The 144,179-nt window shown below is 40.0% G+C and overlaps 1 protein-coding gene across 8 annotated transcripts; it reads right to left on the bottom strand.

Annotated features, from left to right (window-relative positions):
- Positions 1 to 75,431: 75,431 nt before the first annotated feature.
- Positions 75,432 to 140,642, bottom strand: LOC119531699 (5-formyltetrahydrofolate cyclo-ligase). 8 transcript variants are annotated; one of them, XM_037833254.1, is made up of 3 exons: positions 140,505 to 140,621; positions 108,888 to 109,149; positions 75,432 to 77,644 (listed from the first exon to the last, which is right to left on the bottom strand). In XM_037833254.1, the coding sequence occupies exons 1-3, from the start codon at positions 140,619 to 140,621 to the stop codon at positions 77,412 to 77,414; spliced, it is 612 nt and encodes a 203-aa protein (XP_037689182.1). In that variant the 3' UTR covers positions 75,432 to 77,411. The 8 variants fall into 8 exon arrangements, 3 of the variants coding, with proteins under 3 accessions (XP_037689182.1, XP_037689183.1, XP_037689184.1); XM_037833255.1 differs by lacking the exon at positions 140,505 to 140,621 and adding an exon at positions 114,098 to 114,237 and having other exon boundaries at positions 77,412 to 77,644; XM_037833256.1 differs by lacking the exon at positions 140,505 to 140,621 and adding an exon at positions 110,033 to 111,128 and having other exon boundaries at positions 77,412 to 77,644.
- Between the last annotated feature and the right edge of the window lie 3,537 nt (positions 140,643 to 144,179).

Genomic DNA, 144,179 nt, shown 5'->3' with positions numbered 1-144,179 from the left:
TCCCATTTTACATTCCCACCAGCAATGTACAAAGCTTCCAATTTCTCCACATGCATGCCAAATCTGGTTGTTTTCCAGTTTTTTGACTACAGCCATCCTAGTTGGCATGAAATAGTATCTCATTTTGCTTTTGAATACATTTCCCTGATGACTAATGATGTTGTACTGATTGACCATTTGTATATCTCCTTTGGAGAAAAATCTATTCAAGTCCTTTGCCCATCTTATTTTTAAATGGTTTTATTCACACCTCATAGTATCCATCCTAAGTGTACAATAGATGGCTCTTGGTATAATCACACAGTTATGCATTCACCACTATTTTCAATATGAAAACATTCTCATTTCTTCCAAAGAAAAATCTCCCATACCCCTTTTATTCCCCTGTTATTGACATTTAGCTTTGGTATAGCACCTCTGTTACAATTAATGAGAGAATATCACAGTGTCACTGTTAACTATAGACCTTAGTTTACATTAACTGTACTTTTCCCACATAACACCCTATTATTAACACCTTGCAATAGGGACATACATTTGTTCTAGTTCATGTAAGAACTCCCCTATATTTATATAATTAACCACCATCACTGTCCACTCTAGGTTTCACTAAGTTATATAGTCCCAGTTTTTATCCTCTAGCTTTCCTTCTGGTGACATATGACTCTAGCCTTCCTCTTTGAACCATACTCACACTCAGCTTTCTTACTTACAGTATTGTGCTAACACCACACAATATTGTGCTATTCATTTCAATATCTTTAAAATGAACCTTATTGAATATTCTGTACTCCTTAAGCACTGATTGTCCAATTTCTGCCTGCTTTCTATCTCCTGGTAACCTCGAATTTAATTCTCAGAGTTTGCTCATTTTAATTAGTTCATATTAATGAGACCATACAATATTTGTCCTTGTTTCTGGCTTATTTCGCTCAACAAAATGACCTCAAGGTTCATTTTCCCCTTGTTGCATGCCTCACAACTTCATTTCTTTCTGCAGCTGCACAATATTCCATTGTACGTATACACCATGGTTTGCCCTCCTGTTCATCAGTCATTGGACCCTTGGGCCACCTCCATCCATTGGCAATCATGAATAATACCACCATAAACATTGGTGTGAAAATGTCTATTCATGTCCCTGCTCTCAGTTCTTCCAAGTATATACTGGTAACAGGATTGCAGGATCATATGCCTTTGCCCATTTTTTAAATTGCATCTATCATTTCTCCTGACATTCATAGAATGACAGAATTGAAGTCATTCAAGTTCTATTTCTTCTTTACAATCATTATTGTAGTATCATTACTATGTGTTTTGAATCTACTGTATAAAATGCAGGTATGTATAGAATAGGGGATGGAGACAGAAAATCATCTGAAACAAGCTCAGATGATTTTGAATACTTACAAACTTATGATTGTATGTAGCTGAGATTGTGTGAGGGCCAAACTGTAACTAGGAGTTCTTCTAATTAGTTTCCATGTAAAATGCGATATTTATAAAGGATAAGAAATAATATGTGCCAGTGTGAAGCTTACATACATATTATTAAAACTCAGCAACTGTAGCAATCATTAAAACTTAGATAAAATTTTCTTTGGGGGGTAGAACTATTTTATCATTTACATTGTTAAAAATTGAGGGTGTATAGTGAAAATAAAAAGCAGACTGCGTTTGAGTTGGTGGTGCACCACTGCTATCACGTATACAGGCTGGGTTCAGCAGTGGGCTCGTAAGAGTCAAGGCATCAGTCCTGCTGCTTTACACTAAGACACAGGAAATGTCTCTGGCACCTCTGTTGATGTGGAATCTTTAGTACCTATTTTCCTCAACTTTGGGGCTTTAGCAAAAACTCAAACATGAAAAGTCTTGCCTATTATTCTGTTTCACACAATGTTCCCCTCTCTGATATATCTTCTGCATTTCAAACAGAGGAACCACTCCCAACAATGCCACTCTTCTGGTTATCTTTCAGTGGCTCCCATCACTGAGAGGATAATATTTAAACTCCTTAACAACAGGAATGTGTGTTAAGAGGGGAAAGGAGCTAACATTTGCTGAAAGTCTACTACGTGCCAACCTCTCTACATGCGTTATTTTATTTAAACCTTACAACCCCCTTGAAAGGTGAGTATTATTGTTCCAATTTTTCAACTGAGGAAGCTCAGTCACAGATTAAGTAGTTCGTCTAGTAGCACATAGCATAAGCACAGATGTGAACCTAATTCTATCAAGTTCCCAGGGTCAGCTGATCCCACTACCTTATGCTACTTTCCTTTATGATGTGGCCTTCCTCCATCCTTGGGCAGTGTTGGTTGATTGTACATCTGAATCACCTAGGAAGCTGTTTACAAATATTAATGTCCAAGCCCCAGGCAAGACCAATTAAATCAGAATCTCTGGGATTGGGATTGGGAGGGGTAGTTTTTAAAGTCCTGGGGATTTTAATGTGCAGCCAAGGCTGAGAACCACTGCTTTAGAGCTCATCTCCCACCTCTTCTCCCAAACCCTCTGCCCTAACCATACTGAAATGCTTGGGGCTCTCCCTGACATGCCATACTGGTACACACTTCTCTGCCTTAGCACTTGCTGATCTCTCTTCCACATGATTTCTCTGTCTGTTCCTCCTACAAGATTCAGCCTTGGTGTCACCTTCTCTGTGACTCTTTACCCAGATCTCCTTGGCACAGTTTGTTGCTTTTTCATCCTTTAAGTCCTTTTTACATAGTCAGCCTTCCCTACTAAAATCTGAGTTCTTTGAGGTGAGTACTCTTCTCTGTATCTCTATCTCATATGATCATCCATGGCAGATAATAGGCCCTCAGAAATATTTGTTAAATTAATAAAATTTTATTTTCATAGAAATAAAAATCATCATTGGATAAGGAAGGCTCTACTTGCTCTCTGATTCTGCTATTTCCAGCCATGGTAAGCTTGACCTTGAAACCACATGGGTGAAGGCCAGGCTCCTTCACTTACCAGGTGACCTCCATCCAATTTTTAGTCCTGACACACATAGAACAATAAAGTAGCCCCAGGAGGATTGCCCTTGCAAACTCAGCCCCTCAAAGTGACAGTTATGTGACGGCTGGTGTTCTGCTGCCACAGCTAGGCCCATGTCCCTGCTGGGCCCTTCTTGGCTTACTGTCATCCTGTTCCCTGGGCTCCGTCTACAGGAAGGACAACTTCCCATTCACTCTTAGGGAACATCTGATCATGGATTTAGCTTGGAGTTCAAAATTCCCAGAAACACTCTGACAGAATTGGGTCTGGTGGCCCTCAAGTACAGTTTGGGGCTGACACTTGGCACATCTCTTCAGTGTCTATGAACCACACTCACACATACCTTCTCTTTTAACCTCAAAAGGACTCTTGGAAGTAGGCATTATTATCTTCATTTGACAGGTAAGGAAACCAAGAATCAGAGAAATTTGTCCAACATCACATAGATAATAAGAGGCAGAGCTGGGATCCAAAGCCAGGTCTCCCAACTCTGGAGCCTGAGCTGCCATCACTTGGTGCTGTGTGATTTCACCGGGCGGCTTTCCCTAGGAAGAGCTGAAACAGAGTTTCTCAACCTCAGCACTATTAAAATTTTGGACCAGGTAATTCTTTGTTGCAAGGGACTATTCTGTGCATTGTACGATGTTTAGTAGCATCCTTGACCTCTCTGTCCACTAGATGCCAGTAGCACCTCCCAGTTGGGACAAACAAAAATGCTTCCAGACATGGCCAAATATCCCCTAGAGGGCAAAATCATCCCCAGTTGAGAACTGCTGAGTAAAAGGATTTTGACCTTATTCCAGTTGCAGATTTTGCTTGCAAACAACTGAAACTGATTCTGGTTAACTTGAGGAGAAAAAAAAAAAAAAGGAACATACTGGAATGACATGGGATGAGTCATAAAATCAATGGGGATGCCAGAGAACAAGGTTCAGAAAAAAAGGGAGGGACCAGGGGAGGACAGGCCACCAAAATCACAGCCAAAAATCACACCGTAGGAAGACTTCATCCATTCTTTCAACAAATACTTAATTAACAATTATCAAATGAATGCCTACTATGTGTCAGGTACTTGGGATACATCAGTGAACAAAATAGACAAAAGTCCCCATCCCCATGGAGTTTGCATTCTAGCAGGGAAAACAATAAACATAAAAAAATAAGTAAACAACAGAATATGCTAGAAGATGGTAAATGCAGCGTTTTAAAAAAGTGGAGTAAAGTAAAGGAGATTGTGAGTGCTGGGAGAGGGTAGTGACGAGTGCAGGGAGAGGGTAGCAGCGGATAGGTCTCATTTAGCCAAGAGTCCAGCCAATACGTTTCGGCTGCACACAGGTCACTGCTGCTGCCACCACCTCTTTTGACTCCTGGACACCACTAGTGCCACTGCTACCCCAAGACAGTGTGTGTCATTGCTAGGGGGATGAATTCTATGTTCCCTGCTTATTTGCATCATTAGCTCCGCACTCAAAGCCTCAGGTGTGAGTATCTGCTTGGGCAAGCCTGGCTCACAAGCCTATGCCCAGTTCCCAGGGTAGATGACAGCAAGTGCCTGGATAGTTTGGCTTCTATAGTAGGAAGTAGTCTCCATACCCCACTACAATGCCCACATAAGAAGAGGGTTCAGATGCCCAGCAGAAAAAATTAAATGAATGCTCATTGTTTGGACATAAACCCAGAAATCAGGCCATCAGGCAGGGCTGGTGAAAAGAGGAAGGTAAAGATATCAGAGCACATTAGCAAAGATGAAACTGATATAAAGGATTCTGATATCAGAGGCCAGCTCAGTGGGGCCCATTATGTTTCTTCTTATAAACAAGTCGTTTCTTTAAAAAACCAACAAACTGTAAATAATTCTGTACAAACTAGATTTCTGCTTCAATGAGTCTTGTTAAGCAAAGTCTGATGAAGAAAAATTGACTCATTTAAATTGCTGTTTCCATAACCAGTGCTGAGTATTACATTTAAATATGTAGGAACAGTGATTAGGGCACAGTAGGGCACAGGGGGTCATCATTTCAAACACAGCTTCCTTCTCTGGTGTTATATTAAACACCTCTTCTGGCTGTTAGGCTGAATATGAAGCCTTGATTCATCCTCTAATTGTTGTCAAGATACAGTTCAGTTGTGAAGGTTAAAAAAACAAAATATCTAAATCAGCTGAGAAATGAACATTTGCACTCCTTCCCTTTCTGCTAATCTTTGTAAGCCCACTTTGTCATTTATTGTTTATGAGGCTTTCACATGGGTTGGTAGAATCGTGGCTGATATTCAGCCAGTACACATTGTCATAGCCATCCCATTCTTTATGGCCAATATCTACCAAGATTAGTAGGTGGCTGCGCCAGGCTGCACATTACATATTTTAATACACACCTCTGGTGGAGTCTTTGGGGCAATTGGCCTTTCTTCTAGTGTTAATCATGAAACTGGGATTTGGAAGGAGCCTTATAGAACATGGAATACACTCTCATTTCATAGACGTAAAAAGAGAGGCCAGAGAATGGTAAGCACTTCTTCCAAGACACACGGTAAGCTGATGCTTTCCAGTTCTTTTCCCAATCCAAGGAGAGGAGATCCCCAGAATTAAGATGAGCAACGCCTAGAGCAGCTCTGTCCCATAGGAACATAATACAAGCTACAAGTGCAAGCCACATATGTAATTTTAAATTTTCCAGGAGCCACATTTAAAAAAGTAAAAAGAAACAAGTGAAATGAGTTCTAGTAATATAGCAAGACATGCAAAATATTATCACTTCAACATGTAATCAATAGAAAAGTTATTAAGATATTTTACATTCTTTTCTTCATACTAAGTCAGTGAATCTAGTGTATATTCTACAGTTACAATACATCTCAAATAGCAATAGCCACATTTCAAGTGTTCAGTAGCCACATGTGACTAGTGGCTATGGAAAGCATAGGAGCCCATTTTATGTTTGCATCTGGAAAGTTCCTTCTCTAAATAGCCAATGAGTTCTCAAAACTTCTTTAAAAATTGAAAGAATAGGGAAACATAAATCAAATAATTAGAAATTTAGGGTTAAGCCTTTGGAAGAATTTCACTCCCTTTTAACGTGTTGTCCCTCTTTAGCATTTTCAAAAAACACATTTCAATTTGACTCAACAAACATCCTTTGAGTGCCAACTGTGAGCCAGGCTCTGTGTTAGGCCACCCCTGACCTCAAAGCCTTTGCCCCTCAGCACAGAAACACTCCTGTGCAAGGATGGCTGCCAGGGGCTGGGAACGGATGGACACCACATCCACGGCCACGTGGTTCTAGCATTGCACTGACCATGCAGGAAGCCTGTGACCCCATCAAAGAGAGCATGATGAAGTACTGGAGCTGAGGGTGATGATAAAACATCCCTCTCCCCTCCAGGGTTTTAACCAATTGAGAGACAGCCACAGAATTCAGATGGGGATCAATGTATCTGTCTGATGGCTGGCAGAGCTGGAACAGAGAAAAAGTTAGATCCGAGGATACAGCAGGCTTTCTTCTCCCTCCCTGTGAATGAAATGGCCACCTAGTCATAGGAAGACCAGCCGGACACCTGCTTTCCTCTCACCAGGGAGGGATGCTTGTCCCAATGGGCTTGTCACAAGGAGTTGGGAAAAATGCCTGCAGCCTCCCAGAAGAAAGAGAGCCAAAGAGAGTGGGAAACGGGCTATGTGGAGGCAGTGCCCTTTTCCAATCTCACCCTCAAAGAGTCATTCCATCTCCACCGGGGACAAGAAGGGTGGTGATTCCTCCTCAATACCTCTAAAACTCTGGAGGGCACAGGCTGACATTTTGTTCTATGGCCTCAACACTAAAGCCTGTGGTCAATCAAGAGTTTCAGTGTCACCTGAAAGGGGAGACAGAAGGTGAAGGTCACACTTTTCCCAGGACAGACTTTCTCCTCCTTTCTAGGAGGCCACTCTGTATATAAACCTCTCCTTGAACCAGTGTCGGGCACTCCAGCTTCTGCCCCCAAAAGACCCTGGAATAGATCCAAATAATATATTGACTAAAGGCCAGGCTGAATCCTAGGCCAAAGAGTTACTGTCTCTATTTCCAAATTTGAATTACGCACAGGTAAACTGTCCAGAAGAGCCCACTCATGGACTAAGCAACATTACATATGAAAGCATAAAATTTCTCCAAGAATTACACCAGTCACATAAATAATGCACTAAATGTGAATAGTATTCGGAATTTCCTCCCATTTCTAATTTCTCAAGAAAAACTGAGGTCCAAAAATTAAGCTCTCTTCCCTTTTAACTTAAAGCTTGTACAAATTCTCACAACTTTTTCTCTCCCTTATCCTTCAATATGGCAATACCAGCCATTGAGGCTTTACTCAAGGTCTGGGTAGAGTAAGGCTTCTTTGAGCAGCTCATAATCAGGGCTTCTTTCTCAGGAGTGGCTGAAGCTTTTTGAGGCTCAACATTTCAGACTCCAAGTGTTCACAGGATACAAAAAGTTATCAGGGCTCCAGACCTCAACCACAGTCATCCCTAGGCCCTGGAACAGATATTCAAGCGAACATTAGGGAGGAGAACCTAAGATGGCAGCTAGGTGAGACAGAGCAAAAAAACACCTCTGTGAAAAATAGTAGATAAAAACCAGGAAGTGACCCAGAACACCAGTTCCAGCATAGCACCAGCCAGACAGGGTCTGCTAAATCCACAGGGACCATGCATTTGGTGAAACCAGGAGTCTGCCTTCTGAAATGAGTGAGTGAGCTGGCTGAAGTCCGGTGGCCACGCTGCGGTGTGGGGAAATGGTGGGCTGGCGTTTGGAGATGGACTAGTTCTTTTAAAAAAAAAAAAAAGCCCGGGAGCAGCTGCAGTTACGACAGTGAGAACCACGCAGTGAAGCACAGCAGGAGCGGGCTGGGCTAACGCCTTGGTGTCTGGCGTGGAGAATACCCCTTCCCACACCCGCTGCTGACTGTCTCGATACCAGGGGAGCAGAGGGGAGCCAAAAGGAGAAAAAAAACCTCACCCCTTGCAGCCATCTCCCCGGCAGGCTGGGAACACTCCTGCCCGGGGCCGGACCCACAGCCCAGAGCCACGCCAAGAAACCCAGTGTGACGGGGAGTCTTTCCCACAGCACCGCACACATGCCACAATATCGGCCGTAGACAGTAGCCTTTAATGCACCCACAGCTGATTATCCTGGAGCTGGGAGGGCAGAGCTGTGCGAAAAGGGGGAAGTTAACGTGTCCCATTCAACCATTTTGAAGTGGGCTGGGAGCGCCCCTGCACAGCCCGGTGACCCAGGGCTTCCTTGGCGGGCCGGCGCACACTTGTGACATGGCACGGCCCTCCCTCAGCAGAGGTCCTAGAAGAGCACAGCTGGGAAGGGGGAACTGCTCGAAAATCCCAGGGAACTTACGCGAATACCAAGGACTTGTGGGTCAGCAGCAGAGACAATCTGTGGCAAGACTGAAATGAAGGCTTAGACTCTTGCAACAGCCTTAAATCTCCAGAAGCACCTGGGAGGTTTGATTATTAAAGCTGCCCTGCCTCCCTAACCACCCAGACACATGCCCCACATTCAGGGTGGACGGCACCAACAACACACCCAAATTTAGTGCACCAATTGAACCCCACAAGAATCAGATCCCCACACACCACAAAGACAAAGTTGGGGAGAACTGACTTGAGGGGAATAGGTGACTCATGGACACCATCTGCTGGTTAGCTAGAGAAAGTGCATGCCACCAAGCTGCAGTTCTGACAAATCAGAGATCAAGTAAAGCAAATGCCAAGAGGCCAAAAACAACAGAAAATCTTAAAGTATATGATAGAACTAGACGATACGGAGAACTCAAACCCAAACACCCAAATCAAAAGATCAGAAGACACACAGTACTTGGCACAATTAATCAAAGAACTAAAGTCAAACAACAAGAGCATGGCACAGGATATAAAGGACATGAAGAAGAGCATGGCACAGGATATAAAGGACATAAAGAAGACCCTAGAAGAGCATAAAGAAGAAATTGCAAGAGTAAATAAAAAAATAGAACTTATGGGAATAAAAGAAACTGTAGGCCAAATTAAAAAGACTCTGGATACTTATAATACAAGATTAGAGGAAGTTGAACAACAACTCAGCCTCCTCAAGGACCACAGAACAGAAAATGAAAGAAAAAAGAAAGAATGGGGAAAAAAAATAAAAAAAATCAAAATGGATCTCAGGGATAAGATAGATAAAATAAAACGTCCAAATTTAAGACTCACTGTGTCCCAGAAGGGGAAGAGAAGGGTAAAGGTCTAGAAAGAGTATTCAAAGAAATTGTTGGGGAAAAATTCCCAAGCCTTCTACAGAATATAAATACACAAAGCAAAAATTCCCAGCGAACTCCAAATAGAATAAATCCAAATACACTCACTGTAAGACATATTCTGATCAGACTCTCAAATACTGAAGAAAAGGAGCAAGTTCTGAAAGCAGCAAAAGAAAAGCAATTCACCACATACAAAGGAAACAACATAAGACTAAGTAGTGACTACTCAGCGGCCACCATGAAGGTGAGAAGGCAGTAGCATGACATATTTAAAATTCTGAGAGAGAAAAATTTCCAACCAAGAATACTTTATCCAGCAAAACTCTCCTTCAAATTTGAGGGAGAGCTTAAATTTTTCACAGACAAACAAATGCTCAGACATTTTGCTAATAAAAGACCTGCCCTACTTCAGATACTAAAGGGAGCCCTATCAACAGAGAAGCAAAAAAGGAGAGAGAGATAGAGAGAATTTTAACAGACATATATAGAATATTACATCCCAGGTCACTGGGACACACATTCTTCTCTAGTGATCATGGGTCTTTCTCCAGAATGGACTGTATGCTGAGACATAAAACAAGCCTCAATAAATTAAAAAAAAAAAAAAAAAGAATTTGTTCAAAGCACATTCTCTGACCACAATGGAATACAAATAGAAGTCAATAACCATCAGAGACTTGGAGAATTCACAAACACCTGGAGGGTAAAAATGAGAGGGAGATGAAAACATTCCCAGATAATCAAAAGCTGAGGGACTTCATCACCAGCAGGTCAGTCCTATAGGAAATGCTAAAAGGAATTGTGCAGGCTGAAAGGAAGGGACACTAAACAATTGACTGAAACCACATGAAAAAATAAAGATTTCCAGTAAAGATCACATGGTAAATCTAAATACCAATACCACTGTATTTTTTATTTGTAACTCCACTATTTACTTCCTACAGGATCTAAAATACATAAACTGTAATGTCAAATCAGTGATTTTGGACTCAATGTAAAATATGTAATTTTTGATAAGAACTACATAAAGGTGGGGGAATGATGGACTATAGGAACATAGTTTATGTGTCATATTGAAGTTAAGTTGGTATCAAAGAAAAACAAGATTGTTATAGATTTAAGATGTTAAATTTAAGCCCCACGGTAAACACAAAGAAAGTATCAGAGAATATGACCATAGAGATGAAAAGTAGAGTATGGGTTCCAAGAAGTGGGGGAAGGGGCAATGGGGAGTTAAGAAATGAGTGTAGGGTTTCTGTTTGGAGTGAAGGAAAACTTCTAGAAATGGATGGTGGGAAGGTGATAGCATTGCAACATTCTAAATGTGATTAATCCCACTAATGGAATGCTAGGGAGGGGGTGGAATGGGAAGATTTAGGCTGTATATATGTTTCCACAATTGAAAAAAAAAAGACAGTCTCAATAGATGACAATTAAATGCAAAGGATGATCCTGGATGGGATCTGGGGATGGAGGACAGGAGGCTCAAAGGGACACAGATGGACATAAGAAAAAAAAATAAGGAAATATAGAATGTAAGCTTTGTATCAATGTTGAATTTCTTGAACTTCTTAGCTGCACTTAATGAGATTGCATAAAAGAATGTTCTTGTCCATGGGAAAGGTATATGTGAATTATATTGTTTGTTCAAAGATGTGTGCAGCTTGCTCTCACATGTTTAAAGGACAGAGCAATAGAAGATGGATGATAGGGAGGGAGGGAGGGAGAAAGGGAAGGAAAGAAAGAAATGGTGGTGTGACAGGATGTTAAAGGTGGTGAATCGGGGTTTTGGGGGAGGGGGATCAGGGTATGCTGGAGTTCTATGTATGGGGTTTGTACTGTTTTTGCAACAGTTCCTGTAAGTTTGAATTTATTTCAAAATAAAATTTATTTAAAAAAATGTATTGACTGAATAATTGAATTAATTGCCTATTTCAACCATTTCATTTTGAAGATAATTGAATTTAAAATATAAATATTTGTAAAGAGGTTTGACATACATGAGGAAAATGAGGACAGGGAATTAAAAGATTTGCTCACAGCAAATAGATGGCATCCAGATCATAGCATAGTAACAAAACCTCTTCCCTCTGGATTCATTCTCTTTATGTTTTACTGTACGACCTCTACGAGACCTTTACACAAGAGCCAACCAAAGAAGCTGGCTTGGTAAATAGGGTCTTGAAATGTTGTACGTGTACAAGGAACCAAGGAACCAATGAAGCTCCTGGAAATAGTTAATAATGCAATTATAATAAAATTGCTTCATCAGTTTAACCAAGGCACCACACTAATGCAAAGAGTTAATAAGGAAAACTGTGTGTGAAGGGGTTGTGGGGGAACTCTGTACTTTCTGCATGATTTCTCTGTAAACCTACAACTTATCTAAAAAAAAAAAAAAATCAAAAACATAAAAAAAAAAAAAGAGAACATTAGGTTTGCAGGATGCAAAAGATCATAGCAAAGATTTAGTGGCCTCTTGGGTAAACAGAAAAATCATGAGAGAAAAGAGAAATCTTCTCTGTTTCAGTCCTTCCAGGATGCTGGCCAGTGTATGCCAGTCTTTTAGAGTTCACAGCCAATGAGCATTCATTCAAATAGAAGAAATCCCTCATCCAGGCCTGAGTTGTCTCTGCCCTAGGGCTTCCCCTGGAAGCCTGAAGAGAGCCAGTGTTCTCTGCCATGCGCTCTTCCCCAGAATCTTGCCTTTTGCAGTTCTTAAATTTCTCATGCCTTAGTTAACCTTCTCTGCTCCAATGGGAATATGAACAGTCTTTTCTACCAATTGTTTTCCTCTTTCAACAGGGTTTGATTCCTCCTGAATACCAGTCCCTTAACCAGAGATAAGTAATAGGACGAAGGGAGAAAATAAAAATATATTTGCCTTCTGCCCACCAATGCCCAGCAGTGCCTAAGTTGTAAATGGTAGAATTCAGCACATGTGCACTGTAGCCTGTGCCCCAGGGACTGGGGTTAAACCCCAGGAAGGGTCTTAATCCCCTACTCCTTTGCAGTCTAGGAGGAAGCAGTGACCTTGACCTCTCCCTATGGGACTCTGAAGTCCCCAAGAAGTGAAACTTCCTCCCCAGTCTTTGTTCCCTGTGAAAATCTCCCTTAGACTCAGAGAGGGAATCTCCACTCTACCTGAGACTAGATCTCTGTGTGCTGATTTGAGGTCCCAGGCAAGTCCATCTTGCCCTAAAGGGAAAACAAGGGTTGGTTACTAACTGACCACAAGGTCCACTTGTACTAAAGAAGCCTGCTCAGCCAGCACCTATTTAAACCAACTACATACCTACAAACATTAGACAGATAAAGCCACTGCAGATCACAAAAACCAAAGGCCCTGCGGCCTGACTAAACTTCCCAACCCAGATGCACCAGAAATCTTGCCATGCAGTATTTTGGTCACCACACTTTGACTGCTTCCCAGCCAGCCCCTCATATGTTGAAGATTCCTAGTGATAATTAATCACATCCCTCTCCATTATGTTGTGAGAAACAGGCACAGGAATCTCAAAGTACTCAAGATACTTGCTTTGTTGCTGGTAAAGTTGGATTCGATTGGAAAATGTGACTTGGATCCAAGGAACAAGGGTTCTTTTCCCCACCTCATTGCAAGCAGGCATCTGAATAACTGCAGGCTGCCTTCTCCCCCTCTCCGCCATGCCCACCTCCCCCAGACCCTTATGGGGGCAGACTCTGCTCCAGATTGTCTATCATATGCAGGAGGCAGAGCAGAGGAGAGAAGGCAGGTGGTAGCAAGATTCTAAAACAGAGAAAGTGATGGAGGAGAAGCAGGGGCACACATGTGCCATGGCCCTTTTCCAAACCTCACCTTTAGACAGGTCACCCTTTCCCCTGTGAGAGATGCAGATAAGGGGAGGAGAGAAAGGCAGAAGCCATCTACCAGTGCTCTCGGGTGGAAATTCCCATTTTACTGGTTAGTAGGAAACGTGGGGAGAGGAAAAGGATGGTTACACCTACAAAAATATATGGAGAATTACCTCTGATACAATTGTTTAGTACTCAGTAGAAAGTTAGTCTAGAGGGGACCTTAAAATCCAGAGAAGCAAAATAATTTGTTCAAAGTAATACAGCAAAGTTAACCTGAAATCCCAGACCTCCCATATGCTCTGTCCCGGGACCATATATGTTCATTTATTTATTTTTAAGGCATCAATTACTGAGCACTCACCATAGGTGACTATTAAATAGCACACTTAATAACACACAGCTATTAAGTGATGGAGTTGGGATTCAAATAAAGGTTGCCTGACTCCTGAGTGTGTGCACTTAAGAGTCATACTCTTGTACAACTACATGATGATTCTATGAACAATTGATAATACACTTTGGATGATGGTATGGTATGTGACTATATCTCAATAAAATTGCAAAGAAAAAAAAAAAAAAACCATGCTGAGTGAGAATAAAGACTGGAAGGAAATATACCTAAACATCACCTCTGTCAAAAAAAAAAAAGAAAAAAAAGAGTCGTACTGTACTACTTGCCATCATGGCAGTGCCAGCTCCCAGAATCTTGGAGCCTTAGCTGTATGTTCACTGAGATTCATAAAATCATGCATTTTGTAGCTTGGTAAAAGAAGAATGAGGCAGAAGATATAGAGGACAGAGCTTACTGAAAATGTGGTTTAAAGCCAGACTGAGAATATTCTTGCAGAGCACGGGATTCCTTCTAGGGAAATGCATGTAGAGAGTCCTGGGTGTTACCCCAGAAGTGAGAGCTGGACCAGGAGGAGAGAGAAGAGACAAGTCCCAGACTATGGAGAAAAGCAGGAAGGTTGATCAACCAGCCCTCACTGGAGGTCAAAGAGAGGGCTGAACAGAGAGAGCTGTACTGACCTGAAGGAGTGTGCAGTTGAAGTGCTTTGTTGACCCAGGATCAACTCTGAAAAAGCCAAGGCCCGCAGTTGGCAAAAGACTCCCCTAGACTCTCTCAGTTAATACCACCTTGCAGTCCTGAGCAAGCTGGAAGTTGAGGTCCAATAATGAAATAAGCTTGCTGAAGTCAAGACATCTGAGTATTTAGGTTTAAAGAGGCATCATCTCCTGGCTTTGGGGATTTCTGCCATGGAGTGAGAGAGAAGGGAGATATAAACAAAGGCCGAAGTAATGGAAAGAACAGAGACTAAACACATCAGTAACAGCAGTGGTCCTGATCTTTCTTTGCAGGCAGAGGAAACAGGATACAAAGTAGCCAACCAATTGGGTCATCAAATGTCCAAGAAGAAGATGACAAAGCCAACAGTAGTGAGAAAGCACAGGGACACCTAATGGAGAATGCAGGTGTTGTCCACCCCACACCCTCCACACTTACATATTCAGATGCCTGTGCAAAGGGCACAAGTGAATTTAGAGATCCATCTATGGGCTGGAGGGTCACTCAGGGTCAAATGCCAACATAATAACTACCATTGCCACAGGTAACCTCTAAATCTAGGGACCTGGTTAGACTTGAGAAAGCAAAGTTAAATATGGATGTTTGCAGCTGAATGGATATATTTTTAATTAAACTAAGAACCTGAGTAAATCAAAGCATTGGAAATGTGGCTCCATTGCACTAATGGTTCTGTTATTTAGCCAGAGTTTAATGAGCCCCTATCTGAATTAACATCACTGAGAATGCTCATAAATCATGTTTGCTAGTTGTAAACAGTCAAATTTTCAATACACCTCACTTAGAGATTATCATAGTTCCTGAAGAGTAATTAAACACCAGTATTTAATGCACCATATAGTGAGAAAATTCTGCACATTTAATTGTCTAGACATCACTTTAAATGCCCCATATAGTGAGAAAATTCTGCACATTTAATTGTCTAGACATCACTTTAAACAAAGGAATTCCTAGTTAAAAAGGGTGATGGGTAATGGATTTGAGCAGACTATTTTACCGGTTTTGTTTTACTGCGTGGGCCTCTAAGCCCCAGTGGTGGTTTTCATAGTTTTAGTGTTCTGTTTTCAACTAAGGATAGAAAGACCTTTCATGTTGACATGAGAGGATCATATTCCGTCTTTAATAATATTCATCTGTTTTATTGCAAAGTCGGTGTTTACCAGTCCTACCTGCTTACTCATGTTGAAGCCTAAAAACTCATCTAGCCAGGACTCTTGGCCATGTCTCTCTCTCTCTCTCACACACACACACTCACATATACACTCAGACACTCATACTTACACACACTCACACCAAGGCCTAGCTCAGGGTTTCTCAAAAGTGGCACTATTGACATTTTGGCCCTGACAATTCTTTGTTGTTGTGTGTGGGTGGGTCGGGGGGGCGGGGGTCTGTCCTGTGCATTGCAGGACATTTAGTAGCATCCCTGGTCTCTACCCACTAGATGCCAGTACCACCCTCCCCCCAGGTGTGACAACAAAAATGTCTCCAAACCTTGCCAAATGTCCCCTGGGGGGCAACATCACCCCCTGTTGGGCACCACTGGCCTGGAGAATCAAGGACTGCGTGGGAGCACTCCCTATTGTTCAAAGTAAATGTGGAGTCAAGGGACTCACTCAAGAACTTTCAAACATTTGCCCTGAACTCTAAAAAGGGCCCATCAAACTGGGCATCATTGGTGACACCTAATAATCTGCACAAATGACACAAGGAAATTGCTGAAGTGGGTTAAAGCTGCCCTTTTTACTCAATTGTGATTGAACTGCTCAGAGAAAAGTCCAACTCTGTTAAGAAGTCTCCCACAGAAAGCCAGACGTAAAACAACTGAAGAAAGCAAGAACAGTATTCAACATAAAGCGGTCACTGATTTTTTTTTAAGAAGATGTTTTAAAATAATTACTAGCTTAACCAGACTTGTTTGATTGGTGATGATACATACCCCTGTCTGATTCCAAAAAAAATTTGTATCTGCTAGCATGGTACTTTTGAGACTTTTTGTGGTTTGGACAGAAACCATGGCAAGGTTTTTGTCAACAATAGTCAGGTACCATGTTCTCTTTTTCTTTTTCTGTTTCTGGTGGAGTATAGAATGCACAGTACAGTTAGGCCATCCCCCAGAGGAGAGAGAAGTGGGGGAGGAGAACTTAACATTTCTTTAGAGCCTGCTCTGCACCAAGAACTTCATCTGCCTGTGTAACAGCATACTAGGGTCACCTTGTCCTTTGAAGTTTAGATAAAATTTCTTCATGCTCCCTCTTTCTGACCCTGAGGGGAATTCAATCCCTCTCCAAGATTTCAGTGAATTCCTGCAGACTTAGATTCTCATGGATCACCTCTCCTCAAATATTCTGCACTTATTGGGCTTCTATTTCACTCACATCTCATTTTTTCCCCTCAAACATGAAACATAGCCTCTTACCTTGACTTCCCCAGAATATCATTCCTTTCCTTCTTTTTTTCTTCTTTCTTTCTTTCTTTCCTTCCTTCCCTCTCTCCCTTACTTCCCCCCTCCGTTCCTTCCTTCCCACTTGTTTGTCTTTCGGTCTTTCAAACAAATGTTTGTTGACCATTTATTATGTACTAGGTAACTATGCTAGATACTGAGGATAGACTGATGAGTAAAATCAAACATGCTCTCATTGAGCTTATAGTAGGGAAGATAGACATAAATCAAATAATTATACAACTTAATATAGAATCATAAGAACAACAAAGTAACAGTCCATGAGGCTTGAGAGCACCTTACAGCCTGGAGGATCAGGGAAGACTTCCCTGGGTCAAAGACAATTGGTCTGAATTCTGAGGAATGAGTAGAAATTGACTCAGCAAAGAAGAGTGAGGAGAGAATACCAGGCAGAGGGAACAGCGTGTCCTAAGGCCCTGTGGCATAAGGAGCCAAGGAATAAAAAAAAATGTTATGTGAATGTTATGCAGAAAGATAGGATAAGAGTAGTGAGAGATGAGCAGGAGATGTAAGTAGGGCCAGGACAAGCAGGCCAAAGTAAAAATGTGGTCTTTAACCTTAGAGCAAAAAGATGACAAAGTACTATAAGTGTTGGTGGAAGGGAGAACCTGGGGGTGGAGTTAGGGAGTGCTGAAAGGCATGGTCAGATCTGGACTTCTTTTCTTGAGATATAACTTACTTATAGAAAAATGTACATATAGCTTAAGGAGTTTTGATAAATGTAATCACCAGTATGACCAATACTCAAATAAGATACACAACAGTTCATCCCCCCAGAAAGTTCCCTCTCAAGAAATAAAGTTATCAATGTGCATCTCTCCCAACTCCAATAAACAATCACTGGGGCAGATGATTACACAGGAAAATTCTTACCAAAAATTTAAAGATCAGATTATCTATGATGCTAGTATTCTAAAGCATAGATGAAGGAGACAAACATAAAATTCTGATACCAAAACTGATAAAGATTTCACAAAAGAATAAAAAGCGGCCCAATATCACTCTACCATGCAAAAAATCTTAAAAATATATTAGTAAATAGAATTAAACACCAATAACAAAAATACTCATGACTAAAGAATTCATTCCAGGAATGCAAGGATGGTTCAACAATAAGAAACTACTTATGTAAGTCATCACATTAATAGAGTTGAGGAGAAAAGTCATATAATCATCTCCATAAGTGCTAGGTAATCATAGTGGTAGAAAACTCTGGAATTTCTTTTCTGATTGCTCTAGTTTCTCAGTGAAATAGGAAGCAAGATCATCAACTGAGAGTGAGGATTAGAGAGCAGAGAAGAATAAGAAATACAAAATCATCATCTAAGAAACATTATCTTAATCAAAATGAGTAAAACTGTGTCACCGTATGTTCTGGTTTGCTAATGCTGCTGGAATGCAAAACACCAGAAATGGATTGGCTTTTATAAAGGGGGTTTATTTGGTTACAAAGTTACAGTCTTAAGGCCATAAAAGTGTCCAAGCTAAGGCGTCAACAACAGGGTACCCTCACAGAAGAATGGCCAATGGCATTTGAAACACCTCTTTTGTCTGTGAAGGCACGTGGCTGGTGTCTTCTTCCTTTGCTCTCAGGTTGCATTTCAAAATGGCTTTCTCCCAGGACATTTCTCCCTAGGCATCTGGGGGTATTCTCTTAGTTTCTCTCAGGCAAACTCCAGAGTAGCAGAAGTCTACTTTCAATGGCTGCCTTCAAAATGCCTTCTTGGCTGCAGCCAACGTCAGGGGTCCCCAACTCCAAGCATTTCTGAGCTAAGACAGCTAGTGTCTAGGTCTGTGCCAGTGTTCTTAAAGGACACCAGAGATTAAATCAAGACCCACACTGGATGAGCAGGGCCATGACTACATGGAAATAATTCAATCAGAGTTATCACCTACAGTTGGGTAGGTCACATCTCCATGGAAACAACTTAATCCGAATATTTCCAACCTAATCAACACTAATACACCTACCCACGCAAGACTGCATTAAAGAACATGTTGTTTTGAGGGGACATAATACATCCAAACTGGGACATATATTCAGAGTATTTCTTCAATGCTTCTCTGAAAAAGTTATTGTTCTAATGCTATAATGTTACCCAAATCCTTCCTCTTTTCTCCAACTCAAATGTGATTACTTCTGTGGTCATTAACAGGATATGAACCCTTAAGCCCCAGAAAATGATGGCCTGAGATGGAACTTTACAGGTACGTCCCATCAACAACTTTCTCCTAGGCAACCTCCTAATTTCCCTCCCTGCTCCCAGTCTCAGCTTCTTCCAGCTCATCTTCCACATTCAGGCATTCAGTGCAAGTTACTAATAGTTAATAAGATAAACTCATCTTTCAAGACATAATATAGATGTCCTCTCCTCAATACCAATTTAACCTACAAATATACTGGTTCATATATTCAGTGATATATGTACATGGGTATTCATTGCAGAATTATTCATACATAAAACTTTAATGACTGGATAAAAAAAAATGATTACTACTGTAGGATGGAACACAATGCAGCCCTAAAAAAAGAAATTAGGCTTATTTGTACAGATTGAAGTGAAAGAAATTTAGAACCACATTAATGGTACAATTCCATTTTTTTTAAATTGCATATACATATAGGAATTTATCATTCTCCAAGCAGGTACATGAGTTCCTTCAGTTCCAAGGTTATGAATTGGGGAAAGTATGTATAATAAGAAAATATTGTTAATGAATTAACCGCCCCCCCCCCCATCCCAACTAAACGCCTAAATCAATTTCCATCAACCCAATTAGTGTCTTCCTCGGTCAGGAACTGTTCCACAGGAAACCATAGGGGATATACTCACTGTCTATTTCTGCATCATTTTTAGAGACACTGCATTTTTCTGATATTTCTGTGCCACTAAATATAGGAGCCAGATCACTGGAGTACTTTAAAAATCATCAGGAAATCAGGGCTCTCCTTGACCAAGTGATTTATTCAAGGTGACACAATTAGTTAATGGCAAAGTTAAATCTTGAACATGTTCTTGCTCCCATAGTTTTGCCACTATTTAAATCATTCAGCTGCCCCCCTCTATCCTTCCTTCAGGTATGCCGATCTGATTTCGCCTACTCCATGAAATCTTCCAGGATTTCCTTAGTAAGAAATGATGACCTCTTCCTCTGAAGAAATGATGGAAATGAAGTGCTACAATATCCTGTATTGTATTCTATTCTGCCATATACTGCAATACTCAGAATAGTTTAGGTGAGGTGGACTGCCCAAGGGCAGCAAGCTCGTAGCTGATGGCACAGGGACTCCAGTGCTCTTGGCTTTCTTCCTCCTTACCTTATATAAGTCACAGTGCTGGGTGCCGGGAGAGGACTAGGAGCAGAAGAGACTACAAAGATAGGTGAGACTTGGGTGCCACCTCAAAATGCTCATGATCTAAGGAGATGAGCCCTGGATATCTGCTACTATATTCCAAGGTAGATTGTACATGGGGACATGACCTCTTTGCCAAATGCTATTTTCTATACTTCCAATATATTAATAAAATGTATGTCCTTCATGAAATCATTTGAAATTAGATGAAAAAGTAATACGAAATTTGATGAATGGAATGAGCCTGTTTATCATTTTCTTTGACCGAGGGTCTGAAGCACTTTCTCGCATTTGTATTCACAGTGGTATGCTTTAATTTCTAGGTTGAGCTGGCCGATAGATGAATGAGGCCAGCCAGCCAGCTCCAACCATGCAGGCGTCATTCCAACCATCTGTCAAATCACTCCTTGGGGAAGGGGAGTGGGGAATTGGGTTAGACTTCTATTTGCAGTAATGGGAACAAGAACTGAGGGTTCCATCAAATCGGGGCTCAACTGTTCTCTAATTCCAGAGAAGCTTCTGAATTCAAGACACTCTCTGGGCTACCAGATGGATGCCTGATCCCAAAGTCAGTCTCTCTTGATTTTGGTATTGCTCAAAACAGCAACCAAACCTGTTGGGTCAATACAGAACAGTATCCAGGTATGGCACCTGTATCTATTCTACTAAAACAGACCATGTCATGAGCCTCCCTCAGGTCAGCTTGATTGGTCCAAAATCCCCGAATCCTCCTTCTCTGTGTCTGTGGCATCTTCCTACCAATCAGAAGGAACATCCATAATCCATCCACCCTCTATAGCTTCTCCAATCTTTTGCCTCTCATCCCTTCCCCGATTTGATGCTCTCTGGACCATTGGAGCAAGCATAGCAAAAGCCCTTTGATTACCAAGAAAGAAAAAAAATCAAGCCTCAGCTGATGAGCCCACCTAAAGAAAACAAGAGATGCTTAATCCACTTTAATTGATAGGCACTCATCGAATCACATCACCACAGGCCTAACAATGTTCCTTACTGTGTCTTGTGATGAAACCATCTGAAGTCTTCTTGAGAAAGCAAAAGACATCCATTTACCATGTCACAGCTCATGACAAACCAACAAATACATTAATGATCTACTAAGCACTTATTCTGAGTAAAGCATGTTCAGACAATGATGTAGAAAAAAACAAAGAGGAGAAGGTATCAGCTTTTCTGAGGACTCCAGATAAAGGACTAACGTGATGGAATCAGTAGAGAATGGAGCGCTAACTGGGACAGAGCAGACTAAATAACAGACTGTTACATTCAGAGTTATGAGGAATGTTCCAAGGAGGATGGGAACAATGCGATTAGATCTTTCACTGTGTGTGGACATGTGGTTCATTCTGCCTGAAATGGCTTTTCCCCCCTTTTTTCCAACTGGTGTACTTCCTCTCATCCTTTAAGATGGTTTTGCTCCATTAAGGGATATTATTTGGGGCATGTGTATGGAGCCCACCTGTGTGATAACCTGGTCAGCATCTACCTATTTCCCTTTTCCCTGGGTACCTGCCCCAAAATGAGCACTGGACTGTCAGCCTCGCTGATGCCATAGAGGCTTCCCCTGACAGAAAGCTATGTCTGGGGAAGCTCAAATGGCCTGGATATAAGAATCAGGACCATCTCAGAACCTCCCAGAAGTCCCAGATTCCTGAAATCTCAACTCTAAGCCTGACTAGTTTGAAGACCCATCTTCAAATTTATAGTTGCTCCTTTTCTCGATCTTTGCTCTTGCCAGAGCAACTAGTAGTGATGCTTCTCCTAAGGGTGGCCCTGCCTGTGATTCCATGAATAAAAATGTCTCTGTAGCCCAAAGGAGTCATGGGGGGGTTTTCCAAAGCAGCTTAAGAATTGTATAAACTGGACTCGATACTGCTCTTAGTGTTACCTCTGAGAAGAAAGATAACCTGGGAAAGGAAATTCAAGGAAACTTTACCTTTGTACTTTTTTAAAACAGTTTTTCAGATATGATTCACAACCCATAGTATTTACCAATTTAAATTGTACAATTCAGTGGTTTTTAGTATATGCACAGAGCTGTGCCATTATCACCACAATCAACTTTAGAACATTTTTATCACTTCAAAAAGAAACCCCATACCTATTAGCAGTTATTCCCCATTTCACCCCAAGGGCTGCCCCCCAGCCCTAGACAATATATTTTCTGTCTCTATAGTTATACCTCATTTCATGTAAAAGGAAGCATGCAATATATGGTCTTTTGTGACTGGCTTCTTGCACTTAGCATAATGTTTTCAAGGTTCATCCACATAATAGCATATATCAAGACTTCATTCCTTTTCATGGCTCAACAATATTCTGTTGTATGGAGATACAACATTTTGTTTATCCACTTATCGGCTGATAGATATTTGGATTGTTTCTACATTTTAGATATTATGAATAATGCTGCTATGTACATTCATTCACAAGATTTTATATGGATTTTTTTAACCTTACTTGTTGGGTCATATGGTAATTCTATGTCTAACATTTTGAGGGACTGCCAAACTGTTTTCCAAAGCAGCTGCACAATTTTACATCCCCAAGAGCAATGTACGAGGGTTCCAATTTCTGCACATCCTCACCAACACTTGTTTATTTCTGGATTGCAATTCTACTCCATTGATCTATATGTTTATCATTATGCTAGTTCCACACTGTGTTGATTACTGTAGTTTTGTAGTCAGTTTCGAAATTGGGAAGTATGAGTTCTCCAACTTTGTGCCTCTTTCTCAAGATTGTTTTGGCTATTCTTGGTTATTTGCATTTCCATATGAATTGTCCTTGTTTTCTTTCATTTCATTTCAATGACAGGACTTTGATAGAGGACACCTTGTTCAAAATGCATGCCATTGAACTGGAGACATTGTTTGTTAGCTCCCATGATGCCAGTAGATACCCTAAAGTGCCCTAGTAGCCCATGAGTCAAACACATCTGTCTTTCCCTGTGTCACCCAAAGAGACCACATGCCACAGCTACTAAGGGGCAGGAGACCGGGAGTGGTGACAAAAATCCTCTCCTGACCCCAGCCCATGAACTTACGGACTAGAGAACCTATCTGATTATTGTAATCAATGTTCTGGTGCCAAGGGTAGATATAAATTAGGCTTTTCACTTAATTATTTCAATTTGGGCCTCTACCCAACATACACACACACACACACAGCTTCCAAATGGCCCTGCAAAGACTAAACTTCTAGATAAGCTGAATCATGTAGAGAAAAGTGTTTTTACCTTCGTCTGATAATAGTTACCATGAGAGGCCCAGCAAAAGCTGAATGCTCAGCTGTGGGGTTTCTTTTAAAAGAAAACTTAGCTTCTGATGGTACATAAGTGATAATGAACAAGGAATACATATTATGTAGGCCATATTTTCATATGCAAATAGACTAGCATCCCATAACTTTGCTCTCACCAGCAAAAAACCAGCAAAAGTATGATAGGGTATGCCTTAGACTGATTAAATTTAAATATTCACGTATGCCTCAGCTGGTGGGTTACTAGTCAGTACATCCAGTAGCATAGGATAGAAAATCATTCTCACATCTATGGGCTGAAAGAAAACCAACTTTGCTTTCAAGAGATTTTTTTTTCCTCTTAATACATTTAAAATAGAGGCTGATTCTATGAATAAGTTTGCATAGTTGAAATGCAGGTTCTACTGAGTACTAACTGCATTCTTTGTGGATTCATCCTTGGGGACCATATCTATGCTGTGTATATTCTGTACATAGTAATCAGACAAAATTAATAACATATTGATAACCTTGCAGATTATTATCTCTAAAGATTCATTTGTGGAGCTGGAGAACAGAGAACTTGAAAGTGGTAAAGAAAGTAAAAGAAACAACGTAATTTACACAAAGGATGTTTTGTAAGCTGTTGCATTATAAAAATACTATTACCATGATTGTGATAGCTATTATTATTATTATTTCCAGAGTAGAAACCAGGAGGCCTTGGTTCTACTCTCTGGCTATCTTATGGCCTTGTTGGTTCTCTGATACTTCCAGGGTCCTTGACAAATGGAATAGAAGCTGACCTTCTCCTTTGTGATGCCCAACAGACAGAGCAGAATTTCTATCCCAAGAGAAAGAAATGAAGGAAACTCCTTCTGAGTTGAAGAGAACAGGTCTCCGACCCTGGGATTACTCTTTAGAGCCTGATTCCAAGCTCTCAGGCTTTCCATCTCTTCAACTCCTTTCCCCTTGCACCCCTGCAGCACTCCACCTATTATCTGTCTTCATCATCATCATCAGAAATGCTGAGCCAACACATGAAGAAACTGAGCTTTGAAAATACGGTTAGTCATTGGCAGATGTGTGGAAACCTGCAAGAAGAAAGCAGACAAGACACAACTGCTATTATCCTACTTAACAAGCTAGAAATTCTAACTCAAGACATGGTAAGATGATGAGCAAATAGTGCTTAATGACCTTGGTTTGGAGTGAGGGAAGAATACCATATGGATCCAACTGTACAAATGGACCACCATGTCAGAGTGAAAACTTGTCTCTATAGGAGAAGAGCAAAACTCATCCTGGTGACTTGTTCTTGGCCACATGCCATTCTAGGAAATCATCTACACTTTCTCTAATTCCTTCCTCCAATGCCCAGACTCCATCACTTCATGACTTATTGTCCTTGATATATAACAGTGACCTCTGTTGTGGGTTCACAGGGTGCTTTCCCAATCCTCATCACGTTTGCCTTAGAAGGCAATGTTGGTCAATCCAAGTTATTTCCTTCTTTGGCTTCTTGCAAGTCTTCTATTTATTTTTAATCCCCTCACATCATTCATAGAACAAATTTTTATTGAGTGCCTACTATGTGTCAGGCACTAGGAAAACAGCGGTGGTGTTGGGGACTGAATCATGCCCCCCACAAAAGGCATGCTCAGATCCCAACCCATGGTCCTGTGGATGTGAACACATTTGTAAATAGGACCTTTGAAGATTTTATTAGTTAAGGTAAGCCCAAATTGAATGAGAATAGGGGCCTTACTCCAATATGGCTGAAGTCCTTTTAAGAAAAGGAAATTGTACAAGGAAAAAAGAGGCCATGGTTAGCAAGAAACCAGAAGTCAAAGGAACCCAGAGAAGAAGGAGAAGATGCCACCATGTGCATTGCCATGTGACAGAAAAGTCAAGGACCCAAGGATCACCAACAGCCAGCCCTGGAACACCAGTCTTCAGGGAGAAAGTATCACCTTGCTTATGTCTGGACTTTAGACTTCTCCTAGCCTCAAAACTGTGAGCCAATAAATTCCCATTGTTTAAGCCAAACCATTGTATGGTATTTGTTTCAAAAGTCAGGAAACTAAAACAGGTTGGCAAAATCAGAAATGATTCCTACCCTTTGGAAACCTACTCTCTAGTAAGAAACACAGTCATCAAATACTCACCCAAATAAATGCCAAATTGCAACTGTAACAACTGATTCATTAGAAAAGGATACTATGTAGTAGTCCATACTCAGGGAATTTGAACTAGTCAGAGAAGTCAAGAAAGGCTTCCCTGAGGAAGTAGCACCAGCTGAGGTCTGAAGAATGGGTGAACAGGGTGAGTTAGATCATTCTGGGCAGAGGTGAACAGACCATGGAAAGGCCCTTTAGCAGGAGTCAACATGGTGAGTGTGAAAGTCTGAAAGAAGGTATCTTAGGTCACATTCCCTAGAAGCAAGACTGAGACCAGGATTTGGTTACATGTGATTTATCGAGGAAGTGATCTCAGAAGGGGTGAGGGAAGCAGGATAGAGTAGGGGAAGGGGCTGAGAAAGGATGGGACCTCGGCTGGAGCCTCACTTCAGCCTGAAGTGAGAATTACCACCACAGAGTTATCCCTCTTGAGGTCGGGGGGGGGGGGATTTTTGTATTCCTGTATACAGGACCTGGGTGCAGGTCTTGGGTACAGGTGACCTGGGAGAAGGGGAGATGCATAACCTCCCAGAGAAGTAGCTCCCACTGACCAAGGGCAGTGCTCCAGAGAAGGGACAGAGGTGAGCCATTAGCAGTCAACATTCGCAGCAGCTGGGGCATGGGTTCCCCAGCACGTACAAGAGATCTGGGAAAGACACCAGTGGCTTCTACTACCAGAACCCCGAGGAAGAGGAGGATTCTCTTCTGAATCCTAGCCTCTCAGCTAAGTCTTTTCCCCTCTCTCGTCCGAAGTTTTCTTTCCTTTCTGACGCATTCATACTCCATGGTTATTTTTCCCATGTTTTGGCTCCCAAGCTAGAAGTAACTTCAGGACACAATCCTGAATGCCCTTAGGGGTCTGGCGTCAGTGTCATCTTCCAGGTCTCAAACAAAAAAACTACAGAAGGAGTCAAGTGCAGAGAATACCAAGAATGCCTGACAATTCAAGCTAGAGACTTCTGAGGCCAAGAGGTCAAAATAGGGCTGGTCACCCAGGCAGTATGACGATAATAAGTCAGGAGCCACAGAAGTGGATATCAGATGTATCAGAGTTGAAGCAAAGGGAAGGCCCAGAAAGAGAATGAGGCTGGGCCTGGGACAGGCAGGAACAGGAAAGCCTGGCATATTTAAAATGTGGCCAAGGCAGGAATAGACACTGAGAAGTGGATCCCCTGGGAGCCACCGTGCTTCTCATTCTGGCTCCCTCCATCACCCAGGGCTTATGGGCTGCAGTTGGGCAAGTGGATGCTTTTATTCTTCTCTTTCAGCTTTTCACACTAATTTCCATTGGGCTGACACTCAAATTCTGTGTAACAGATTAAACACTGAAAATTTAGTAGACAATGGAACAGAGGAAAGAGAAGAAAAAAATCACTATATATATACCTAGATGGTACAAATAAGTTTTATCTGTCTGCTCATGGTTAATCCATTTACTAAAAGACAGAGTTCAAACATCTCAACCCCTCACAATTTGGTCTGATTTTCACAAACCAATTTCATATTGCTGTATATATGGAACCCAACAAATATAGCAATAATTATTGAACAGCTGTGCTAAGCTTTGCATACTTTATTTAAACAGTGTTAGGATTTACATAAATCATCTTTTTTAATCCTTCCAACAACCGTTTGGTAGGTATTATCTCCATTTCACAGATTAGAAAACTGAAACTCCAAGAGCTGGCAAGGGACAGACTTTAAATATAAAAGTAGATCTTTCTTTTGACTACAAAGGAACAAACTTTACAACATAAAGTTCAGATTTTATATATCCAAATGAAGTTTGCTCCATTCAATTATGCCCAGTAGAGACTACAAAACATTCTTCCTTAGAAATAACTTTGCAGCCCAAAGCACAGTCATTTTTTTAGATTTTCTAGGAAATTTTACTGCTTACATATATGAAAGTACTAATGTTTTGAGCATAATCTAATTTCTTATTACTTATTGCAAAATTCTATATTTCCAGATCACTTCCCAATCTACATTATTTAAGACATATTTTCAATAGGTCTCTTTCAAAATTTTGTATTCTTTGCTGAATTGCCAAAGCACTGTCTTTTAAATATTCTTATTGCAGGCAAGGCTTTGTCCTCAAAGGATGGAGTTGATTTTCAAGTCATTTGGAACAAAGGCTGATTGGGCATAGGCAAGATCAAGGTGGGCCATAGAGTACACCTGTCTTTTTTTTTGTCCAGCCCCTCTCCTTTCTATGGAAGAAGTGCCTCCCTCTTCCCATCCCCACCACCAGACCTCTTTCGCCTCCTGACTTCAAGGCGGCATATGACCCAAGCCTGGCCAATCATGCTGCCTCATCCTCCCTGTTGATTGTGTTTGGTCCAAGCAGTGGACATTGTGCTTGGTCCAAGAAGTGGGTCCATGTAAGGCAAATCAGAGATTCTTTATAGGATGTAGCACATCAGTGTTAGAGAAAAAGGTCTATCTTCATTTAGGGTCATGTATTAGCTTCCTGTGGCTGCCGTAATGAATTACAACAAACAACATGAATTTATCTTACAGTTCTAGAAGTCAGAACTCCAAAATCAGTTTCCCTAGGCTATAATCAGGGGATTAGCAGGCTAGTTTCCTTCAGGAGACTCTAGGGGAACATCAGTTTCCTCGTCTTTTCTAGCTTCTAGACCACTGGCATTCCTTGGCTTGTGGCCCATTCCTCCTTCACCTTCAAAGCATATTACTAAAAATTTCTGCTTCTGTCATCCCATCTCCTTTTTCCATCCTTGACCTTTTTGCCTCCAAAAAATAAGGACCTTGTGATTATATCAGGCCCACCTGGATAATCCAGGATAATCTCCTCCAACTCAAGATTTTCAACTTAATCACAACTGCAAAGTCCTTTGTGTCATGGAAGCTAACATATCCACAAATTTGGAGATTAGGACATGAACATCTTTCAGAGTTCTACCTCAGATTGTGATTTAAAGAATGTAAGTTTGGACATGCGTGCCAGTTTGGATATATTATGCCCCCCAGAAAACGCCATGTTCTTTAATGCTATCTTGTAGGGGCAGACTTATTAGTGTTGATTAGGTTGGGACCTATTGATTGACTATTTCCATGGAGATGTGACTCAATCAACTGTGGGCAAGACCTTTGATTGGATAATTTCCATGGAGATGCTACCCCACCCATTCAGGGTATGTCTTAATTAAATTACTAGAGCCATATAAAATAGCTGACAAACAAAAGGAACTGAGACCTGCAGCTGAGAGACATTTTGAAGATGGCCATTGAGAGCTGACATTTTGGAGAATGCCATTTTTTTTAATATATATATATATATTTTTTATTGAGATTGTTCAGATACTATACAACTATCCAAAGATCCAAAGTGTACAATCAATTGCCCACGACACCATCATACAGCTCTGCATCCATCAACACAATTTTTTTTTCAATTTTTAGAACATTTTCACTACTCCAGAAAAGAAATAAAGACCAAAAAAAGGAAACTCAGATCTTCCCATACCCCTAACCGTGCCCTGCCCCCCATTATTGAGTCATAGTTTTGGTATAGTACATTTGTTACTGTTGATGAAAGAATGTTACAATACTATTTACTGTAGTATATAGTTTGCAGTAGGTATACATTTTTTCCCTATATGCCTCTCTATTATTAACTTCTAGTTATAGTGACATACATTTGTTCTAGTTTGTGAGAGAGATTTCTAATATTTGTATAGTTAATCACGGAGATTGTCCACCACAAGATTCACTGTTTTATACATTTCCATCTTTTAACCTCCAACTTTCCTTCTGGTGACATGAGTGACTCTCAGTTTACCCTTTCCACCACTTTCACACACCTTTTAGCACTGTTAGTTATTCTCATTGCTACCATCACCCCTGTCCATTTCCAAATATTTTTCACCCTAGTTGAACATTCTTCTCATAATAAGCAACCGCTCCACATTCTTTAGCCTCATTCTATATCCTGGTAACTTATATTTCATGTCTATGAGTTTACATATTATAATTAGTTCATATCAGTGAGACCCCCCAGTATTTGCCTTTATGTGTCTGTCTTATTTCACTCAATATAGTGCCCTCAAGGTTTCTTCATCAACCCATTTCTTTTAAGATGGTTTTGTTCAAACACTATACATTCCGTCCTAAGTAAACAATCGTTAGTTCCCCATATAGTCACGTATTTATGTATTGAGCACCATTGCCACTCTCTATATAAGGACATTTCTTCCACAAAGACAGAGGAAGAGTCAAAGGCAGAGAGGAGAAAAAAAAGGCAAGAGAAAGAGAGAAAAACAAACAAACAAAAAAACTTAATAGCTAGAAGGTGACAAAAGGAAAGATAGCATTAACCTAAAGTAGAATAAAGAGTCAGACAACATCACTAATGCCAGGAGTCCCATACCCTTCCCCTATTCCCCACCCCCTCCATATGCATTTAGCGTATGGTATATTGCTTTTGTTACATTAAAGGAAGCGTGATACAATGTTTCTGTTAATTCTAGCCTCTAGTTTGCATTGACTGTATTTCACCCCAATCCCACCCTATTTTTAACACCTTGCAATGTTGACATTCATTTGTTCTATCTCATGTAAAAACATATTTGTACCTTTTATTACAATCGTTGAGCACCCTAGGTTTCCGTGAGTTACACAGTCCCAGTCTTTATGGTTCATCTTTTGTTCTGGTGTCCCACATGGTCCCAGCCTTCCTCTTTCAACCATATTCACAGTCATCTTTGTTCAGTGTACTTACATTGCTGTGCTACTATCTCCCAAAATTGTTTTCCAAACCTCTCACTCCTGTCTTTTCCTTTCTGTTTGCAGTGCTTCCTTTGGTGTTTCCTGTAGAGCAGGTATCTTGTTCACAAACTCTGTCATTGTCTGTTTGTCAGAGAATATTTGAAGTTTTCCCTCATATCTGAAGGATAGTTTTGCCAGATATAGGATTCTTGGTTGGTGGTTTTTCTCTTTCAGTATCTTAAATATATCACACCACTTCCTTCTTGCCTATTGAGAAATCTACACATAGTCTTATCAAGCCTCCTTTGTATGTGATAGATTGCTTCTCTCTTGCCGCTTTCAGGATTCTCTCTTTATCTCTGATGTTTGATAATCTGATTATTAAGTTTCTTGGCATAGGCCTATTCAGATCTATTCTGTTTGGGGTACGCTGTGCTTCTTGGATCTGTAATTTTATGTTTTTCATAAGAGATGGGGAATTTTCATCGATTATTTCCTCTATTATTGCTTCTGCCCCTTTTCCCTTCTCTTCTCCTTCTGGGACACCAACGACACATAAATTCTTGCTTTTCGTTTTGTCTTTAAGTTCCCAGAGACGATGCTCGTACTTTTCCATTCTTTTCTCTAACTGTTCTTTTGTGTGGGGGTTTTCAGGTGCCTTGTTCTCCAGTTCCTGAGTGTTTTCTTCTGCCTCTTGAGATCTGCTGTTGTATATTTCCAGTGTGTCTTTCATCTCTTCTGTGTGTCTTTCATTTCCATAGATTCTGCCAGTTGGTTTTTTGAACTTTCAATTTCTACCTTATGTACGTCCTGTGTTTTCATTATATGGTTCAGCTCTTTCGCCATATCTTCCCTAAACTTTTTGAATTGACTTATTATTAGTTGTTTCAATTCCTGCGTCACAGCTGAAGTGCAAGTTTGTTCCCCTGACTGGGCCATAAGCTCATTTTTCTTGGTGTAGGTTGTAGTTTTCTGTTGTCTAAGCATGGTTTCCTTGGTTACCCCAATCAGGCCTCCCCAGACCAGAATGGGCTCAGGTTCCAGAAGGAAGAAATATTCAGTATCTGGTTTCCCTGAAGGTGTGTCTTAGAAAATTGGTACACCCTCTGATGCCTCCGGTCACTGTGCTTTTCTGCCCAGCAGGTGTCGCCTGTTAGCCTACAATTCTTGACTGGTGTAAGGAGGTGTGGCTCTTTTCCCCCAAGTTCCGAATAAAAGGCAGGTAGTAGAGCTGGGTCCCACCCCTTCCCTCTTAGAGAAGATAGAGGCCCTAGGGGGAGGTTATTAGCATTTCAATGGTCTCTCTCTGCCTGTGCTGTCTCCACCCTGGTCTGGGTCACAGAACTGGGAACTGAAAATGGCTGAGGCTTTCTCCACTGAGTTGAAAAAGGAACAGAGCTAGTCCAAGGCAACTCTCCAGCTCTCCAAGGTTAGTCATCACCCAAAGCCTCTGTCTACTTGTTGGGGATTTGTACCTCGCAGTGAGCAGTTCACACTCGCTAATTAAAACCCCAGTTGGAGCTCAGCTGAGCTATATTCGCTTGCTGGGAGAAAGCTTCTCTCTGGCACCATGAGGCTTTGTAGCTTGGGCTGTGTGGGAGGGGTCTCCCGATTTGGATCCACAGTTCTTACTTACAGATTTTATGCTGTGATCTCGGGCATTCCTCCCAATTCCTCCCAAAGTATGATGAATGGACGGTCATGTTTGTCCCCCCACAGTTATTCTGGATTATTTACTAGCTGTTTCTGGTTTTTTTTAGTTGTTCCAGGGGGACTACTTAGCTTCCACTCCTCTCTATGCTGCCATCTTAGATCCTCCTGGAGAATGCCATTTTGAAACACAACCTGGGAGCAAGCAGACACCAGCCACGTGCCTTCCCAGAGAACAGAGGTTTTCCAGACATCATTGGCCATCCTCCAGTGAAAGTATCTGATTGTTGATGCTTTACCTTGGACACTTTATGGTCTTAAAATTGTAACTCTGTAACCAAATAAACCCCCTTTATAGAAGCCAATCCTTCTCTGGTATTTTGCATTCTGGCAGCATTAGTAAACCGGAACAACATGGGTGAATCTTGAAGATAACATGTTGAGTGAAATAAGCAAGGCACATGAGGACAAAGGCATGTATGATTCCAGTTATATGAAATACCCAAAATAAGCAAATTTATAGAGGCAGAAGTTAGATTATAGTTACCAGGGGCTTGGAGGAAGGAGGTATTTTTTCTGTTTGGGATGATGAAAATGTTTTGGGAATGGATAGTGGTGATGGTAGCACTACATTGCAAATGTAATTAATGCTACTGAATTGTACACATAAAAATAGCTACAATGCCAAATGTTATATATATTTAACTACCATAAAAAATAAATTACAGTGGCCTTTTTCTCTCTAAGCCCAACTTGGCAAAAAAAAAAAAAAAAAAGTACATTAACCGCCCCCTACATGGGACATGACTCCCAGGGGATGAATCTTCCTGGAGATGTGGGACACAACTCCCAGGAATGAGCCTGGCCCTGGCATTGAGGGATTAAAAATGCCTTCTTGACCAAAAGGGGGAAAAGAAAGGTAACAAAATAAGGTTATAGTGGCTAAGAGATTTCAAATAGAGTTGAAAGACTATCCTGGAGGTTCCTCTTATGCAAGCTCCAGCTAGATACACCAAATGGCCACAGCATGCCAAGCCCTAACCAACAGTAGTCCTGAAATACCTAGGACCCTATCTGAGATTCTATAAAAGTTCACTCACTAATTTTATCTCTCAGAAGCTGTTCCTATGCTAGACAAGCCCTAAAATCCAAAGGCAACAGCCTCTTTAAGAGCAACAACAAGATGCAGCCCCCTTCCCCATATTGTCGACACCCCTTTTCAATATCAACAACTTAGGGTAGTCACTGCCTAGACATCCCCGAAGATCAAGAAAGTGATTAAACAAGAGGAAGTGGTAGCAACAGACAATATAGCATTTAACAAAGGATTACAAATACTGAATCTTTATATAAACATATTTTTTAGATGTTAGGGTATTAGAATAGTTAGAAGGAAATAACTTTAACAGTGGAACTGTAACCCATAACATTCTTTGAAATTTGTTCTATAGCTACTCATTAAATAGTACTTTGAAAGTTATCACCTTTCTGTATATATCTTATATTTCACAATAAGAAAATAACCAAAACTGTGGCACTGTAACCCATAACATTCTTTGAAATTACCTATATAACTACTTATTAAATTCTACTTTGATAGTTACCACCTTTTTGTATATATTCCACTGTAAAGAAATAACTGAAATTGTGGAACTGTAACCCATAACAGTTTTTGAAATTTGCTCTCTAACTACTTGTTAAAGTGTAGTTTGAATGTTATCACTGTTATGTATATATGTTAAATTTCACAATAAAAAATGTATTTTAAAAGAGACAGAACAGGACAGAAAGGGAAAAAAATACATTATATTAAATTAACTTACATTGAAAAAAGGCTATAGGTTTGAGGCTGCCAGTCACTATAACTGCCAGGTGAAGAAAGCCTGGTTGTAAGAAATAGTGGAAGGAAACAAGAGAGAAGGAAAAAGCGAAAGAGAGAAACCGGGCAGCATCTTTGAGTCTCTGGATTCAGTTGTCCCTGAGGGAATGGTGGAGTGGAGTCCTGGGCTGCAATGCAGCGAAAGTCTGGCTGAGAGACAGAGACAGATGTGCAAGCCCTTTGACACAGCTGTGCCCACAGCCACCTCCACTCCTGGACATCTCAGTTGTGTTTCTGTCACTAGCAATTAAGAGTGCAAATACCATGCTTTGGTCAAGGGGGAGGTATGACTACCAAAAATAGAAATTGATTTTCCTTTAGCAGAAAGTCACTTGATTCCAAGGCTGGTCCTCAAAGACAAGTATCAAGGTGAGCAACGAAATAAGTGTGTGGGTTTTGGAAAAGGCACTTGGCATCCCAAGCTAACTATCTGAAAGACAACACCCCTTTGGGGAGTTACATATTCATGTGATTTTTCAAATAATTTAATGCTTTACAGATCAGATGCTCATTATTTCTTCTCCTTCTGTTTCCCTTCAATTCATTCTTAGGAAAATCCATAATTCATTCTCAAAGGATTCACCATAAGATCACTGTTGATTGGTGGACATTCAACCCAAGTTCAGCCAATTAAGTTCACTCCCAGGCATTTGATATGGGTACTTAACGCTGCTATTAGATTCAGTTTGTGCTTAAACAGAAGAAGTTTTTTTTACCATGTCCAAAGAGTCGGAGAAAGCCAGCCTACAAGGAAAGAGGAATGATGTGAATACACAAACAGACAGAGGTTGAAAGACAATAGGGAGAGAGAGACAGAGAGTGAGAGAGAGAAAAAGAGAGCAAGAGAGGAAGGAAGGGAGGGAGGAAGGGAGGGAGAAGGAAATGTTAACATTTGGGAAATTTGGGTGAAGTGCTTCTGGGAATTCTTTGTACTATTCTTGCAACTTTTCTTTAAGTCTGAAATTATGTTTTAAAATGTTTTTAATTGTCAAAAAATAACATAAGCAGTATAAACACTCCAAGTAAATGACAGTTAAGAAAATGAAAAGGTAAGCACAGACTAGGAAAAAATATTTGCAGAACATATATCTGATAAGGACTTATCATAAGAAGACAACCCAGTTGAAAAAAAACTTAGCAATTTTAATAGTCACCTCACCAAAAAAAAAGAAGAAAAAAAAAAGATAAGCAAATGGCAAGTAAGCAAATGAAAATATGTTCATCTTTAGTCAGTAGGGAAATGCAAATTGGAACCACATTGAGATACTGCCGCACACTCACAAGAATGGCTAAAATTAAAGACTAATAAATTCCAAGTGTTGATTAGGGTGTGGAACAATGGAAACTCTCATTGGTGATGAAATGCAAAATGGTACACCCACTTTGGAAAAATGTTTCATAGTTTCTATAAGATTAAGCATACACCTGTAAATTAAGCTATCTCACTCCTACATATAACCCATGAGGTATGAAAACATAAGTCCACACAAAGATATGTACTGTATTCAAAACTGGAAACTACCCAAATATCTATCAACTAGTAAACAGATTAACAAATTGTGATATATCCATACAATACTATTCAGCAATAAAAAGGAAGAACTACTGATACGTGTAAGAAAATGGATGAATCTCAAAAGCACTATGCTAAATGAAAGAAGTCAGACACAAACAAGTACATACTTTAGATTCCATGTTATTAAATCTGACACAAAGCAAGTCTATGTCAGAAGGCAGATCAGTGATTACCAAGGACCTGGGGTGGGGGTGGGGACTTTCTGCAAAGAGGCAAAAGGGAACTTTGGGAGGTGATGGAAGTGTCTTGTATTAAGATTGTGATGGTGGAAGCACAACTGTGTATCTTTGTCAAAGATCATAAAATTGTACTTTTTAAATTGTTAAATTTTAATTTATGTAAATTATAACTCAATAGAAATGATTTTTAAAAATCCTCTCAGTTCCCTATTAGATCCAAGGTTACACCAAGGCCTCCAAAATAGAAATCTCTGCTCACCCTTTGAGAGAAGGAAGGAGAAAATACCTAATTTCTCTATCAGCTAATTCTGCCTCACATATTATACATAGATTTCTGTTATTTGTAACACTCACTAAGATATTTCTTTAGAGAAACAGAATTAAATTTCTTAAGTAACTCAGGAAGTCCAAACTACCTAGAAACAGAGAATCATAAATTCTTCTGATATTGTATTCGGATGGCTTCATTCCTTCTGGAATGCTAATTTTCAGCATGCCATCTTCCTAATGTCACTCCATGCATATTCAATGCAATTCTCCACCCAACTTCCACAAAGTCCATTTCAGAACTAAACTCATCATATTATAATGATTTCAGAAATTAGGATGTTCCTGGCAAAATGGTCTCGGTGTTCATCCTTCTTACAAATCACATAATTTAAAGTACGATTCTCTGTGATTACACCATTGAAGGAACGGTAATAACTCCATACAGATGAAGTCATTCCAACCTTTGGTTGGACCATAAACCATAGGCTTCCAGCAAAGGGGCAAATAGCAAATCCCCAGGACCCATCTAAGTCCCGAGGGTGCCTGAGTCTGCGGCTCCTGCTTCCTAGATCTCAGGCCCATGGGACAGCTGCCTGGAAAGCACAGCCCTCCTGCTGATTGCTAGCCCACACTGTACACGCTGACAAAAACAGCAGTGCGGGACAGCGAGCATCACACAGGGACTGTCATCTGCCATGGCATAATGGCCCGTCATGGCTGTATAATTCCTTTTGATGCTAGGAGGTTCGTCCAAGAAGACCAGCAGCCAAACATTTAAGTGTTTGTATCATAACAAACACAATTATGAGAAAGAAAGAGCCTATTAGTTCCACTATGTAATTTTAAATCTCAAACTGTCACACACACAAAAAAAAATCCTCTTCTTCTCATTTTGAAAAGACTGTCATCCACCAGCTCACTGTTAGGCTGGTGAAGTGCCCCTTCTTGGCTGACAAGTCCTTATTCTGTGTCAGTTCAGGTGTCTGAACTGTTTAGAAGCAGGAGGCTGGATTAGATGACCCAATTAAGGGCCCTGAATTCTATAAGCACGAGTGTGTGAAGCTAGATAGAACATGCCTTACCCACGATTTGTTATTAATTAGGAAACTGCAATTGCCACTAACAGACATTGGATGTGTATGAGTTTTTATATGTATGGGTCTGAGTGTACCCATCCTGGCATGTGAGTCTCTCTGGGGACGTGTGTGTGAATGTCTATGCCTGATCATCTGGATACAAGTCTCTCATGTACCTGTTACATCCTCCACTCCTGGGCCTCGCAGTCAGCTCCATCTCTACACCATCATTCACTCGGGGGCCTGGTGATGGGAAGCGAAGATCTTGAGCAGCAAACCAGGGCTCTAACTGATTAGCTGTTCGGCATTAGGCAAATTCCTTTATCTCTCTGATGCATCTCCATCATCTTATCTGTAAAATGAAGATACGAATATTTAATTCATTGAGAGGATTTGTGAAAGTATTGCATCAGAGTGTTTATTATATAATAAAATAGTGTGATAGTGCAATATTATGTAGCATTAGTGCGTGTCTTAGTTTGGATTCCCCCAAAAGTAGACTGTGAGACAAAGATTGGAATACAAATAGTTTATTTGGGGTGTGAAGGAAATATCTGCAGAAGAGTGGGGAAAGGAGACAGGGAAGAGAAGGCAGCCAACAAAGGATGCATTATCAAGCCAGTTTCTGCCATGGGTGACTAGATCTTCGTGGTATAGGGCTGCTCTGAGAAGTGGAATACTCTCTGAGGGTTACTCTACCAAAAGTGAGGAAAGTGACAGTGCTATACACCAACCCTGTTGGACTTTGGGTAGGAGCTTTCTCAGTACTCCCCATCTGCCATAGACAGCTGTCGAGAACTAGAGACTAGCTGGGCTTGGGCCAGCTGCAGTTGAACGCAAGTCCCCAGGGATATGAGCAGGGGACAGATGGCATCTGTTTCAGGGTTAGATTGCCACTAAGCTAGGTTTCACAAGCAAAGACCAAAATTCTGGGCAGTTCTGGATTACAAAACAGGAAGTGCAAAAAGGGCAATTTCAAGAGGAAGCTGAGCCCAAAAGGAGAGCCCTCAGGCCTAGATGAGTTTGTGCCTGTCTTTCATTTAGTAGTCATGAAGACAATTATTTTTTAGTACCTGCCCTGTGCAGACCCTGAAGAAAGTGCTGTAGACATGGTGATGAACAAGGCAGACTTGGGCCTGCCCTCTTGGAAGTTCTAGTAGGGATGCCCGACTTAATCACAAAAATGAATATGTAGCCAAGACTAATAAAATGAGAAAAAAAGCCATGAATATGTAGTTACAAATAGTGATTGACTGATGGGAGAGGGCAGGGGCATCAGGGAATTCCTCTCTGAGTAAGCATCATTTAACTCAGACCTGAAGGATGAGTAGAAGTCATCAGGCAAAAGGGGAGGGAAATTCCAGGGAGATGGCTTAGCATATGCAAGGGTCCTGAGGCAGGAAAGAGCTTGGCACTCTATGCACTGGTGGAGGTGGTGGCTGGAGAATGGTGAGAGGGCATGTGATAGGAAATGAGGCTGAAAAGTAGTTAGGAATTGAAACAGGCAACCTTGTAGCATGAAAAAAGACTAGGGATTTTATCCTAAGTGCTATGAAGAGCTAACAAAGGGTTTAAAGCATTGAGTGACCTGATCAAATTCAAATTTTAGAGAAGTACTGTGTGGAGATGCGATACCAGGAGAAGCTCTGGTCACCCAGTGTTCTCTGAGCCCAGCTTGACATGGAAGGTTAGGGAAGTTCAGCCTCCTGGAGGAGCTCAGATGTGGAAGACGTGGTAGAAATGCTGTTTTCTAAAAGAGAGGTCCAAACAAAAGGTTCAGAGGCAGTAAGGAGGGGGATCAAAAAAGCCTTCCTGTAGGAGATGGCATTTGGGCCAGGCCTTGGAGTGTGGGTGATGCTGGGCCTGACAGAAGATATAGAGAGGATATTCCAGGCAGAGGGACCAGAGGGAGAAAAGGCAAAGGCAGATCAGACCTTTGTTCTTCCTGTTTCCCCAGGTGGAAGTGTCCAGGCAGGAGGTGGCCCAGAGAGGCACAGCTCCTCTGCTCATTTTGCCACAAAGTTTAGCTTCTTGGCTGCCACGGTGGGTCACAGTGATGGCTCAAGAATCCAGAGTGGCTGCTCCAATCCCATTATGTTCAGATGGTCACCAGGACTGGACTGGAGATCAATTATACACCTGAGAGATAGCAGGAAGCCAACCAAGGGCCTAGATGGACATGTGTTAGGTAGTCTGGGTGGTGGTGTCATTTGTCTTCTACTCAAACTCATCCTTGCCCCATTCAAACCCAATGCAAACAAACTAAAAACCACCTAAAATTAGTTTTTTGTTTGGAAATTTCGGCAAACCTCTGTGTAAGTATGTGTGTGTGTGTGTGTGTGCATGTGTAGATGTGCACGCATATATGGATCTCTGTGAATACACATCTGCAAGTGTCCATGAATGTGCCCCTATGGCACCGTGATATAAATAGTAACAGCTCACATTCAAGGGCTCACCATGTGCTCTGTTCTGCCACGTTAATCACGTAACTGAATCCTCACAGTAGCCCTGGGCAGCAGATAATAATTGTCCTCTCTAATTTACAGATGAGCAAACTGTATGTTTGAATAGTTTCCTTGGGTGGGATGCGAGCCAGAGACCTGTGTGCAGTATGCTTATTTGTTCCTAGAATCCTAAATCATGCATCAACTCCAAGGAAGAAAGAGATTCACCAAGGTCATGTGGCAGGCACAAGTATCCATGCAACTTTCCTATTAAAACCCTTCAAAAAACTTGATGACAATTGACCCCGAAATAAAAATGTATTTTTTAATGTAGTTTATTATCACATTTCTGCCAAAATATTAAGAAAATTCATGCAGTCCATCCTGGCAAAAGAAAAATAGCCTGGTACCGGATGGCGTTAAATGATATGTTTCACGATTCCTCCACTCTCTAATAAAACAAGTGATGCATCTGATCTCTGACGATATCTGTTCTAAATTCACCACCTGACTTAATAACTCTTTAAAAGACAAACAAGTAAAATTTAATTTGCTCATAAAGAGTAATGTTTTTAGGTTTCCAGCACATTTAGAAAACAAACAAAAAAACCATAGGTAAAAGGCAAAGTATTCAAGCCCTCTTGGCTTTCAAATCTATTGTGCCAGTTTGAATATATTGTGTTCCCCAAAAGCCATTATCTTTGATGTAATCTTGCGTGGGCAGAGGTTATCAGTGTTGATTAGATTGTAATTCTTTGAGTGTTTCTTTGGAATGTGCCCCACTCAGCTGTGGGTGATGACTCTGACTGGATAATTTCCATGGGGGTGTTGCTCTGCCCATTCGGGGTGGGTCTAAGTTGATCAGTGGAGCCATATAAATGAGCTGGTGAACAAAAGGAACTCAGTGCAGCTGCAGCTGTGAGTGACGTTTTGAAGAGGAGCCACAGCCAAGAGGGACTCTTTGAAGAAAGCACAGGAGCTGCAGATGAGAGACAGTTTGAGGACAGCTGTTGAAAGCAGACATTTGTTCCAGAGAAGCTAAGAGAGGAAAAACACGCCAAGAGCAACTAAGAGTGACATTTTTGAGGAACTGCGGCCTAGAGAGGAACATCCTGGGAGAAAACCATTTTGAAACCAGAACTTTGGAGCAGATGCCAGTCACGTGCCTTCCCAGCTAACAGAGGTTTTCTGGACACCACTGGCCATCCTCCTAGTGAAGGTACCCGATTGCTGATGAGTTACCTTGGACACTTTATGGCCTTAAGACTAACTGTGTAACCAAATAAACCCCTTTTATAAAAGCCAATCCATTTCTGGTGTTTTGCATTCCAGCAGCATTAGCAAACTAGAACATCTATTAAATCATTTCAGCTTCATGTCCAGTATTTGATGATCTGGACTGACTTGCAAAATAATCATGTTACTTAATTAATGTAGAGGAATCTAAAGTGTGTGTGTGTGTGTGTGTGTGTGTGTGTGAGAAACCACTGACATTCCCCGTGTACAAACTCCAAATAAAACCCTGAAACTTTGTAAGTCCATACTGCCCCTTGTCATTTGCCCCTTTCTTTCCTAAGCAGAATTCTTAAAGCCCTTAGAACAGTGCCTGGCATAGACTAGACATCTTATAAGTGTTAGCTGTAAGGATTACGATGATAATGATGATGACAAGTATCAACACCATCTGTTTTCCTCTCCCCTTTGTGCAAGGAAACATGTGTCCCTCAGCCCACAGTAGAAAGAAGCCTCCCATGGTCTGTGCCAACCTTGTATTTTATCTTAGGAATCAGCTGAGAGCCTCATTTCTCACCATGCCCCACTTGGTCTCTCTACTCTCATCACCTTGCCCTTCCCTGAGACCCTCAAAGGTGCCATCTCTTTCCCACCATAGGGCTTTGCACAAACTGTCCCCTGCCTGAGACATTCTTCCTTCTCTCTTCCCCTAATTAACTCTAATTCTTCAGATCACTGCATAGGCACCGTCTCCCTGACTTTGTCAAATCTCTCTAAAATGAACCATCATAATAGTGTGTCCTGCTCCATCAGAGCACTTGTCACATTGAAAGTTCACAATTGTCTGGTTGATGATTTGCTCCCTCTCTAGAGCATCTCCCCTGCCAGACTGTAAATTCCAAAAGGGTCACAGAGCCTAGTACCTGGTCTGGAACAAAATAGGCACTTGGGAATATTAGATGCATGAATTTATAAAAAGGAGTTCAAAATAATGCAAGAGGAAAGAGCCTAGAAGAAGAGCAACAGCTAACGGAGAATGAGACCAGATGCTCTCACTAGTTCTCCTTCATCCATCCTCTAAGCTCTCCATCCCCAATTCTGCTATCCACAGCCAGATGACAGAACCATGCTGGTATCTTCCAAACCCATCTGGCTGTAGTGCAGTCACTCCGCCTAGAGTTCTTAGGATGTATCTGGTCCATCTCCAGTGATAAAGTGGCTCCAAATAATGCCTTATCCCCATGTCCAACTCTCCTCTCTCCTCTTGCTGCCCTGGGATTGGCAGCTCACCACATTCCAGTGTCATCTGCCTGGGCACAGTTCACCACTCTCCCCTTGGCTGGGGGTACCCTGTGGGCAGCAAGAGTCCTTGGGCCACCATGCAACCAGCACCTACGATAGGTGAGCAGAAGCCAAAATGTCTGGGGTCAGAAACCCAGTCCAACCTGCTGAGCAGGGAGAGAGAGTGTAGAAGGTGAGATGGAAGTCTCCATGGAAGGCAGGATGGCAGAGTGGCGAATGGGCCAGCTCTGGGTCAAACAAGCCTAAATTCGAAACTATCACAGGGCAGTAAGTGAGGAATGGCATCATGTTGGCACGGGATGCGTCCTGAATCCAGAGGGTAAAGCTGAGGTAAGAATCCAGTCAAACCAAGAAAGACAAGGTGAGGAGTCTGGCTCAGTGTCCAAAGGCCCAGCCTGGCAAGAGAAAAGGGGTCTATAGCTGTGTCCTCATGTACCAATTGAAGTCAGGATCGTGGGTCTAAGCTAGCACAAGCGGACTCAGCAAGCTCATCCAGACAAGGAGAGGCCACAAACAACAAATCCAGGGTGTGAAGGCCACAGAACCACAGCAAGGCCCTCGGTGCTTGTCTTGGTGCTGTCTGCTCTTGAACAGGCTTGATGTGTGCTACTCTCTAGGGTGCAGCTGCTGCTGGGAACATTAGTGCAAAGAGCAAGGTTCCTACGTGGGGAGTTGTGGGTGTGAACTCCAGCTCTGCCCTTACCAGCTGTGTGACCTCAGGTTAGTTGCTTAACTTCTCTGAGCCTTCTCATCAGTAGAATGGGGATGGTAAACTCTGTCCCCACGGGATTGAAAGGAAAACTTAAAGAGCCTACCATGTGCAGGCTCTGGAGATATAACCATGAACATGATCAGGCATGGCTCCTGCCCTCAGGGAGATTATGGCCTAATGGGAGAGACAGACACTAAGCAACTCCTCCCACAAATAAATGTTTAGTTACAAACCACAGTAAACTCTAGGAATAAAAAGCACCAGAAGCTAGAGGTGGGTAACAGGCAGTCCTGACCTTATCTAGGAATGGGGGGTATTGGGGAGTCTTCCTGGAGTTACAGTCATCCGATGGTGTTCTATGGATGAGGAGGAGCCATCAACCAGGCCCAGGAGGTAAGGGGGTGAGGAGGGGTAAATTACATCCCAGGAGAACAAGGGACATGTGTGGCAGCCCTTGGATGGGAAAGAGCTAGCTAGCACTTCGGAGGGACCAAGAAAAGGCCACAGGTGCCAGAATGCAGAGGGCAAGGAAGACACCAGCAGAAAAGGGAGGATTCGAGGGGGCACTGTCAATCCTGATGGGAAGTTGTGACACCTTAGCATTGATCAGACTGACTGCCCCAGGATTACATGCAAAAGGGCAACCAGCTTGAAGCCAGGCTCTTATCTCCACCTCCCCCCGGGGAGCTTCTGAATTATTCAGACATCCTCCAAGAGCTTAGGGCAGCCTTCATCCTAAAATCTTGGTCTTTTGCCTCCAAATTGGGCCTTAGTCCCAAGAGTGCTCTCTACTACTTCTCCTGGGAACCCCAGCAAGTTGTTCTAGGGAGCCTTGTGCTGAGACCCCAGGATCTCAGAGTGAGTGTGCAAATTAGGGAGGCTCCTCATGCACCCCACCCCAACCTTCCTTCCCATCCCAGCTCTGCTCACTCTACAAGGATGGCACATGGTATTTATATCTAGAAATCTCCCTGTCAAAGGAGCAGCAGGGGTTCTTTTTATTCAATCCTTGGGTTCCTCTCCAAGGCCCTCCTCCTGTTTTGGGAGTCACTGTCAACGAGCTTCACAACTACAGTTTCATAAGAAGGGGAACGCAATACAGCAACTCCCAACCTCTCAGCTACTTGAAATCTTGGCATCTTCCGTGTCTCCCTCTGTCTGCTTCGCCTATGGTAGTGTATAATTAAGCCAAAAGAACCTGGAAAAACCCCCTTCTAATCAATAATTCAAAAAGTTGGTCTCCTGTGACATTTTTTGCATTACAATTCTCCAGGCCAAGCATTAATGAATTCTCCAGGATGGAGTTCCCTGCTGGGAACCGAAGTAGAAAGAATGTAGTCTTGGGTAATTATGTATTTTTTAATTAACCCTCTTTTTTTTCCTCAACAGCCAGAAAGAAATTTTTATAAATAAAGGAAAATGTATGGTCTCATGAGTTGGGCATTTGTAAAGGAGATTCAAATAAGGGTACAAATTAGAGTAGCAGGAAACATTTTGGGTATTTGCTGAGTCAAGAAAGACCCATTTAGAAAAAGTGAAAATAGTTCAAGCACCGTTTTAAAACTCCTGACATGACATTTCAGCTTTATAATGAGCACTACAGAGGAATCAGTGGACTTGTGCACTCTCTCCCCTCTCTCTCTCTCTCTCTCTCTCTCTCTCTCTCTGTCTCCCTCTTCTCTTCCCTCCTCCCCTTGCCCCATCCCAGCATCTTTCTTCCCAGCTGCAGTTAAAACTGCTAGTGGATTACCTAGTACCCATTATCCCCTTCTTTCAATATTCTGTTCTAGCAACAGAACACTGCTTTTGTTCAGGGTGGCAAAATGTCCCATGAAAAAGTACCACCCCAACTCTACAGCAGCTAGAGATGACCAGGCAAACCCATTCTGGCCAATGAGATGTAAAAAGAAGCCTACTGTGTGGGACCTCTGGGAAAACGAAACTGACTCAGTTGGCATTTGCCTGTGCCCTTTGCCTTCCAATCTTCTTCCCCCTGGAATGTGGAAATGAGGACTGGAGGAAGGGCAGCCATTTTGTACCATTAGGATAATAGTTACATGTTAAGCAAAGCAGAGAGCCAGAAAAAGCCTGGACTCTTGGTTTCTCCATTAAGTAGCTGTATCACTACAGAATAGGCTTCTTTAGGATTCTTGTTACATATGGAAAAAGAACTTCTGTGTGCTAAAGCCATTGTTAGGGGAGTTTTCTGTCACATAATGGCCAGTGCAAGTCCTAAATAACATACCTTCCTAGATATCAAGAAACTCACAGAGCCAAGCAAATCATTCCAACCCGCATGAGCCCCCCTCTATTGGATATCCACAATTTTGCTGACTTTCCTTTCTGGGAGAAGACGTCAGCAAGGTCTAAGATGGAGCCTCATGGAAAGACCATCCTTCATCCACAGATTAAAGCAGGAAAGGATAATAAGTGTCTCAGAAGTCTCCACCAGCCTGAAGGCTGGTGTTTTGGTTTGCTAAAGCTGCCGGAATGCAATATGCCAAAAATGGATTGGTTTTACAATGGGGAATTTACAATTTACTGTTCTTAGGCCATGAAAATGTCCCAATTAAGGCATCAACAGGATGACACCTGGACTCTGAAGACAGGCTGCCAGCATCTGGGACATGGGGAGGCCCATGGCTGGTGTCTGCTGGTCCTTCGCTCCCTGGGTTTCATTGTTTTCAGCTTCTGGTTCCAGTGGCTTTCTCTGTGGGTCCTCTCTAACAGCTTCTCCAGGGCTTTTCTCTCTCTGTTCTCTCGGCTTTTTCTGTCCTTTATCCTCTCATAAAGGACTCTGGTAAAAGGATTAAGACCCATCTTAAATGGGGTGGGTAACATCTCAAATTGAAATAACCAAACCAAAAGGCCCCACACACAATAGGTCTGCACCCACAGGAATGGATTAAAAGAACATGGCATTTTCTGAGGTACACAGCAGCTTCAAACCAGCACAACTGGGAATGCAGAATCAAATAATATGCTTTCTGAGAACAATAGCCACCGTGGCTACCATGAAAACCTCTCATTATAGCTCAAGGACCCATAGCACACCTGGTAGAGCCCCAGATTCCCCAAATCCTATCTGCAGCAGCACAGTGTCTATCTGCGCTCACGCAACCTCATGGCTCTTCCCACACAGGTGGCCACTGTGTCCTTCCAAGGCAGTTTCCTCTTTGGCTTCTGCAGCACCACTCTCCTGTTTTCCTTCCTACAGCATGGCTCTCCCTCCCCAGGGAGTTACTACTCTCTTTCTACCCCACCTCTGTTTGGGAGACCTCCACAGTCTGGGCACCCTCCTTAGCTCTCCCAAGCCCATGGCTTTACAAACCATCCATGTGCTGGTGACTCCCACACATTAACCTCTAACCCCACCTCTCCAGTGAACTCCAGCTCCAATATCCACCTGTCTGCCTGATATCTCCATGGGAATGTCTCATAAGAATCTCAAACCTAACATGCCCAAAACTTACATTTTCATTTCATCCTCTTTCTTCTGCCAATCTTCTCTGTATGCATCAACAGCAGGAGCACCCACCTTCCCAATACCTGGGAGTCATTCTTGATTCTTTGCTTTTCATCTTCCCCCACAACCAAACCATCAGCAAGCCCCTGCAATGTGACCACCAAAATATGCCTTGAGTATCTACCCACTTCTTTTCACAACCATGATCTTGATCCACGTCATCCTCTATCTCACTGAGATGACTGCAAGGGCATCCTGTCTGACCTCCTCCATTCCTCTCCTGCCCTCCTATACCATCTATTCTCCATCCAGCAGCCAGAGCCTGCTCAACACCTTTCCATGGCTGCCCCATGGAACTAAAGTGAAATCCAAACTCATTTGGCCCTGAGGCTTTACATACCCCTGCCTCTCTTTCCAACTTCCATGCACATTCCTCATGATTCACTGTACTCCAGCCAAGCTGGATGGAACAAACCAGAGCCTTGACTCAAGCTGTTCTCTCTGACTGGAATTCTTTTAGTAAGAGTGCATCTTTCTTATCCATCAGAACTTCTCTTGAAAATCACTTCCTTAAGAGAAACTTTCTCTGGCCCCTTAACTAAAGTAATTATTTGTCTATTGACTTGTTAAACGTGTGTCTCTCCTACCAGATTAGGAGTTCCAGAAGGAGAGTGACAATCTCTGTCTTGGTCACCATTTTATCCTCCCCAGTGCCTGGCACATGGTAGGTTCTCCTTAAATGCTTGCTAATGAAAATAAGGGGACTGCTAAATTTTCCTTTTTTGGTCAATGGACAGCAGCTCCCACCCAACAATAAAGTGACTCACTATTACCTCTAATGACATATTAGCAAAATTTGTGCTTCCCATTCCGGTGACTTTAGGCTTTGTGGTCTAAAGGTTTCAGTTCCAAAGGGAAGAATGCTTCCACCCAGGGACACAACAATGATTCCACTGATCTGGAGGTTAGGACTGCCAACTGGTCGCTTTGGGCTCCTCTTGCCACTGAATCAACAGGCAAAGAAGGGAGTTACTATACCAGCTGGGCTGATTGACCCTGACTATCAAGGGTGAGATGGGTTGCTACTACATAAAGAGGGAGGAGGAGTATGTCTGGAAAGCAAGTGACCCTCTAGGTTGCTCTTAACTTAATCCCATGTCCTGTGATTAAAGACAAGGGAAAACTACAGCAACCCAGTTCAGGCAGGACTTCTAATGGTCTACACCAGTGATTGGCAAACCACAGGCAGCCCATAGACGAAATGTGGCTCACCCTCTGTTTTTATGAATAAAGCTTTATTGTAACATAGAAACATCAATTTTTTTTCACATATTTTCTATGGCTGCTTTTGCACTACAGTGGCAGAACTGAGTAGCTGCTAGAGAGACTTTCTGGCCCACAAAGCTTAAATGTTTACTATCTGACCCTTTAGAGCAAAAGTTTGCTGAGCCCTGGCCTAGTCCCACCATGTGGGATGCCTGCTAAAGACAAAGGGAATAGTAAATGGATAATGGATGAAGGTAGTTATAATACCAATTACGACCACATTACCAACTGCAGAAATGAGGACTATAATATGTATGACTATGTATGACTATGCCTTATTTGATATAAATGTTTGCATATATATGTATATGTATGTAACGTAAACCAAATATGTTTTTCACCTTTTATCTCCATATCATCTACATAAGATGCATTACTAGTAATTGACTTTATATCTCAGTACTTAAGTTGTATATATCAAAGGGGGAAAAACATTACCCTAAGACAAAAAAGGGACTTTATATCCTCTTCTGGTAAAAGGGTCAGCATCATTTCAGTTGTAAGTGGGATAGCTGTATCACATTAGAAGAAGTATGACTTTGTTACTATCTTTATTGAAAGATTAAGTAAGGGGGCCAGTTTCACAAGAGGTGGACCATAGTGGTTTTTCTAATGTGATAACATAGTTAGGCTGAACTGCATTTCCCAGAACTCACTTCCTGCATGTTAATGTTTAGGGCAGACACAAGAAAAGCTAGTACGGGAGATTTGGAGAATGGGAGGGAAGCAGCTGACATTTTGTAGCTTGCATGCATTGTCACTGATCTGCTGAGTGACCTCGTCAGTGTGATGCAGAGGCCAGGCCTACAACTGCTCCATCTTCCCCTGGACCTTCCCTCAGCTCCTCCAGCTCCTGGGCCAGGTGTGCACAGTTAGCCCCATGATGGAGGGCCCTGGCTTCTGCAGAATACCCACACCATCGAGGTCAGAGGCAAAAGAACTGACACAGGTTCCAGTCTGTCCTCACCATCTCTAGCTCATGTTTGTGGGTTACTGCTTGTTCTTTCTTCCCTCCTCTTTTCATCCACCTTCCCTTCCCTACTATCTGATTATCTGCCATGTGGACTTTAAGCTCCAGCATCAGACAAAGAAAGTCAAATTCCTATAACGCATCCTGGAACAAATCTAGTATCTGTGTATATAATCTCCTAGCGATTCTGCTTCTCTGACTAATCCCTGACTGATACACTGAGTATCTACTAAACGCAAGTATGCTTTAAGTGGTAGGGGGAGAAAAATAATGTAACTTGAGCTTACATTATATAGCAGAAGGAAAATGTGCTTGGGTTGCTTTAAAGAAGGAAAAAGGGGGTAAAAGTAAAAACAGAGTCATAAACAATGTGCTCCAGGGGTGTAGAAGAGGCTAAGGCTCTGCAGACAGCCAGACCTGATTTTTCTTACTGGCACTACCACCTACCAGCTGTGTGACTTTGCGTAATGTAACCCTGTAGGTGTGTTAGTTCTTCCACTTTCCTCTCTGGAAGAGAGCTTTGGGAGGAAGAGAGATTGTTTTTGATGGTGAGGAAGATATAGGGAAAGGTTTCATAGAAAAGGATGTGATGTTTCTTTCAACTGGGCCTTACAGGAGAGACGTTCAGCATAGCATTTTAACATCTTTTGTAGAAAGCGTTAAAATGAATTTTGGTGGGATACAATGAGGAAAAGGTCATTCTGCAAATATTCAAAAGCAATTTCATGAAACAGTGGGCTCTTATCCATCTGCCGTTACAAACTGCTAGGCGCCGTGGAGCCTTCAGCACAATACATTCAGCAAAATAAAGTCTCCCATTGGGGATATATAGTATTTTTTCAAGGCTGAAATGAAAAGATACACAGTACACTGTATACATAGACCTATTATGCTGGGGAAAATATCAGAGCCAATTTTGCTGTTTATGGAAGATCAATGATAAATCAACCCATACAATCTGCAACTGACTGTTTCATTTGTTCTTTAATGTTCCACTGATCTTTTGGAAATGAAGGAATTTCACATAAAACAAGTAGTTTGATGAACCTTAATCTTACCCATAATTGGATAATAAAATTGGGTACATGCAGTAATTAAAAGGTTTGTGATAAAAGAGTCAATCTGTAGTTTCACATTGAACCTTTCCATAAACTGGGGAGTTCAGCTCAGGGCACACTCTGAATCAAAAAATGGCCCCCTGAGCAGGAAAGCTACATTTTTTCTGTTAGAGGAAGAGCATTTATGGAGAAGATATGCCGAGTCAGTGAGGGCTAATATTACCACTGGGGGGCCTTGAGATCAGAACATCAGTTTTAAAGATTAGGCTTCGACCTGATAGCAAGCAGGAAGTAAACTGCTCGATTTTTTCTTAAGTGAGTTCATTTTTCCAGGTTATTGCTAGGTTGGTTCATCTATTATACACCCTCTGTTGCTGCCTGGTTTCTTTTTTCATTTTGTTTTTTTTTTTAATTAAGTTCAGTTTTATTGAGATATATTCACATACCATACAATCATCCATGGTGTACAATCAACTGTTCACAGTACCATCATATAGTTGTGCATTCATCACGCCAATCTATTTTTGAACATTTTCCTTACACCATAAAGAATAAAAATAAAAAATAAAAGTAAAACAGAACACCCAAGTCATTCCCACCATCCCATCCTATTTTTCATTTAGTTTTTGTCCCCATTTATCTACTCATCCATCCATACACTGGATAAAGGGAGTGTGATCCACAAGGCTTTCACAATCACACTGTCACCCCTTGTAAGCCACATTGTTATACAATTGTCTTCAAGCCCTTGCTGACTGTCTTGCATAAATGCAGACCTGCAACTTGCACACAGGTCAGCACATATCATCTTTGTTTCTGAGCTCTCCAATAATGCCTGCCATGCCTGCCCCCAGCCTTTAAAAACCCCAGCCTCTCCTTTGCCCAGCTGGGCTCTGCTCAGCTGGCTCCCACTCTTCTCTTGGGGAATTCACGTCCCTGTTACCTGACTACCAGGGCCCTATACTGAACCTCCAGGGAAGCCACCACTCCTAAGACCCACCCTCAACCTTGAGAAGTCCTCACAGAGGCTTTCTGGCTTTTCCAACACTTCTCTTAGGCCTGCTCCAGTCCTAGTTGGGCCTGCTACCAACCTCCCCATCCTCATCAACTACTACCTGGTCCCAAACTCAACCTTGTGGACCATCTGCCACCAAGAACCTGCTTTAACTTGGCCTCCACTCCAAGTCAGTGGCCAGGCTATTTTGGCACCTTCAAATCTTACCCTCTATGACCCTTGGGAAGCTAGCTTTTCTTTGCATCAAAGCACATAAAAATAAGGCAAGTTTCTCAATCATCAACAGATGATAAAATAGCCACCAGTCTACAATTGCCTACATTTTACAGTTTCAGAATGCTGATCTCCTTGGATCTGGGCAATAGTCCTGCAAGGTATAATTGTCAGGACAAAATGAACCAATGAATTAAAAAGAGTATTCGTAATCAGTAAAGCCCTGAACAGATGAAAGCTATGACACAGGGCTGGGGCCAGCTCTGTTTTACAGATGAGGATGAGAAAACTACCCCCAAAGAGCCCAGGTGACCTGGCCAGGGCAGGACTAGAATGTAGGCCAGACTTCTGACAACCATGCTGGTGATCAGTGCTTCCTTTTTTCCTTTTTTAATAATCACATTTCTTAGATTTTGTGTATGACAAGGCAAAGAGATAGTCATGTTAACATTTTGGCATATATTGCTCCAATGATTTTTTTCTATGCTTCTTTTGTTTCTACAAAACACAATTATTGTTACTGTTTTCAGTTTGCTAATGCTGCCATTATGCAAAATACTAGAAATGGATTGGCTTTTATAAAGGGGGTTTATTTGGTTACAAAGTTACAGTCCTAAGGCCATAAAAATGTCCAAACTAAGGCATCAACAATAGAGTACCTTCAATGAATAATGGCCAGTGGCATCTGGAAAACTCCTGTCAGCTGAGAAGGCACGTGGCTGGCGTCTGCTCTGGGGTTCTGGTTTCAAAACGGCTTTTCCCCAGGACGTTCCTTTCTAAGCGTCTGGAGGTGCTCTCTTAGTTTCTCCCAGACAAACTCTGGGCTAGCAAATGTCTGCTTTCAATGGCTGTCTCCAAAATGTCTCTCTCAGCTGCAGCAGTCTGGGCCTGTGATGGCTGTTTTTAAACGACCTGAGTAAACTAATCAAGAGCCATGCTGAATGGGCAGGGCCACACCTCCATGGAAATAATCTAATCAAAATTATCACCTACAGTTGAGTGAGTCACATCTCCATGGAAACAACCTAATCCAAATATCCCACAAGATTGGATTAAAACATGTGTTTTGGAAGGACATAATATATCCATACCAGCACAGTTACATACTGCTTTGTAACCCATTTGTGTTTGTTTTACGTCAGAGTGTGAACATTTGGCATCTTGAAATATTTGTCAACAATATTTTTGATGCCACATTGTATACAATTGGAACTAGTACACTATTGTATGGCTGTGTTTCATTGGATAGCATCAATTAACACTATTAAAACAACCCCTTGCTGAACATCCTTTTACATAAAGTTTTGCAAATATCTAACATTATTTCATTGGGATAAATTCATGAAAGTGGAATTGCAGGGTCAAAGGTCATGGAAAATTACAAGATTTCTGTTACATTTTACCAAATTGTTCTCCAGAAAGACTGGAAATTTTGTTGCACACAATAGCGTATTAGTGCCCATTTCCCTGCACTATAGCCAAAATTTGACAGTATTGTTCTAACTTTTGCCACTCACATAGTTTCAATTTATATCTCTTTCATAAGTAAAATTAGTTTTTATGTGTTTATGGCTATTTGTGTTTTTTTACAAAATTACCTTTTTACATCCTTTGCCCTTTTCCCACTAGGCATATTATTAGATTGCTTTTTATTGCTTTGGATAGCAGTTACTGGGCAGCCCTGGATTAGGCACATCAGAGACCTCCAAAGTGGGACTCATCCTTCATAACTGAAGAGAACTGGGGAAACTGGCTTTGCCAGATGGCCCGGAGAGAAGGAATTTGACAACTTAACCTTTGTGTGGTGTTTGTGCTCCACATCTGGGAAGAGCTGGGGCAGGAAGTGGTAGAGGAAGGATATGCAACCTCTCCTCTGATTCTGGAATAGGGAGATGCAAGAGGAATGGTTGGGTGGTGGGTAGCAGTGAGGAGAAGAAGGGGAAGAGGACACAAGGGAAAGAAGAGGGAAAGGAAAGAAAAAGGAGGTTGGGGGATGGAGAAGAGGAGGAAATTAGTGCCAGAAATTCTTTTCAAGGGACTCAACAGGACAGTAGGGAAACCACGGGGTGGTGGGAGAGGAGACAGCAAGTGTTAGAAAGAGGGAGGGGCACAGCTGCACTCTAGTCTTAGGAACAATAATTGTGATCTAACCTAATTTGGAGGATGAAAAGCAGATAGACTCAAGCAATCAAAGGAAACTTACATTAGAGGATGGAGGAGAGTGTGTGTTGAGGGGTTGAGGGGTGGGGGGAGGTGGTGAGTGACTCCTGCAACTCCAGGGTCTCCCAAGTACCCTGGGCTCATCCTTGATCTCCGGATTCCAGGTCTCTTTCTACAACATCCCTCTACCTTCTACATTAAAACCATTTCAAACTAATGTACCTCTAAGAGGCAAATAACTCCCTCTATGGCTGGACTGCTAGCAAAAGCCAATCATTTTTCATCTCTGATTAAAATGTCTTTGGAAGAAATTGGAAATTATTCAGCAAAGGAAGCCACACCTCATGGAGCTACAAAATGCAAAACAAATTAGGAAACAGTCTTAATAGTACAGTACCCCTCTGCATGTCAGAAAAACCACATTCTTTCTCACCAATATACTGAGGGTTCACTGGCTGGGTGGGGTCACTGAGGTAACTGGAATTTGCCTAGGAAACCAGAGCGAGAAGGGCTCCCAGAGAGCCATGTGCCCACTGTTGCCCAAAGTGCCCAGCAAAAATCTCCTGGGCACTTATTAGAAGTACAAATCCCCAGAAATTTCCCCCAGAAATATGGATTCAGTAGATATAAGTGGGACTAGGAAATCATCATGTTTAACAAGGGCCTCAGGAGGTTCTTATGTGGCAAGGAGTTGATTTTGTCCAGTGCTTAAAATTAAAATCACCTGAGGAGACTATAAACCCAACACCAAAGAGTTCCCCTTTCACCTATGTCAGACAAACATGCAGATCAACTCTTGTACAAAAACAAATTGAAAACTGAACAAAATAATGTTTTTAAAAACAAATTCTATTTGAAAGCATCAGAGAGCTACCAAATGTGATGAGAGCTTGAGGCATCAAGATCTCAAAGAGAAAGGTAAGCACACGGATCAGAACATTTTCCCTGGAAGAATCTGCTGATTCTTAAGAAAAACCTAAAAGCTGAGAAACTGTGCTTGTAGAAGCTGATCATGAAGAAGCCAAGAAAAGGAGAAACAAAGTAAGAAGCAGTAGCCAAGAAACTATGAGGCTAAGCAGAGTTTTGGTCGTCTCACCAAGCTGAAGGAGCAAAAACAGTTCAGGGCTCACCAGGAAGGAGGGGCCTTGGCACACAACCCAGGCTTTCCAATGGAAACTCTGAAGCCCAAGAGTAAGAACCTACTAGAAAGAGCCCAGCCTAAGCCTGGATTCAAATCCACTCAGTCCCAGATCGAATTCCAATGATTTGCCCGATCCTAATTTCCAGAAGCAAAAGTAAATCCTCTCAGGAAGAAGAGAGTATCATCATCTAGAGCCTCAAATTATCTCTACAATATTTTATATGCAAAGTGTGACATTCAATAAACATCACAAGGCATACTAGGAGATAAGAAAGACCAAAAAACAAGAGAAAAAAACAGACAATAAAAAGATCCAAGGAGATTCTGATATTGGAATTATTAGAGACTTTCAATATAATTGTGATTAATGTCCAAGAAAATGAAAGACAAGATGAGAGGATTTTATCGAAGAATTAAAATCTGTTTTTAAAAATCAAATAAAAAATCTAGAACTGAAAAAAAGAAAAAAAAAAAAAAAACCACTGGCGGGGCAAGATGGCAGACTGGTGAGCTGTATGTTTTAGTTACTCCTCCAGGAAAGTAGGTAAAAAGCCAGGAACTGCGTGGACTGGACACCACAGAGCAATCTGTCTTTGGGCATACTTCATACAACACTCATGAAAACGTGGAACTGCTGAGATCAGCGAAATCTGTAAGTTTTTGCGGCCAGGGGACCCGCGCCCCTCCCTGCCAGGCTCAGTCCCGGGGGAGGAGGGGCTGTCAGCTCCAGGAAGGAGAAGGGAGAATTGCAGTGGCTGCTCTTACCGGAAACTCATTCTACTGATTCAAACTCCAACCATAGATAGACTGAGGCCAGACACCAGAGACTCTGAGAGCAGCCAGCCCAGCAGAGAGGAGACAGGCATAGAAAAAAAAAACAACACGAAAAACTCCAAAATAAAAGCAGAGGATTTTTGGAGTTCTGGTGAACACAGAAAGGGGAAGGGCGGAGATCAGGCCTTGAGGCGCATATGCAAATCCCGAAGCAAGGCTGATCTCTCTGCCCTGGGCACCTTTCCTTAATGGCCCTGGTTGCTTTGTCTCTTAGCATTTCAATAACCCATTAGATCTCTGAGGAGGGCCGTTTTTTTTTTTTGTTTTTTTTTTTAAATCCTTTTTGCTTTTTCTAAAACAATTACTCTAAGAAGCTCAATACAGAAAGCTTCAAAGAATTGAAATTTGGGCACGTCAAGTCAAGAGCAGAACTAAGAGAGCTCTGAGACAAAAGGCAATAATCCAGTGGCTGAGAAAATTCACTAAACAACACAACTTCCCAAGAAAAGGGGGGTGTCCGCTCACAGCCACCATCCTGGTGGACAGGAAACACTCCTGCCCATCGCCAGCCCCATAGCCCAGAGCTGCCCCAGACAACCCAGTGTGACGGAAGTGCTTCAAATAACAGGCACACACCATAAAACTGGGCGTGGACATTAGCCTTCCCTGCAACCTCAGCTGAATGTCCCAGAGCTGGGAAGGGGGAGCAGTGTGAATTAACAGAGCCCCATTCAGCCATCATTTGAGCAGACTGGGAGCCTCCCAACACAGCCCAGCAGCCCAGAACTGCCCTGGGGGGACGGCACTCACCTGCGACATAGCACAGTCATCCCTCAACAGAGGACCCGGGGTGCACAGCCTGGAAGAGGGGCCCACTTGCAAGTCTCAGGAGCCATACGCCAATACCAAAGACTTGTGGGTCAGTGGCAGAGACAAACTGTGGCAGGACTGAACTGAAGGATTAGACTATTGCAGTAGCTTTAAAACTCTAGGATCATCAGGGAGATTTGATTGTTAGGGCCACGCCCCTCCCCGACTGCCCAGAAACACGCCCCACATACAGGGCAGGCAACACCAACTACACACGCAAGCTTGGGACACCAATTGGGCCCCACAAGACTCACTCCCCCACTCACCAAAAAGGCTAAGCAGGGGAGATCTGGCTTGTGGAGAACAGGTGGCTCGTGGACGCCACCTGCTGGTTAGTTAGAGAAAGTGTACTCCACGAAGCTGTAGATCTGATAAATTAGAGATAAGGACTTCAACTGGTCTACAAACCCTAAAAGAACCCTATCAAGGTCAGCAAATGCCACGAGGCCAAAAACAACAGAAAATTATAAAGCATATGAAAAAACCAGACGATATGGATAACCCAAGCCCAAGCACCCAAATCAAAAGACCAGAAGAGACACACCTAGAGCAGCTACTCAAAGAACTAAAGATGAACAATGAGACCCTAGTACGGGATATGAAGGAAATCAAGAAGACCCTAGAAGAGCATAAAGAAGACATTGCAAGACTAAATAAAAAAATGGATGATCTTATGGAAATTAAAGAAACTGTTGACCAAATTAAAAAGATTCTGGACACTCATAGTACAAGACTAGAGGAAGTTGAACAACGAATCAGTGACCTGGAAGATGACAGAATGGAAAATGAAAACATAAAAGAAAGAATGGGGAAAAAAATTGAAAAACTCGAAATGGACCTCAGGGATATGATAGATAATATGAAACGTCCGAATATAAGACTCATTGGTGTCCCAGAAGGGGAAGAAAAGGGTAAAGGTCTAGGAAGAGTATTCAAAGAAATTGTTGGGGAAAACTTCCCAAATCTTCTAAACAACATAAATACACAAATCATAAATGCTCAGCGAACTCCAAATAGAATAAATCCAAAAAAACCCACTCCGAGACATATACTGATCACACTGTCAAACATAGAAGAGAAGGAGCAAGTTCTGAAAGCAGCAAGAGAAAAGCAATTCACCACATACAAAGGAAACAGCATAAGACTAAGTAGTGACTACTCAGCAGCCACCATGGAGGCGAGAAGGCAGTGGCACGATATATTTAAAATTCTGAGTGAGAGGAATTTCCAGCCAAGAATACTTTATCCAGCAAAGCTCTCCTTCAAATTTGAGGGAGAGCTTAAATTTTTCACAGACAAAGAAATGCTGAGAGAATTTGCTAACAAGAGACCTGCCCTACTGGAGATACTAAAGGGAGCCCTACAGACAGAGAAACAAAGACAGGACAGAGAGACTTGGAGAAAGGTTCAGTACTAAAGAGATTCGGTATGGGTACAATAAAGGATATTAATAGAGAGAGGGAAAAATTTGGCAAACATAATCCAAAGGATAAGATGGCCGATTCAAGAAATGCCTTCACGGTTTTAACGTTGAATGTAAATGGATTAAACTCCCCAATTAAAAGATATAGATTCGCAGAATGGATCAAAAAAAATGAACCATCAATATGTTGCATACAAGAGACTCATCTTAGACACAGGGACACAAAGAAACTGAAAGTGAAAGGATGGAAAAAAATATTTCATGCAAGCTACAGCCAAAAGAAAGCAGGTGTAGCAATATTAATCTCAGATAAAATAGACTTCAGATGCAGGGATGTTTTGAGAGACAAAGAAGGCCACTACATACTAATAAAAGGGGCAATTCAGCAAGAAGAAATAACAATCGTAAATGTCTATGCACCCAATCAAGGTGCCACAAAATACATGAGAGAAACATTGGCAAAACTAAAGGAAGCAATTGATGTTTCCACAATAATTGTGGGAGACTTCAACACATCACTCTCTCCTATAGATAGATCAACCAGACAGAAGACCAATAAGGAAATTGAAAACCTAAACAATCTGATAAATGAATTAGATTTAACAGACATCTACAGGACATTACATCCCAAATCAACAGGATACACATACTTTTCTAGTGCTCACGGAACTTTCTCCAGAATAGATCATATGCTGGGACATAAAACAAGCCTCAATAAATTTAAAAAGATTGAAATTATTCAAAGCACATTCTCTGACCACAATGGAATACAATTAGAAGTCAATAACCATCAGAGACTTAGAAAATTCACAAATACCTGGAGGTTAAACAACACACTCCTAAACAATCAGTGGGTTAAAGAAGAAATAGCAAGAGAAATTGCTAAATATATAGAGACGAATGAAAATGAGAACACAACATACCAAAACCTATGGGATGCAGCAAAAGCAGTGCTAAGGGGGAAATTTATAGCACTAAACGCATATATTAAAAAGGAAGAAAGAGCCAAAATCAAAGAACTAATGGATCAACTGAAGAAGCTAGAAAATGAACAGCAAACCAATCCTAAACCAAGTACAAGAAAAGAAATAACAAGGATTAAAGCAGAAATAAATGACATAGAGAACAAAAAAACAATAGAAAGGATAAATATCACCAAAAGTTGGTTCTTTGAGAAGATCAACAAGATTGACAAGCCCCTAGCTAGACTGACAAAATCAAAAAGAGAGAAGACCCATATAAACAAAATAATGAATGAAAAAGGTGACATAACTGCAGATCCTGAAGAAATTAAAAAAATTATAAGAGGATACTATGAACAACTGTATGGCAACAAACTGGATAATGTAGAAGAAATGGACAATTTCCTGGAAACATATGAACAACCTAGACTGACCAGAGAAGAAATAGAAGACCTCAACCAACCCATCACAAGCAAAGAGATCCAATCAGTCATCAAAAATCTTCCCACAAATAAATGCCCAGGGCCAGATGGCTTCACAGGGGAATTCTACCAAACTTTCCAGAAAGAACTGACACCAATCTTACTCAAACTCTTTCAAAACATTGAAAAAAATGGAACACTACCTAACTCATTTTATGAAGCTAACATCAATCTAATACCAAAACCAGGCAAAGATGCTACAAAAAAGGAAAACTACCGGCCAATCTCCCTAATGAATATAGATGCAAAAATCCTCAACAAAATACTTGCAAATCGAATCCAAAGACACATTAAAAAAATCATACACCATGACCAAGTGGGGTTCATTCCAGGCATGCAAGGATGGTTCAACATAAGAAAAACAATCAATGTAGTACAACACATTAAAAACTCGAAAGGGAAAAATCAATTGATCATCTCAATAGATGCTGAAAAAGCATTTGACAAAATCCAACATCCGTTTTTGATAAAAACACTTCAGAAGGTAGGAATTGAAGGAAACTTCCTCAACATGATAAAGAGCATATATGAAAAACCCACAGCCAGCATAGTACTCAATGGTGAGAGACTGAAAGCCTTCCCTCTAAGATCAGGAACAAGACAAGGATGCCCGCTGTCACCACTGTTATTCAACATTGTGCTGGAAGTGCTAGCCAGGGCAATCCGGCAAGACAAAGAAATAAAAGGCATCCAAATTGGAAAAGAAGAAGTAAAACTGTCATTGTTTGCAGATGATATGATCTTATATCTAGAAAACCCTGAGAAATCAACGATACACCTACTAGAGCTAATAAACAAATTTAGCAAAGTAGCGGGATACAAGATTAATGCACATAAGTCAGTAATGTTTCTATATGCTAGAAATGAACAAACTGAAGAGACACTCAAGAAAAAGATACCATTTTCAATAGCAACTAAAAAATCAAGTACCTAGGAATCAACTTAACCAAAGATGTAAAAGACCTATACAAAGAAAACTACATAACTCTACTAAAAGAAATAGAAGGGGACCTTAAAAGATGGAAAAATATTCCATGTTCATGGATAGGAAGGCTAAATGTCATTAAGATGTCAATTCTACCCAAACTCATCTACAGATTCAATGCAATCCCAATCAAAATTCCAACAACCTACTTTGCAGACTTGGAAAAGCTAGTTATCAAATTTATTTGGAAAGGGAAGATGCCTCGAATTGCTAAAGACACTTTAAAAAAGAAAAACGAAGTGGGAGGACTTACACTCCCTGACTTTGAAGCTTATTATAAAGCCACAGTTGCCAAAACAGCATGGTACTGGCACAAAGATAGACATATAGATCAATGGAATCGAATTGAGAATTCAGAGATAGACCCTCAGATCTATGGCCGACTGATCTTTGATAAGGCCCCCAAAGTCACCGAACTGAGCCATAATGGTCTTTTCAACAAATGGGGCTGGGAGAGTTGGATATCCATATCCAAAAGAATGAAAGAGGACCCCTACCTCACCCCCTACACAAAAATTAACTCAAAATGGACCAAAGATCTCAATATAAAAGAAAGTACCATTAAACTCCTAGAAGATAATGTAGGAAAACATCTTCAAGACCTTGTATTAGGAGGCCACTTCCTAGACTTTACACCCAAAGCACAAGCAACAAAAGAGAAAATAGATAAATGGGAACTCCTCAAGCTTAGAAGTTTCTGCACCTCAAAGGAATTTCTCAAAAAAAAAGAGGCAGCCAACTCAATGGGAAAAAATTTTTGGAAACCATGTATCTGACAAAAGACTGATATCTTGCATATACAAAGAAATCCTACAACTCAATGACAATAGTACAGACAGCCCAATTATAAAATGGGCAAAAGATATGAAAAGACAGTTCTCTGAAGAGGAAATACAAATGGCCAAGAAACACATGAAAAAATGTTCAGCTTCACTAGCTATTAGAGAGATGCAAATTAAGACCACAATGAGATACCATCTAACACCGGTTAGAATGGCTGCCATTAAACAAACAGGAAACTACAAATGCTGGAGGGGATGTGGAGAAATTGGAACTCTTATTCATTGTTGGTGGGACTGTATAATGGTTCAGCCACTCTGGAAGTCAGTCTGGCAGTTCCTTAGAAAACTAGATATAGAGCTACCATTCGATCCAGCGATTGCACTTCTCGGGATATACCCGGAAGATCGGAAAGCAGTGACACGAACAGATATCTGCACGCCAATGTTCATAGCAGCATTATTCACAATTGCCAAGAGATGGAAACAACCCAAATGTCCATCAACAGATGAGTGGATAAATAAAATGTGGTATATACACACGATGGAATACTACGCGGCAGTAAGAAGGAACGATCTGGTGAAACATATGACAACATGGAGGAACCTTGAAGACATAATGCTGAGCGAAATAAGCCAGGCACAAAAAGAGAAATATTATATGCTACCACTAATGTGAACTTTGAAAAATGTAAAATAAATGGTTTATAAAAAAAAACCACTAAGAGCTCAACAGAGCGCTTTAGTCGCAAATTAGGCACAGCTGAAGAAAGGATAGTGAATTGAAAGATATCCTGACTGAAAGAATGGAGAAAAACATGGAAAACACTGGGAGGAAGGGAGGGAAGAGGAGTGCATAAGACATAATTGAGCACAGTGAATAGGTCCAACATGTAACTAGAGTCCCAGAGAGGAAACAGAAATGGGGCAGAAGTAATTTTTACCATAATAATGGCTGAGAATTTTCCAAAACTAACAAAAGACATCAAGCCACATACGCAATATAGAGAAAATCACACATATGCCCATCATAGTAGAATTGCTAAAGTTTCAAAATAGAAAAATCTTAAAAACAATGAAAGTTAAAACAGCTTTGAATTTAAATTATTATTTAATTTACTTCATTATTTAATTTATTAATGGCCAGTTATATCATGTTTTGGTTTGCTTAAGTTGCTGAAATGCGATGTACCAGAAATGGATTGGCTTTTACAATGAGGGCTCATTAGTTCACAAATTTCCAGTTCTAAGGCCATGAAAATGTCCAATTAAGGGACCAACAGGATGATACCTTCTCTGAGGAAAGGCCAATGGCATCTGGGGTTCCTCTGTCACATGGGAAAGCACATAGCTGGAGTCTGCCGGTCCTTCTCTGCTGGGCTCAGCTTCTGGTTTCTGTGGCCTTCTCCAAAATGTCTCTGGGCTTTTGTCTTAGCTTCTCTCTTAGCTTCTCCTGGGCAAACTCTGGATTACATATCTTAGCTTTTCTCCAAATGTCTCTCAGCTTCTCTGAGGCTCTCTCTCTCCCTCTCTCTCTCTCTCTCTGTCCCTCTCTCTCTTTCTCTCCCTTTCTCTTAGCTCTTTAAAGAACTCCAGTAAAGGATTAAGTCCCACCTTGAATGGGTGGGGTCACATCTCCATGGAAACAATCTAATCAAATGGTCCCACCCACAATAGGTCTGCTCCCACAAGAGTTGATTAAAAGAACATAGCCTTTTATGGAGTACATAGCAGATTGAAACCAGCACATATCAGAATATCTGAGAGCTGGGCAACACATAAGGGTAGGGTGGGGGGTGTTTTTTACAAATGTAGGTTTTAGAGTCTCACCATTAGAGATTCTGATTCAGTCAGTTTGGTGTAGGGCCTGTGAATCTGTATTTTCAACAGTCTTTTGAGATGATTCTGATGTAAATGTTCACAAACCATAATTCCTTAAACCCAACTCTATGTTACAGCTGAGGAAACTGAGGCCCAGCCAGAGCAAGACTGAGGTCAGTTTGCAGACACATCGTGTGTCTGTGCAGTGAGGGGGCAATTCCCAGAAGCAGCTCCTCTAATCCAGTGCCAACAGGCAAGGCAGGTGCCCAAGTGTCTGTAAGGACTCCATGATCAGAGGAAAGATAGCAGGGAGGGATTGGGGTAGGCACTGTGTAAGGCACTTTTACAGACTTCTTGATTCTAATAGTGGGCCCAAGGCTACGCCATTTATCCAACTTACTGTGTGCAAGACACTGTATTAAACTCTTGATCCATTACCCCTTTTAACCTTTACCACAAACCTACGAGGTAGATATTATCATTCCCCATTTTATAAAGAGGCACAGAGAAGTTAAGTAACTTACATAACGTCACACAGCTAATAAGTAGGAGAACCAAGAACTGAACCTGTAAAGCCTGACTTTTAGAGTCTATCCTCATAACCCCTATGTTCTACCGCCTCTACCTAACCCCCCTGCCCCACTCGCGTACCCATCCACCAATTCTTACACATTTACCCTGCAGGCAGAAGGAGAGCTTCTCTAGTATCTCCCCCTCTCTCCAGTTTAGTGGTGGGGTAGGCTGGTACAGCAAAAGGAGCACAGGGCCAGGAATTGGAAAACCTGGGTGATCCTTCTAGCTCTGCCACTCGATCCTGTGGTTTTCCATAAGCCCCTTCCCTCCTGTGGCCATCAATTTATTCATCTGTAAAGTAGGGGTAATAATAGCTATCCCTTGGGGTCAAGAGGAGGATTAAATGCCTGTGAAAGGCCATCCCTACTCCAAAAGGTGAGCTCCAGGGTGTAGCTAATACGGGAGGGGATGAATTTGGGTTCTGCTGTACTCTGAAAGACTGGGCACTTTGTCCACAGGGTCGTTGGCTACCCAGTGAACTGCTCCTAAGAAGCTGTGAGGTTCCATCTGCAGGGTGACACTGCCACCTGGACTGCAATGGGCTGTGGTGTTCATCTCCATAAAAACCACCACCAGCCCAAGGTGAGATCATCCTCTCTGCCCACTCTCTGCATGGCTGGACAACTCCCACATTATTAAATGACTCACCCAGCTGCATGCCGTCATTGCTGTTTTTAATGGCAGGAGCAACCATGCAGTTATCTATTGGTTTTCAATAAACTTGGAAATCTGATCACCTTATTCTGTGAAATTTCCCTTCAGTGACTGATGTTAATGGGATTTTTTTAAAGAAATGCCTTTAGAGGTGATACTAACACAGGCAAGACAAATTCTAGGCAGTATTGTCAAGAGAACAAAATGAAGTATGGAACTTTTTCCTTCTCCTTTTGTCACCTTACCTCCTACTGGGTGGGCTGATACCCACCCTCAACCTGCAGTAGCTGCCCTAAATGCAGCATCCCTAGAGATTTTCCTTAATATTGAGGAATCTTTTATGGCCCCTCAGCCCCTGCAATTCTGTGTGCTTTCTCTGTTCCTATTGTGCTGGGGATCTAATAATCATGTGACAAATACCCTTCCTTTGCAGCCTGGCCTGTCCCCTTGAGGTTCAAAGTTAGAGAAGTAGAGTGGGGTAAGGCAGGGAGGGACGGAGAGGGAGAGGAAAAGAGGTGGAAGAGGAAAATGGGGAGTGAAGAAGGAGAAAGGGGAGAGGGAGTGGAAAGAAGAGAGGGGAGGGGGAAATAGGGAGGAGGGGGAGGGGGAAAGAAAGTAAACATCTGCAAAGAGTGAAAAGCAGGAAACATAACCATGGCACTCAGATGAACGACAGAAAGTCTTGTGAGGAAATCAAGAAAAAACCCAGGTTTGGAGAATGGGATCAGGATCCAGTAAGAGAATGAAGTAGAAAGCTGGGGACTGGTTGAGTGGTGGGGTTTTGTGAGCAGAGAGAATTAAACCTAAAGGGTATTCCTGAGCTGATAGAGAAACCCGTACTTGCCCAGTCTCTGATGGAAAGAGCTGATTGCTGCAGAACTGACAGGAGAGGCTGAACTAAAGTAGCTGCTCTCACCCTGGCCCCAGCTCCCTGATGGAAGGCCCAGAGAGACCTCTAGGCAGCTTCTTCAGTCTTGAGAGGACAGCCTGGCCTGACAAGCAGGTGGGGGTTCCACAGGCGAGGCCAAAGGCTCAGCTCTGCAGGGCCACACACCCTCCTTCCCCTGCCTTCCTGTCTTAGGCCTGGTGACTGCCTCTTCAAATATACCACATGCCCACTTAAGCCTTTGAGGGAACTCAAGCAACCCAGCCAAAACTGAGCTGGTGGCCCCGGGACCCAAGAGACTTCACTGGGGATTCAAGAAGAGAGCCAGGAGTACTCCATTTCCATAGCACTCCAAATGAGAAGCAAGGTGCAGGAGGGTGAAATAACAGGGGCTTTAAAATCAGAAGAGACTTGGTTCAAATCCTGAGCCACCAAATACTTAGTATATGGCCTTGGCCTCAGTGTCCTTTTCCATAAAATGAGGCAGTGCTACCTCAGAGTGGTTGTAAAACCTGAATATGTTAAAGAGATATAAATTTATGTAAAGTCACTGTCACACACTTCATGTGCTCTTGCGGAAGATCTTTAGCCAGCATCTTAGTCCTGGCCTCTCTCCCCTCCTCCCCTCCTTCTCCCCCACTTTGACTGGTGAGTATTACAGAAATAACTGAACATGTTGGAATCAGCCCCTCCTATTTTCTCCCTTTTGGATCTGACTCCCTGTGGGAAGAGTGCCCCCTGCCATGCACTGAGCTCCTGCCCCTGTCAGGGAGGCCTGCAGCTGTGTGGCCAGTTGTGCTCATAACTATTGGTGGATGAGTGTGTCTCATTCAGGAGTCAAGTGTTAGGAAGCCCACTGTGTTCATAAATCTAAGCCACCTCCTCCAATCCATGGTAACAAAGCTGATATTTTGACCTACCACTCATCTGACACCTGCGTCTGTCTCTCTGTTGGTTCTGAACTCAGAGACGGGGTGGGTGGTGGGTGGGGGTGTTGGTGGCTCATGGTACATATAAAGCACTCATTAAAGGCCTACTACCTATACATCCCATTGGAGGGTCCTTCCACCAAATCTGGTAGAACTTCTGGTGACTCTTGTTCAACCCGAAGGGACAAACACTTACACCCCTAAGTAAAGCAACCACAATGAGAAAGAACTGGTCAGCAAATCCACATACTTCCATTTTGGTTATGCATCCTGCCTGTCCTTGGGGAAAATGTCTAGAGTTTTATTTCCAACTTGCCTCTGTCCCAGGGTCTTGATGTCCTCCTGTTCTTTGTCACTATGGGATCCTAACTGAGCCACTGCAACCTCTCCTTAGAGCTCCAGTCCTCAGCCAGCATATTTGACTTCTTCCTCCAAAGAAACTTCAGATACCATGGTCGAGAAGACACTGTTGTTTTTCTTTCTTGTCCACTCTTGAAGTAGTTCTGATGGGGCTGCCAATCACAGGGCTCTAATCCCCCACACCCCAAACAAGGCCAGTCAGATGCTCCCTACCCCCAGGAATCTGAATGTTGAGCAGAGATGCCCTGGTACTTAGTGTGTGCCACAAAGACAGCTTGCCCTGTTTTCCGTCCTCCTTCAGGCATATGTCTAGTCCTTTCTTTGAGTCAGCTGGTAAACTCCCCAGGATCCTTCTGCCTTAAATCCAGTTCCCCAGGAAGCAGTCAGATTTGAAGACTTTTCTGAAAGACTTGTAGAAAATTTACTGGCGAGTGCTCTAGGTGAGGGAGGGAAGGAAAGAAGGATTGGGCAGGGAGAGAATTTGAATTGAAATGCAGTTTTTCATTGTTCACAGGCCTTGGCCAACCCCATGGGGATTTAGAGCTGAGATGGCCCTTCAGAGGTGTCCTGTCATGAAGCAAGGGGATGTCTTAGTTTGCCTGAACTGCTATCACAAATACCACCCAATGGGTTGGATTAAACAACAGGAATTTATTTTCTCAGTTTCAGAGGCTAGAAGGTCTGCTTTCTAGTGCTGACAGTCTTTGGGGTCCTTGGTTTTTCTGTCACAGATGATGTCTTCTTCTTTCTCTTCCAGGTTCCCACTGACCACTTGCTTCTCCCTGTGGCTTCTCCACTCTGACAGTGGCTTCTGATTTCTTCTTTTCATAAAGCTTCCAGTAATCCACATTTCAGCTAAAACTAACATCTTCAAGAGGTCCTATTTACAATAGGTTCACACCTACAGGAATGCAGATTAAGAGCATACATAAACTTGGGTACATAATTCAATCTACCATGGAGGCAGACCTTTGTGCCTCCATGATAACCAAGTAATGGGTGCAGACTGTCACCAAGAAGGCAAAGAGGGGACGTGACCTTGGGCAAGGTGGCTCTCTTTCAGCTGAGTGTGATCCCCAGGAGAGCCACAATATCCATTATTCCTTCCAATATCTCTCTTTTTTCTTAATTTTGGTCTTTGCTTGTAACCAAAGAGCCATAGCTGATATACACAGACATGAAGTAATTTTGGTCTATAGACTCCAATTTTCCACCTGCTTTTGGAGAATCCTCTTCAACAACATCTAAATCAGGGTTTATCTGTCCACTTCACATCATCCTGCATTCAAAACCAGAACAAGAATACAAACTCACATCAACAGGAACATTGTACAGGGTGTTAAACACTGTGGATTTCTGCTTTAACATCAGTTTATGTTTGTCGACTTTTCACTTACAATAACAGATCTCTTCTTTTGTCTCAGAATATTTGCGGAGTCTCCAAAGCAGAGGACAATGATGACAAGCATCTACATATTCTAAAGAGAATAAACATGCTGTTTTAACCTGGATCCCTCCAAAAACAGAACCTAAGACAAGGACCTATATGCACAAAGCATACTTTGGGAAGTGATCCCAAGGGTCAAGACTGGGAAGAGTGAAACAGAGAAGGGAAGACCAACCCAAGGGTGAATTATTAAGCTGATCATCACAATGGGCAACTGGAGCTCAATTCTACTGGCCAGTCGATCCTCTGAGGAGCTATATATAATACACCTCAGACTTGTCTGCTTGAGGGTTGGAAGAAGAAAGAATTTACCCACTGGTTCTTGCCTTGCACTGGTCAAACATTGCCCCTTGGGGTGTAATTCCCTGCTATTTCTAGATTTACACATGCACCAGAATGAATGAGAAGTTTCCTACGGGGATCTCACTCAGACATGACATTCCAGGATGGAAAGTCTTCCAGGTGAGAGAGGCTATCTGGCTTCACCTGTCTGCAGCCAATTTGCTACAGTAATGGCTGGAGAAAAAAGTAAGCCGAGATGATGTCAATGGAGCACAGGAGGTGTCGAATACACACATCCATGCACAGGTTACCAGCAGGTAGTCAGAATAGTTCTTCAACTAGCCACCATCACATTCATTTCCAGCCTATAGTAGAAAAGACAAGAGATTAAGAAGATTCTTTGCAGTAAGGGAACTTGTTGGTGTAGACAGTTCTGTATCATTTTCTTTCCTTTCTCCGTGATTCTCAATAATCACTTTATGCCAAATAATGATTGCTTTAAGAGTATGGAAGCGTTTGCTAAAAGAGCTATTTTACTTCCTGGCAGAATCAGACACCTGGGTGCTACCACAGAGCTTGGGAGGAAGGCAGCAAGAGTTCCTGGAAGAAGTTGACATGTGATTCCTGGTATTTGGGGAGGCAGCAGAAGTCTGAAAGTTGTAGACTGCCTGGAGAAGTCCTCAAGAGCAAAGCAAGAATGGATAGCATGGGTCCGGCAGATTTCCAGAGTTTGGTGGAGTAGGATGCAGCAAGTTTCCTAATTAGTCAAGTGGTCACCTCAAATGGAAACTGGACTCAAGCCATCCTTAAAGGACCTTGGCCTAAAGGGCACCCTCATGGGACTAGGAAATCTCAGAGGTGTGCTTCCGGAGGGCAGTTGCTGAGCGGAGGCTGTCAGAGGTCAGCTGGAGAGTGATACAGTGCATGCAGTCCCAATAGGGGTTTTCAAAGAACCCTCCAAGCACCTCTACAAAAGGTAGCCAGTCTCTAGGCATTGGGCACAAAGAAGGCACTGATGGCTGGGTTACAACAACATCAGTTCAGTCTGGCTTGCCCTTTCTTCAACCATCAGAATTTTCAGAGTCAGAAGGAAAGACATGAAGTAAGGAAAGTGAAATACTACATCAAGACCCCTCCCTACTGCTGAGGGGTGGGGATGAGGGGAGGGGGCATCGAGGAAAGAGAAGCAGAGTAATATGAAAGAGTGAAATTCTGACATAAAATTGGACTGGACTTTTTGGTCTCTGAAAAAGAAAATGCTCTTTATATTAGAAAGGTAGATGAGATCCCTGTAAAAGTGTTCCTCTAATTTTAGCATGCATAAGAATCCCCAAGGGTGTTTGTTCAAAATGCAAATTTCCAGATCCCAATTCCCCCACCCCCAAGATTTTGATTTAGTAGATGGTCTGTAGAAAACAGTTTGAAAAATAGAGTTATAAAGTAACACTGTCTGATAGAACTTTCTGAGACAATGGAAATATTCTATCTCTGTGCTCCAATAGAGTAGGCACTAGCCATATGGGCCTATGGAACACTCAGAATGTGGCTAGAGTAGCCAAGGAACTGAGTTTTTAATTTAACTTAACTTTAATCAATTTAAATTTAAAAAGCCACATGGGTCTAGGGACTACCATTTTGGACAATACTGCTCAGAACATTTTCTACTCAAAATGGGCAGCAAAAAAGTAGCATCAGCCTTGTCATCACCTGAGAGTTTATGAGCAATGCAGAATTTGTCACCAGCATAAAACTATTGAATCAGAATCTGCATTTTAACAAGATCCACCAGGTGATTCATATGCCAATAATGTTTGATATGCACTTTGTAGAACATTCTGATCCTCATTGAGCTCTCCCTTTCCAGAACCATCCACTATCTGTTAACACATCTCTTGTTATAGACTAATCCTAATATCCAGTTGTACAAACCTAGTTCTTATCCAGCTGTTTGGATTCTGATGTAACCAGCATTATTGGTCTGGAAGGAATAAAGGATGTGTGTTTGCATACCTGAGAGAGAGAGAAAGAGAGGAAGAGAGAGAGCGAGAGAGAAGGGAGGTTGTGTCCAGGTTGGAAAAGGTCCTATATGTGTGCTAACATTTTGGTTGGACTTTATTCTGTGGGAAACAGAGAGCCATCAAAAGCTGTTAAGCATATAAGTGACATGGTCAGAGTTATGTTTTGAGAAGATAATGCATGAAGTAGAGAGGATGGACTGGAGGATATAGCCATCCAGATAATTAATTTCTACTGTCCACTGGTTCTTATATTAAGTATAATTATAAGTAGTAGCACTTGCTATCTATCCCTAGATTTAAGGAAAAGCAAATACTCAGGACTGTATCTATTCTATAGCATCAATATCCACAAGTCTCCCAACCCAGATCTTCAGAATAATACTCTTTATCTCCAAAATTAAATAACAGTTCTTGCATTTCAATCCTGAAAAGATTATTTCTCAGTGATAAACCAAATGTTCATTTAAAGTAGTAAACTCTTTGGGTTCTGACCCACCAATAAACAATTATTTGCTTTTATTTTAAGATTAAAAGTATATATAAGGCAATTCACAGAGCACATAATGATCAAAACAATGGGAAATAATGAGTTTTCCTTTAGGTATCTTACTTATTGGTATTGATGTGGTCTGTTGTCACAATAAGCCACAAATACTAAAATGGAAAATCAGCTGCAATTGATAGTGGAAAGAGGGAGAAAATGGAAAGGGGAGAAGAGAGGGATTTTAAAAGTGTTTCTAAATCTTTTATCTAGTCTCAGAAATCCTTTGATATGCCCAGAGGATGGATCTTGGTCAGCCAGGGAAGTCTGAAAGGAAAAGACCCAAAAGAAAGGAATCTGTCGTTTCCTAGTAACAGGGTTCTTAAAGACACTATGCCCAGAAGTTACTCCTTCTAATCAAATATTGTGGGCTAGAAAAACTGGCTGACTAGAGCTCTCAGACAGAAGGCAAGGAGACTGGTATTGGGTCACAGCAGGAGGCCAGAACCAGGCAAGAGGCTAGATACACATTCACAGTCAACGCCACCAAAGGAGAGGAGGGACTGATGAAGTCAATGGCCCGGCCGCTAAGCAGAGTCTCTTAGTGGATCAGTGTGATGACCATGAACGTGACCCTGTATCTGTCAGTTAGGAATACAAGTCCTTAGAACAATGGTCTTCAAACAGGGGCTGGACACGGTATATGTATATTTACTTTTTATCTTTGAAAGACAAGAAATTGAGCTTTGCTAAAAGTTGACATATACATTGACATTAGCCCTTTAGTCCATCTGCATGTCAGAAGGTCCCATGTCAGGTACAATCTGCAAGCTGTGGGGGGAAAATGGAAGTTTGATAATGTGGGAGGATGTGCTTATTTGTTTTCAGAATATTGAGACATACTGCAGTTTTTCAGAATACTGAGACATACCCAGTTACATTGTATTTTATTTTCCCAGCTGCTAAAACAAATACCATACCGCACGCAGGTTGGCTTAACAGCAGGAATTTACTGGCTCACAGTTTTGAAGCTAGGAGAAGTCCAAGATCCAGGCCATCAGTAAGACAGTGCTTTCTATCTGAAAGCTGTGACATTCTGGGGCTAGCTGCTAGGGATCCTCAGGTCCTTAGTCCTTCCTTCACATGGCAATGCCCATGGCAATGTCTTCTTTCTCTGTGACTTTTCCCCTGTACCTTCTCTGTAAGGCCTCCAGTAATATGATTAAGACTCATCCTGATTCACTTGGCCACAATTTAACCAAAAGTAACATCTTCTAAAGGTCCTATTTACAATGGGATTCACACATAGAGGAATGGATTAAGATTAGGAACACGTTTTCTGGGGTAAACATGAATACATAACTTCAAGTCACAACACATGGATTTACCTATTATACTGCCTAGTTTTTATAAACTAACCCTCTGAAAATGGACAAGTGACTTAAAAAGCTTTCTGCAAAGAAACAGCACACCAACAATAAGTCTAATAAGTGAGCAACAAGCAAAATTGTACCTGATACTTCTCCTGATACAAGCTGTTCACTGATCATATGACAGGAAAAAAATAACTCAGGTTTGCCTGGAAGTCTGCCCCAAAATGTGAAATTATCACGAAGATTTCTGAAGTAGGGATTTCTACCCACCATGGTTAGTGATGAACCTTGTCTTCATATAAATGATGCCTTGTGATATTAGCTCGTGGAAGTGGGAAGAAATCATAATTAACAGAACCTACACAATCTAAATGAAGGCATATCTGCACCACGTTTTAGCAATATTTAAAATCATGAGACACTAACTCTAATACTTTAAAAACAAGGTTCATCCTCCCTATGTGGGACCTGACTCCCGGGGGTGTAAATCTCCCTGGCAACGCAGAATATGACTCCCAGGGATAAACATGGACCCAGCACTGTGGGATTAAGAACATCTTCTTCACCAAAAGAGGGATGCAGAATGAAACAAAATAAAGTTTCAGTGGCTGAGAGATTGCAAATGGAGTTGAGAAGTCACTCTGGTGGACATTCTTATGCACTATATAGATAACCCTTTTTAGGTTTTAATGCATTGGAATAGTTAGAAGTAAACACCTGAAACTATCAAACTCCAACCCAGTAGCCCTGACTCTTGAAGACAATTGTATAACAATGTAGATTACAAGGGGTGACAGTGTGATTGTGAAAACCCTGTGGATCGCACTCCCTTTATCCAGTGTATGGATGGACGAGTAGATAAATGGGGACAAAAAGTAAATGAAAAGTAGGGTGGGATGGGGGGATGATTTGGGTGTTCTTTTTTATTTTTTATTCTTATTCTGATTCTTTCTGGTATAAGGAAGATGTTCAAAAATAGATTGGAGTGGTGAATGCTTAACTATATGAGGTACTGTGAACAGCTGATTATACACTATGCATGTTTGTATGGTATGTGAATATATCTCAATAAAACTGAATTTATATTATAAAAAACAATGGTCATTAAATATAATCATAAATGTTTAGAAGACTTTAAAAAACTTTTAGAAGTTTTCTCAACTTTTTGCAAAAGGCAAAAAAATATGATTTAGAAAATACTTGTTCTTCCTGCCATGGAAATATAGATAAAAACTTGCAAAACAATTTTTAAAATAACATGCACAAAAGTTATACCTATTATTAAAAGTTTTACCTATTATTTTTTCAGAAATTTAAAGCCTCCAGATGGCTTCTATGCCAGACAAGCCCTGAAATCCAGCGGTACTAGTCTAAGAACAGCAACGAGTTTCATTCCTCCACCCCATAGCATCAACACCCCCTTCCATCACGAAGCAGTTAGAATGGTCATTGCTCAGCTATCCCTGAAGATTGAGAGAATGATCAAATGAGAGGGAGGAATTGTAATTGAGAAGTTAAGATTTAACAAATGATTATGACTACTGACTCATTATATAGCTATTTCTTTTTCGTTTCTAGTGTATTAGAATAGCCAGAAGGAAATACCTGAAATCGTTGAACTGTAATCCAGTAGCCTTGATCCTTGATAATGATTGTATAACTATATGGCATTTATCATGTGACCATGTTATTGTGAAAACCTTGTGACTGACACCCCCTTAATCCAGTGTTTGGGTAGATGGGTAATAATAATAAAGACAGGCATGAAAAACGAGTAATTGATGTATCCTTTTGTCAGGAGGTACTGTTGGATGGCATACAGAAAACATTGCTGACAACCTGAAGAAATAAGTAGAGGAACAAATTTCTCAGGGTGGGTAGTTGGGTAGAAGAAAAGATGTTTCCAACATGTTTCAGCTTACAGTATTACTACAAGAACGAAATTGTTAAAGGAAAGATGAAGGGGAAAGGATACATTTCTACAAAATTATTTTATATTTAAATTAAAACAATGCATTATGGACAAACTATTTAATCTAATCCCTGATGGGATGTCTACTTTGACTAGAATTTTAAAAAGGGGGGACAGATTCCACATTAAGGTCTCAGCAATAGAATCACTACATCACTCACAGGAGAGAAAGGCATCAGGTGCTGAAGGTGTCACTGACATTAATTTTATAAAATTAAGAGCTTTAAGTATAATAAGTGTGCCAGTTTGGATAGATTATGCCCCCCCCCCAAAGCCATATTCTTTAGTGCAATCTTGTGGGGGCAGATTTATTAATCTTTCTGATTAAGGTGTGACCTCTTGAATGGATGTTTCCATGGAGATTTGACCCCATCCATTTAGGGTAGGTCTTGGTTAGTTTACTGGAGTCCCTTTAAAAGGAGGAGACCCAGACGCTGGCTGATGCTTTGAGATGCTAGCCCAGAGTTTGCTCCGGAGAAGCTAAGAGAGGACAAAATGCCCCAAAAGCAGCTGAAAGAGGCTTCTGGAGAGATACTTGGGAGCTGACAGAGATGCTCAGGGATGCTTGGAAACGTTTGGAGATGCTAGCCCAGAGTTTGCCCTGGAGAAGCTAAGAGAGATCCAGAGACATTTTGGAGAAAGCCATTTTGAAACGCAACCTGGGAGCAAAGGAAGAGCAGATGCCAGCCATGTGCTTTCCCAGCTGAGAGGGGTGTTCTGGACACCATTGGCCGTTCTTCAGTGAAGGTATCCTCTTGTTGATGCCTTAGTTTAGACAATTTTATGGCCTTAGAACTCGTAAATTTGTAACCAAACAAACCCCCTTTATAAAAGCCAATCCATTTCTGGGATTTTGCATAGTGGCAGCATTAGCAAACCAGGACAGTAGGATAATTACAGTACTTTCTGATGAGACAGGAAGTATTTATGGAAGATATTTTTGATTACCTGAAGTTCTCTGATTATCTCAAGGTAAAGTACTTTTAAAAGAGTTGTCAAACCTAAAGATGAGTTTTGCACTTATCTTTTACACAAAGGCCAGTGTTCCAAATTTTCTGACCTTTTTGAGATTCCAAATGGCCACCAGTAAATTGCTACCTAAGCAGATATTTTCAAAAAATAAATTAATCTGATTTGAATATTCAGGATAAGGGTCACGTTTTATCAGTGAGAAAGAAGGGAACTACTTTCAGAAAGAGATTTGTGCTAAGAGAAAAGCATACCAAAATGGATACTTGGAAATATTTCCATCATTATGTGATTAGGTTGCCAAAAACTGTGTGTGATGCCTACAAAAACTGTCATATCTACACAACTGAATTTCTAATTAGTTCCTTTGACAAAACCATATCATCCTGTTTCCTAGTATGGCTTGTAATTTTTTGCTGATGTCCAGGCATATATTTATCTTGATGAGTTTACTCTGAAGGTCAGTTTCTCTCTCTTGCCTAGGGTTGTATTGTTGATTTGCTTTGTGTTGAGGCTCTTCTTTAACACTTGGTTTGACTTATTCCAGACCTTTAGGATTGCTCGTGTTTAACTGATCAAATTTATTCAGCTCTTCTTCATATGATTCTTGCCCTGGGTAAGCAGTACAAATTTTAATATTGCACTATTTGTGCAATTGTTTCACCCCAGGGGGAAGCTTCCTTTCCTCTGTTCCTTCCCAGGAATCTTGATCTGTTCTACTGGTTTTTGTTTTGTTTTGCCTCTATAGTTTGTTTTACTCTCCTTCCATTGTCTCTAGCTGTTTTGCCTGGAGGCCAAATTCTGGGAGGAGGATCACCCCAGAGAGGACTTTCCCAAGTCAGTATTTCCCAGCATAAACAGGGCTAGGGACCCACAAAAGGGCTGCACACCATTTCCAAAGAGCCCTGGGGAGTCAGGAAAGATGCTAAAATCCTTTTTAATGGCTCCCCGAAGGTGAGCTTTCCTGGTCTGCACAGCAGATCATGCTACTCAGCAAGCTGTTCTCCACAGCCCTAGGGAGGCCCTGCATCTTTAAACCTCTATGGCTTTTGCCCCTGTCTTGGGTGGTGGTGAGACATTGGCTGCACGGTGCCTATCTAAGATGGGTTAAAAGCAGTTTGGAGCTGGGACCCAGCAATCTAAATTTGCCAATCAAAACCTGTAATCAGTATTCAGCCATGCCTCCCCCTTTTCTTGGGGAAGAGGACTTCTACGTCCCTCTCCATCTGCAGCAGCCACCCAGGGACTGGACCCAAGGGGGCTCACTTTGTGAATGGGGGATGGGTGCCAGCAGCCGCTGCAGAGTTACTCAGTTTTTTACCTTAGTTTCTCAGCCTCTCCATCCTACTCCTTCCTGGATGCTGTACAGTGCTCCTTGGCTTCTGGAGCCCCAGAACAGCTGTTTCAGATAGTTTATGCCTGTCCACTAGCTGTTTTTAAAGGAGTGAATCTTGGAGCTCCCTACTCTGCTGTCTTCCCCCAGTGATTCCCTATAGGAGAATCCCAGGAACAGAAGCTTTCTGCAGGAGCCAGTACAAGTAGGAATGCTTGAACTGTAATTGACAAATTGCTGGAGACTCAGTGTGGAATAATGTTGGGAAAATATAATTAAAAACAAAATTTCTTCCCAGCTCATGAAACCTCTCTACAAAGGTAGAAGAGAAAGAAACAGTTATTGAAAAAGCATTAAACCAGAATGTGTTGTATCACAGGCAATTTGCAAAGAGATTGCCACTTAATAAGATTTTAACCAATACAGTGATATGATTTTATAGCCTGTAGAAATTCTGCTTCACTCCTATTTCTCGTTGTACTATAAATCTAATTTTAGCCTAATTGACACTTTAAAAATATTTTTATTTTTGTGCATAAAACATCAAATCATATGCTATTCTCCAAAGAAAGGAATCATGTTTTTAATTGAACCATTTGTATGTAATCGATTAACTCATTCCATGAAATTTATTGAACACTCACTATATACATAGGTGTCTACTATGTATTAGAAGTATCAAGATCATCCCAGCTCTTTGGAGATCATAGTCCAGGAAAGGGGACAGGTTTGACAACCAATACCTGATAAGTAGAACAATATGAAGAGGAGGACAAAGGCCAGTGGTGTTTCAACGAGAGAAGAAGTAGAGGAAGACTTCATAGAAGAGGTGACACTGAGCTGAGTCTTGAAGGATGAACAGGAATTTTCCAGATGAACAAATGAAGAAAGAACATTTCAGACAGAGCGAAAAAAGCATGTTTACAAAGCGCAAAGGGCAAAAGAAGCCTGCAATGACCAGGAAACTAGATGTAAACTTGTATAAGTGGTGCCTATGGAGAACATGGGAGTGGAAATATAAGAGGCCAGGAAAAGATAGGTGGGAGGCCCATCTTAAATGGCATTGTACATAAAGGAAGGCAAATGGCCTTTATCTGCTTGGCTCTGAACAGCCACCCAAAGATTCCAGTCAGGGATGTTTCACGGTCAGATTCGTGTTTTATAAGATCGTTTTGACTGCAGTTTCAGAAATAAATTGGAGAGGCAACACTGAAGGCTAGGAAGCCAAAAAGGAGTCTCTTGCCCAGTTCAGCTTAGAAATGCTGAGAGCCTGGAAAAAAGGAGGAAGGGGACAGTAGGATGGAAAAGAGAGAAGAGATGTAAGAGGCATTTCAGAGGCAAAACAGGAGCCCATGACAGGCTGGACATAGGGTGTGAGGGAGACAGCAGCATCCGGAAGACTCGGGGGTTCCTGGTTATAACCAAATCTTCTCCCCACAAATTACCGCTCCCTAGCTGTGATGCCATCTGACAATTTTCAGCCCACAGCGAATTTCATTTCCAAAACAGAAACCACAAATAAAACAGAAATCATTTCTAACTTACACGATATCGGACCTTCAACTAACTCCTAAGAGGCTAACATATAGAATGACAGAGTTGGGAACCAATCAGTTTAATTAAAGTATTTAAATCATAAATACTAACAAAAGCTACAAAGTGCCAAACATAAAATTTCAGGGTGATAGATAGGTCATATGATATAATACAGGAAGGGAACTTTGTATACAAAGCAAACATCAACAAATCAATTAATTATCAGTGAATGTCTATATGCCCACCAGAGACTGGCCAGGCCCATGACAGGACATAATGAGATTCAGCACCTGCTCCCAGTGAGTTTAACTTCTTCTCACACTCTGATTCCACTACAGCTCCTCCCAAAAATTTAACTTAAACTGTGAAGCAGAAAGATCAACTTGTCACATTAACACCAGGAAATTAAAATCATATGATGACATCCTCCCTTTTAATCAATATTCTGCCATACACACTTCCATTGATTTTTAAAGACGGTTTTTATGTTAGATATTTTATAATTATACTAAAACAATGTAGTCCACATTCACCTTAGTGTGCAATTTCAACTATTTTTAGCCAAAAGAAAATTCATGTCCTTTGCTTTTCTCAGTACAAAACACTGATTATTTGGCTGTAGTCATCTGGAGTTAAGATGCTGAGGAGTCTTCGTAAAGGACTTCGTCTACTTTCATGTCATTTTCATCCACTGGGACCTGGAGGCAAATCTGCTCTTTGAAAGCCAAGGCCAAAGTGTAGGGTTTCACCTCCTGGTGCTGCAGACAACGCTTCAGGTAAGTGTCGTAGTAGCCCTTCCCCCTCCCCAGCCGGTTGCCCTGTTTGTCAAACCCAAGACCTGGCATGAAGATGAGATCAAGTCCCCCTGTGGAATAGAGAAACAAATTTAAGAGGGTTAATGGTTCCTGGAAGTAACTGATTACTTCATGTTCTGGATTTTGTTTTTTAATAACATCTATTCTTTCTCTGGTTTCTAAAGTAACATAAGGTCACTGAAGAAAAATCCAAGAAAAGTGCAGTCAGACAAAAAAGGATCATCCATCTTTCTAGCAGTTCTTTTATGTATGTATGTACAAAAATGCCAAATTTCCAGGCCTCCATCCACACCTAGTTAAAAAGGATCTCCAAAGGATAAGGCATAAGAATTTTTTTATTTTTAAGCATCCAGGTGATTCTAAACATGCACCAGGTTTGGGAACCAATGTCCTAGGGTGGGGGAGGAGTGGGAGAGGATGTGGAGAAGCTGGAAATGATGGGGCTGTCCTCAAAGTCAGTGAACAGGAAGGGTTTAGAGTACAAGGCAGCTCAGATGGCTCTACTCTGTCTTTTCCCCTCCCACTGGAGAGGCAGGGCCAGCTAGGTTTTCAGGATTCCCCAGATTCATGTGAGAGCAGGCTTTAACCTACTCAGACACATCCCAAAGGTGCAAGATGGTGTCCCATAACTGCTCCTTTGGATAGAACCTTCACAGGGAGCCCAGGCACCAGAACTGGCTGCAGCATCAGCAGGGAAGAGCAAGCTCCTGGAGCTCAGGGTGGAAGGCAAGGTTCTGGAGGCTATAAAAACCCTATCACACTATAGGCCGATTCCTATGAAGAAGGCAATAAAGGACACTAGGTGGAGGATCTCCAAAAATTTTATGAGGCCCAGGGACTGGTCCTCCAGCCTCTGGCAGGAAGCTTGATGTACCAGTACCAGCAGAAGAGCCACATTTCACATCCTACCCAGCAGTCTTTCTGTATTAGGCTCTGACCTCCCAAAGGCTGTCCTGGGGGCTTCTGGGTGACCTACAGCTTAGTAACAGACTAACCACTCATATAGCATCATGCCAGGGACATGCCAAGGTTAGAAGTCATAAATTCTGTGGAACAAGGTGTTTGGAGTTGAGATGTTCAGATTGCCAGCTCTGGTGGCCTATGCTATCAGCAGCTGTTCTGACTACCTGCAAAACTATGAAGTGAGCCCAGCTTCTCTCTGGCTCCCAGCAGTCACCTGTCAATTTCTGCCAGCCTAAATCCAGCAAAGCATGTCTCAGGTTACAGTCATGACCTTCTCATGTAAACCTGATATCTATTCCAATACCAATTTGCTAAAGGCCCTGGTCCCTGACATCTGTCCCTGCTCCTATCCAGCTCATTTGTCTCTCTTGAGATTGACACTGACCTATGCACTTGCACTTTGCTCCCTCCGTGTCCTCTTCCTGTTGCCAGGGAGCTTTTAGGCTCAAAACTCAGCTTTTCCTTCTACACCTAGAACACATACTCACACACTTTGTCCTGTTTCCTGCCTCTTAACAGTGTGCGAAGTGGCTTTGTAAAGTCCTCTGGGAGGATGCATAGTCCCTGCCCTTCAGAAGATGACAGTCCAGTTACCATAAAATATGCACACATGTAACACCCATTCCAATCTAACTGGAATTGCCCTAAATTGGAATTGCCCTGCTAACTGCCCTAAAACCCATAAAAACAACAAGTACTAGAGCCTTCAACAGAGAGAGAGCAATTCTAGCTAGGTGTTCAAGGGAAGGATTCAGGAGGAACTCTGATTTGACCTGGTTTTTAAGGATGTGTCAGATTAGGATCTGAGGCTATTTCAGAAACCAAGGGAAAGGCAGCAGGAGAACAGCAATGAGAAGAAAGTGGGGAGCAGGTAGCTTATGTGCTGGGGCAGAAGGATCAGGCTGAGGAAGAAGGGAAGACATGAGTGTGAAGTGATTCAGGCTATGGCATGGGGATTTGGGAAGCAAAGGCAAAGAAACAGAAAGGGAAGCTAGGCCAGGAGAATCGATCGGATTTCCACCAGAGTCAATACACTAGAAAGAGAAGTTAGAATTTCGGAGCATCCACACTTAGTCAGCTAGAAGAAGAAAACAAGGAAAGGAAACAGAAAGGTAAGAAAATAGTGTTCTCACATCCCTTTAGTTAGAATTAATCTCTCTTCCTCTATTCTTGTTTCTCCCTGTACTTTGATTATAGCTCTCACTGTAGTCTGTCTTGTACTACAGCCAATTGTATATGCCTCTGTCTGCCCCACCAGACAGCAAATTTCCTTGAGGGTTATAATTTTTTTTCCAAGTCATCTTTCATGCTTGAATTTTAATAGAATTCTAGGCCAAAGAAACCCTGAAAGACTAGTATATTATCTGCAGCATGGATCAATCCTAGCATGACATCCCCTTATTTTAAGAACTGTAACATGTATGGGTTTGGCTCAAGGAGGCAACATTATGGAACAAGAAAATGGCCAGAGTATTTACCTTGCACAGCTGCTTGTTCAAAGAGAGCTCTGCAACCACCAAGCAAGAAAGAGCAGGCTTAGGGTTTTACAGTGGCAAGAGGCTCTAAAGCGGTCCTTCACAGGCAGGGGTCCCGACTTTCTAACTGGGATGGTAGCGTTGGACACCCTGCCCACAGGGTTACTACTGCTGCTCCTTTCAATCACAGGGCCATCACCTACTGCCAAGGGCTTCATGTCCTTAAGACCCCCCCTTCTGATCTGTGACTGCTATCTGGTAAATGCAAGTGCTTTCTGGAAAAAAAAAATAGTTCATATCTTACCTGACTTCACCTATTTGTTGTCATCCTTAAGGTTCTTCCTGTGCTCTGTATGCCCCCACACATGCCTGGGGCTCCTCACTGACACAATACTGTGATGGATGCTTTCCCTCCCCGAAGGTGTTAGGGTCAACGGGGCTTGAAAATTACCTGCTGGCTTAGCAAGTTTCCTTCTTCTTCCCTTGCATACGCTGGTCCCACCCTCAGTCAGTCCTCACTAAGACAGGAATATGCCAAACCTACCCTAACACACCGCAAGGTCAAAGCTCAGAAAGCGAAACAGGAGAGAAAACCCTTTGCCGATGCACATGTACTTCATATGCCTCTAGCCCGGCTCTATTTTTGAGTCACCAATGCTCATTTATAGAGGGCACTAATATTAGCACAGTGTGCAAGAACAGCCAACCCATCCTTCTTTTGTTCAATCCTGTGGTTGCTTGCTTCACAGGTCCCTGCTAGCAGAGAATGTGACTAACAGAGCCAAAGAGGCCCAGTTGCACCAGGATTGCAACACTTCAGAAAGTGGTCTCTGGAAATCACAAGATTGTTTTGCAGTATCATGGCTTGTTGGGTGTTTTTCTTCAGGCTTTGCTGGCTTTCTAATGCCATTTTGCACTTGAAAACCAAAGGTAATCTTCCAATAACTCACCCAGCCCCACAGACTGTATTTGTTCACAAATATCTTCTCTCTTTTCAATCGGTGCTGGCTCTGTAACAGCAGTGCCCTCTGGAGGCAGCCTGATGTGGTGGGTAGGGACATGGGCTTTGGGCTATTTCTTAGTTGTGTAGCCCCAGGCAAGCTACTAACCTCTCTGTGCTTTAATTTTCTCATATGTAAAACAGAACTAAAAGCAGTATCCACTTCACAGGACTGGTCATGAAAATTAAACTAGATTATGCTTTGTAAACTCCTCAACACAGTACCCAAATATGATAATTACATTTATTACAATAGCTTATTTTTCCTTAATTAACAACTGTTACTTACAATTTCTTGAATGAGCTGGCAGGGAAAGGGGTGGAGATTCTTTAGTACCTTAGGTAATTTTTAACCAGAGCTTTAACAATCTTATCTTATAACTGGCTCTTACATGTTCTCTCTGCTCCAGGGTTTAGGACAGCCAAAGACGGGGGAAGAAAACCAGGGAAAAGTGATGTCATAGAACAAGGGTTGGCAGACCAGACAGTAAATAATTTAGACTTTGCAAGCCAAAAGTACAAAAGTAGCCACAGACAATACATAAATGAATGGGTGTGGCTGTGTGCCAATAAAACTTTATTTTTAAAAACAGACAGTGGGCCAGATTGGACCTGCAGACCATAGTTTGCTAACCCCTGTTATAGAATATAAGAAAAAAGAGTTTCAAGAAGAGGGGAGTGGAAATTGTCAAAAGTGGCACAGAGGACAAGGAAAGGAAGGACTGTAATATCTATTAGATTTGGCAACTAGCGAATCATTGGGATAAGGATAATTTTAGTGGAGAGATGGGGACAGATGCTGAGATGCTGAATTCTCACTGACCAAAAAAAAGCATCTGAACTAGGTCTTGAAAGAAAATGCAGGAAGGAGAGTCTATAAAATGCCTTTTATTCCTGAGATTGGAATACTGTGCTAGGCACTGATGATTCAGTTCACCTTCACAAAACATCCTTTTAAACTCTGGCTGGGAAAGCAACAACTGGGCCCCTGACCCTCTTAGCAAATTCCCAACCCTGAGTTTTTCAGAATATAATCAGTACAGCCAGCATACTCTCCTTGTCCTAATAATGAACAGAGAGTTGAGACTAATAAGCATTAGAGCCCAGGAGTTATGTAGCACTTTCTAATCTTTTCAAAAAATTAAAAAAAAATTTTATTAAGAAAGTTGTGGGATTACAGAACAATCATGCATAAAATACAGGATTCCTATATATCACCCTATTATTCCCTATGAATAACACCTTGCACTGGTGTGGTACATTTGTTACAAGTGATGAAAACACATTTTTATAACTGTACTATTAACTATAGTCCATAGTTTAACTTAGGGCTCACTGTTTGTGTTGTACAGCTCCATGGATTTTTTTTTTAATTTTTATTCTAGTAACATATATATATAGCCTAAAAGTTTCCCTTTAACCACATTCAAATATATATTTCAGTGCTGTTAATTACGTTCACAGTATTGTGCTACTATCACCACAATCCATTACCAAAACTTTTCCATCGTCCCAAATAGAAATTCTATACACATTTGAAGTCTTAACTCCCTATTCCCAATTCCCTATTCCCATCCTGTCCCCTGGTAACCTATATTCTAGGGTCTGACTCTATGAGTTTACTTATTCTAATTATTTCACTCAGTGAGATCGAACATATGAGATTTGTTCTAACCTACTTTTAACATGTATGGTTCTTATATTTCCATTTATTTCTCCTTCTTCTTTTCCAGCTTATTTTTATGGCCATGACTACCACAAACTCCTCTTCAGAATCTGACTGACTCAGTAGCTACTTCTTCAAATACCCCTCTGTACTATTGCCATGGTTTTCTTCTCAATTGTTATTCTAAATATGCCATTTCTCCTGAAAGTCCAACTGGTTACCCATCTCCAGTCCCTCCCACTTCTAATCCATCTTAACATATAGCCTCCATCTTGACACCCCCTTACTGAAAAACTTTCAGTCAATTACAACCACTTAATGATAACATCCAAATGCCTTAACTGGGCATGCACAAGCCACTACAGTCTCATCTCAATTACCTCTTCAATGTCATCTCCCACTATACTCTGACAATCCCCGTTAAACTGATTGATCCATTGTGTCACAAACTCACCCCATGACTTCCTGCCTGCAAACCTTTGTTCTTTGTGGTTCTCAGGACTGTAAGGGACTTCTGCACTTTTTGTTAACTTGTCCAGTCATATCAATCATAAAAAACCTCAGTTCAACTTCCATCGAGTCCTCCTTGTCCATGCAGCTTGGTGTGACTGGCTCTTATCCTATGCTGCAAGAATGTGCATGGTCCTATAAGAAGGAGGAATCCTTTTCTCTACCTTCTGGGAAGAGTTTTTGTTTTTCCCCATACAGATGTTAGGCTCAGTTCTATTTACTATGAAAGAAAGAATATGAGTAAAAGATATAATGAGTGGTCCCTAGAATATACTTATCTTAGAATCCTGACAATATCAAGTAATTATCAATGCAGACAATCCCAATCTTAAAGAAAGTCCAGTTTCTACAAGAGAGAAGAGCACAGAAACTAACATTTGTTAAGTTCCCACAATGTGTCAGGCACTATGCTACAGCCTGAAATCAGCTGATACTGTACATCCATCTGGTGAGGCAGGAGGCGGGGATCATTATCTCGTTTCACAGATAAAGAAATTGAAGCTCAGAGAGGTCCAATTACTCCCAAAAGTCATTCAGCTCATACAATGAGCCTGAGGGCCTGCTGTTCCAGGTGGATGATTCACCAATGCATACTGCCCTAATGACAAAAGGAATCAGTGGGTTAGGCAGAGAGAAGGAGGATAGAATGCTGAGGACAAGCTCCTTGAAGACAGGAAAGCACAGAGGTTGAGTGTACAGGATTCTCAATAGGCTGCCCTGAATCCCAGCACAACCACTCACTAGCTATGAAATATCAGTCAAATTGCCTCTACCTTAAATCTGGATAAGACTATTATGAAGTAAAGAGTCTCTAAGCTATTAATACTAGCTGTCAACTAAATCCGTTTCTGCATGCCTACTCCTTAGATCTTGTGGCTGATTACAGAAACAGGGACTTCCACCCAACATGCTTCTAAAACATGAAGAAGTTGAAATCCTAAAATAAAATATAGAACAAATAATTCATCTTATGTGGCAGAACTCTCAAAAATCAATACTCTATGCTTTGAAACTCATTATGGTTGTCTCAAAAGAACAGCTTGAACCACGACTGCTTAAATCACTCTTCATAGTAAAATAGTACAGAGTATAATAAACAAAACCCTTTTCATGATTGCAGTAATAATAAATATTCAATTTCTGATATGTATGTATAAAAATTGGATTTTAAGAATATACATATATTTTTCTGCAAATCCTTAATGTTTTTAAGGAGTATTCAACTAAACCACCTTTCTGTTATGATTGGTCACAATGTATTTTGCCATTCAGGAAATCTCCATGAAGAACCAAGCATACTGTAGTAAGAATCATCTGCTAAAGACATGATTATCACATGATTGACCACCTGGGCATTGTTATTACAAAATCCTTTCTTTTAAGATAGGTACTAATGTTTGCATCAAAACACAAGGAGGACTGTATTTGTCACAAGAGCACTGGGGACAGGTACCCAACACCATGTAAGGTAGCCCATCTCCTAGTCTCCCCAGGAATGGCAGACTAAATATAATCTGCTAAATCAGCTAATAAAGTATTCAGGATGTAAGAAAATCTCTGTATGCCTTACATGTAAAACCATTATGAGTTTGAGGTTTTTATTCAACCCTTTGACTATGTATTTAAATGAAGTAAGTAGGAAACGACAGGAATTTAGATTCCTCTAGGTAAAGATGAAAGCAAAGAAATAAGAAGCTTGAACAGTATTTGGGGACTTAGCAGCTGAGGATATCACCAACAGCATCCTCCTCCTACCTAACTCAAGAGAGCCTAGAAAAATATCTGGGACAAGAGGACAAAAGTTGAGCTAAAATGGATTATAAAGACCATCACCCTTCTACAACTTCTATACTGCCACACTCCTATAAGGATATCCTGAAGAGGCTACAAAAGAAATTGATAACAGGGGCTGCTTCTGGGGAAAGGAATTCAAGAACAGGATTACTTGCATGAGAAGGATACTTTGTTTCCACTCTACCCTTTAGTGTGGTTTCAATTTTTTTACCGTGTTCCTTATAACCAATTTTTAAAGAAATCCTTTAAAAATATCAGCCTTCTGGCATCTCAAGAACAAGAGGCTTGGAGGCAGCACAGCATGGCAGTTGAGTTCACAGGCTTCTAGGGACTGCCTGGGTTTGAATCCCTTAACTACCTCTTATTAGCTAACAAACATTAATCAAGTTATTTAACATCTCCTTAAAACTTATTTTCTTCTCCTTAAGATGGAAATAATACTAGTATCTTCTTTATAGGGTGACTAAATAAATACATAAAAGGTGTATAAAAATTCTGTAGTAAGTGTTCAATAATTTAGGTATTACTATAGTTAGGGATATGAATAACATATTCTTTTTCTGTTGGCTCTGAAAATTATTTCTTTTTGAGCAATTGAAATAGTAATACTAAACAGTCTAAGAGTTATTATGTAGATTACCTATTTGCCCAAACTACCTGCAAGGGGGTCGTAATTCTCCTGCTGTCAGATAGAAATGCGTAGGGGAGAGGTACTTAAGATATGTTCAACTCCTGAGCAAAGGAGGAAGTGATGAAGGCTCTCTGAAATGTGCGGTAATAGATGCAGGTGTGATAGGGAAGGATTCCCCCTATTACAGAGGGTCTTTTCCTTTTAAAGAACTCATCATGTATTTGGCAAAATCTCTGTTTACAAACCAAGGAAAATCGAGCTGTTCTTTTACAATCCCTTTCAACAGTCAAAAGCCTTGTGCCAGACATTGTGTTAAGCACTTTAAAAAACTTTACCTCATTTACTCTTCCCAATAGTCCTATGAGTTAGATATTTTTATCCTCTTTTTTCAAACTGGAAAACAAAAGTTCAAAGAGATGATACTCTGGCTAGTAAATGCCAGCGCTGGAATTTTAACTCAGGTTTCCTAGCTCCTAACCTCATAGACTTGCAAAAACTCTTGTGGAAGTTCTTTATTTCTTACATGGACAAGAAGAGCAGACAGGAAAAGTTCTACTTATCTGCTTTGGTGGCGGGATCAAACTTGATATAATATTTATATCAGTCAGGTCAAGATTATGCTGAGAAATAGATGGCACACTCAAACTGGGTATATGAAAAAGTTTAATAAATGGACTATTTAAAGTGTGGTCAGGGCTTAAAGAAAGCAACAGATGATGTAGTGCCCCAGGGTAACAATTGCTAGACCCTTGACCACTAGATCTTAAGGTGCAAGGGGGGTGGAGAGGACATAGTATGGGCACCAAAAGAATTGTGCTTGGGGGGTTGCCAGATAGGAGTGTGGCCACTAACAGATGAAGCAGCAGGGAGTGAAGGGGTCCTCAGGGACAAATATCCCTATTACATTCTCCTGTACCCTTTGATCTCCTGCTGGTGACTCCTATTGGCTGAATCCTACCAGAAACCAAAGGACTAGGATCCCAGTTGATGCAGTCTACAGCCAGGCACCAAGCAAGTGGAAAAGGAAGACAGTAGATACAGAGGGGTCAACAGAAGGTATCCAGCAAGAGATTTAAATGTAGCTATCATCAGTGGTTGCCTCTGGGTTTTGGGATTTGCATTTATTTTTAATTTCTTCTTTGTATTTCTCTCTATTGCTTATGTCTTTCATCTGTATAATTAGAACAAAGCTATTTTCCTTTAGAAAAAGCAGTATCTTTATGAATACTCAGAATAACTGCCATTCTTCTTTTGAAGAAGTCCTTCAAATATATTAACTGTTTTCTTAAGTGTGTTTTTTAAATTACATCTTAAGGTTAGAATGTTGTCTAGAAAATAACTCCAAAATTATAAGTCCGCAGGAAATAATTTCATTTACCAAAATTTGATTTATATTTTCTTAATCATCATCACAATAAACAAACAACTACAATTGTCTCCTATATGAAAGACAGTGAGCTAGGTGCTGAGGACAAAAAGGGGGGGAAGGGGCTATGCCAATGTTCATAGCAGCATTACTCACAATAGCCAAAAGGCAGAAGCAACTCAAGCATCCATCAACAGGTGAATGGATAAACATACAATGGAATATTATTCAGCCATAAAAAGGAATGATGCTCTGATACACGCTACAACATGTTGAGTTAAATAAAGCAGACAAAAAAGGACAGACATTGTATGATGTCACTTATATATAACACCTAGAATAAGATACCATATAAATACCAACAGTGGTTTACAGGTTCTAGGAGTTGAGGGGGAGGATTGGAAAATGGAGAGTTATTGCTTAATGGGTACAGTTTCTGTTTCATGTGATGAAAAAGTTTCAGTAATAGATGGTGGTGCTAGTAGTGCAATATTGCAAATGTAATTAATATTATTGACTTGTACACAATAGTGGTTAGAGTGGGAATTTTGTGTTGTATATATGTTAACCATGATAAAACAATTTTTAAAAAGGGAGAGGGTTTTACTGCAAGGGTGGGCAAACTACTGCCATGAGCAAAATGTGGTTCACTATCTGCTTCTGTAAATAAAGTTTCAGGAACCCAGCCATGCTCTGCTTTCACACTACAACAGAGCTGAGCAGCTGCAAAAGAAGCTGTATGACCTGCAAAGCCCCAAATACTTACCATCTGGCTCTTTACAGAAGAAGTTTGCTGACCCCTGTTTTAGAGCATCTACCATAAGGTAAAATAACAACAACAAAAAAACCTAATATATTTCAGCTTATCCTGTCTTAGCAGATACTTAATAAATCTTACTGGAAAAAAAGAATTCGACTGTCTTTATTGCAGATATGCAAAAATGCTTTGCAGAAAATAGGATCAGCAACAGCAGCTTTAACCAAATGGCATTTTTTTAAATGTTGCATTTATTTTGGCTCTGACTTTGGGATAATTTCACTGTTATTAATAACAACCATTAGTCCTTTATAGTTCAAGAAAGGACAATAAACTGAGAAGAAATAACAGAACTTCCTACAATTCTTAACTAACCTTAAACAGCCTCTTGTTGTCCACTTTTCTTTATCTAAAAAAAATGGGAGAAAAGAACTCCTCAATTTCTCAGATCTCTTAAGAATCAAAGCTTAGTGATTCTGAGAATTTTAAGAACAATTCCTTCTTTACCTGTGTAACACAATTGAGAAATAAATTAAGATTTGGGGGAAGAGTGTGGAGGGCCACCCATTCTACATCACAGGTTCATATGGGGTTGTGCTCAAGAAGACAGGAAAGAAAAAAAAAAAGCCTGGTTTACTCTTGAGAGTTATGAAGAACAATTTCTCCAGATACAGAAATATAAGGGTGCTTTTTTGTGCTATTTCTATTTTTCTCACTTTTACGAAGATGAGCTCTTAAAGTCATTATTCTAAATAATTATAGTGCCGCCTGATTCCTAAGCCTTAAGAGCTTAGCAAAATGGAAACTTCTCCCTGGCTTCCACCATTTGTTTTACCAAGATGTTAAATGAGCACTTCAAAGTCCTGCAAACTTTCTGGTTCAGTACATTTAACTAAAATAAAAACAAGGCACATTATATTTCTTCTACTTGCTTTCTTCTTTCAAGTCCTAGGTAAGGACTCATAGCTCGGCTAATATGAGCCTAATACCATCTATAAAAAATCCTATTACTGCAGACCTAAGATAAAGTAACCTATTACTTTGAAATAATAGTACCTGGTTTTTATATAATGTCTTTTTCCAATGAGTTCAAGTACTTTTTTCACTCCAGCCACCCTTGTTATCTGCTTCAATAAGTCTTCTTCTGGTAGGTGAGACACTTGCTCATGAAATCTTTAATGCTCCCTAAAACCTGCAAGAGCAGCTTGATAGGAAAAAGGAAGCAAAAAAAAATTTCCTGAAGATTTGCACATCAATTAAAATTCAATGTAAGCAAATCAATAAATAGTCATTTCTAGGAACTTACTATGTGGAAGACCCTGTCCTAAGAGCTACAGAGGACACAGTGATAGGGTGGAGCCAAGTGATTAAAGGGAAGGATATTTCTCTACAAATGGCATTTTGCCCACTTCATAATTTTATCTTACACTTCTCTTGAGTGTTTCCCTGATTTCTTTGCCCTGATTTGTCTACCGACCATAACATAGAATAAAAAACATTTTTTTATTATTTGATGTATTTATTGGAAAAGACAACAGATTCCTTGTTAGTATTTTTTTACATAGGTGTAATTAAATGATTATATTATTTCTTTCAAACATAATCAAGGAGGCTGTGGAGAAAGGGTGGTGGCAGTAATTCTATTCGCCATATACAGGTACTGATGTTATATCCACAGTCATCATGAAGAACAAGATATTATATATCAAAGGTCACTTTCACTACCAGTAATTCTACATTTAGGTAAAAGAAAAAAGAAAAGTCAGCTGTTTTGCAGTCAGATACACCCAGTTATTATTATAACCTGTGAATCCAGCATCTTATTCATAAAGAATTTTTAAATTGAACTTAACCCCCAAAATTGAACATCGGCTTCCCTTCCTCCAAAATATAACTTATACTGAAACACTAAACTGCACTTTTTCTTTTCTGTGATTTTGGTGACTATCTATTAAACAGTCTTTTAGAAACAAGGACCCTGGGCTAAGAATCAAGAAACCCAGGGTTCAGCCTCACTCTGTGTGACTGTGTGAGTTTGGACAAGTCATTTCTCATTTAGGTCTACTCCCTCACCTGCAAAATGAAAGAACTGACGTGGATGATCTTCAAAATGCCTTCCAGTTCAAATAACCCCAGTCTGCTGATTAAATGACTAAATAAATGTGGGAGACTACAGAGACAAACAAAGCCCCACCTCAAACTAATAAATTAGTAAAACACTGACCTCTGCTGGAAAATGGGAAAACTATTCAACCTATCTGAGAAACAGCCTTTAAAAAACCAGTATTGGATGCCTCATTTTGGAAACATGTTATCAAGGATGCAAGTTTCTCATAAGATTAACTTTTCAAATTTCATTTTATTGAACTTAAGAAAATTTCAAAGAAAATAACTTTAAAATTACTTCAAAGACTTCAGGTTTTATTTGGAAATTTGAACCTATGCTTACAGGTATGTCTTTCCTATACAACAAAAATAACTAGGTTGAAAATACTGTATAATGGAAAAAATTCCATTCACAATAAAAACAAATATTACTCAATTAGGAATATACTTAACAAGAAATGTGCAGAAACAATACGACTAAAAGTGAAAACGTTTACAAAGGCACACAGGAAAATCCTTGAATAAACTGGGAGGTATACCATATTCTTGGAGAAGACTGAATATTGTAAAGAAATCCATTTCCTCAAATTAATGGGGAAGTATATATTTTTTCACTATAAATTTAACTCAATTACAATCAAGATCTCAATGGGATTTCAAGGGGAAACTAACAAAATGATTTTAAAGTCAATCTCAAAAAATACATGCTTAAGAACAGGCAGCTAAATTTTAAAAAGATTAATAGGGCAGGACATACCCTATCAGATATTAAAATGCACTGAAGAGCTAATATATAGCTATATTAATTGATACACTATGGCACTAATGCCAGAAAAGGCAAAAAGATTAATGAGAAAGACTAAAATGTCCAGAAACAGAGCCAAACATATGCAAGAATTCAAAACATGAAAATGGTGACATTTCAAACCAGCAGGAAAAGGGTAAATTATTCGCTAAATAATATGGAACATACCCAACTATCACTTATAAAAAATTAAGATTCCCTCTCTATACATCAACATAAATTTAAAAAGGACTAAATACTTTAATATTTAAAAATAGAACATAAATACTAGGAGAAAATGGATGTTTATATAATCTCAAGAAAGACGTCCTAAAAGTGAAACCAGGCAGAAATCCTGAAGGAAAAGACTGATAGATTTCACTAATGATATACATCTGTATCCTCCCTTTAACAAAAAGAGGTACAAAATTAAGAAGAAAATAACAAAATGGATAAAAATATTTTCAACATAAATGAAAGAATAATGACTAATATTTTAATATATAAAGAATTGTTACTAACCAGAAAGAAAACAAAAGATAAATTCCCCAAAAGAAATGGGGCAAAGAACAGGAACTTCATAAAAGAAGTAGACACAGTTAAAAAATATATTAAAAAGTCTGTTATATATTTTGACATTTTCCATAATAAACACAGATTTACCACTGTAAATTTAAAAAGAAGCAAGAAGGAAATTAAAATGAAACTGAGGAATTATCCTTTTGATTAAGTCTCCAAAACAAAACCAGAAAGAAACATGGATAAGACAAAACTGAGTTACTTATAAGGTTGAAAATTCAAGCACCAGGGGTCATGATACCCTTGTTAACTGATTTTTCCAATATTTTAATGAGGTTTCCTATTACAGTGCACTTTTTTGGATAAGCTTATTAAAATGAATATATTTCCTCCTGATACAACTTCATGGCAAATTATTATTCAAACTTCCAGACTTGGCTCAGATACAACTGCTATCTGAAGCCTTCCCAAACACTTCCAGGCAAACAGAACCCTCCATCCTAGGCACACTATTATGGTCATTATCACTGCACTGAAATCACTAGTTCAAGTGTAATAGTCATCCACACCATCATCACCATGTGGTAGGCATATTATGATGGGCATTCTATTAAAAACTTTATCTAAATTTCTTACTTAATTTTCATAAAAACCAGGGAAGCCAACAGTATTATCCCCATTTTCAAATGAAGAAACAAGAGGCTTAGGGAGATGAAGGGGTTTCCTCACATCCACTCAGCTGATAAGCAGCAGAACCAGGAACTAAACCAGTTCCATCTGAGACCAAAACTCCATCTTAGCTACTCCTCACCCTTCCTCTCCCCACCTCCATCTTTCCCAGCAAACTGTGAGTTACTTGTGGCCAGAGACAATCATTCATTATGCATCTTTCCATTTCCAGGACATCACATAGGGCCTTGGCACACAAGTAGGTGGTCAATTAGTGTGTGTTCATTAGTTCATTAATTCATTCATTCAGGGGAAGCTCACACATTCTCATATGTTGTTGGCGCATATGACAAAGGCTTTTTTGGGAAGCAATAAGGAAATACCTATACTAATCTAAAATCCACAGCAATTCCATTGGGAAGAATTAATCACCTTGACTTACCTGCATCAATATGCAAAAATATGTCTACCAAGATGTTCTTTATGTCATTCTTTGCAATATGAAAAAAATAGAAGTAACCTAAATGTTCATCAACAGAAGATTGCTTAAATAAGTGAGAGCTCATCAATACTATGCAACCATTAAAAACAACATGGTACATCAACCAGAATGTAGAGAATGATCTTATGTGTATCTGTGTAAGTTTTAAATAATACACACATATAGCCCCAGAAGGATATACAAGTATGTTAACAGTGGTCACATTTGGGTAAGTCGCTCAGGAGAGGGGCCAAAGACTTTACTTTTCTTATACCCTTTTAAACCACTTAAATTATGAATACATGAATTGTTACTCTACTATTTGGGGTTTGTTTGTTTATTTAAGAGCCAACACAGAGATGAAGTAGAAGTAACTTGGATTAGTCCAGATGGCTAGCTGTGTATCAATCATGAGACAACAAATTTTTTTGAAAGACTATTTCCTTATCCTAAAGATCCAGGACATATATATGCCTCCTTTCTACCAACGAAAAGCAAACAATATAAATAAAGCCACCCTTTCCCTCAATATTTTTCACTGTATTTGTGAAAAATCCGAAGGGTGCATGAGAGGCAAGTCTTACCTGGGGGCAGCTACCTAAATCTTCTTTTATTAATGGTTTATCACTAACTAAACATGTAGCTGAAAATACAAAGTTAATAACTACCCTTGGAAGGAGAGACTGGAAAAGCTGATGGGTAAGTGGCAGAAATTATATTTCTAATTTCCTACTCTCTTGGATCATTTCAGCCTAATGAAAGACTATCTTGCCCAAAGACACCATTCCTTATTCCAGAGTCCCTTTATCATTTTATCCTGCCCTTTCTACAGCAAAAGCAGAGGTACAAAAAACTACCTTTTTTTGTGGTCTCTTAATTCTAGAAAATTATTAATACCTGTTTCCACATACTTAAAGATTCTGCTAGTAAATCTTTCCATATTTATATTTATAGTTTCTCTCTACTTTTATAAAATAGACTAGTCTAGGAAATAATTTTCAAAATAGTTTGACCTAAAACTGCAACCCAGTGACCTTGATTCTTGAAGACAACTGTATAGCATGTAGATTGCATAGTGTGACTGTGTGACTGTGAAAACCTTGTGGCTTGGCGCTCCTTTATCCAGTGTTTGGACACATGAGTGGAAAAATTGGGACAAAAATTAGATGAAGAATAGGGTGGGATGGAGGGGATGGAAAGATTTAGGTGTTCTTTTTTGCTTTTATTTTTATTTTGGAGAAAGGAAAAGGTTCAAAAATTGATTCTGGTGATGAACACAAACCGTATGATGGTGCTGTGAATGACTGTACACTGTGGATGACTATAGGGTGTGTGAATGAATATATCTCAATTAAACTGTATTTTTCAAAAGTGAAAATGAGGGGAAGAGGGGAATGGGATGTTTTAGATGCTCTCTTTTATTCTAATTTTCATTTTATTTTTTTGGAGTAATGAAAATGTTCAAAGTTTGTGGTGATGAAAGGACAACTATATGACGATACTGTGAACAACTGATTGTACACTTTGAATGACTGTATGTTATATGACCATATCTCAATAAAACTGTATTTTAAAAAAATAGTTTGACCTAGAAAACCTCATTTAGAAAATGGAAATTGACACTGGCCTGGCCCATATTTGCCAATGTCTCATCTCCTTGCTACCACACTCCCAGTTTGTAATCTCAGGGTTCACCCATAACCACACCTTGATGACTCTTGAATTGGTATCTCCTATTTCCCAAGCTCCAGATCTATATATACAACTAGTTACCTACCAGCATCTCCTGGAGGCCCCAGAGCCACTTCAAACTGGATTCATTATGTACCCCCAAACCCACTCCCCTCCAAACCTGCTCTCCCTCCTGCATTCCCTGTCTCAATTAGTAGCAACATACCCAGACAGCAAAGCCAGGCTGTGTCTCAACTGCCTCAATGGTCAAGAGCCAAAGCCTGGACACTACATGCTGCGCGTGTCAGAACCCCCTCTTCTCCATTCCTAAAACCACCACCTTTCTTCATGTGGTCCTCATTTCTCATTCACTCTGTTCCATCAGATTCCTAACTGATACCCACTCCTAGTCCCTTTGGCCTTCATTTCCCCCAGACTGTCCACTTTATTTATGGTAAAACAATCTTTCTGAAACACAGAAGCAGTCATGTCACTCCCCTGAGTAAAGCCTTTCAGCAACTCCCCAGCACCTACAGAATAAAGTTCCATCCCCTACACATGACACACAATACTCTTCACGATGTGGACCCTGCCCATCTCCTCCACCCATGACTACCCACGGAATCACAACCTGCCTGTGCTGAGAGTGGCAGAGACGGCAGGTTGCCCATCCAAACATTTACTCTCCCCTTCCCTCCTTAGAAACAGGACCAGTATTTGATCCAGGAGGACATGAATCCCATTGAAAGATGACATTTCTCACCTTCCATGGCAGCTAGGAATGTCCTTGTACCTAAGTTTTGGCACATAGGCCTTAAAAGGGAAAGGTGCTCTTTTTTCCCCATCATTCCCTCTTTCCTCTTGCCTGGAATGCGGAGTTTATAGCTGAAGCATGAGATGCCATCCTGTACCATATGATAGATTCCACAAGTTTTGTCCCTGCTGTGGAGCCTCCAAGGCAGCCATAGGCTACTGATACTTACTCCAGTATTTCTTTTCCAAGTAACCCACTGTTATTTTGTTACCTTATGCAGCCATATCTAACTCTAATTAGTATACTGAACATGCCATCCTTTCACCCATATCCATAGCACATAATGATGGCATGGAAAGGCACTGGGCCATACGACAAAGAGCACACCTTTGAGTAAAGCAGAACTGGCATAAAGTCCCAGCTCTGTCTCTCAACTACAACATGCCGATATTCAGTGTTCTGAGACTCACTTTCTTCTTCTGTAAAATTGGGATAATAACATTGTTGTCATGATGAATAGGCTTATATATGTAAAGGCACTTAACATATTTAACATACTGCTTAGTACCTTATAAACACTCAATAAATGGTAGCTATTGATAATTTAACCATATCGCTCCCTCTGTACAAAAAGTTCTTTGGAAGACTGCTGCCCCACCTTCTCTGTCCACTAGGGATTAAACCTCCAGAATCTGAGCTCCCTTAGTCCTCTGTACACTTTATGATGTTTCCTCCACTACAGTTTAAGAAACTCGACTCCTAAAAGCAGGTCCCAGGCTTATGCTTCTTAGAAGCCCATACTTGTCCCAGTGTCTGGCACATAGTAGGGCTGAAGAAATGTTTGCTGTATGAACACATTAACAAATAACAACAATTTAGAAAGGAACAAAAAGGCAGAGTTTTAATAACTGATCACTGGCTTATTTCCTAATTTCTTTTCAGCCTTAAGCATACGGAACAGAGGGTGTTTTTATGGCTGGTATTTGTAGTTTCTTATAGTTAAAAACAAAAACACATGCAAAAAAGTTCAGTCAGGGCAGAATGCCAAATACTGTGATGCATTTTTTGTTTTCTTTGTGGGGAAGAGGGGTTCATAATAAAAGAAAATATTTAGCAACTTTTTGCAGATAAATCCAAAATGTAATCAATAATATAACTACTGCTGTCACAAATAAAATCTTCATTTTTAAAAGATATGTAATTTCCATTTCAGAGAGACATGAACTTGTAAAACTTGTAAAACATTAGTCAAAGTTCAAGATAAGGATCTCAGCACACATATTTGACTTTCTACTTTTCTAGTGAAATGAACAAAGGAAATAAAACTTAGGAAAAATACCTATTAGTTTTAGAAACCATGGAAACATGCCATCTATGCCAGAAATTTTTTGAGGAATTTCTGCAAGATATAATTTAAGAAAAAGGGAAGAGCCATCCAAGTCATAATCAATCAAATGTTAAAGAAAATGTTTCCTCAACATGCTAAAGAGCATATAAGAAAACCCCACAGCTAACAACATACTAAAAGGTGAAAGACTAAGTTTTCCCCCTAAGATGAGGATGCTGGTTTGAAACTGTTATGGACCCCAGAAAAGCCTTGATCATTTCATCCAATCTTGTTAGGTAGAAACTTTTGATTGACTGTTTCTATGGAGATGTGATGCAATCAACTGTAGGCAAGACCTCTGATTTAATTATTTCCATGGAAGTGTGGGTCCTGCCCATTCGGGGGGTGGGTCTTGATTAGTTCACTGGAGTATTTAAGTGAGAAGCTCAGAGCCAACACAGACCCAGATGCTTGCAGATGCTTGCAGATGCTTGGAGATGCAGACAGAAGGATGTTCGGAGATCCTAAGCTAAGAGATGAAGCTTTGAGTTTGCCTGGAGAAACAAAGAGAGGACACCCAGACACTTAGAGAGAAACATCCTGGGAGAAAGAAGCAAAGATGCAGAGGAGTTGAGAGAGTGGAGCTAAGACAAAAGCCCAGAGACATTTGGGAGAATGCCATTTTGAAACACAACCTGAAAGCAAAGGACCAGTAGACAACAGCCACATGACTTCCCAGCTGACAGTGCTGTTCCAGACCCATTGGCCATTCTTCAGTGAAGGTTTCCTCTTGTTAATGCCTTAGTTTGGACACTTGTATGGCCTTAGGACTGTAAATTTGTAACCAAATAAACCCCCTTTAGAAAAGCCAATCCATTTCTGGTGTTTTGCATTCTGGCAGCATTAGCAAAGGGGAACAATGAGGAACAAGACAAAGATGCTTACTTTAACTACTGCTATTCAACATTGTACTAGAAGTTCTAGCCACAGCAATTAGGAAAAAAAGAAATAAATACATCAAAATTGGAAAGAAATTAGTAAAATTATCCCTGTTCGCAGATGACATGATCCTACATATAGAAAATCCCAAAGAATGTACAAGAAAGCTATTAGAGCTAATAAAGGAATACAGCAAAGTCTCAGGGTATATGATCAACACTCAAAAATCAGTTGTGTTTCTGTACATCAGCAATGAACAATCCGAAAAAGAAATCAAGAAAGCAATTCCATTTACAATGGCATTTAAAAGCCTAAAATATCTAGGAAAACAGTTAACCAAGGATATAACAGAGCTATACACTGAAAACTATAATATATTGCTGAAAGAAATCAAAGGAGGCCTAAATAAATGGAAAAACATCCTGTGCTCACAGACTGGAAGACTCAATATTGTTAAGATGACAATACTACCCAAAGCAATTTAGAGAATCAATATAATCTCAATTAAAAAATCCAGCAGCATTCTTGGCAGAAATGGAAATCAATCATCAAATTCATATGGAACGGCAAGGGGCCTCAAATAGTCAAAACCATTTCGAAAAGAAGAACACAGTTGGAGGACTAATACTTCCCAATTTCAATACTTTCCACAAAGCTAAAGTAATTTAAATGGTGTGATAGTGACATAAGGACAGACAAACAGACCAATGGAATAGAATTGAGAGTTCATAAATAAACCTAGACATCCATGGACAATTGGTTTTTAACAAGGGTGCCAAGTCTACTCAATGGGGAAAAAACAGTCTCCTCCAAAAATGGTGCTTGGAAAACTAGATACCCACATGTAAAAACAAATATAAGTGGAGGCCTACCACACACCACATTACAAGAGAAAACATATCTGTAAATATCCTTATTTTGTGGTAATGTTTAATCAATTAAATTATACTCCTCCCAAAATAAGGGTGGGGGGAATAACAAATTTGAAGAATCAGCACAAATAGCTCCCTTTAAAGTAGACCTAGTCCAAGAGAAAGCTTTGAATGTGAGATTTGAGAATACCGTGCTTCTGTAAAACTGGAGAAAATAGTCAGAAAAAAGGGAATAATCTGAGGTCTGTAACAATTGCCTAGAGATTTCCAAAAATTATTGTTAAATTTAAAACTTTTAATGATGGCAGGAAATAAAACAGATGGAGGGCAAAACCCTATCAATGAAATAGCAGACAAGATAGGGAAATTCTATCACAACCCAAATGATTAAAGAAGTGAAAATGATGGGGAGCAAAAGATGAGAAAAATGTATTACAAATCCAAGAGAAACAAAGTAAATATAATAATAATTTCAAAAGCAGAAACAGAGCAAAGAAGAAATTACTGAAGATACTTCCCTGAAGCTGAAAAAGATATGAAACTTCAGGATGAAAGAGATCACTAAGTACCAATTAATTCATAAAATTAAGGAATATGAAATATGTAAAGTTCACAAAAAAAAAATTTCCTAAAAGAAGCCAAGAAACAAAAATTTCTTACAGGGGAAAAACATGGATATGATATAAGACTTCTCATCTACAATGCTAAATGCTAAATGCCACAAGATAATAGACCATTATGCAAAACAGAACAGCAAACTACAGCTCCAGAGCCAAATTTGGCTTATTACCTGTTTTGTAAATAAAGTTTTTTCGGAACTCAGCCATACAAATTTGTTTAGGTACTCTCTGTGGCTGCACTCACATTACAATAGCACAGTTGAGTTGGTGTGATAGAGATGTCACAGATCCGCAAAGCCTAAAATATTTACTATCCGGCACTTGAAGAAAGAAATTTTTTGCCAACCTCTGGTCCAGAATTTTCAGTGAAAAAAAAAAAAAAAAAATGACCCAAGAATTTTATCTCCTTTTAAGGATTCACAGATATGTGCAAAGACAGCTTCCAAAATAAAACTATTATGAAAATATACCATCCACAGACCATACTAAGAAAAAAAAAAAAAAAACACTTAAAGGAATGCTGCATCTGATCAAGAAATTAGTCAAAACACATAAATCAAGAATAAGGAAGTTATGGTGTAAAAAAGCAGAAGCAGTGAACAACAAACCCAGGAAAATTGAGAGTTAAGTTTCAATAACTTTTCTTTATTAAAATGGTAAACAAATAATCAAATGTTAAAAATAAGCCATCAAGGAAAAGACATACATCTTTAAATTATTAGTATTATTGGCTTAAAATCCCAGTTTATTTTGATAAAATCTAAGAAAAAAAAGGAAATTCAATTTCTTATCTCTCACAGAAGACGAAGTCAACAGATACTATATTGATAATGGTACTGAGAATTTGAGGTTCAAAAAACATTTTAATGGAACCAAATAGTAGAAATGAATGCCTAATTATCAAGTTCTAGAGGGAAAAAAGAATACAAAGAAAAAGAGACAGCCCAAAATAATTTTTGCTTTGCCAAAAATCACAAAACAAGATGACAGAAGTAACAGGAAGAAGGCCAAACACAACAGTTATCACAAAAAAAAAAAAAAAAAAAAAAAAAAAGGTGGGGAGTGGGGGAGTGGGACAGGTCAAACTCCTCTAATAAAAGAAAGACTTCCGGTTGGCTGTAAATACAAAAATCCAATTGTATGTTATTTACGAGAGGCATAGCTCACAGAACATGACATTCAAAAATTAAAATAAGGAGAGAGCAAGGGCATATCCAAACACAAAGAGATAGCAGAATTGGTAATAAGAAAGAATTCAAGACAAAGGGCTTTATGTAGGAAAAGAAAGTTGGTTTGTATCAATAAAAAGTCTAAAATTAAATATAATAGTCAAAAAGTCTTCTGTGCTGTGAAACATAGGGTTGAAACATATAATAGAAAACATGTTAAAAACTAAAGAAGTTAACAAAACAGTAATTGTTGTGGGAGATTATAATAATACCCTTGCAAATGTTTACATTCAAAGAATATAAATATACTTAAGGACATAAAGGATATAAAGGATTATTTTAAAGACACTGACTGGCAAGAACTGTCACTAACCCACCCTATTTGCTCTTCCCTATTAACAGAGTTATGATTTTGTTGAAAGAAACAATGTCCCAGGTTAAAAAACAAAACAAAACAAAAAACTGTATTTCTAACCTCCCTTATGGCCACAGTAAAGGCCAATGAGATTTAAGGGTTTCCAGGGAAGATTTTTAAAACAGGGACAGCTAACACTCAACCACTGCCATTAGCCCCTTTCATCCTCCTCCATGCCCAGTACCGATGTGACACTGGCATCCAGACAGACAAACAGACCAACAGAACAGAACTGAGAGTTCAAAAATAAATCTACACATTTATGTCCAATTAATTTTTGACAACGTGCCAAGGCCAGTCGATGGGGAAAAATAGTATCTTCAGCAAATGGTGCTGGGAAAACTGGATCTCCACATGTCTAAAATTAAACATAATAGTCAAAACACAAAACAGTTTCATGTTTCCTCAGAAAGTTAAATATAGGATTACCATTCAAGCTAGCAATCCCACTTTCAAAATGTCCGTATCCAAAAGAATTGAAAGCAGGACTCAAACAGGTTTTACACCAATGTTGATAGCAGCATATTCACAATAGCCCAAGAGTGGAAGTACCCAAGTGTCCATTAGCAGAAGAATGAATAAACAAAATGTGATATACATGTAGAATATTATTCAGCCCTAAAAGGAATGAAGTCAAGATACATGCTACAACAAGGATAAACCTTGAAGACATGTGAAATAAGCCAGACACAAAACACAAATATTTTATGATTTCATTTATCCATGAAATACCTAGAATGTGCAAATTCATAGAGACAGAAAAGTAAATTACAGGTTACCAGGGACCAAGATGGAAGTCACAGGGTGGGGAACAGAGAGTTAATGCTTAATGGGGACAGAGTTTCTTTTTGGGGTGATGGAAAAGTTTCAGTAATAGATGGTGGAGATGGTAGCACAGTATTGTGATAATTATACCACTGAATTGTATACTTGGAAGTGGTTAAACTGGGAATTTTGATATTATATATATGTTACCACAGTAAAAAAAAAATTTAACGCTATCATGAAAAATTTTAAATGGGTGTTTTTAATGCTGAAGACTTTCAAAGAAATAGATCTTGGCTCTTGCCCAAAGAGCTGATGAATGGGTTTAGAAGATCAACCATTAACTCTTGCTGGAGAAAGGGAGTGGGCAAATTGTGTATATGTGGGGGGGTGGGGGGGAGGGTGGTGGTAGTGACTTGCTGATGAAGAAAGGAGGAATAGGGAAAGAAAAAGTATATTCTCTGGTGGCATTTACACATTGCTTTTCACCACTCTGGCTTGAGAGTTAAGGGTTAAGAATGAAAAAAATAATTTTTTTTTTTTTCCCTAATTCAAAAATCTCTTAAAAATTCTGCCTCTCAGGGCCTACCCACCTCTGACAGGGCTGGCAGTCACACGTACACACAGAGAACTGGTGTGCTGATTGGATTTCCATCTAGGTTGGACCCTGCCTAGTGTACAGACAAAGTTGGGGGAGAGCTGGCCTGAGAGTAAGAGGTGGCTCAACAGTGCCATCTGCACATAGGACAGGGAAAGTGCAAAAAAAAAAGAAAAAAAAAAAAAATTCTGCCTCTTCTCTGAATTGAACATACATAGAAACATACATAAACCTAACAGACATTTTAATGCCTCAATTAAAGGTAATTAAAAAACTGAATTGGAAAAGCAGTTTAAACACCTGAAGTTCTATTATGGAGGGAGTTTTAAGTCACCTGGGTTAGTCCTTTTAATGATTCTTAAGTGTTCAATAGTATATTCAATGAATCATTAGGCTTGAATAGAACATTTGGCAGGTAACCAAACTTGGCAAGAATAGCAGGCCATCACCCCTAAGGAAGTATCTTTTAATCTTAATGGGCTAGGAGTTAACAAAAAGTAATTTACCACTCTCCAAACTGAGAATATATTCTAAAGGTGCTGCAGCAAAAGATAGACAATTCTGGAACAACTCCAAGAGAGCCTGTCATGAGTGCACTTACCATTCAAATGAAAGGCCTTATTAGAAATAAAAGCCTTGACTGTTCTTCCTGAGTATTTAGATGAAAACAAAATGACTGAAAAAAACTAAACTTCATGACCAGTGTACTTTTAGATACATTTGACTCCAAAGAAAGTTCTTCCTGAGGAAAACAGAACAATGTTTCCATGAACACAATTACCAAGGGTACCTGATTCATGAATAATGGTTTTAATGCAGTTTGCAGTCCACAGAGAGAAAGAAAATTCAGATGGTGAAGCAATCTTAATGAATGAGGTGTTAAGAAAGGAAATGGCACTTTAAAGGGAAACAACAGAGTGGAAAATTGGAGAACAGGGTGACTGTCTCATTATCATTAACTGTCTGTGTGTCCTTGGAGAAGTCACTTGACCTCCCTGGGCTTCGGTTATCCCATCTGAAAATAAGGAAGACAAAGGGGGCACCACAAGGGTTCATTCCATCTCCCACAGTGCCTAACTCTGTGGGCAATGTTCTCAACTGCCCAGAGAGGGAGGTCACCGAAAACTCCTGCAAAGTTCACCTAAAACTCCGAAATTATAATTGCTTTGATTTTAGTTATGGTGATTTATTTTGAAAGTTCGAATAAAATTAATGAGGGGGATTTTTGTTTAGCAAAAGAGACATGTGTTAAAAGTTTAGAAACACTACTTCCAGTAACAGCTTGAGCTGTTGTGGTAAATCATATCAAAATATCAAACCACGTAGGACCTCAAAACTACTTATTTCTTGGCTTAGCAAAAATGAAACAAACAAAAATTCCCATGAACATTTTTACAGAGTTTGTGGTGGCAGCAGTGTTAAGAGTTGCCCCAGAACATTACTAGATAATACCCACAAACGGGACTGAGAATACTGTACCCACCTAACTGTTGTTATACAGATTTGACTTGGCACTCAGACTCAGGAGACTCAACAGACTTTCAACTGAATTATCATGACATTTCGTTGCTTTATATAAAGGAAGATACACAATAGGAGATACAACCCGGTCTCATCCAGGGCCCAGCAGCTCCCCCAGTACACAGCTGCTCCTGCCCCCTCACTCACAGCAGGTGCAGCACGAGCAGAGAGGCTGCAGCCTCCCTTTCCCACCAATCTTTCATACCAACCTAGTCTCACAGTCCCAAGGCTTACATGCCAATCACAGCTCCTGATCTAGGTATAGTATTTCACAGTAGACAAGGCAATGCAACATCCAGCATTCATCTTAACTCTCGAGTTTCCCAAAACCCAGTGCTGAGGGAAGACAGGTTGCATGGTTATACCCCCAGGCAGGCTTGGCTCAGCCCAGGAATGCTGTTCACCCTTTACTCACAAACACCAAATAAAAATGCCACAGCATCTTATAAAACAACTATTTCTGGTAAGATAAGGATTTCTTTTTTTTTTAAGAACCCTATTGTACATGCTGATAACATTTTTTACAACCCAGGTTTCCTTTGATGGCTATAAAGTATTGGTCATCCATTAATTTATGAATAAATACTCTGAATTCATAATAAATTTTGGCTTCACCTCAAGAAGATTTTACTGAAAAAGTCAATGGTGCAGACCACACGATGCTAGGCACCTGAGGCAAGGATGATTTAGACTGAAGGTGCCTTTTTTTAAAGAGTCCAAATCTATCAGGAAAGAAAATATACCCCAAGGGCAAATTTAATAAAGCATGAGAACATATGTTAAATACCAAGTGAGTGAGAATTAGAGAAGAAAGGGACTCGAGTATTGGGGTAAACCAGGGAAGGTTTGGAGAGGATAATTACTGTTTATGAATAATGATAAGTGCCATTTATTGATATCTAACTACATGAGGGACGATACTAGGTGCCTTACATATATTCTCTTACTTCATGCTCTCAACAATACAGTATGTGGGTACTTTTATTGTCTCCAATGTTCAGATGAGGGAACTTGCACTTTTAGATGCTAAATAATTTGACCAAGTGGGAAAGCCATGATTTGAACTCAGATCAGTCTGACTCCAAAGCCAATGATCTCAAGCACTAGACTAGAGGATACTGACTTGAAGGAACACATAAGGCATTCTAACATAAGCAAAATCACTTTCACATTGACGTACACAATATGTTCTCAGGCAACAACTCAAGAGCAGGAAAAATAATAGCAACCACAGCAGCATCAGGAGTGGCCGCGTTTACTGAGCACTTACTATGCACCAAAAGCTGTGCACAAACAAAGATAGACAGTATTTCATATAAGCTTCATAACAGATCTGTGAGGTAGGTGTCATTATATCCATTTGTAGGTGACCTTACCAAAGTCACACAGCTAGAAAGCAGAAGAACTAGAATTTGGATCCGGATTTATCTGTTCCCAAGTCTATGTTCTTGATGGCTGTGAAACCCTGTCTTCCAGCACAATATTCTGGCTGAAGCAGAGGAGTAGGAGTTAAGGTGGAAAGACTGGTAAGGCCCAGACAGCAGCCTAAATGTTCGGACTTTATCCAATGTCCCTTGTTTTTGGCAACAATTAGCTAACAGAAATCATTGTCTGTTCCGGTATACCAACCTATCCAGTGTAGAGGGGAGGTTTGAACAGGGTTGGTAACCTGTGCAAGAAAGGTATTTTAGGAAAATTAATCTGGCCAAGAAACCAATGGAACAGAGATGAATGGAGCAGAATTAAAATCATAAATAGAGGGCTTCCCAAAACAGAAATTGGAGAGAGATGGGTGATGAAAACATTACAAAGAAAACCTAGTAATACTTGATAATAGGATGGGTGAAAAGGATAAATCTATCCTTTTAGTACCAATTTTAGTACCAATTCACAAACTGGTACTAAGAGAATTACAGTATGTTAAGAGAGATGTGAAAAACACAAAAAGAATGATAAGAATGAATAGAGTCATGTTGAAATTCAGGGGAGAGAGGGTTAGTTAAGTGGAACAAAAAGCTGAAAAGGACAGCTCAAAGGAGCAAGCCCAGTGACATGCCAGCACAAATCTGTCTCAGCAAGGAGAGGCTGCTTAACTCCACAATAGTGTATAGCAGTGTTCAGCCCCTATATCCCCATCACACCTCACACAGACTAGGTGCTCAATAAATACTTTCTGAATACAGTGGTATGATCCTATCAGCTTATTCCAAAAATATCATGATTCTGTGAAGTGCCTTGATGAAATTCATATCCCCATCTTTATTGTATTCTTGCAGATTGTTATGCAAGAAAGCAGTGAGGTCAATTTAATGCAAATTTCTGTCAGTGAACCAATCCTAACCCTCCCAAAGGTACTAATCATGAACAACCTAGGAGGAAGGTGAACGTGCTGTGTTCAAAGGATCTGTCCTTGATATGCCCCATTCAATTACTTGAAAATGTTTTGGTTGAGGACTAGAAAGTCATTATCTCTCAGGTGCTCACACATAAATATGAATTCCAAAGGAGCCTCCAGAAGAACCAAAAATTTAAAAATTAGCACAAGGTTATGACTGCAAACAGCTTATATTCTATACAATTTCAGAAATGATTGACAGCATAGGTGGGTTTGATTTTTAATTACCTGTCCAGCATCCAGATATTCCTCCTTCTGAAAGCAGGACCTGTTTTTCCAGGGGTGAATCACTCCTCCCCCATTCTTAGTTCACTGGTTTGAGTAGGGCTACAGAAATGGACATAAAACTCAGCCTAAGTCAATCAGCCTACCCTTTCTCCCTGGGCACAGTGAACGATTCCAGAGGGGTATGTAAGACCCAGGCCTAAGTCAGTCAGCCTATTCCATTTCCTGGCCGTAGTGATTCCATTTCAGGATGGCCATTTGACTTAATTTGGGTCAACAGGGGTTAGGCCAGGATTTCACTGTACTGTTAGAAAACAGACTTGCTCTTTTCTGCTGGAAATACCAGCAGTAAAGATATTGTGGAGCCCAGAGCTGCTGTGGGCCTCCCTGTGGCCCCAAACGAATGAAGCCAACACAGATGAAAGCAGCATCGAAAGACAGAGACAGGCTAGATTCTAATGGCACGCATCCACTCATATCTAAAGCTGGCCCTTTTGTGGATTTTTCAGTCAGTATGCCAATAAAATCCCACTGTGCTTAAATCAGGCTGAATCAGATTATGTACTTGCAATGGGAAAATTCCTGGCTAACCTAATGGCCAAGAAGCCCTCACTTTGAGGATAAGTCCAATAAAGAGGCAGCGTCTCCATTCACTTACCAACCTATTTATTTTGCAGTATTAAGAATACTCCATGCAAAATTTTTGCTAAGAATTTATAATTGCAACTGAAGACACTGAAGTTCACTCTTTTCTAAGTCACGATAACATGAGCATTCCAGAAAGATAAATGGGCTACAAAGACTATACCAAGGACAAGCTAAACTCTAATCAGCTTCTCCCAAACACAGTGAAGCTAGATTTATGCTATTTGCACTGAAATTGCTACATTCTAACTGCTGATGCAAGTAAAGCTCCACGGTTCAGACTGATGCAGGGAGATAAACAGCAGAGACTGCCTACTCCAACATTTCTATAAACAATATCCAAAAATGTTAGTCCTCAGACTGCAGTCACAAGAAACCAAAGATTTCTTTCCCTTTGCAACTGAGTACAAGTATCTGCTAAGGAAAACACATGAGGGGAAAAGCTACTGGTATCACAAATATAGCATGGGAAAAAGCTATGGAGGCATAGCTGGACTTTTTCTATGCAAGCCCAAGCTCTGACCTCCTATATTCTTAATATTCTGTATCTTTTCATTTGACATATATTTGACACATCCTGCAGGTTGGGATATTTATTCTACATACATTTTCTGCCTCTCCAGCTAGACTGAGCCCCTTGAAGTCCAGGACCTTGTCTTTCCAGACCTACCTCAGTCTCTGACACAAACTAGATGCTCAGAAAATGTTTGCTGGAAATCAAAACGATGAACACAAAATTTCAAATACTTGGCTAGCAACAATTTTAACATATAATGACTATTTCTGCCTTCCTTACTTAAAATTAATAATAGTTACTGAGCAGCAACTGTGTACCAGGTGTTGTGCTAAAAATCACATACAAATCTAACAGCTCAATTACTTGGACTGAGTTTATCCTAAACAGGAGTTACAACTAAGTTGACAGGGAAAGATCATGCTTCTCTCTTACTCTTCCCACTGCTGCACTTAAACAGGGAACTAGAATGAATATATAAAGGTTCAAAGTGACACATTTTAGTTCAACCTAAGGAAGACATTCTAGAAGGATCAGAGCTGTTCTATAAAGGACTGGGCTGCCTCTGGAGGTACTACAAAAGACCAAGTAGAATTTCAATTAGCAGGGACTTGATAGAGAGGATGCAAGCATCGGAGGGGCTATTAAGATAGAGTCGATTAGAACTGGAAATATCCTGGCTCTACCCTTAAGCCTTCAGCTCTGGAGAAGTAGCTGCATTAGGGTGAGGGCTGTCAGAGTCCAAAGTTTTCTATATTTCCTGATCTATAAATCTGGGCTACTCCCAAGATACAATTTCTAAAATACATGTCTAAAGACAATTTTGAGTCATTGTATTACAAAATGGAACCCTAAGCTGGTTTTACTTTCAGCTCTTTTGACTGCTAGAAAATGATAAAATTTCTCAAGCAGCTATTGGCCAGGGAATAGCATGTATAATGGTCCAGCAGTGAGAGAAAGCAAAGTGGGGTTAGAAAACTAAAAGACCTTCAAGGCTGCTGGAATTTAGATGATGAGGTGGAGGAGTAGGAAGATGTAAAACTGAAAAGATAAGCAGAGTCAAGATCAGGAAGAGGTTTTATGTGAACTATGATATTGTAATTTTTCTAAGCATTTTGAAAAGGGTAGCATTATATATGTACTAATGCTCTTAAAAAATATAAGACAGGAAAAGTTGATGGTATTCATTAGGTTTTAACTGAATGGAGCAGTTCCTTGTAATAACAATTGTATAGAAAGGAAATAAAACACTAACTTACTGTGTATTCAGTTTAAATGCTTATGTATTTTTAAATTGCCAAGAAAAATAAACAACTTTGTACATTTGAAAAAAAAAAAAAAAAGATCAGGAAGAACCTTGTTTACTTCAATCAAAGGGCAACAGGAAGTCACTGAAGGACTTTAAATGGGAGAGAAGTGGTCAAATTTGTGTTTTAGAAATATTGTTGCAATTGCTATGTAGATAATGGATTGAGAGGGAAGAGAGGATGCAAGACAAGAAGAGGAAGAACAGTTAAAAGCTGTTAAAGTAACTCAGGCAAGAGAAGATGGTGGCTTAGTCTGCAGCAGAAGGAGTAGGGTCAGAGAAAAGCAGACAGATTCAATAAATATTCAGTAGACAAAATTATCAGGACTTGGCAGTAGATCACACATGAAGCATGAGAGAACAGGGAAGTCAAGGATAACCTCATGTTTTCTGGCATGGTCAGCCAGGGGGCCGGTGATGCCATACACTGAGAAGGCCACAAGATAGCAGGGGTTAAGGGAACAGGACTCAGATTGAATCACATTGTGTTTGAGATGCCCACGTGAAACTCCAAGTAAAGCAGACGGTAGCTGTCAGGTCTGACCTGGAGCTGTTAAGTGTGAGGCTCAGTAGCACACAAATGATAATTGAAACCATGGGAAATGATTAATTACTCAGGGAAAATGTATAATTTAACCCACAAAGTTACAGTAAGGGCCTATGATAAGGCAACAAAACTTTGAAATTTTATTACTACAGTTTACACTTCACAGCTTAAAGAGGGTGTCACATCCTAAGCCAGGTAATGTAGGTGCCTTGGAACATACATGAAATACAAAATCTTCCCCATAGAAAATCGGCTCCTGCTGAGCCAGTTCTAACACCGTAACACTCACCTGTTGAAAAGGCCTCCTCCCGAACCTCATCCTCACCAGGCTGGTGAATATTCCAGGATGTTTTGGGAAGTGAAGAAATTTCATCAGGTGATGCTAATTTCACCATATCCATGTGATTGCTCTGGAATTGGTACCGTGGGATGAAGCAGGTTTTCCCTCGTTGGAATATGTCCTTGATGATCTCTTCTGTCTCAATTTCATCTTGCATGCTCAGAAAGATGGAGATTCTTTTGGATTTCTGATATTGACTATGGGCAATCACCTAAAAGGGAAATGGCCATTACAGTTTACAAGATTACACTTTTTAAAACAAGCAACTCCCCTTAACAGTCTCTCCCTTCTCTCTCAGCCTTCTGCAACTTGTTCAGCTATAGGGGCAGAGAGAGGGAGGGAGGGAGGGAGGGAGGGAGGGAGAGAGAGAGAGAGAGAGAGAGAGAGAGAAAGTGGGTCAGACAATAATGAGTCCTGAAGCCAGACTTTTAGTTCTGGATCTAATACTTACTTCTCTGATCTCTTTACACCTCTCAGGCTCACTCGCTCTAGTGCTTATGAAAGAGTCACACTCGCCAGACCTGCTGTCTGCCTCAAGAATTCCAGAACACTTGGTCCCCGCCTTCCCGTTTTTAGTAGTCTTCAGTCATCCCACATGATTCCCCAGTTTCTTTGCTTTATTTTAACCCCAAACCTTAGATCCCCCAAGTTTCTTTACTCCTAGATTCTCAGGCTTCTCTCTTCCTAAATTTTACCCTTTAAAAGCCCAATCCAAGCCGTAACTTTTTCTCACTTCTGCGAACTCTTACTAAGCTTCTACTGAACACTTAAATATGTATCGTCATGAGTTGATTACCAATTTTTCATGTGTCCTAAAATGTAGTATTCCTAACCTGAATGTAAGTTCCTTGGAAGCAGAGAACTTGCCTCATAATTCTCCCTTAGTTCTATTCACCCCTATCTTGTTTTCTAAAACTCTTCTGTTCAAATGAATGTTAAAATGTTCACAAAGATGGGAGGTGGGGGATCCTGGAGAAGCAAAGACCCTCTAAAAGTAGATGCCAAGTTGTGAGAGGTGGACCTGAGTGAAAGAATGTCTTCATATTCAATTTAATCATTCATCAAGCAGGAGAAGGGAGCAGAGTTTTACTTACCAAAGAAAAGTAACAACATCAGGAACTTAGGCTCAGAAATTAGCCCTTAGCTCCCTTTTCACTTCCTATTCTGTTCTTTCCTGTAGTCAGAGCTATAAAGAAAAAGATACTGCAAAATCAGCTTATCAATATGACTGGCAGAAAAATACAGGTACCGAAAGTCAAGTTATTCCTAATAAAAAGGGATGCACAGAAATTAAGTAGATAGAGTGCACCAACCAGTGCTAAGAAATGAAAATGTTTTCTTTAATGTGGAATCTAGAAAATCAAGAGCTAAAAGAATTAAAATCTAATGAAACTGTGCATACACATTTATCTATCTTCCTTCTTCAAAACCCATTTATATAACAATAAAGAAGCACAAAAAAGTAAAATTCCTTACAGCATCAAGAACAAGAGAATAGAAATTTGACTAACTTCATGCAACACAGAGTAGATGAAACAGCATTTACAGACAAAACAGCAACAGATCACAACACTCAGAGAACATGGATATGGTTGAGAATCCATCCATTCCATGGAATCCCAAAGTGACTACAAAAAGCAGTGGAAACCCCCATTATCTATCACATTGTCATTCATAAATAAGTACAGACAACAAAGTACCATCAAACATTTTGGAAAATCAAAGCACAGAATAGAAGTATGAAAATAACATAAGAAAAAAATGACTTGGGAGGAAACTGAGATAATTCAGAGAACAGACAATGCTTTTTAAAAATCTAATTAACTTTCTCAGATAGACTCAAGAAGATAATTGCCTCTATAAAACAACAATAGGCTGCTATGGGAAGGAAGCAATCAGAGAATAAGAAATAATAATTGGAAATTAAACTTAAGATTGTCAAAATTAAAATAATTCAGGAGAAAGAGTAAGGGGAAAAACAGAGAAATAGGAGAACTGATGAAAATATGTTAAGACATAGGAGATCGCTGTAGGATTTTTACTATATGACTAATAAGAATTAAAGTCCCAAAGGAGAAGAAATAATCAAATATATAATGGAAAATTAAAGATTCAAGTCTTCATCTGAATAGAGGCCACAGTACTGAGGATAATGAGGAAAAATAATTTTAAATTTGGAATCCAAACTATCAATCAAGTGAGAGCATTTAAAAAAGACATTTCCTAATGTATGAAGTATTTAAAAGTTTGCCTTCTATACACATTTTCTCAAAAAAAAAAAAAAAATTACTTGAGAATGTACTCAAATAAAAGGGGGGAGGGGGGAGGGGGGAGACAACGACAACACAACAAAGAATCCAAGAAAGAGGAAGGCAGTGATTTCAAGAAACAGCCCTAACCCAGAAATATAGTAAGAAGGACCCCAGGACAATGGCTGTGCAACATCAGATGGGGAGATAGGGGGGTGAGAGTATTTTCAAGAAGAAAGTGGGTTCATTTTAACAGACAAAATGACTAATGATCGAGTTAAAAGATAAAGGCAAACTCGTTTAGTCAAAAATGAAAAATAAAGCAATTAGAAACTCCTAGAAAAGCAAAGAGCTACATTAAAAATTTATAATCCAAATAGGAACAAACTAAAACATGTCATGAGTTTGAGCAATTGGTAGAATATAAGAAAAAATATGTGATATTGGCACTTGATAACATTTCCCTTCAAGCCACACAGATCTAGTGACAAAGAAATGTATCCTTTTCTTATAAAGTCAATCATACAATTTGGTTTAATAGTGAATAATATTCCCATAATCAAAATAACCATAAATTCTGTTTACTGAAATTTCAAATTTGGAAATCAGCCACAGATAATGCTCAGCAGACTCATAATATTTACAGAAAATAACTCAAACATTATAAAACTTGACAATGTAAGTATAACAACGTAGGTGTTTAGAAGTTGTGAGATGGAGATGAAGAAGGCAATAAAGGGGTGTTAATTTCATTTTTAGTCAACGTGCCCAGATAGGACATAAAGTTTAATTTCTTTACCATACATTTATTATTTTCCAATAAATTTCTAAATAATAAAAATGGTGTTGTGCCAATAAGACTAAATGGGTGTTTTGTCCAATTATCAGGAGAGAGGCATCACTTAATACCTTTATTGAACATTTACTATGGCAAAACACTGTTCTAGTCACAGTACATTTCTTTAACTCTGCTTTATATTGATGTTTCAAGACATGATCCACTGGTTCATCATGAACTCAATAGTGGGGTACAATCATCATTTTTAAATTAAATACAACAGAATAAAACATATTAAAGTTTACTGAACATAGTAAGAGTAAACACTGCATTATGAAACTTATTTCTTGTATGGGTATGTTTGTTTGTATGGGGCAAATTGTAGATTACTGAGGGTCATGGATCTTCTTTTTAATTTTTCTCTCTCCTCCGCTGATGCCAGTCCTCAGGTGTCACCCTCTTGCTATCAGTGGCTCTGCCTCTGTGTATTTACTATTCCCACCTGGAGTTTATGCATTCTAGTCTGCAACAGACAAAGAAACCAAGCTGAATTCATCTTTATTTCCCCCCTCTCCTCCAAAATCTGCCCCAACTCCTACATTCCTCGTGGCCTCGTAATGTTTACACCATCCTCTCAAGCTTTAAATTTTGGAATCATAGCTGCTTCTCCCTCTTCCAGTCCTCTCTAACTTCAATTCAATCACTTGCCAAGTCCTACTGATTTTCATTGCACAGTCCCCCATTTAACCGTTTTTTTTTTCCCTCATCTCTACTGCCAGTGCCTTGTTTTGCACCTTTATTACCACACCTGAATTATCACAACAGCCCCCTTACTTTCTCTTTCTCCCCTCCCCAACCTATTTTCCAAAATGCTTACCAATATACTCTTCCTAAAGAATATATTAAAAATATTTAAAGCACTGAATACATCACTTTAACCCTAACAAATCTACATGGTTGATATTATCCTGATTTACAGAAAAGAAATCAGAGATTAGGATACTTGCCCAAGCCTAAATACAGCTAATAAGCAGTGGAGCCAAATTAAATCTAGATCCATGTGGTTCCAAAGCCTATTTTAAATTGTTTCTGTTCTGTCTTTCCTAAATATCCCTGAATATATTTTTCCTCCCCATCTTTACCTTCACCTGACAAAACTCATCTTGTCCTGCAAAATTTATATCAAACATCTCCCTTTGAAAAGCTTTCCTATTACCCCTCCCCCAGGCTATGTTCCACTGCTTTAGTATTTACCTTTATCATTTGCCTTTACTGTTTCCTTTTCTAGACTCTCCTTTAGGACAATGACCACATCTTTTTCCATTCCCTACAATCCCAGTATATAGCAGACTGTGGACTATATAAGTGTTCCAAATATATAAATGAACTAATTTTAAGCACCTAGAGTGTAAGGACAAGTTTGTATACTTCTCCACATCCACTAAAAGCTCCCAGCAATACCTTCATAATAGCCAAAATAATTCAGTTTGATTGAATAAACTAACATTTGCACAGATTCCCTCAGACACACCCAGATCTATGGAGATGGGGGAAAAAAGAGTGTATTTGCTCTACTGCTTTACTTCACGAGAATCTTAAATTGAGAAAGCAATGGATGTTATAGCAGTACGGGATAATTAAGAAATTCTTATGGTATATTTAATATCAGGGACATCAAGGAAAGGAATTCCCATGTTAAACTCCAAATATTATACATCAATGTCTCTGCCAGAGACAAGATGTTATGGCAGACAGATCATCAGTCTGATTTACAATACAATTACTAACATGCAATTTTTCATGGGATGTGGCTCTTGTGTGTGTGGGTGCGCGTGCTCTGGTGTCTAACAGGAATTAGTCTCACAGACATCTTTAGAACATGACTTAATGACAGGATACAACTTCCATTTTACTGTTAAGGAGACTGACATCACATGAATAGACTGAAAATATACAGCAAGTCAGTGAAAGTCTTAGAAACAAAACCGAGATCTTCTGATGAATAAACAGGGGACCTCACTCATTTCACTAATTTCTCTCTTCTGCTTACGACCTTCTCATACAGCCTGAGCATGATAACCAGTTCTTTGTTTCATTAATTCAAAAAAGTATTTAGGGGTGATGTTACCAACCTGGCAATGTAAGACATGCCCTGAAAGAACCTCCCCAGAGGTTCAGTGAATGAAAGGAGAAATCCCACTTGCTTAGAACTCTGGAGGACAGTAGAAATGAGAAGTACTCCACAAATCCTGAATCAAACAAAGAGAAAAATAGGTAAGAAACTTCCATCCCGACCCGCCAATCTTCTTCCCTCCACCTCATTTGGTCCGCACGGCTTAGGAGTTGCTTGGAAGCAGCAGCCCAGATCCCTCCCTCCCACCAGGGACAGACTACAAAGCCACTCACAGCAGTGAGTTAGAACTCCACATATATCCAGGCACAGGGACCCAAGGCCACAGAGATGCAGGGCGGGACAAAGGTCACTAAGGATGCTGCACACAAAAGGGCCACCAGACAGTGGGAGAGAGACTGCAGTAGAATGGCAGCTGTCAAGTGGTGTACTCCCTCAATCCAGTTACTGTAAGCTGGGCCACATAAATGCATAATAGACTTTTCTGAACTTACACACCTTTCTGAATTAACCCCATCCCCCGGGCAGGATACCCTAACAGAGAAGAAACTGGAGGCAGAAAAGCCTCACAGAGAGAGAAAAAAAAGGGGTGGGTGGGTGTTTAAACTGAACTGCTATAACACCAGAGGGTCCCAGAACTGAAAAGTATAAAGAAAACAGGGCACTGAGTTAGGGAGAGAATTTAAACAAATAATAGGAGCTGGGGAGAAAATTCTGCACAAAAACAAACAGATCAAAATTCCCAGAGAAGGAAAAGAGGAAAGGAAGCTTTCTCCTGGATGAAACAATATGCAAAAAGTACAATCTTAAAAATTGTACAACATATCCAGAACAAAAATCAGATGAAGAAAAGAGAAGAAAATCTGATCAAACTTGGGCTATTTTAAAGGTCCAGAGTAATTCGGACCAAGCATTAAAGAAGAGCCACAATACAAAGCCAATCAACAATAAAACCCTAGCAAGAGGGAGAAACTGACCTTCAAAATTACCTCATCAAGATAATCAGATGCCTAGACATCAGCAACAAATTACAAGTTATACTAAGAAACAGGAAGTTATGCTCAGTCAAGAAAAGAAATTAAAACTTCAGAGGATACACAGAATTTGGAACAACTTAATCAAACAAGTTGAAACAAAACCCTAAATCAATTCAAGGAGATGAAGGAAAATATTATGCATAAAGAGATAAAAGATATTAAGAAGACAATGTGTCAGCATAAAGAAGAATGTGAAAGTATAAAAAAAATAACAGAAATTATGGGGATTAAAGGCACAAGAGCAGAGATTAAAAATACACTAAAGGCAAAGAACAGCAGATGTGAACTGGCAGAAGAAAGAATCAGTGAACTAGAAGACAAAACAATCAAAATCATACAGTCAGAAGAACAAATAGAGAAAAGAATAGAAAAATTGAGCAGTGTCTCAGGGATTTAAGTGATAGTGTGAAGCACACAAACATACACATCATGGATGTCCCAGAAGAAGATGTAAATATACATCCCAACTCTATGGAAGATATAAATATACATGTCCAAGAAGCACAGTGTACTCCATAAAGAACTACTCATAGAACTACTCTGAAACACATACTAATCAGACTGTCAAATGCCAAAGATAAAGAGAGAATCATGAAAACAGCAAGAGAAAAAGCGATTTGTCACATAAAAAGAAACTGTAATAAGACTAAGTGCCAATTTCTCATCAGAAACTATGGATATGAGAAGGCAATGGTATGGTATATTTAACATACTGAAAGAGATAAATTGCCAGCCAAAATTCTTTTCAGTTTCTGGCAAAACTGTCCTTCGAAGATGAGGGAGAGTTTAAAATATTCACAGACAAACAGAAACCATCAACAAAAGACCTACCCAACAAGAATCATTAAAGGGAGTTCTGCAGGTTGAAAGGAAAAGACAGGAGAGTGGCTTGGAATAGTGTGAAGAAATGAAGATCATCAGAAAGGATAACCAAAAGGGCAAATGCAAAACCAGATAGTACTGTATCCTCAATATGCAACTCTACTCTTTAATTCATATAAGAAGCAGAATATAACTGAACAAGAAAAAGGCATATCTTGTGATAACAGACACATAAAATATAAAGTTGTAAAGTGGGACAAAACAACATAAAGAGGGGAAACAGAGGGAAATGGGAGCAGAGAACATGTATGCAATTGATGTTACGTTGATTACTTTTCAACCTGTAGGTTATAGATGTAGGTTGTACAATATAAATCCACAGTGACCACAAAGAAATTATTTAAAAAAATATACAGAATCAGAAATGAAAAAGAGATCAGTCAGATACATCACAAAAGATCAACTATACAGAAAAGGAGGTTGCTATAAAGGGAGAGGCAAAATAAAATAAAAAAGATAGGACATACGAAAACACCAAATGGCTGAATTAAGTACTGCCTTTACAGCAGTACCACTGAATGTTAATGGATTAAATTCTCCAATCAAAAGACACAGAGTGGCAGAACAGATAAAAGAAGCATGATCCAATTACTGTATATGTTGTTTACAAGACACTCACCTTAGACACAAAGATGCAAATAAGTTGAAAGTGAAAGGTTGGAAAAAGATATTCCATGCAAATAGCAAATAGTAATCAAAAAAGAGCTGGAGTAGCTGTACTAAAATCAGACAAAATACACTTTAAGTCAAAAGCTGTTATAAGAGACAAAAAGGACTCTATATATTAATAAAGGGGACAATTCAGCAAAAAAAATAATAATCATAAATATTTATGTAGTTAACCATGGTGCCCCAAAATACATAAGGCAAAGACAGGCAAAACCAAAGGGAGAAATAGACATCTCTACAATAAAAGGTGGGGACTTCAATATACCACTCATTTCAATAGACAGAAAATCTAGACAAAGGATCAATAAGGAAACAGAGAACATGAATAATATGATAAATGAACTAGATGTAACAGACATATGCAGAACATAGCATCCCAAAACAGCAGGATATACATTCTTCTCAAGTGCTCATGGATCATTCTCCAGGACAGACCACATGTTGGCTCACAAAACAATCTCAATAAATTTTAAAAGATAGAAATTATACAAAGCATCGTCTCTGACTACAATGCAAGGAGTCTGAAAATCAGTAACGGGGAAAACTGGAAAATCCACAAATTTATGGAGGTTAAACAATACACTCTTAATACGTGAAAGAAATTGCAAGAGAATTCAGTAAATATCTTGAGAAGAATGAAAATAAGAACATGAAATATCAAAAACTGTGGGATGCAACGAAGGCAGTGCTGAGAGGGAAATTTACAGCCCTAAAAGCTTACATTTAAAAAGAAGATAGAGCTAAAGTCAAAGAACTAACTGCACACCTGGAGGAATTAGAAAAAGAAAAGCAAATTAATCCCAAAGCAAAGAGAAGGAAAGAAATAACAAAGACCAGACCAGAAATAAATGAAATTGAGAATTAAAAAAAAAAAAATAGAATTAACAAAACCAAAAGTTGGTTCTTTGAGATGAATAAAATTGTCAAACCCTTTACACTGACAAAGAAAAAGAAAAAAAAGACTCAAGATCAGAAATCTGACTTCACAGAAATGAAAAGGATCATAAGAGGATACTATAAATTGCCGTATGCCAGCAAATTAGACAAATTAGATGAAATGAACAAATTCCTAGAAACACACAAACCACCTACGCTGACTCAAGAAGGAACAGAAGGCGGGGCAAGATGGCAGACTGGTGAGCTGTATGTTTTAGTTACTCCTCCAGGAAAGTAGGTAAAAAGCCAGGAACTGCGTGGACTGGACACCACAGAGCAATCTGTCTTTGGGCATACTTCATACAACACTCATGAAAACGTGGAACTGCTGAGATCAGCGAAATCTGTAAGTTTTTGCGGCCAGGGGACCCGCGCCCCTCCCTGCCAGGCTCAGTCCCGGGGGAGGAGGGGCTGTCAGCTCCAGGAAGGAGAAGGGAGAATTGCAGTGGCTGCTCTTATCGGAAACTCATTCTACTGATTCAAACTCCAACCATAGATAGACTGAGGCCAGACACCAGAGACTCTGAGAGCAGCCAGCCCAGCAGAGAGGAGACAGGCATAGAAAAAAAACAACACGAAAAACTCCAAAATAAAAGCAGAGGATTTTTGGAGGTCTGGTGAACACAGAAAGGGGAAGGGCGGAGATCAGGCCTTGAGGCGCATATGCAAATCCCGAAGCAAGGCTGATCTCTCTGCCCTGGGCACCTTTCCTTAATGGCCCTGGTTGCTTTGTCTATTAGCATTTCAATAACCCATTAGATCTCTGAGGAGGGCCGTTTTTTTTTTTTTTTTTTTTTTTTTTTTATAAATCCTTTTTGCTTTTTCTAAAACAATTACTCTAAGAAGCTCAATACAGAAAGCTTCAAAGAATTGAAATTTGGGCACGTCAAGTCAAGAGCAGAACTAAGAGAGCTCTGAGACAAAAGGCAATAATCCAGTGGCTGAGAAAATTCACTAAACAACACAACTTCCCAAGAAAAGGGGGGTGTCCGCTCACAGCCACCATCCTGGTGGACAGGAAACACTCCTGCCCATCGCCAGCCCCATAGCCCAGAGCTGCCCCAGACAACCCAGTGTGACGGAAGTGCTTCAAATAACAGGCACACACCACAAAACTGGGCGTGGACATTAGCCTTCCCTGCAACCTCAGCTGAATGTCCCAGAGCTGGGAAGGGGGAGCAGTGTGAATTAACAGAGCCCCATTCAGCCATCATTTGAGCAGACTGGGAGCCTCCCAACACAGCCCAGCAGCCCAGAACTACCCTGGGGGGACGGCACTCACCTGTGACATAGCACAGTCATCCCTCAACAGAGGACCCGGGGTGCACAGCCTGGAAGAGGGGCCCACTTGCAAGTCTCAGGAGCCATACGCCAATACCAAAGACTTGTGGGTCAGTGGCAGAGACAAACTGTGGCAGGACTGAACTGAAGGATTAGACTATTGCAGTAGCTTTAAAACTCTAGGATCATCAGGGAGATTTGATTGTTAGGGCCACCCCCCCTCCCCAACTGCCCAGAAACACGCCCCACATACAGGGCAGGCAACACCAACTACACACGCAAGCTTGGGACACCAATTGGGCCCCACAAGACTCACTCCCCCACTCACCAAAAAGGCTAAGCAGGGGAGATCGGGCTTGTGGAGAACAGGTGGCTCGTGGACGCCACCTGCTGGTTAGTTAGAGAAAGTGTACTCCACGAAGCTGTAGATCTGATAAATTAGAGATAAGGACTTCAACTGGTCTACAAACCCTAAAAGAACCCTATCAAGTTCAGCAAATGCCACGAGGCCAAAAACAACAGAAAATTATAAAGCATATGAAAAAACCAGACGATATGGATAACCCAAGCCCAAGCACCCAAATCAAAAGACCAGAAGAGACACACCACCTAGAGCAGCTACTCAAAGAACTAAAGATGAACAATGAGACCCTAGTACGGGATATGAAGGAAATCAAGAAGACCCTAGAAGAGCATAAAGAAGACATTGCAAGACTAAATAAAAAAATGGAGGATCTTATGGAAATTAAAGAAACTGTTGACCAAATTAAAAAGATTCTGGACACTCATAGTACAAGACTAGAGGAAGTTGAACAACGAATCAGTGACCTGGAAGATGACAGAATGGAAAATGAAAGCATAAAAGAAAGAATGGGGAAAAAAATTGAAAAACTCGAAATGGACCTCAGGGATATGATAGATAATATGAAACGTCCGAATATAAGACTCATTGGTGTCCCAGAAGGGGAAGAAAAGGGTAAAGGTCTAGGAAGAGTATTCAGAGAAATTGTTGGGGAAAACTTCCCAAATCTTCTAAACAACATAAATACACAAATCATAAATGCTCAGCGAACTCCAAATAGAATAAATCCAAAAAAACCCACTCCGAGACATATACTGATCACACTGTCAAACATAGAAGAGAAGGAGCAAGTTCTGAAAGCAGCAAGAGAAAAGCAATTCACCACATACAAAGGAAACAGCATAAGACTAAGTAGTGACTACTCAGCAGCCACCATGGAGGCAAGAAGGCAGTGGCACGATATATTTAAAATTCTGAGTGAGAGGAATTTCCAGCCAAGAATACTTTATCCAGCAAAGCTCTCCTTCAAATTTGAGGGAGAGCTTAAATTTTTCACAGACAAAGAAATGCTGAGAGAATTTGCTAACAAGAGACCTGCCCTACTGGAGATACTCAAGGGAGACCTACAGACAGAGAAACAAAGACAGGACAGAGAGACCTGGAGAAAGGTTCAGTACTAAAGAGATTCGGTATGGGTACAATAAAGGATATTAATAGAGAGAGGGAAAAATATGGCAAACATAATCCAAAGGATAAGATGGCCGATTCAAGAAATGCCTTCACGGTTTTAACGTTGAATGTAAATGGATTAAACTCCCCAATTAAAAGATATAGATTCGCAGAATGGATCAAAAAAAATGAACCATCAATATGTTGCATACAAGAGACTCATCTTAGACACAGGGACACAAAGAAACTGAAAGTGAAAGGATGGAAAAAAATATTTCATGCAAGCTACAGCCAAAAGAAAGCAGGTGTAGCAATATTAATCTCAGATAAAATAGACTTCAGATGCAGGGATGTTTTGAGAGACAAAGAAGGCCACTACATACTAATAAAAGGGGCAATTCAGCAAGAAGAAATAACAATCGTAAATGTCTATGCACCCAATCAAGGTGCCACAAAATACATGAGAGAAACATTGGCAAAACTAAAGGAAGCAATTGATGTTTCCACAATAATTGTGGGAGACTTCAACACATCACTCTCTCCTATAGATAGATCAACCCCAATAAGGAAATTGAAAACCTAAACAATCTGATAAATGAATTAGATTTAACAGACATCTACAGGACATTACATCCCAAATCACCAGGATACACATACTTTTCTAGTGCTCACGGAACTTTCTCCAGAATAGATCATATGCTGGGACATAAAACAAGCCTCAATAAATTTAAAAAGATTGAAATTATTCAAAGCACATTCTCTGACCACAATGGAATACAATTAGAAGTCAATAACCATCAGAGACTTAGAAAATTCACAAATACCTGGAGGTTAAACAACACACTCCTAAACAATCAGTGGATTAAAGAAGAAATAGCAAGAGAAATTGCTAAATATATAGAGACGAATGAAAATGAGAACACAACATACCAAAACTTATGGGATGCAGCAAAAGCAGTGCTAAGGGGGAAATTTATAGCACTAAACGCATATATTAAAAAGGAAGAAAGAGCCAAAATCAAAGAACCAATGGATCAACTGAAGAAGCTAGAAAATGAACAGCAAACCAATCCTAAACCAAGTACAAGAAAAGAAATAACAAGGATTAAAGCAGAAATAAATGACATAGAGAACAAAAAAACAATAGAAAGGATAAATATCACCAAAAGTTGGTTCTTTGAGAAGATCAACAAGATTGACAAGCCCCTAGCTAGACTGACAAAATCAAAAAGAGAGAAGACCCATATAAACAAAATAATGAATGAAAAAGGTAACATAACTGCAGATCCTGAAGAAATTTAAAAAATTATAAGAGGATATTATGAACAACTGTATGGCAACAAACTGGATAATGTAGAAGAAATGGACAATTTCCTGGAAACATATGAACAACCTAGACTGACCAGAGAAGAAATAGAAGACCTCAACCAACCCATCACAAGCAAAGAGATCCAATCAGTCATCAAAAATCTTCCCACAAATAAATGCCCAGGGCCAGATGGCTTCACAGGGGAATTCTACCAAACTTTCCAGAAAGAACTGACACCAATCTTACTCAAACTCTTTCAAAACATTGAAAAAAATGGAACACTACCTAACTCATTTTATGAAGCTAACATCAATCTAATACCAAAACCAGGCAAAGATGCTACAAAAAAGGAAAACTACCGGCCAATCTCCCTAATGAATATAGATGCAAAAATCCTCAACAAAATAATTGCAAATCGAATCCAAAGACACATTAAAAAAATCATACACCATGACCAAGTGGGGTTCATTCCAGGCATGCAAGGATGGTTCAACATAAGAAAAACAATCAATGTATTACAACACATTAAAAACTCGAAAGGGAAAAATCAATTGATCATCTCAATAGATGCTGAAAAAGCATTTGACAAAATCCAACATCCCTTTTTGATAAAAACACTTCAAAAGGTAGGAATTGAAGGAAACTTCCTCAACATGATAAAGAGCATATATGAAAAACCCACAGCCAGCATAATACTCAATGGTGAGAGACTGAAAGCCTTCCCTCTAAGATCAGGAACAAGACAAGGATGCCCGCTATCACCACTGTTATTCAACATTGTGCTGGAAGTGCTAGCCAGGGCAATCCGGCAAGACAAAGAAATAAAAGGCATCCAAATTGGAAAAGAAGAAGTAAAACTGTCATTGTTTGCAGATGATATGATCTTATATCTAGAAAACCCTGAGAAATCGACGATACACCTACTAAAGCTAATAAACAAATTTAGCAAAGTAGCGGGATACAAGATTAATGCACATAAGTCAGTAATGTTTCTATATGCTAGAAATGAACAAACTGAAGAGACACTCAAGAAAAAGATACCATTTTCAATAGCAACTAAAAAAATCAAGTACCTAGGAATCAACTTAACCAAAGATGTAAAAGACCTATACAAAGAAAACTACATAACTCTACTAAAAGAAATAGAAGGGGACCTTAAAAGATGGAAAAATATTCCATGTTCATGGATAGGAAGGCTAAATGTCATTAAGATGTCAATTCTACCCAAACTCATCTACAGATTCAATGCAATCCCAATCAAAATTCCAACAACCTACTTTGCAGACTTGGAAAAGCTAGTTATCGAATTTATTTGGAAAGGGAAGATGCCTCGAATTGCTAAAGACACTCTAAAAAGAAAAACGAAGTGGGAGGACTTACACTCCCTGACTTTGAAGCTTATTATAAAGCCACAGTTGCCAAAACAGCATGGTACTGGCACAAAGATAGACATATAGATCAATGGAATCGAATTGAGAATTCAGAGATAGACCCTCAGATCTATGGCCGACTGATTTTTGATAAGGCCCCCAAAGTCACCGAACTGAGCCATAATGGTCTTTTCAACAAATGGGGCTGGGAGAGTTGGATATCCATATCCAAAAGAATGAAAGAGGACCCCTACCTCACCCCCTACACAAAAATTAACTCAAAATGGACCAAAGATCTCAATATAAAAGAAAGTACCATAAAACTCCTAGAAGATAATGTAGGAAAACATCTTCAAGACCTTGTATTAGGAGGCCACTTCCTAGACTTTACACCCAAAGCACAAGCAACAAAAGAGAAAATAGATAAATGGGAACTCCTCAAGCTTAGAAGTTTCTGCACCTCAAAGGAATTTCTCAAAAAGGTAAAGAGGCAGCCAACTCAATGGGAAAAAATTTTTGGAAACCATGTATCTGACAAAAGACTGATATCTTGCATATACAAAGAAATCCTACAACTCAATGACAATAGTACAGACAGCCCAATTATAAAATGGGCAAAAGATATGAAAAGACAGTTCTCTGAAGAGGAAATACAAATGGCCAAGAAACACATGAAAAAATGTTCAGCTTCACTAGCTATTAGAGAGATGCAAATTAAGACCACAATGAGATACCATCTAACACCGGTTAGAATGGCTGCCATTAAACAAACAGGAAACTACAAATGCTGGAGGGGATGTGGAGAAATTGGAACTCTTATTCATTGTTGGTGGGACTGTATAATGGTTCAGCCACTCTGGAAGTCAGTCTGGCAGTTCCTTAGAAAACTAGATATAGAGCTACCATTCGATCCAGCGATTGCACTTCTCGGTATATACCCGGAAGATCGGAAAGCAGTGACACGAACAGATATCTGCATGCCAATGTTCATAGCAGCATTATTCACAATTGCCAAGAGATGGAAACAACCCAAATGTCCTTCAACAGATGAGTGGATAAATAAAATGTGGTATATACACACGATGGAATACTACGCGGCAGTAAGAAGGAACGATCTGGTGAAACATATGACAACATGGATGAACCTTGAAGACATAATGCTGAGCGAAATAAGCCAGGCACAAAAAGAGAAATATTATATGCTACCACTAATGTGAACTTTGAAAAATGTAAAACAAATGGTTTATAATGTAGAATGTAGGGGAACTAGCAGTAGAGAGCAATTAAGGAAGGGGGAACAATAATCCAAGAAGAACAGATAAGCTATTTAACGTTCTGGGGATGCCCAGAAATGACTATGGTCTGTTAATTTCTGATGGATGTAGTAGGAACAAGTTCACTGAAATGTTGCTATATTATGTAACTTTCTTGGGGTAAAGTAGGAACATGTTGGAAGTTAAGCAGTTATCTTAGGTTAGTTGTCTTTTTCTTACTCCCTTGTTAGGGTCTCTTTGAAATGTTCTTTTATTGTATGTTTGTTTTCTTTTTAACTTTTTTTTTCATACAGTTGATTTAAAAAAGAAGGGAAAGTTAAAAAAAAAAAAAAGAAAAAAGAAAAAAGACAAACAAGGAAAAAAAAAAAAAAAAAAGATGTAGTGCCCCCTTGAGGAGCCTGTGGAGAATGCAGGGGTATTTGCCTACCCCACCTTCATGGTTGCTAACATGACCACAGACATAGGGGACTGGTGGTTTGATGGGTTGAGCCCTCTACCATAAGTTTTACCCTTGGGAGGACGGTTGCTGCAAAGGAGAGGCTATTCTTTGTTGCTCAGATGTGGCCCTCTCTCTCTGGCTAAGCCAACTTGAAAGGTGAAATCACTGCCCTCCCCCGTACGTGGGATCAGACACCCAGGGAAGTGAATCTCCCTGGCAACGTGGAATATGACTCCCGGGGAGGAATGTAGACCCGGCATCGTGGGATGGAGAACATCTTCTTGACCAAAAGGGGGATGTGAAAGGAAATGAAATAAGCTTCAGTGGCAGAGAGATTCCAAAACGAGCCGAGAGATCACTCTGGTGGGCACTCTTACGCACACTTTAGACAACCTTTTTTAGGTTCTAAAGAATTGGGGTAGCTGGTGGTGGATACCTGAAACTATTAAACTACAAACCAGAACCCATGAATCTCGAAGACAGTTGTATAAAAATGTAGCTTATGAGGGGTGACAGTGGGATTGGGAATGCCATAAGGACCAAACTCCACTTTGTCTAGTTTATGGATCGATGTGTAGAAAAGTAGGGGAAGCAAACAAACAGACAAAGGTACCTAGTGTTCTTTTTTACTTCAATTGCTCTTTTTCACTCTATTATTCTTGTTATTTTTGTGTGTGTGCTAATGAAGGTGTCAGGGATTGATTTAGGTGATGAATGTACAACTATGTAATGGTACTGTAAACAATCGAAAGTACAATTTGTTTTGTATGACTGCGTGGTATGTGAATATATCTCAATAAAATGATGATTAAAAAAAAAAAAAAAAAAAAAAAAAAGGAGAGGCTAGGCCTCCCTGTATTTGTGCCTAAGAGTCTCCTCCTGAATGCCTCTTTGTTGCTCAGATGTGGCCCTCTCTCTCTGGCTAAGCCAACTTGAAAGGTGAAATCACTGCCCTCCCCACTACGTGGGATCAGACACCCAGGGAAGTGAATCTCCCTGGCAACGTGGAATATGACTCCCGGGGAGGAATGTAGACCCGGCATCGTGGGATGGAGAATATCTTCTTGACCAAAAGGGGGATGTGAAAGGAAATGAAATAAGCTTCAGTGGCAGAGAGATTCCAAAACGAGCCGAGAGATCACTCTGGTGGGCACTCTTACGCACACTTTAGACAACCTTTTTTAGGTTCTAAAGAATTGGGGTAGCTGGTGGTGGATACCTGAAACTATTAAACTACAAACCAGAACCCATGAATCTCGAAGACAGTTGTATAAAAATGTAGCTTATGAGGGGTGACAGTGGGATTGGGAATGCCATAAGGACCAAACTCCACTTTGTCTAGTTTATGGATCGATGTGTAGAAAAGTAGGGGAAGCAAACAAACAGACAAAGGTACCTAGTGTTCTTTTTTACTTCAATTGCTCTTTTTCACTCTATTATTCTTGTTATTTTTGTGTGTGTGCTAATGAAGGTGTCAGGGATTGATTTAGGTGATGAATGTACAACTATGTAATGGTACTGTAAACAATCGAAAGTACAATTTGTTTTGTATGACTGCGTGGTATGTGAATATATCTCAATAAAATGATGATTAAAAAAAAAAAAAAAAAAAAAAAAAAAAAGGAGAGGCTAGGCCTCCCTGTATTTGTGCCTAAGAGTCTCCTCCTGAATGCCTCTTTGTTGCTCAGATGTGGCCCTCTCTCTCTGGCTAAGCCAACTTGAAAGGTGAAATCACTGCCCTCCCCACTACGTGGGATCAGACACCCAGGGAAGTGAATCTCCCTGGCAACGTGGAATATGACTCCCGGGGAGGAATGTAGACCCGGCATCGTGGGATGGAGAATATCTTCTTGACCAAAAGGGGGATGTGAAAGGAAATGAAATAAGCTTCAGTGGCAGAGAGATTCCAAAACGAGCCGAGAGATCACTCTGGTGGGCACTCTTACGCACACTTTAGACAACCTTTTTTAGGTTCTAAAGAATTGGGGTAGCTGGTGGTGGATACCTGAAACTATTAAACTACAACCCAGAACCCATGAATCTCGAAGACAGGTGTATAAAAATGTAGCTTATGAGGGGTGACAGTGGGATTGGGAATGCCATAAGGACCAAACTCCACTTTGTCTGGTTTATGGATGGATGTGTAGAAAAGTAGGGGAAGCAAACAAACAGACAAAGGTACCCAGTGTTCTTTTTTACTTCAATTGCTCTTTTTCACTCTAATCATTATTCTTGTTATTTTTGTGGGTGTGCTAATGAAGGTGTCAGGGATTGATTTAGGTGATGAATGTACAACTATGTAATGGTACTGTAAACAATCGAAACTACAATTTGTTTTGTATGACTGCGTGGTATGTGAATATATCTCAATAAAATGATGATAAAAAAAAAAAAAAAAAAAAAAAGAGTATGAGAGATGGCCACAGACATAGGGGACTGGTGGTTTGATGGGTTGAGCCCTCTACCATGGGATTTGCCCTTGGGAAGACTGCTGCTGCAAAGGAGAGGCTAGGCCTCCCTATAATTGTGCCTAAGAGCCTCCTCCCGAGTGCCTCTTTGCTGCTCAGATGTAGCCCTCTCTCTCCAGCTAAGCCAACTTGAAAGGTGAAATCACTGACCTCCCCCCCTATGTGGGATCTGACACCCAGGGGAGTGAATCTCCCTGGCAACGTGGAATATGACTCCCAGGGAGGAATGCATACCCGGCATCGTGGGATGGAGAACATCTTCTTAACCAAAAGGGGGATGTGGAAGGAAATGAAATAAGCTTCAGTGGCAGAAAGATTCCAAAAGGAGCTGAGAGGTCACTCTGGTGGGCACTCTTATGCACAATATAGACAACCCTTTTTAGGTTCTAATGAATTGGGGTAGCTGGTGGTAGATACCTGAAACTATCAAACTACAACCCAGAACCAATGAATCTTGAAGACAATTGTATAAAAATGTGGCTTATGAGGGGGGACAGTGGGATGGGGGGGCCACGGGGATCACACTCCCCTTTGTCTAGTTTGTGGATGGATGAGTGGAAAGGTGGGGGAAGGAAACAAACAAACAAACAGACAAGGGCACCCAGTGTTCTTTTTTACTTTAGTTGCTCTTTTTCACTTTAATTATTATTCTGGTTATTTTTGTGAGTGTGGTAATGAGGGTGTCAGGGATTGATTTTGGTGATGAATGTACAACTATGTAATGGTACTGTGAACAATCGAATGTATGATTTGTTTTGTATGACTGTGTGGTATGTGAATATATCTCAATAAAAGGAATATTAAAAAATAAATAAATAAATAAATAAATAAAAATCTAATTAACTTTCTCAGATAGACTCAAGAAGATAATTGCCTCTATAAAACAACAATAGGCTGCTATGGGAAGGAAGCAATCAGAGAATAAGAAATAATAATTGGAAATTAAACTTAAGATTGTTAAAATTAAAACAATTCAGGAGAAAGAGTAAGGGGAAAAACAGAGAAATAGGAGAACTGATGAAAATATGTTAAGACATAGGAGATCGCTGTAGGATTTTTACTATATGACTAATAAGAATTAAAGTCCCAAAGGAGAAGAAATAATCGAATATATAATGGAAAATTAAAGATTCAAGTCTTCATCTGAATAGAGGCCACAGTACTGAGGATAATGAGGAAAAATAATTTTAAATTTGGAATCCAAACTATCAATCAAGTGAGAGCATTTAAAAAAGACATTTCCTAATGTATGAAGTATTTAAAAGTTTGCCTTCTATACACATTTTCTCAAAAAAAAAAAAAAAAATTACTTGAGAACGTACTCAAATAAAAGGGGGGAGGGGGGAGGGGGGAGACAACGACAACACAACAAAGAATCCAAGAAAGAGGAAGGCAGTGATTTCAAGAAACAGCCCTAACCCAGAAATATAGTAAGGAGGACCCCAGGACAATGGCTGTGCAATATCAGATGGGGAGATAGGGGGGTGAGAGTATTTTCAAGAAGAAAGTGGGTTCATTTTAACAGACAAAATGACTAATGATCGAGTTAAAAGATAAAGGCAAACTCGTTTAGTCAAAAATGAAAAATAAAGCAATTAGAAACTCCTAGAAAAGCAAAGAGCTACATTAAAAATTTATAATCCAAATAGGAACAAACTAAAACATGTCATGAGTTTGAGCAATTGGTAGAATATAAGAAAAAATATGTGATATTGGCACTTGATAACATTTCCCTTCAAGCCACACAGATCTAGTGACAAAGAAATGTATCCTTTTCTTATAAAGTCAATCATACAATTTGGTTTAATAGTGAATAATATTCCCATAATCAAAATAACCATAAATTCTGTTTACTGAAATTTCAAATTTGGAAATCAGCCACAGATAATGCTCAGCAGACTCATAATATTTACAGAAAATAACTCAAACATTATAAAACTTGACAATGTAAGTATAACAACGTAGGTGTTTAGAAGTTGTGAGATGGAGATGAAGAAAGCAATAAAGGGGTGTTAATTTCATTTTTAGTCAACGTGCCCAGATAGGACATAAAGTTGAATTTCTTTACCATACATTTATTATTTTCCAATAAATTTCTAAATAATAAAAATGGTGTTGTGCCAATAAGACTAAATGGGTGTTTTGTCCAATTATCAGGAGAGAGGCATCACTTAATACCTTTATTGAACATTTACTATGGCAAAACACTGTTCTAGTCACAGTACATTTCTTTAACTCTGCTTTATATGATGTTTCAAGACATGATCCACTGGTTCGTCATGAACTCAATAGTGGGGTACAATCATCATTTTTAAATTAAATACAACAGAATAAAACATATTAAAGTTTACTGAACATAGTAAGAGTAAACACTGCATTATGAAACTTATTTCTTGTATGGGTATGTTTGTTTGTATGGGGCAAATTGTAGATTACTGAGGGTCATGGATCTTCTTTTTAATTTTTCTCTCTCCTCCGCTGATGCCAGTCCTCAGGTGTCACCCTCTTGCTATCAGTGGCTCTGCCTCTGTGTATTTACTATTCCCACCTGGAGTTTATGCATTCTAGTCTGCAACAGACAAAGAAACCAAACTGAATTCATCTTTATTTCCCCCCTCTCCTCCAAAATCTGCCCCAACTCCTACATTCCTCGTGGCCTCGTAATGTTTACACCATCCTCTCAAGCTTTAAATTTTGGAATCATAGCTGCTTCTCCCTCTTCCAGTCCTCTCTAACTTCAATTCAATCACTTGCCAAGTCCTACTGATTTTCATTGCACAGTCCCCCATTTAACTGTTTTTTTTTTCCTCATCTCTACTGCCAGTGCCTTGTTTTGCACCTTTATTACCACACCTGAATTATCACAACAGCCCCCTTACTTTCTCTTTCTCCCCTCCCCAACCTATTTTCCAAAATGCTTACCAATATACTCTTCCTAAAGAATATATTAAAAATATTTAAAGCACTGAATACATCACTTTAACCCTAACAAATCTACATGGTTGATATTATCCTGATTTACAGAAAAGAAATCAGAGATGAGGATACTTGCCCAAGCCTAAATACAGCTAATAAGCAGTGGAGCCAAATTAAATCTAGATCCATGTGGTTCCAAAGCCTATTTTAAATTGTTTCTGTTCTGTCTTTCCTAAATATCCCTGAATATATTTTTCCTCCCCATCTTTACCTTCACCTGACAAAACTCATCTTGTCCTGCAAAATTTATATCAAACATCTCCCTTTGAAAAGCTTTCCTATTACCCCTCCCCCAGGCTATGTTCCACTGCTTTAGTATTTACCTTTATCATTTGCCTTTACTGTTTCCTTTTCTAGACTCTCCTTTAGGACAATGACCACATCTTTTTCCATTCCCTACAATCCCAGTATATAGCAGACTGTGGACTATATAAGTGTTCCAAATATATAAATGAACTAATTTTAAGCACCTAGAGTGTAAGGACAAGTTTGTATACTTCTCCACATCCACTAAAAGCTCCCAGCAATACCTTCATAATAGCCAAAATAATTCAGTTTGATTGAATAAACTAACATTTGCACAGATTCCCTCAGACACACCCAGATCTATGGAGATGGGGGAAAAAAGAGTGTATTTGCTCTACTGCTTTACTTCACGAGAATCTTAAATTGAGAAAGCAATGGATGTTATAGCAGTACGGGATAATTAAGAAATTCTTATGGTATATTTAATATCAGGGACATCAAGGAAAGGAATTCCCATGTTAAACTCCAAATATTATACATCAATGTCTCTGCCAGAGACAAGATGTTATGGCAGACAGATCATCAGTCTGATTTACAATACAATTACTAACATGCAATTTTTCATGGGATGTGGCTCTTGTGTGTGTGGGTGCGCGTGCTCTGGTGTCTAACAGGAATTAGTCTCACAGACATCTTTAGAACATGACTTAATGACAGGATACAACTTCCATTTTACTGTTAAGGAGACTGACATCACATGAATAGACTGAAAATATACAGCAAGTCAGTGAAAGTCTTAGAAACAAAACCGAGATCTTCTGATGAATAAACAGGGGACCTCACTCATTTCACTAATTTCTTTCTTCTGCTTACTACCTTCTCATACAGCCTGAGCATGATAACCAGTTCTTTGTTTCATTAATTCAAAAAAGTATTTAGGGGTGATGTTACCAACCTGGCAATGTAAGACATGCCCTGAAAGAACCTCCCCAGAGGTTCAGTGAATGAAAGGAGAAATCCCACTTGCTTAGAACTCTGGAGGACAGTAGAAATGAGAAGTACTCCACAAATCCTGAATCAAACAAAGAGAAAAATAGGTAAGAAACTTCCATCCCGACCCGCCAATCTTCTTCCCTCCACCTCATTTGGTCCGCACGGCTTAGGAGTTGCTTGGAAGCAGCAGCCCAGATCCCTCCCTCCCACCAGGGACAGACTACAAAGCCACTCACAGCAGTGAGTTAGAACTCCACATATATCCAGGCACAGGGACCCAAGGCCACAGAGATGCAGGGCGGGACAAAGGTCACTAAGGATGCTGCACACAAAAGGGCCACCAGACAGTGGGAGAGAGACTGCAGTAGAACGGCAGCTGTCAAGTGGTGTACTCCCTCAATCCAGTTACTGTAAGCTGGGCCACATAAATGCATAATAGACTTTTCTGAACTTACACACCTTTCTGAATTAACCCCATCCCCCGGGCAGGATACCCTAACAGAGAAGAAACTGGAGGCAGAAAAGCCTCACAGAGAGAGAAAAAAAAGGGGTGGGTGGGTGTTTAAACTGAACTGCTACAACACCAGAGGGTCCCAGAACTGAAAAGTATAAAGAAAACAGGGCACTGAGTTAGGGAGAGAATTTAAACAAATAATAGGAGCTGGGGAGAAAATTCTGCACAAAAACAAACAGATCAAAATTCCCAGAGAAGGAAAAGAGGAAAGGAAGCTTTCTCCTGGATGAAACAATATGCAAAAAGTACAATCTTAAAAATTGTACAACATATCCAGAGCAAAAATCAGATGAAGAAAAGAGAAGAAAATCTGATCAAACTTGGGCTATTTTAAAGGTCCAGAGTAATTCGGACCAAGCATTAAAGAAGAGCCACAATACAAAGCCAATCAACAATAAAACCCTAGCAAGAGGGAGAAACTGACCTTCAAAATTACCTCATCAAGATAATCAGATGCCTAGACATCAGCAACAAATTACAAGTTATACTAAGAAACAGGAAGTTATGCTCAGTCAAGAAAAGAAATTAAAACTTCAGAGGATACACAGAATTTGGAACAACTTAATCAAACAAGTTGAAACAAAACCCTAAATCAATTCAAGGAGATGAAGGAAAATATTATGCATAAAGAGATAAAAGATATTAAGAAGACAATGTGTCAGCATAAAGAAGAATGTGAAAGTATAAAAAAAATAACAGAAATTATGGGGATTAAAGGCACAAGAGCAGAGATTAAAAATACACTAAAGGCAAAGAACAGCAGATGTGAACTGGCAGAAGAAAGAATTAGTGAACTAGAAGACAAAACAATCAAAATCATACAGTCAGAAGAACAAATAGAGAAAAGAATAGAAAAATTGAGCAGTGTCTCAGGGATTTAAGTGATAGTGTGAAGCACACAAACATACACATCATGGATGTCCCAGAAGAAGATGTAAATATACATCCCAACTCTTATGGAAGATGTAAATATACATGTCCAAGAAGCACAGTGTACTCCGTAAAGAACTACTCATAGAACTACTCTGAAACACATACTAATCAGACTGTCAAATGCCAAAGATAAAGAGAGAATCATGAAAACAGCAAGAGAAAAAGCGATTTGTCACATAAAAAGAAACTGTAATAAGACTAAGTGCCAATTTCTCATCAGAAACTATGGATATGAGAAGGCAATGGTATGGTATATTTAACATACTGAAAGAGATAAATTGCCAGCCAAAATTCTTTTCAGTTTCTGGCAAAACTGTCCTTCGAAGATGAGGGAGAGTTTAAAATATTCACAGACAAACAGAAACCGTCAACAAAAGACCTACCCAACAAGAATCATTAAAGGGAGTTCTGCAGGTTGAAAGGAAAAGACAGGAGAGTGGCTTGGAATAGTGTGAAGAAATGAAGATCATCAGAAAGGATAACCAAAAGGGCAAATGCAAAACCAGATAGTACTGTATTCTCAATATGCAACTCTACTCTTTAATTCATATAAGAAGCAGAATACAACTGAACAAGAAAAAGGCATATCTTGTGATAACAGACACATAAAATATAAAGTTGTAAAGTGGGACAAAACAACATAAAGAGGGGAAACAGAGGGAAATGGGAGCAGAGAACATGTATGCAATTGATGTTACGTTGATTACTTTTCAACCTGTAGGTTATAGATGTAGGTTGTACAATATAAATCCACAGTGACCACAAAGAAATTATTTAAAAAAATATACAGAATCAGAAACGAGAAAGAGATCAGTCAGATACATCACAAAAGATCAACTATACAGAAAAGGAGGTTGCTATAAAGGGAGAGGCAAAATAAAATAAAAAAGATAGGACATATGAAAACACCAAATGGCTGAATTAAGTACTGCCTTTACAGCAATACCACTGAATGTTAATGGATTAAATTCTCCAATCAAAAGACACAGAGTGGCAGAACAGATAAAAGAAGCATGATCCAATTACTGTATATGTTGTTTACAAGACACTCACCTTAGACACAAAGATGCAAATAAGTTGAAAGTGAAAGGTTGGAAAAAGATATTCCATGCAAATAGCAAATAGTAATCAAAAAAGAGCTGGAGTAGCTATACTAAAATCAGACAAAATACACTTTAAGTCAAAAGCTGTTATAAGAGACAAAAAGGACTCTATATATTAATAAAGGGGACAATTCAGCAAAAAAATAATAATCATAAATATTTATGTAGTTAACCATGGTGCCCCAAAATACATAAGGCAAAGACAGGCAAAACCAAAGGGAGAAATAGACATCTCTACAATAAAAGGTGGGGACTTCAATATACCACTCATTTCAATAGACAGAAAATCTAGACAAAGGATCAATAAGGAAACAGAGAACATGAATAATATGATAAATGAACTAGATGTAACAGACATATGCAGAACATAGCATCCCAAAACAGCAGGATATACATTCTTCTCAAGTGCTCATGGATCATTCTCCAGGACAGACCACATGTTGGCTCACAAAACAATCTCAATAAATTTTAAAAGATAGAAATTATACAAAGCATCGTCTCTGACTACAATGCAAGGAGTCTGGAAATCAGTAACGGGGAAAACTGGAAAATCCACAAATTTATGGAGGTTAAACAATACACTCTTAATACGTGAAAGAAATTGCAAGAGAATTCAGTAAATATCTTGAGAAGAATGAAAATAAGAACATGAAATATCAAAAATTGTGGGATGCAATGAAGGCAGTGCTGAGAGGGAAATTTACAGCCCTAAAAGCTTACATTTAAAAAGAAGATAGAGCTAAAGTCAAAGAACTAACTGCACACCTGGAGGAATTAGAAAAAGAAAAGCAAATTAATCCCAAAGCAAAGAGAAGGAAAGAAATAACAAAGACCAGAGCAGAAATAAATGAAATTGGGAATTAAAAAAAAAAAAAATAGAATTAACAAAACCAAAAGTTGGTTCTTTGAGATGAATAAAATTGTCAAACCCTTTACACTGACAAAAAGAAAAAAAAGACTCAAGATCAGAAATCTGACTTCACAGAAATGAAAAGGATCATAAGAGGATACTATAAATTGCCGTATGCCAGCAAATTAGACAAATTAGATGAAATGAACAAATTCCTAGAAACACACAAACCACCTACGCTGACTCAAGAAGGAACAGAAGCTCTCAACAGACCAATTACAAGTAAAGAGATTGAATTAGTCATCAAAAATCTTCCAACAAAATGTTTAAAAGTAGATTGGGGTGATGAATGCACAACTATATGATGGTACTGTGAACAGCTGATTGTACACCATGGATGATTGTATGGTATGTGAATATATCCCAATAAAACCGAATTAAAAAAAAAAAAAAAACCTTCCAACAAATAAAAGCCCAGGACCAGTTGGCTTCACAGGTGAATTCTACCAATCATTCCAAGAAGAATTAATATGAATCCAGCCCAAACTCTTGCAAAAAATTGAAGAGGAGGGAACACTACCTAATTCATTCTATGAGGCCAACATCATCCTAATACCAAAGACAGATAAAGATACTACAAGAAAAGAAAACTACAGACCAATTTCTCTAATGAATATAGATGCAAAAATCCTCAACAAAATACTTGCATATCTAATCCAACAGCAAGTGGGGTTATCCTAGGTATGCAAGAGTGGTTCAACATAAGAAAATCAATTAATGTAATATACCACATTAATAAAACGAAAGGAAAAAAACACATGATCATCTCAATTGACCCAGAAAAGGCATTTCATGAAATCCAGCATCCTTTCCTGTTAAAAACACTTAGAAAAATAGGTATAGAAGGAAATTTCCTCAACATAAAGGGCATATATATATGAAGAACCCACCACTAACATCATACTCAATGATCACAAGGATGCCCACTGTCACCGCTGTTATTCAACACTGTACTGTAAGTTCTAGCCAGAGCAGTTTATAAATTTATAAATTTATTTATAAATAAATAAAAATAAAAGGCATCTAAATTGGGAAGAAGTAAAACTTTCCCTATTTGCAGATGACATGATCCTATTTATAGAATGTCCAAAAAAAATCTTCAACAAACCTATTAGAGCTAATAAATGAATTCAGCAAAGTGGTGGGATACACAATCAACATGTAAAAACCAGTAGTGTTTCTATGTACTAGTAATGAGCAATCTGAAGAGAAAAATCAAGAAAAAAATTCCATTTACAATAGCAACTAAAAGAATATCCAGGAATAAATCCAACCAGGATGTAAAGGACTTGTACACAGAACACTAGAAAACATTGCTAAAAGAAATTAAAGAAGACCTAAATAAACAGAAGGACATTCTGTGTTCATGGATTGGAAGACTAAATATTGTTAAGATGTCAATTCTACCCAAAATACTTTACAAATTCAACCCAATCCCAATCAAAATTCTAACAGCTTAATTTTCAGAAACAGAAAAGCCAATTATCACATTTATTTTGAAGGGTAAGGAGCCCCAAATAGCCAAAAAACATCTTGATAAAGAACAAAGTTGGAAGACTCATACTTCCTGACTAAAAGCATATTACAAAGCTACAGTGGACAAAACAAGCATGGTAATGGCACAAGGGTAGATATACCAACCTATGAAATGGAATTGAGAGTTCAGAAACAGACCTTCACATCTATACCCAATTGATTTTTGGCAAGTTTGCCAAGTGCACTCAACTGGGACAAAACAGTCTCTTCAACAAATGGTGTTGGGAGAACTGGATATCTATACACAAAAGAATGAAGAGGACCCCTACCTCATACCATACACAAAAGTTAACTCAAAATGATCAAAGACCTAAATATAAGAACCAGGAAAATAAAGCTCCTAAAAGAAAATGTAGTGAACTATCTTCAGGATCTTGTGATAGGCAATGGTTTCTTAGACTTTACACCCAAAGCAAAAGCAACAAAAGAAAAAACAGATAAATGGGACCTCATCAAAATTAAAGACTTCTGTGCCTCAAGGGACTTTGTCACAAAAGTGAAAAGATACCTTACTCAATGGGAGAAAACATTTGGAAACCACTCTGGTAAGACTTCTGTGCCTCAAAGGACTTTGTCACAAAAGTGAAAAGTTAACTCGTTCAATGGGAGAAAGTATTTGGAAACCATTCTGGTAAGGGTTTGATATCCAGAATATATAAAGAAGTCCTGCAACTCAACAATAAAAAGACAAGCAACCCAATTTAAAAATGGGCAAAAGACATAAATAGACCTTTTTCCAAAGAGGAAATACAAATGGCTAAAAAGCATGTGAAAAGATGCTCAAAATCAGTAGCTATTAGGGAAATGCAAATCAAAACCACAATGAGATATCATTTCACACCCACTAGAGTGACTATTAAAAAAAAAACAGAAAATACAAGTGTTGGAGAGGATATGGAAAAACAGAACACTCATTCATTGCTGGTGGGAATATAAAATGGTGCTGCCACTGTGGAAGACAGTTTGGCAGTTCCTTGGAAAGCTAAGTATAGAATTACCTTATGTGCCAGTTTGCATATATTATGTCCCCCAGAAAAAGCCATATTCTTTAATGCAATCTTGTGGGGGGAAACAGATTAATCATTTTGATTAGGGTGTGACCTCTTGATTGAATGTTTCCATGGAGATTTGACCCCACCCACTCAGGATAGGTCTTGATTAGTTTATAGGAGAGAACTCACAGAGAGCAAAGAGATGAAAATGCCCCGAGACATGCTAAGCCAGGAGATCCAGATGCTTGCTGACGCTCTTGAGATGCTAGCCCAGAGTTTGGTCTGGAGAAGCTAAGAGAGGACTAAACGCCCCAAGAGCAGCTGAGAGAGACTTCTGGAGAGACGCTTGAGAGTTGACAGAGATGCTCAGAGCTGCTTGGAGTTGCGGATAGAAGGACATTTGGAGATGCTAAGCTGAGGACACAAGGGAGCTGAAGAGCTGAAACACAATCTGGGACCAGCAGATGCCAGCCATGTGCCTTCCCAGGTTTCCAGACACCATCGGCCATTCTTCAGTTAAGGTATCCTCTTATTGATGCCTTAGCTTGGACCTTTTTATGGCTGTAGAACCGTCAATTTGTGACCTAATAAACCCCCTTTATAAAAGCCGATCCATTTCTGTTATTTTGTATAATGGCAGCATTAGTAAACAGGAATACCATATGACCTGCAATCCCATTTCTAGGTATATATCCAGAAGAATTTAAAGCAGGAACTTGAACAGATATTTGCACACCAATGTTCATAGCGGCATTATTCACAACTGTCAAGAGATGGAAGCAACCTAGCGCCCATAAGCTGATGAATGAATAAACAAAATGTGATGTATACATACAATGGAGTATTATTCAGCTGTAAAAAGGAATGAAGTCCTGATGCACACAAAAACATGGATGAAACTTGAGGATATTATATTGTATGAAATAAGCAGACAAAAAAGGACAACTATTTGGAAATGGATGGTGGTGAGTATAATTAACAGCACTGAACTATATAGGTGAATGTAATTAAAAGGGGAAACTTTAGGCAGCAAATGTTACTCAAATTCAAATCAAAAGATAAACATAGGAATGTATGACACAGTGAACCCTATTGTAGACGATGGAATTTAGTTAATAGGACAAGTGTAAGAATGCTCTTTCATGAATTATAACAAATGCACCTCATTAATACAAGGTGTTAATAGAATGGTATATGGGAAAAAATACATCTACTGTAAACTATGGAAGACAGTTAAAAGTACGACTTTTAATAATCTTTCATCAATTGTAACAAAGGTACCTACTATTAAAAAAAAAGCACAATTATAAAAAAATGCTATCAATTGCAACAAATGTTCCACACCAGTGCAAGGTGTTGGTGGTGGGATGGCGTTTGGGAATACTGTATTTTATGCAAGATTGTTCTGTAAGCTCATAATTTCTCTAACAACAACAACAAAAAAGATGTTTTTTGTTTTCATTAGAACAGAGGCAAAGATGAAGACAAGAATGGCAAACGTTTGGGCAGTTTGGGGGCTACAATGTAAACCCTGTAGGGCCCAAAAATATCTCCTCCCTGCATGGAGGACTTAAATCTCCTTGGGAAGCAGGCCATTCCTTAAGGCCAAACAATGAAAGCTGAGCCCCCACCCCCACCCCAGGTTCTCTGTAGAGACCCAGTGACAGAAAGCTTTGGTGTAAAGTTCTGAGGTTGACCATTCCTAATCCCAACCTCCTCTGTGTGGGGAAGGACACTGCCTACCAACCCTCCACCCACTCACACCCATTCCTGTTCAGCCTTTCTCCTTCGTCTCCTTTTCACACTTGCCTTCCTTTGGACATTCTTTTCTTTCTCCCCGGGCTTCCTTTCACTTCCAACTCCTGATTGGCAAACCCCCATTCCTCCTTCAAATCCTAACTCTGTCTCCTCTGCTGTGTACCATTCCCTGGCTCTCCCAGACAGAATCTCTTTTCTCTGTGACACCAGGATATTTTTCCTAAACTGCGGTAGCTTCATTTAGGATGTGTGTTTTAATTTGTCTCTTGCTCCTTCAGGCAGTGGGCTAGGACTACACTTCTTTCACTTTTGCAAGCCCAGTTCCCAGCACAGTGTTCTGCATACAACAGAGCATCAGTAAACGCAAAACAATAATGTCTAGAGATTATGGGCATGAGTTAGAATCTGTGGGACCTAGGCAAATTACTTAACCTCTTTAAGCCTTAGCTCCTCAATTGTACTGTGAGACTAGGAATAACACCCAGCCACAGGACTGGATGAACTGATTACGTAAGATGCTTAGGCTAGTACATAATAAAGTACTAGCAATTGTAGCTGCTGTTATTACTAATAATAACCTCTAACTCTTAATTATCCAATATAATAAACAACAGTAATGATAATTCGGAGGGGGCGAGTACTTAATGTTCACCTACTATGTGACAGGAAAATGCTAGGCCCTGAGGTTACTAAGTAGTCCCAACCGTCCACGTACACCACGTACGTGACCAGTGAAGTGCAATCAACATTTGCCTTCCGCCCTTTGGTCTTTCCACACCTGTTTTTTAGAGTTCCCGAGAATGAACACTCACACAGGATATCACTTGACTCTTACTCAAAACTCATGATCTCTAAGACGTACTGAAGACGCACCTAGCGCTCAGGGGTTCCACCCCTCTGCACTACCAGATCTTTCTGCTCTCACCCTGTTCTCTAGTTTGCTTCTCACTTCAGCATCCTTCTTTACCCAGATTAGGAACTTTTCCTCAAGCCCACAAGTGCCATCCGTCCAACCGGAGTCCCTCGCTAGGAGGTCTATCACCCCACTACTACAGTCTCCCTCAATAGCAAGGAAACCTCATCACCGCCTCCTTTCTCCGGAATCGCGCCAACAGCATCGCGACACTCGCAATGGGTCTGAGCGCGCAGGAGGAAGGGACGTGCGCGCGCCAGGGGGAGGGACGTGCGCGCGCCAGGGGGAGAGACGTGCGCGCGCCGGTTGTCTGCGCCTGTGCGGGTTCGCGAGCCCGGTGCCGCCTGTCCTCTCAGTGGGTCTGCCGGGTCTAGGTCCCGCCCTGCGCGGTGTCGCACCTTCTGGGTCAGCAGACGGGACTGGCGTAGTCTCTCCTCGGCGCTCAAAGCCCGTAGACGCTGCTTCAGCTCGGCCCTCAGGCTCTGCTTGGCACTCTTCACAGCTGCCGCCGCCATCTCAGCTGAAACCGAGTTGGGTCCCGCCCTCAGCGCCCCGGACTTTAGTTCCCGCGCGTGCAGGCACACAGCTGGACTTCCTGACCGGAGGGAGGGTCAGGGCTACGGGAGATGCGTCCCCGGCTTCCGGTTCATGGGGCCCGCGGGGAGTCACGCCCCACCACGCCTCCCGCCCCCGGTATGGAATGACTTTTCAGCCTCGTGGCCTTGGTGGTCTAGTCCCGCCCCCACCCCTTCTAGTAGTAGCGAATGGGAGTGTGCGCTTTTTGTCCGCCACTTACGAGGTCTATAGCCTTGAATATTTAAACGCTCTCCCCCTCTCCAGGCCGCAGCTGGACTTTTGGGGTGGTAATATTCGAAGATGGTTTATTATAAAGGCAACCGACAATATTTTCACTGATTGTTTACATGCCTTGTGTTGGGCAGGGTTGGGGCTACGTGAGGCTTGAAAAATAGGAAGAGGCAGGCAGAATAGAGAAATGTATATGATAGAAGAAGTCAGTGAACTCCTTTTTTCTACAATGAACTTCCTCTCTTTTTCTTTTCCAGTTGGTGGGAGGGAGTTAGTTCATTGCTGATGAACAGGACAGGTCATTGATGCAGTGATTTTCCTTTACAGGATCAGGACGCCTCATCTGTTCACCTCTAGAGAACTTAAGACTAAGTAAGTTGCCCTGTTCATTATAGGCTTAGAGTCCAGCAATATTGTTACTGTAGATGACTGTACCTTGCGCATAGTATAAAAGATCTGTTCCTTTGGAAAGAGATGTTTAGAAAATGATGTTCCTTGCTCTTGGAGGGCATTAAGAGGAAAGAAGATGGTAGATCTAGGGATTAACCAGGTGTAGAGAAGGGTTCTTGTACCTCAGATTTACCCTTCACACGTTGCCACCCAGTCACGCAATGAGAAACTGAAAGGATTAATTAATTAATGAATAAAACATGTTCAAACCAAAACTTGTACATGAATGCTTACAGCAACATTCTTTGTAATAACCAAAAAGTGAAAACAATGCAAATGTCCATCAACCGATAAACAAAATGTGATATATCCATATATATTGGAATAGTATTCTACCATATAAAGGAATGAAGTAATAAAACATGCTATAACATGGATGAACCTTGAAAACAGTATGCTAAGTGAAAAATAACACATATTGTATGATTCTATTTATATGATTTGAATAGTCAAATCCATAGAGATGGAAAGCAGATTAGTGGTTGCCAAGGGCTGAGGACAAGAGAATGGAGAGTGACTTCTAATGGGCACAGGGTTTCTTTTTGAAGTGATGGAAATATTCTAAAATTAGATTGTGGTGATAGTGGTGCAACACTGTGAATATGCTAAAAGCCACTGAACTGCATATTTTAGAAGAGTGAATTTAATGGTATGTGAATTATGTTGCCTTAAAAATAAAAGAAAGGAATAAAAGAAAATATACCAGTAACTACTCATTTATGGGAAAAAACACAAAATGCATAAACTAGGAACTTAGTTTGGGTGCCTACAAGGCATAGATGGGAATGGGTCAGCAGGGCTGAGGAGAGTGACATGTCTGTGATTATATTTGTTTATACAGCTCTGACTCTTAGAACCATGGTAATGTTTCACATACAAACAGACAATCCCTCCCTATTTTGGAGGGAAGCCAAAACAGAATACAAGTAGGAACAAATGAACCTAACTGTATATTAAATAAATTACGTAACCACAATGAAGTGATTGGGGAAGAAAAGAACTAACCTAAGAAACTTAGGAAACAGTATTTTGATGGTGTATCATAAGGCTAAAAACAAAAAGTACTTTATACAAATGTACCCTAATTGGTAAATTGGGTTTTCAAAGGGGTATAATTAGCAATTGAAAAGCTACTTTATGCATATACTAGAATTGAACCAATAAATAAATCTATTGTGGACAGTGTGAGCCTAGGTTGTCCTTGTTGGAGAAACAAGTTACAAATGAGGAAAGAAGGGATGCTGGAATAAAACATGTGGTGTTGGACTGGAATCAGAGATGTCAGTATGAACTAATGATTTTTAATATATATACAGATTGATAACAGAAATATAGATAGGTGTATTCATATACGTAGAATATATTTCCTAGCTCTGTTTGTGAAAGGACCTAGAAGCAATGAAACAGCAGTAGCAACAAAATCTAGCACCCAGATCTTTTTCTAAATACCATTCTCCAATAAAAAGAACGGGAGCTTCTTGGAGAATTGATTGATTCTAGATTGGTGCAGCATAGATACAAGATAAGCCTGGAATATCTTGTGGGGTGTGCCACAAAGTAAAGAAGTGCTCAAAAAGGAAGAGGGCATGTGAAAAGGAACACAGGTGCCAAATTGGAGTTCCCAATGGCCAAAGCTAGGACAGTTTAAGCAATAAAATAATGGTAGTCTGACGGGATAATCCCTAGAATAAAATAAATATCAATTAGTCCACACCGATATGACTAGTTCGGTCAATCAGTCAGTCATTAATGGGCGAGAAGGGACGCACTTCCTTACTAAATAATTCCAATTAATAAATGTGAAAGGAATAATGGAAACAGTAAAATCACCGAAAAGTAAACATTGCAGTTATAATTACTGTGGGAGTACTATTGGTGGATGCTAAGAATGATAAGAAACAGGACATTTTCATAGTCTCACATTCTCTCTCCAGAAGATACTTAATATTGAAGAAACGCAATAGACACTACCTTAACCAAGTAATCAATGTAAGTGTTACCAGTAATAAGACAAATATACTCCATGATAAGATGTACTAAGGACACACTTCATTTCTATGGTATTCTTTCCAGAAATACATAACCTCAATCTAATCATGAAAAACATCAAACCCAAATTGAGGTATAGTCTACAAAATGCCTGACCAGTATTCTTCAAAACTGTCAAGATCAAGAAAGACAAAGACTGAGGAATTGTCACAGATTGCAAGAGACTCAGGAGACATCTAAATGCAATATGGGATCTGGATTGGATCCTCAATCAGGAAAAGAACATTGGTGGAAAAACTGGTAAAATTCATATAAGGTCTGTAGATTAGATAATAGCATTGTGTTAATGTTAATTTCCTCATTTTGGTGATTGTACTGTGATTATGTAAGATGTTGACATTAATAGAAACTATGTGACGGGTATATGGAAACTCTACTATTTTGCAATTTTTCTGTAAAACTAAAACTTTTTCAAAATTAAAGGTCAAAAATAAAATTAAAATTGTACTGGATTAAATAGTGCTCCCCCGAAATTCATGTCCACCTGGAGCCTCAGAATGTGACCTTAGCTAGAAATAGGATGTTTTAGTTTTCCTGGTTGCTAAAGCAAATACCATGCAATGGATTGACTTGGGGATTTATTGGCTTACAGCTTTGAGGCTAGGAAAAAGTCCAAGTCAAGGCATCATCTACGGGAATGCTTTCTCCCCAAAGACTGCAACACTCTAGGGCAGTCTGCCTGCAATTGTTGGTCCCTGGCTCCTCTGTCACATGGCAATGCATATGGCAACCTCTCCTGGCCTGAGACTTACTGTAGAAAATAAATT

The sequence above is a fragment of the Choloepus didactylus genome, chromosome 4, assembly GCF_015220235.1.
Source record: "Choloepus didactylus isolate mChoDid1 chromosome 4, mChoDid1.pri, whole genome shotgun sequence".
Lineage (NCBI taxonomy): Eukaryota > Metazoa > Chordata > Mammalia > Pilosa > Megalonychidae > Choloepus > Choloepus didactylus.
The sequence above is the reverse complement of the archived record's forward strand: the minus strand, read 5'-3'. Positions and strand labels throughout refer to the sequence as shown.

Coding starts and splice junctions, on each gene's coding strand:
- LOC119531699 (XM_037833254.1), bottom strand. CDS start 140,621: ATGGCGGCGGCAGCTGTGAAGAGTGCCAAGCAGAGCCTGAGGGCCGAG. Junction 109,150..140,504: donor CCCGTCTGCTGACCCAGAAG/GTGCGACACCGC, acceptor TTTCCCTTTTAG/GTGATTGCCCATAGTCAATA. Junction 77,645..108,887: donor GGAGGAGGCCTTTTCAACAG/GTGAGTGTTACG, acceptor TCTATTCCACAG/GGGGACTTGATCTCATCTTC.